The sequence below is a fragment of the Mesoplodon bidens genome, assembly GCF_964165515.1.
Source record: "Mesoplodon bidens genome assembly, chromosome: 7".
In the NCBI taxonomy this organism is placed as follows: domain Eukaryota; kingdom Metazoa; phylum Chordata; class Mammalia; order Artiodactyla; family Ziphiidae; genus Mesoplodon; species Mesoplodon bidens.
In genome coordinates, this window is record NC_138164.1 from 78,665,318 (window position 1) to 78,769,399 (window position 104,082).

The 104,082-nt window shown below is 37.9% G+C and overlaps 3 protein-coding genes across 5 annotated transcripts; 2 read left to right on the top strand and 1 right to left on the bottom strand.

Annotated features, from left to right (window-relative positions):
• Positions 1-20,461: 20,461 nt before the first annotated feature.
• CEP295 (centrosomal protein 295) lies at positions 20,462-64,562 on the top strand. Its single transcript, XM_081240881.1, is given in 31 exon segments — positions 20,462-20,601; positions 21,689-21,889; positions 23,044-23,168; positions 23,878-23,971; positions 26,283-26,378; positions 35,175-35,315; positions 37,735-37,918; positions 38,131-38,298; positions 39,805-40,026; positions 42,292-42,384; positions 42,538-42,641; positions 44,753-44,890; positions 45,305-45,402; positions 45,661-49,129; positions 50,197-50,365; positions 50,502-50,645; positions 54,691-54,843; positions 57,972-58,075; positions 58,598-58,694; positions 59,081-59,130; positions 59,133-59,254; positions 59,256-59,320; positions 60,105-60,244; positions 60,931-61,108; positions 61,724-62,346; positions 63,216-63,356; positions 63,612-63,705; positions 63,837-64,001; positions 64,075-64,174; positions 64,255-64,354; positions 64,441-64,562. Coding segments are annotated over 31 exon segments (7,734 nt in total). The 5' UTR covers positions 20,462-20,484; the 3' UTR covers positions 64,480-64,562.
• TAF1D (TATA-box binding protein associated factor, RNA polymerase I subunit D) lies at positions 64,489-75,664 on the bottom strand. The gene is given in 12 exon segments (XM_081240883.1): positions 64,489-64,633; positions 64,878-64,909; positions 65,346-65,867; positions 66,155-66,201; positions 66,837-66,872; positions 67,099-70,577; positions 70,579-70,692; positions 71,083-71,140; positions 71,489-71,664; positions 72,485-72,863; positions 73,626-73,789; positions 75,405-75,664. Coding segments are annotated over 7 exon segments (1,185 nt in total). The 5' UTR covers positions 75,657-75,664; the 3' UTR covers positions 64,489-64,633; positions 64,878-64,909; positions 65,346-65,867; positions 66,155-66,201; positions 66,837-66,872; positions 67,099-70,535.
• LOC308620957 (ester hydrolase C11orf54 homolog) lies at positions 75,585-103,379 on the top strand. 3 transcript variants are annotated; one of them, XM_081240884.1, is made up of 9 exons: positions 75,585-75,659; positions 81,734-81,795; positions 90,395-90,493; positions 94,738-94,811; positions 94,995-95,096; positions 96,190-96,366; positions 97,801-97,950; positions 100,920-101,036; positions 101,952-103,379. In XM_081240884.1, exons 2-9 carry the CDS (start codon positions 81,741-81,743, stop codon positions 102,123-102,125), a joined length of 948 nt encoding a protein of 315 aa, XP_081097010.1. In that variant the 5' UTR covers positions 75,585-75,659; positions 81,734-81,740; the 3' UTR covers positions 102,126-103,379. The 3 variants fall into 3 exon arrangements, with proteins under 3 accessions (XP_081097010.1, XP_081097012.1, XP_081097011.1); XM_081240886.1 differs by lacking the exon at positions 75,585-75,659 and adding an exon at positions 75,742-75,862; XM_081240885.1 differs by lacking the exon at positions 75,585-75,659 and adding an exon at positions 77,564-77,868.
• The last annotated feature ends 703 nt before the right edge of the window (positions 103,380-104,082 follow it).

The window sequence follows — 104,082 nt, forward strand, 5'->3', positions numbered from 1 at the left end:
AATAGAAAATATACATAGACCAATCACAAATAATGATATTGAAACTACAACTAAAAACCTTTCAACAAACAAAAGTTCAGGACCAGATGGCTTCAGAGGCGAATTCTATCAAACATTTCGAGAAGAGTTACCACCTATCCTTCTCAAACTCTTCCAAAAACTTGCAGAGAAAGGAACACTCCCAAGCTCATTCTGCAAGGCCACCATCACCCTGATACCAAAACCAGACAAAGATATCACAAAAAAAGAAAATTACAGACCAATATCACTGATGAACATAGAAGCAAAAATCCTCAACAAAATACTAGCAAACAGAATCCATCAACACATTAAAACAGTGGTCCCCAACCTTTTTGGCACCAAGTACTGGTTTCATGGAAGACAATTTTTCCACGGATGGAGTTGGGGAGGATGGTTCAGGTGGTAATGAGAGTGATGGGGAGCGATGGGAAGCGGCAGATGAAGCTTCGCTCGCTTGCCTGCCGCTCACCTCCTGCTGTGCAGCCTGGTTCTTAACAGGCTGCAGATTGGTATCAGTCCCTGGCCCAGGGGTTGGTGATCCCTTCATTAAAAGGATGAGACACCATGATCAGGTGGGATTTATCCCAGGAATGCAAGGATTATTCAATGTATGCAAATCAATCAATGTGATACACCGTATTAACAAACGGAAGGATAAAAACCATATGATCATCTCAGTAGATGCAGAAAAAGCTTTTGACAAAATTCAACACCCATTTATGATAAAAACTCTTCAGAAAGTGGGCATAGAGGGAGCCTACCTCAACATAATAAAGGCCATATATGACAAACCCACAGCCAACATCATTCAAAATAGTGAAAAACTGAAAGTATTTCCTCTGAGATCAGGAAAAAGACAAGGATATCCACTCCTGCCACTATTATTCAACATAGTTTTGGAAGTCCTAGCCATGGCAATCAGTGAAGAAAAAGAAATAAAAGGAATCTAACTCAGAAGAGAAGAAGTAAAACTGTCACTGTTTGCCGATGACATGATACCATACATAGAAAATCCAAAAGATGCCACCAGAAAACTACTAGAGCTAATCAATGAATGTGGTAAAGTTACAGGATACACAATTAATGCACAGAACTCTCTTGCATTCCTATACACTAACAATGAAAGATAAAAAAGAGAAATTAAGGAAACAATCCCATTTACCATTGCAATGAAAAGAATAAAATACCTAGGAATAAACCTACCTGAGGAGGTAAAAGACATGTACTCAGAAAACTATAAGACACTGATGAAAGAAGTCAAAGATGACACAAACAGTTGGAGAGATATACCATATTTTTGGATTTTCACAATATTGTGAAAATGACTGTACTGCCCAAAGCAATCTACAGATTCAATGCAATCCCTATCAAATTACCAGTGGCATTTTCCACAGAATTAGAACAAAAATTTTACAATTTGTATGGAAACACAAAAGACCCGAATAGCCAAAGCAATCTTGAGAAAGAAAAATGGAGCTGGAGGAATCAGGCTCCCTGACTTCACACTATACTACAAAGCTACAGTAACCAAGACAGTGTGGTACTCACACAAAATCAGAAATATAGATCAATGGAACTGGATAGAAAGCCCAGAGATAAACCCACGCACCTATGGTCAACTAATCTATAACAAAGGAGGCGAGAGTATACAATGGATACAAGACAGCTTCTTCAGTAAGTGGTGCTGAGAAAACTGGACAGCTACATGTAAAAGAATGAAATTAGAACACTCCTTAACACCATACACAAAAAATAAACTGAGAATGGATTAAAGACCTAAATGTAAGACCGGACACTATAAAACTCTTAGAGGAAAACATAGGAGGAACACTCTTTGACATAAATAACAGCAAGATCATTTTTAATCCACCTCCTAGAGTAATGAAAATTAAAATAAAAATAAACAAATGGGACCTAATGAAACTTAAAACTTTTGCACAGCAAAGAAAACCATAAATAAGACAAAAAGATAACCCTCAGAATGGGAGAAAATATTTGCAAATGAAGCAACTGACAAGGGATTAATCTCCAAAATATGCAAACAGCTCATGAAGCTCAATATCAAAAGAACAAACAACCCAATAAAAAATGGCAGAAGACCTATATAGACATTTCTCCAAAGAACATATACAGGTGGCCAACAAACACATGAAAAGATGCTCAACATCACTAATTATTAGAGAAATGCAGACCAAAAGTACAATGAGGTATCACCTCACACTGGCCAGAATGGCCATCATCAAAAAATCTACAAACAATAAATGCTGGAGAGCATGTGGAGAAAAGGGAACCTTCTTGCACTGTTGGTGGAAATGTAAAAATGATAGAGCTACTATGGAGAACAATATGAAGTTTCCTTAAAAAACTAAAAGTAGGGGCTTCCCTGGTGGCGCAGTGGTTGAGAATCTGACTGCTAATGCAGGGGACACGGGTTCGAGCCCTGGTCTGGGAGGATCCCACATGCCACGGAGCAGCTGGGCCCATGAGCCACAACTACTGAGCCTGCGTGTCCTGAGCCTATGCTCCGCAACAAGAGAGGCCACGATAGTGAGAGGCCCGCGCACCGCGATGAAGAGTGGCCCCTGCTTGCTGCAACTACAGAAAGCCCTTGCACAGAAACGAAAACCCAACACAGCAAAAATAAATAAATTAATTAATAAACTCCTACCCCCAACATCTTAAAAAAAAAAAAAAAAACTAAAAGTAGAACTACCATATTACCCAGCAATCCCACTAGTGGGCATATACCCTGAGAAAACCATAATTCAAAAAGAGACATGTACCACAATGCTCATTGCAGCACTATTTACAGTAGCCAGGACTTGGAAACAACCTAAGTGTCCTTCGACAGATGAATGGATTATGAAAATGTGGCACATATATACAATGGAATATTACTCAACCATAAAAAGAAATGAAATTGAGTTATTTGTAGTGAGGTGGATGGACCTAGAGTGTGTCATACAGAGTGAAGTAAGTCAGAAAGAGAAAAACAAATACCATATGCTAACATATCTAAAAAAAAAAAGGTCTAAAGAACCTAGGGGCAGGAAAGGAATAAAGATGCAGACGTAGAGAATAGACTTGAGGACACGGGGAGGGGGAAGGGTAAGCTGGGATGAAATGAGAGAGTGGTATGACATATATACACTACCAAATATAAAATAGATAGCTAGTGGAAAGCAGCAGCATAGCACAGGGAGATCAGCTCGGTGTTTTGTGACCACTTAGAGGGGAGGGATAGGGAAGATGGGAGGGAGATGCAAGATGGAGGAGATATGGGGATATATGTATATGTATAGCTGATTCACTTTGTTATAAAACAGAAACTAACACACCATTGTCAAGCAATTATACTCCAGTAAAGATGTTAAAAATAAAGACGGTGTGGTACATATATACAATGGAATAATACTCAGCCATAAAAAAAGAACAAAATTGTGTCCTTTGTTAAGACATGGATGGACTTAGAGTCTGTCATACAGAGTGAAGTAAGTCAGAAAGAGAAAAACAAATATCATATATTAACACATGTATGTGGAATCTAGAAAAATGGTAAAAATGAACCTATTTGCAGGGCAGAAATAGAGACACAGAGGTAGGGAATGGATGTGTGGGCACAGGTATGGGGGTGAATTGGGAGTTTGGGATTGATGTATGTGCACTGCCATGTTTAAAACAGATAACTAGTGGGAACCTGCTGTATAGTACAGGGAGCTCAGTTCAGTAGTCTGTGGTGACCTAGATGGATGGGGGTGGGTGGGAGGGAGGTCCAAGAGGGAGGAGATATATGTATACATATAGCTGATTCACTTCATTTTACAGCAGAAACTAAGATAACATTGTAAAGCAACTATACCCCAATAAGAAAACAAACAAACTCATAGAAAAATAGATCAGATTTGTGGTTACCAGAGCTGGAGTGCAGGGGGAGGAGAAATTGGATGGAGGCAGTCAAAAGGTACAAATTTCCGGGCTTCCCTGGTGGCGCAGTGGTTGAGAGTCCGCCTGCCGATGCAGGGGACACGGGTTCGTGCCCCGGTCTGGGAAGATCCCACATGCCACGGAGCAGCTGGGCCCGTGAGCCATGGCTGTTGAGCCTGTGCGTCTGGAGCCTGTGCTCCGCAGCGGGAGAGGCCACAACAGTGAGAGGCCCATGTAACGCAAAAAAAAAAAAAAAAAAAAAAAAAAAAAAAGGTACAAATTTCCAGTTATAATATAAATAAGTACTAGAGATATAATGTACAATGTGATAAACATAATTAACACTGCTGTATGTTATATATGAAAGTTGTCAAGAGAACAAATCCTAAGGGTTCTCCTTACAAGGGAGAATATATATTTTCTTCTATTTCTTTAATTTTGTATCTATATGAGGTGATGAATATTCACTAAATTTATTGTGATAATTATTTCATGATGTATGTAAGTCAAATCATTATGCTGTATACCTTATACAGTGCTTTAACTCACACAGTGCTGTATGTCAATTACATCTCAATAAAAAAATCTGACTTGACAATGATGGAAAGATAGAGAGAGTAATCGTTTTTTAAAATCCCAATAATTCATTATAATCACGTATGGTGCTTCAAAAAATGTAGATGGACTGAGCTCCTGTGTCCGAAGATTCTGACTTTAGTATCTTTATAGTGAAGCCCAGGAATTTATGTTTTTAAAGTTCCACAAGTGAGGTAGGATTGAGAGCCATTGGATATAAAGTAATTAGTATCTTGGATGAAATTTATTTTGTAGCCACTAAGAAATGTCAAAATGGCCCCCTAGTACAAAACTCTTACTTACCATTGTTAGTGAATGAATGTTTGTGTCTCCCCAATATTCATATGTTGAAATCCTAATCCCCAAGTTATTTGGAAGTGGAACATTTGGGAGGTGATTGGGTCATGAGGGTGGAGCCCTCATGAATGGGATTAGTGCCCTTATAAGAAGAGGCCCCAAAGATCTCCTTTGCCCTTTTCACAATGTGAGGACACAGCAGAAAGACAGCCATTTGTGAAGCAGAAGAGGGGCCTCACTGGATACCAAATCTGCTGGCACCTTGATCTTGGACTTCCCAGCCTCCAGAACTGTGAGAAGTAAATGTCTATTGTTTATAAGCCTCCTAGTCTATGGTATTTTGTTATAGCATCCTGAACGGACTAAAGTGTACTGCCTAAGTCATGGTCATCAAAAAAGGAAAGGAGAGCGTGAGAGAAAACTCTGGTCTTAGTCCCTAGACTGCTCTAACCATTCATTATGGGGCCAGCCTCAACTGCTGTTCTGTATCTTACTGCACAAAGGAAGAAGGGTTTCAAGAGGCAAACACCATGGGGGACCCAACTCCATCACTTACTAGCTGTGGGATCTCAGGCATGGTACTGTAACTCCCTGCTTCTCAAAAGCCTCATCTATAAAATGGGGATAACATCTAGCCCACTTACCTTATAAGTTTGTTATGAGAGTCAGATGAACACTATAAAACCTTGATACTCAAAGTGTGGTCCATGGACCAGCAGTATCAGCACCACCTGAGAGCTTGCTTGAAATGTAGAATCTCAGAGCCGCTGAATAAGAATCTGCCTTTTAACGACACCCCCGCTCCCGCCACCATCCACTCTGTGATTCCTATGCAAAGTTTGCAAAACACTGCTTTATGGCACTAAAAAAAATTGTAGGGAAGTGTTATAAGGGTGAAATAACCCTTGTCATTTAGGATCCTACAGTCTCACTGGAAAGGAATAAGACTTGTATTGTACATGAGCAATTAGATATGGGGACAAAGCCAACAAAATCAGGTGCTAAGTAGTGTTCACACTTTTCCATTAAAAAACACAACAGCGGCAGCAGCAGCAGCAACATTATTTGACATTCTTTCTGGCTCTGTTTGTAATAATCAGTGCTCTCCAAAGGTTTTCACAATCAAAAAATAAATAACAATGTTTACAACAGGATGGGGTTGTTCAAGACCAGAGTCCAATGTTATGGGCACTGCTTCTGAAACTTAAATGAGCAGACCATCACCTGGGCATCTTGTGAAAATGCAGATTCTGAGATGAGGACTAAAATTCTGCATTTCTGACAAGCTCCCAAAAGATGCTGCTTGTCTATGAACAGTTATTTGAGGCATAAGAGTTGGGGATTCAGGGCCCCCCCCACCAGGCCCTCTACCAGCAGCCCAGAGGGCCAGGGAGGAATAAATATCTTAGGACATCTCAACACATCTGTGGCACAATGGATGGGAAGTGCTATCCTCACGCATATTAATTTGAGTGAATTCATCATATATATTGGGAACAGACAGTGTTGTTTCTGAACCTGGGGACGTCTTCAGTGCCTGATGCACATGGTGTCAGGGTGGATGGGAAGACATCTGCCTCCGTGCATAAATATACCACTTTGTGGTGAGGTATATGTCAGCCAATAGCGCTGACAAGGGAAGGGAAATAGCTGGTGATTATATTGTTCTGAAAGCAGGGAAACCTGTCAAGGTAAACCTCTCTGATTCTCTGGAACTCTGTAGTTCTGTTCCTTTGTGTGTCTCTCCCTGGAGCAGAACAATGTGAGCACACAGTTTCCAGGAGCTACACAATGTCCTGTCTCTGGCACCTGCTCTATGAATAGGTGTTTAGCAGCTGTAGTCAGCTCACCCTTCCGTGAACTTCCCAGAGAATTGGGTTCATGGTATTTTGCCTTGGTATATAACATTCCTACACCACCACCCCCAGATTCCTGGGACTATACATTTGATGGGTTAGGTAGTACTATACCACTTCTTTCTACCTGGACCCATAATATAATACATTAGCAGGAAAGTTATCCACAAGAAAAGAATATGCTTAGTAAACATTTCCAAGAAAGCCTGAGCAAGCTCAATATTCAAGTATTCATTCAGATAACTATATTCTTATTGGAGAAATAAACAATCACCAGGGGAAAATGAATAAATTTGACTGCATAATATATTGTTAACTTCTTTTAGGCAAAAACTCCAAAAACAAGGTTGAAAGACAGATGAAAAACTGCAAAAAAAATATTGGCAATTTAAACAAAGATTTAATACACAAAGAACAAATCAATAAGGGAAATAACCGTAATAGAGAAGTAGACAAAGAACACAATCTAGGAATTTGCACAAATAATGCATGTACAAACGGTCAATAAATCTATACATAAAAACATGCAAATAATCCCAAAATGCAAATGAAAAGAAAATTTTTTGCCTGTAAGATTACTAAAGATGAAAAGTATTGACAAAACCCTTTTTGGTGAGCATTGAGTCAATGGCACTGTCATGTACTCTGCTGACAGGAATATAAATTGGTCAAATATGTCTTTAAAATTCATAACCTGGGAGTCAATAATCCCACTCCTAGAAATCTACCTGAAGGAAATCGTTGCACTAGAAGATGCATATTCATTCGTTCAACAGATATGTATTGAGCCCTTATAGGTGTCAGGCATTAGATGAGGAGTTAGAGGTACTGCCAAGAACAAAACAAGTAAAATGCCTGCCTTCACAAGAGCATACGTTATAGTCATGGGAGACAAAAGACAAATATAGTGTGTGTGTGTGTGTGTGTGTGTCTCTGTGTGTGTCTCTGTGTGTGTCTGTGTCTGTGTGTCTGTGGTGATAATGGAAAGAAAAATAAAGCAGAGGGGTAAGGGCAATAGAAAATAGAATGTGCTGTTCTTAGTGAGGTGATTAGGAAAGCCTCTCTGATAAAGACACTGAGCAGGGACTTGAAGGAAGTAGGGAAGCAGGGCCTAGGGATACCTGTGGAAAGATGACTCCAGGCAAAGGGATGAGCAGGTGCAAAAGTGGGGTCAGGGAGGAGACCAGTGAGACTGAGCAGAATGAGGGGTGGGGTTAAGTGGTAAAAGCCCAGGGCACGGTGCTCTGAGACCACAGGGCCTTGTCAATCCATGATAAAGCCACTGGGTTTGACCATCAATGAAACAGGCAGAATTGGAGGGCTTTGAGCAGAGCAGTGATGGTAGGTGACTTGAGTTTGTAAAGACTCGCTGACTGCTGGGTGGAGAGTAGGCTGGAAGTGGGCAACAGCGTGAGCAGGAAGACCACTTAGGGTGAGATTACAATCATCTACATGAGATCTGATGGGGGAGGGGGACAGTGATGTGGTTGAAAGTGGTTGAGTTCTAGACATGTTTTGAAGGTAGAGCCAACAGGATTTCCTGACAGAGCAGATGTGAGTTTTAAGAGAAATAAAGAAGCCAAGGATGACTGAGACTTGGGGCTAAGAAGTATGATATTTATTGAAGTGAGGAAGTCTGTAGGAAGAGGGTGAGGTGAGACAAATCGAGGCTTTCAACTTGTCACATTTGAGATGTCTATTAGACATCAAAGTATAGCTGTCAGGAAGGCACTTGGATATGAATCTGGAGTTCAGGGAGAAGTCTGGGCATACAGATAGTTCTTGGTCCTGAGACCAGATGAGTGTAGATAGAGAAGAGAAGAGGTTTGAGATCTGAATACTGGGATGCTCCAAAATTTGGAGGCCAGGAAGACAAGGAGAAACAAGCAAAGGGGACTGTGGCCAATGAAACAGGAGAAAACCCAAGAAAGTGGTTTCCTAGAAAGCAAGTAAAGAACTCCAAAAAAAGAAAGGAATGGCCAATATGTCAAAGGCTGCAAGAAAGATGAAGATGGAGGATGACCATTGAGTTTGACATCGTGACAGTCACAGTGACCTTGACAAGAACTGTCTGTGGAGGACTGTGGATGAAAATCTGATTGGAGAGAAAGCAGAAGTATAGAAAGTGAGACTGGCAAGTCTAAGCAATTTTTCAACAATTTTAGGTGTCTGGAGAAACAAAGAAAATGGACTACAGCTGGAGGTGGAGTGACATCAGGGAAGATTTTTTTTTTTAAGATGGGAGCTATTATCTGATATCTTTTTGCTAAAGAAATGGTATAGCAGAAAGGAAAAAATAGCAAAGGAATTTAGGGAGATGAGATGGGATCTAGTTAACAAAAGAGGGGGATGATTTGGATAGAAGCAGATACAAAGAATTTGTTACACAATTGTTCTAATGGTAAAAAAAGAAACCGGAAATTAATGAAAAGTTTATCAACAGAAACTGGATAAGTGATTTTAGGGATCTAAGTACAATAGATTAAAACACAATCATTAAAATTGATAGTGAAGATTCTGTATTTACTTACATGGTAATGTATCCATGTAGTGACATGGATCCATAAAAACCAAAACATTAATTAAAAAACAAAGCAAAATAAAAACAGTATCGTAGGACCCTGACTAAAAATGGTTAAACACCCTTTACCTATATGATAAGATTTGAAGGTAGTTTTTACTTTCTTCTTTAGATATTCTGTGTTGATTTTTGGTTTTTTTTTACAGTGAATATACAAAATTTGCTTAAAGGTATTTTCTCCACTTCGAGTGGCTACCATAAGACAGTGTCCAGCCCAGAAGCCCTCTTGGAGGCTTTGAATGGTAATTTACCACTTAATTTCAGGCCCTTTCAAGACTCCCCCTTTCCTATCAACACCCTCCTTCATAAACATCAACTCAAACCCCACATCCGCCACTTAGTCACTTGCTTTTGAGCAATATATTTAACTTTAACAAGCATGTCTTTCACCTGTAAAAGTAATGATTTTAAAAATCATTTTTTTCCTTCATCTGTAAAGTAATGATTTTAAAAATTTGCCTCAGAAGGCTGTTGTGAAGATCAGAGAAGATATTGTAGGTAAAATGCCTAGTAAGGTGCCTCGTATATAACAGGCACTAAATACTAAGCTGTTATTACCCGGATGTACTCCCTATTTGCTTCCCTAGGGCAGGTCTAGCATGCTGTACACACGTAGAGAAGGAGGCGGACCCGCTCTTATCAACAGCAATGGCACTGCCTTTGCTTTTTCCTATTTCTGGTGACCCTTGTCTCTCTTCTCTTGTCTAATGGTGGGGCGGGGCAGAGGGTGGAGGGGATGTGAAACAAAACACATTCCCACGGCTTCTCAACGGCCAGCAGACATTCTAAAATTTGACTAATCTGCCCTCTAGTGGTAAACATAATAATTTCCACCACTTTTCCCCCAACTGGAGTTGAAATAGAAAAATGCCCATAAAGGCATAAAGGACAGCATCTGAGGTGCTCGCCTCACCTCCCAATACTGGTTCTGCAACCACCATGTAAAGTGAGGAAAGTGCCTAAAACTAGCCCATTGCTCACTTCCTTGTGTTAAGGCTTTGACGGTCCTTCTAAAAACACACACCTGTGCCTATGCCTATGCCTAGGAGGAGCGGTCTGCTTGAGAATCCTTTAGCTTGAATGTAGCCAGCCTGAGGAATGAGACTCAGTGGGATGAGGTCAGGGAATTCCATGGGAAGTCAGCCAAAAAGTGAGCCATAAAGGGGTCCCCTGGCTCTTCCAAATGTAAAGAGCAGAAGACAAGATGTGTAATACCAGGCACACTAGTCTTTCTGAGCGTGAGCTTTCCCATCTGTAGCACAGGCATGATGGTGATAATTCTGCTCTCAGTGAAATGCTTGCTAAGCCATAGATCATGTAACATTTTTGTTATTTTAAGTCTCTCTGAACATGGTATATTGGGACTGGTGTTGAAGGTGAAAGAGGGGCACGTACTTAAAAGACACCCCTCATCTGAGCTGAGCTTTAGGACATCAGGGAATGGATTATGAAGTCATTAGGCTCTTTAGTAAAAGCTGCGGAGAGAGAGCACAGGATGAGTAGATCCCTACTGGAATGTTTGAGGGAAATTTCAGTTGTGGTTCTAATAGTGAAGTCTTAGGAGCAAAGATGGAAGGGGAGGGAAAGAAAAGGGGAAAAAAAGAGCACAGAAACTTGAAACCTGAGAAGGGCTATTGGAGGTAAGAGATTTAACTCACAGAAATAAGACAGGGGGGGCTTCCCTGGTGGTGCAGTGGTTGAGAGTCTGCCTGCCAATGCGGGGGATACGGGTTCGTGCCCCGGTCTGAGAAGATCCCACATGCGGCGGAGCGGCTGGGCCCGTAAGCCATGGCCGCAGAGCCTGCGCGTCCGGAGCCTGTGTTCCATGAAGGGAGAGGCCACAACAGTGAGAGGCCCGCGTACTGCAAAATAAACAAACAAACAAAAAAAGAAATAAGACAGGGGATTTTTCTAAAGGAGAAGAGTCAACAGGAACCCAAATGTGGAACCCACCCTCATGACCTAATCACCTCCCAAAGGCTCCACCTCCAAACACCACCACAGTAGAGGTTAGGACTTAATATATGAATTTGGGGGGGACACAAACATTCAGTCTATAGCTGAATTGTGTGCTTGGTCATCTGACCACAGATGGGGAAGTGATCATCATCCCCACAGAGAGGGCTCTGTGTCTTGTATCTCTTTATTCTCATGGTCTAATAAGGAACCTGGTCATTACAGGTGTTCATTAAATGTTGAATTAATGCATCTAACCAGGTAAGACAATCATCTCATGAAATAATAAACAAATAGTTAACCCATGTGACATAGTTCTATGTATAACATTTTATAGGCAGGAGAAAACCAAGGGAGAAGACTTCATGGATGAGACAGGACATGAACTAGAACTGGAAGACATGGTAAGGTATGAAAAGCACTTGCTACAACAGTGCCAGGAGTGATGTGACATGCCAAGCACGTTCTAGGGGCTTTATCCCCAGGAACCCATTTAATCCTCACTACAGCCTTGAGAGCAAGTACTGTTATCATCCGGATCCCAGCCAGTCTGGCCTCAGGGTCGGCTCTCTTCCCCACTGTGCTGGGGACTGGTATGAGCCCCAAATCAGAGACGGGAGTGGTCACAGCGCATCGTTGTCCAGCTGAAGAGCAGTGTGAAGGGTGTCATGAAATCCGGTTGCATGGATGAGAGCACCATCATAATAATCATCACATTTCCTTAGTAACATTGCGTTGGTGTTTTGCAAAGTGCTGTCAGATGCATCAGTTTGTTCGACTCTGACACATTCCTGTGAGTTTGGCATAGCGGATATTATCATTCCTTTTTTACTAACATGGAAAAAAATTAAACCCCAAACACTAATAAACACATTTCAAAGGTTTTTTGGTTTGGTTTGGTTTGGTTTGGTTTTGGTTTTGCCTCCTGCAGTCTGAGATAAATGTATTAAAATAAAAGCCAAAAAAGATAACATTTCTGGCATGCTTTGTGCTAAGCATTGTCTTAAGAGTTTTAAACCTCATAACCTTTTGAGTACTTTTACTACATCCCTTTTAAAGATGAGTAAACTGACTTCTCAGGAGGTTGAGGAACTAGCTCAAGGTCACAGAGTTGCTAAGCCATAAATTTAAGCCCAGGCAGTTGGACTGTAGGTCCAATATTTTAACTTTGATTCTATGCTATTTCCCAAGATGCCCAGATGTTGTTTGCCTGTGAGAATTTAAATGTAAACCTACAGCCTCTTTCAATTTGCAAAAATAAGAGAAACTCCCATTCAAAGCACCTTAAGTAAAAGGTCAGGGAGAGCTTAATGGCTCCTACCAGTAAGCTTTAGAAAGAGCTCACACCAGGGATGGCTGGATCCAGGCACTTGACAACTGTCGGGATTCTCTCTCTGTGTTCCTGGATGAGTGTCAAACTTATTCTTTCAGACCAGCTTGTGGGTGACCACATGGTGGGAAATCTTGCTGGGGAATCTCCAGCTTCATATCATAACATGAGCTCAGAGAGTTAAATATTCATCCCTGCTGACTCCAGCAACAAAATTCCTGTGAAAGACTCTGATTGACCCAATTGAGATTATGTTCCTATCCTTGGGTCAATCTCAATGGCAAGGGAGATAGAGAACTGTGATTTGCCCAGTCTGGGTCACATGCCTACTCCTGTGGCCTGGAGGGCTGGGTCTGTATGAGAACAGGAGAGGAAGTTTCCTATATATAAAATAGCTGCTAATGTATCTAACATGATTTTGGAGTTTATAAGTGCTCTTTTTGATTCATGCCTTTGAGTCTCACAACCAGCCTGTGAAGAGGACTGGTCAAGTATTACTAAGGAAACGGTGGTGAATTAAAGATGGCCGCAGATTTTTTTGTCACTTCATTGAGAGATGGCTTTTGTTTCCCCTTCACTTGAATTTGGGCTGGCCCTATGAAACAACCAATACACTGTGGCAGAACTTACTATAACTATTTCTCAGCCTTGCCTTTAAAAGGACTTGCAGCTTTCACTTTCTTGCCCTGGAAATACTTATTCTTTGGACACCCTCTTGAAACTCAGCTAGTAAGAAGTCCAATCCACAAGGAAAGGCCACATGAAGGCACTTCAGTCAATAGTTGCAGCTAAGTTTTCAAATGACAATCAGAATCAACTGCTAGTCATAATGAGTGAGCCATTCTGGACATTCTGGGTTGGTCTGGTTAGCAACAGTAGAGAACCAAACTAGAAACTAAGGCTCATTGGCTTAGTGTCCTACAGCTGGAAAGTCTCAGAGTTATGATGCTAAACCACTCTGACTGTAGGCCCACTGGGCTTTCTTTGATTCCTCAGTGCCTCCTATTAAAACCATAACAAGTCGTAATTCGAAATCTTCAATTGTAAGATTTCTGCCCAGGATGGAGGTAGAGGAAGTGATGCATATAATTCATTCATTTATTCATTCATTTAACAAACATTTGAGAAGCTCTATGTGGCAGGCAACTGAACAAAATGCACTCCTGATTCTTGAGGAATTCAGAGTCTAATCAACAGAGTGCCTAATAAACAGGTCATTTCAATAAGAATTGATAAGTGCCATGATGGGGAATGTGCAGGGTGCTCCTGGAAAACATGGTGGGCACTAAAACTAGCCCAAGGCATGAAATAATGGGCACACCTTTTGTTGGGTGTGGGAGAGTATCTATGAATCTGTGTTGAGGATGTTGAAGAGGTATGTTTAGAATAAATACATCTATTCATTAAGATAAATGTGACAGGAAATGGATGGGGAAGCAGGGAGGAAGAACCCCAGTATTTGGGATAAATACATGAACTCTAGTCTTGGTTGCACCCCTTCCCTTACATGTGCTCTTGGCCAGGTCACTGAATTTCTCTGTAACTCAGCTTCCTTGTCTGTAAAACCAAGTTGGATCACACTATTTCTTCTTCATCTTCTTCCTCTTTTTTTAACATAATGGTTTCTCTTCTTTCTTTATATTAAAAAAATATTTATTTGGTTGCACTGGGTCTTAGTTGTGGCAGGGAGGCTCCTTAGTTGCAGCAGCACATGGAGTCCTTAGTTGTGGCATACGAACTCTTAGCTGCAACATGCTTGTGGGATCTAGTTCCCTGACCAGGGATCAAACCTGGGCCCCCTACATTGGGAGAGCAGAGTCTTATCCACTGTGCCACGACGGAAGTCCCCACACTATTTCTTCTTTGTGTACTTGACAGTTCCTTTCTCCAATTCCTTTAAGTCTTGGTGTTCCTCAGAGTTTGGTCCTTAGTTCACTGCTCTTCTCATTCTGAAAATTCTCCCTAAATGATCTCATCCACTTTTATAGCTTTGGTTATAACTCATATGGAAATGAAACCCGAGTCTATACGCTAGCCCAGTTCTGTGGACTGTCTACCATTGTATTCCTCTTCTTGCTGCACGTCATTCCACAGGCACGTGAAGCCCAACATGTCCGGAGCTGAGCTCATCACCTTGCCCACTAAACTGACTCCCACTTCTGACTTGCCCTTTGGTTACTGGCAGCACCATAATAGCGCTCCTCAAGCCAATGACCGTGAAGTTAATTTCACTCCCCCTTTTCCTTTAACCTCACAAGTAATTGTTTGTCAAGTACTGCTAATTTTGCCACCTAAATATTTCTGGAATTCATTCCTTTTCCAAGATCTCCCAGAAACGGCTCAAATTAAAAATATTCAAAACTTATTATTTTCCCTTCCCAAACCTGATCTTTTTCCTGTGTGTTCTAGGAGAATGTTATCCCCATCCATTCAGTTGCTAAATATGGAACTTGGTCATCACCATTGATTTCTCCCTCTCTTTTGCCTTCCATAACCAGATAACCACCAACTCCCGATGTCTGACCTATTTGCCTCTTAAATCTATCCACTTATCCATTCTTATTGTGATCATCTTTCACTTCCTGCAGCAGAATCCTAATTGGCTTCCCTGCCTTGGCTTCAGTCTTAACTTCCTCTGACTTCTTCTCCACAATGAAGCCAGATCTGATCACATCAGCAACTTCCCTCTCCCCCACTCCCCATTTTCTAATTCTTTGATTCCTGGTATGTTTCACCCTCTAGACTACAAAATCTAGGATGGGGTCATAATCCATTCACCCTTGTCTCCCCTGCACCTACCACATTGTACTTGGCACAGAATAGGTGCTCAATAAATATGAACCCACGCTCACCCCCTTTCTGACTCTCCGTTATTTACAGCAGATAAATCCTTGACATGTTCTAGGTGTGGCAGACCTCTGGAGGCACAGAGTATCATGATACGGTTCACTGTTGCACGAGTTGAAAGCTATCATAAAATAACTGCAAAATCAACGTATCTACTAAACAAAAACAGACTCACAGACATAGAGAACAGACTAGTGGTTGGGGGGGCAGGGTAGGGGAGGGAATGAATGTAAATCTGGGGTTACCAGAGACAAACTATTATATATAGGATGGATAAACAACAAGGTCCTACTGTATTGCACAGGGAACTGTATTCAATATCCTGTGACAAAGCATAACGGAAAAGAATACGATAAAGAATATATGTGAATAACTGAGTCACTTTGCTGTACAGAAGAAATGAACACATTGTAAATCAACCATACTTCAAAAAAATTTTAAAAAAACAAAAAACTAACTGCACCGTAATAGTACTACATGAATTGCATAGTCAGTACACAAAAGGATGCATATCCCAAGGAATCTTCATGACGGCACTAAAGACTAACGTCACCCTCATGGCTCTAGGTAAACGTGTTCCCCTTTCCGGACCTCTGTTCGCGATCTGCAAAATGAGCACGTTGTGAGAGGTGAGATAAAACCCGTAAGCCGCCCCCGGTGTGAGAAATAACCGGGTCGACGGAGTGCCTGCTCGTGCGCGTGCGCACGGAGCGGGCTTTCCGGCACGGCAGTCTCGGCGACCCCCGGAGGAGGCGGGACGAGGCGGGTTCCCGCGGTTCCGCCGCGCCATTGGCGGGCGGTTTGAATGACGGAAGTGACGAGAGCTTGGCGATGGCCGCCACGCAGGCGCACAAACGGCTGGTGCTAGGCTGCTGTGTGGCGGCCGTCGAGACCTTCTCTGTCTGAGCCGCGGTTCCTGAATCCGGGGTCCCGTTTCTCGGGTGAGTGACGGCCGCGCCGGCTCCCCCGCGGCTGCGGGCGTGCACAACTCCCCGAGGCCGGGAACCGGGAGTGTGCTCCGGATGAAGGGGGTGCCGCGCACGCAGCACGGCCCGCGGTTCTCCGGCCTCGGCGGGCCGCGGGCCCCGGCTGGGGTCGGGGCGGGCGGCCGGGAGGAGCGCCGGCGCAGCGGGCACGCGCGTCCCGACCCAGACCCGCCTGCTTCGTGCGAGAGGTCACTCCGGGGCCTTTGGCGCGGGTGGCTTTGCGCGTTCTCCCGGGATCGGGTCTCGCGGGGTCCCTGAGCTTCCAAGTCAGGACGGCCGGGAGGGCCTTCGCGGTCGCTACTGCGAACGCTTCTGGCTCTGTCCTGCCCACCCTGCCCCCAGGTCACCTGCGGAGTGGCCTCAATCCTGGTAGCCGTTTAAGAGCACTGCCTGGAATTGTTTCATGCGGAGAGCGTACTCTTTCTCGGTGTCTCTCACCTTTAATTTCTTAGATATTAAGTCCTGCCACAAACCCGAGCTTTTACAACAGTGGGGAATTTTGTATCTTTAATATTTAGAAAATATTTGGCAGTTTATATTCGTTAAGTCACATAATCATCAGAACAACCTGTTGGACACGATATTGTGATTCCCCTTATATAGTTTAATTTAAGGAAACGAGACCAAAGTGACTTAAGGGTCTTCCTTCTTTAAAGTGGTAGTGTTGGGCCTTGAACCCAGATCTTCTAAGTCTGGTATATGTGATTACGATGTGCCAGCTGCCATTTAATCCTCAGGACAAAGTCTTGCAAGATAAGTAGCATCACCTTTATTATTGTCAGTTAGAATACATACAATTTGAAAATCCATATTGATATGAATAAATACTAAAGTGAGGGAATGGGGGAAACTCTTTCTTACAGTAGGATTCCAGTTGGTAAGTGTAGAAGGAATAATGGAAATAGAGAATACCTTTTGACAAATGCATTAGTAATTGTTTCAGGCAGTCATCAATGGATACTAAATTTAGTTGGTAGAAGTATGGTGAGGAACATGATATTTATATAGCCTCAACTATCTCTCCATCAAATACTTAAAAAGGAAAAGTAGTATCTACAGTGGATAAACGTGTTAGACACCTCCTTAATCAAATAATCAAAATTTGCATCGTGTTAACATCATTTACCTCCTGGTGTGATGCACTGAGAAGGGTGCCTAGTGACTTCTGCAGTGGTCTTGGCAAAAATGCATAATCTTAGTCCAAACACAAGAAGGGATTAAACACATCCACATTGAGGGACAGTCTGCAAAATAACTGACTGGCATCTTTTAAAAATGTCAAGATTTTGAGGGGAAAAAAAAACAGACTGAGGAAGGTCTCAGATTAGAGGAGTTGAAGGAGGAAAAACAACCTTGGCAGCCATTAGAACGTAATTCATAGACCCTCAGCCCCGGTGTTCTGAAATCTGTTTGCATGGGTGCCTTCCATGGACTGCTCCTAGTTAATGACTGAGCCTGGTGTGGATGTGAAGGCAGGCCCGTTCCTAAGACACAGGGATTCTGGCTTAAGGACTCCCCGGAAGTCTTGCTGAACCTTCCTTAGACTGCATGGCAGTCTAAGAGGCATCTATCCAACTTTCCCTCCCTCCTTCACTCAGTGTCTGATTTGCATGGAAGTCTGAAATGCTCCCATATTTTACCAGCTCCCTCCCCATTTTCCCTCACACAGAATTTCTCCTAATAAAATCTTTGTGGGTTTCATCCCATCTTGGCATCTTGGAGGACCCAGAGTAACACAACAGTCAAAGGATATGTTTCCCTTGGCTTGGGTCCTGGTCCAGAAAATGGACATTAGTGGGATAATTGACAAAATTTGAATACTGTCTGTAGATTAGTTAAAAGTATTGTGCTAGTGTTAATTTCCTGGTTTTGGTCATTGTACTACGGTTGACATTTAGAGAAGCTGGGAATTCTAAGCCAAATTATTTCCAAATAAGTTTAAAAATTAAGGAAATGATATACAAAAGAAAACAGTTATTCTATCACATGTTAGGAGGTAAAAATAACAAGTGTATTATGTTTTCCTGTAATCCACTAGGAAATGAAATGGATGGATACTCAAAACACTGAAAAGTTAAGTTTTTTTCTTTTTTGCTGAGGTTTAACTTAGAATTAAATACACAAACCTAAGTGTACTGTTCGAGGAATCCTTACATATGTATACACCTGTTACACTTGTGTAAAACTATCATACGGATTAAAATATGGAATATTTTTAGTACTCCAGCAGGCTCCTTTGTGCCCCCTCCTTCTCAGTAGTCTCAGAAAGATGACTGACCCCTATTTTAACCTCTTTCATCATGGATTGGTCTTCCTTGTTTTTGAATTTCATGTAAATGGAATTTTATAATATGTCTCTTTTTTTGCTTTTTTTCCTTTGGTACTATGTCTGTGGGACTTATCAGAAATTAGTTTTAATAGTTTGAATATGAGTGATTTTTCAGAGACCTTCAGACAAATGAATAAAGATGCATTGTGGGGCTTCCCTGGTGACGCAGTGGTTGAGCGTCCGCCTGCCGATGCAGGGGACACGGGTTCGTGCCCCGGTCCGGGAAAATCCCACATGCCGCGGAGCGGCTGGGCCCGTGAGCCGTGGCCGCTGAGCCTGCGCGTCTGGAGCCTGTGCTCCGCAATGGGAGAGGCCACAGCTGTGAGAGGCCCGCGTACCGCAAAAAAAAAAAAAAAAAAAAAAGATGCATTGTGAAGACAATTTAATCCTGCTCAAGTTTTTCTTCTTTGTTTAGTTCTTACTTGTTTTTCAGTCCCCACTCGCAAAGTATACTGGCTTAAACAGAATTTTCCTCACTCCATCCATATATTTTAGCGTTTCAGAAAGTTAGGAGCCATATGGAGTAAGAAAACGGGATTCTTCCCTTGGTTCTGCTGGTAGATATTGTCATTTGGGTCAAGTCCTTTAACTTAAGAGGCCTTTGTTTCTTCTTGTCTAAAATAAGGAGAACAATTGGCACTTTTCCAAAGTTTTGTGAGTACATTACCAAAGCCTTGTGAGTATCAGCTGAGTGGGATGCACTGGAAAAGATTACTCCTTTTTTGGCATCAGCTTGTGACCACATATATGTATGTAACACTTTACATGAATTCACTCATTGAATGAGTCATTCATTCATTCAGTCAACACACTGAAGGAGCTGCTTACATGCAAGGCGCTGTTTTTAGGCTATGCACATAAAACCATGAATAAGATCATTCCTGCCCTCATTGAGCTTACATTTTGGTGGAGAATTCATTGAGAAAATATTAGTTCCTGTTAGATAACCCCAACTTCTTCCGGCTGCTGTTTTTACACCTGAGTGAAAGCAGTATCTATCCGTAGTGTGTGAAATAATGCCTGGTAGTTGTTATTCATTGTTATTTTAATTTGAATATTAAAACTAAAAAAAAACTAGAGCCTCTGTCCTTTAATTGTTAGGAATCTAACTAGAAAGGACAAGCTGTAATTGATGAAAAACGAGAGGAAGGTGATACCAAGATAGCGTAAGGTTAGTCCCCATATGAATGTGAAGGTAATATTCGTTATAGGTGGGCAAGTCAAGAATGAGTGGTAGGTGGGTGGAACAAGAATCACTGGAGGGCAGCTTCAAGGAGAAGTGGTGCTTAAGCTTCAGAAAGGGAATTCCCTGGTGGTCCAGTGGTTAGGACTCTGCACTTCCATTGCAGGGGGGCCCAGGTTCGATCCCTGGTTGGGGAACTAAAATCCCACATGCCGTGGCGCAACTAAGCCCACGTGCTGCAATTACTGAGCCTGCATGCCACAACTACAGAGCCCTTGCATGACACCTGCTGAGCCCTCACTCTCTGGGGCCTGTGCACTACAACTAGAGATAAGCCCGCACGGCACAACAAAGAGCCCTCACACTGCAACGAAATATCCCATGTGCTGCAACTAAGACCTGACGCAGCCGAAAAAAAAATTGCTATTTGTAAATCAGTTGGACTTAGTTTACCCAAATTATTTTATTTGCAAGTACACAGCCCTTTAAATGGTAGAAAATATTAATATGAATTTTAAAAATTATTCTAATCTTTGCTGCCGTACTTTAATAGATATATATTTTTAAAAAATCAGAACCTTCATATTTAAACTACTACATGAAAATGAAAAGAAAGGTGGTGAATGCTGCCGGCAAGCTGAGATTGAGTCCTAATGAGGAAGCCTTCATTTTAAAGGAAGATTATGAAAGAAGACGAAAACTAAGATTGCTACAGGTAAGATTTATTTGGAACATAGTGTCAAATTCTTTGTCTTACCCAAATTATCAGTATTTTTTACATTAGAGTGTTTTAAATAAAATGTCGCATTTAACAGTCTTTTCTGGCTGTACAAGAGCCCTGGTTCTTGCGTATTAACTAGTTTTGGAACATTTGAAAAGTATGATGAAACAGTAAATAAATTGAAGAAGAGTTTGAGGATAAGGACTGACTCAGTAATTATTAGGAAGTGGTTCATTTTTTGAGGTTATTAAATATTTAGCAATATTTTTCTTTTCTTTTTTCTTTATATATATATACATATATATACATGTATATATATATAACATATATATGCAATACTTATTTCCCAAAATCTTCCCCCAATAAATTTGCAGAATACATCATCTGACATAAAGGCAAAAAAAAAAAAAAAAACCCCAAAAAACAAAAAAACCCAAACAAAAAAACCTATGAATCAATACAAAAACATAGGCCAACATCCCAACCCCATTGCTGAAAACAGTTCATTTTAAAAATCATATGTAACTGATGAAGATTCGAGCAAGAATATTAGAATGACTTTGAAGAAGATTTACTGGAAAGATAATTAGCTACTGAAATAAATTTATTCAGAAGTTGTCTATTCTTCTCTAGAAGTCTTTGTAGAGTTACGTAGTTAAGTCTTTGTGAAACATTTTAGGTGCCATTCTGTCTAGAATTGGGGATGTTGTATCACAGATACGGAATTCTCATCTAGATCTTTCTGTACTTGTCTGGGCTATAAATTTTATTGAATCATGCTTACCAATTTAGCCTCTTGGATGTTATTAGAATGATAATGGCAGTCTGATTAGATCTCTGGGGAGGGAACATAATTGCTAATCATGGTAGTTTAGAAGTAGTCTTGAGATTTTAATTTTTCCTCCATCACTTGGATTTTTCTGCTTTAAATAGGCCTTATCTAATATAATATGAATATTGAGGAGAATTGATATAGCTAATACCTAAAGAGAATTCATTTAAGTTCCTCTTTCCAAATAGCTTTTCAAAAAAGTTGAAGGAAGCCTCTTTTCATAAAATGTGTTAAATACTCATCCTTCAGGTTCGAGAACAAGAAAGAGATATTGCTTTACAAATAAGAGAAGATATAAAGCAGAGGAGAAATCAGCAACTCACTCGTTTGGCAGAAGAACTAAGGACAGAATGGGAGGAATCACAAACTCAGAAAATAAAGAACTTGGAAAAACTGTATTTGGCAAGTTTAAGAAATATGGGAGAGGGGCATCAACAAGCCAAAGAAAATGTAAGTGAGCACTTATTTGACTACCTTCCTGTGGTAGTGATACTTGTTAAAAGCAGATTACAGTTGTTAGACACTTATAAAAATGTTTTCATGTATAGCATTTGCTGTGGGCAGCCCAAACTTTTTTGGAAATTTAATATAATTTAAGAATTCTGCTAGGTTCATTTCCTAGTAAGAGTCATGTCAATAATAATGTATTTCCAATGATGTTTAAGTTAACATTATTCTCTAACAAATTTATGGTTACCAAAGGGGGAAGGTGGGGGGGATAAATTAGGAAGTTGGGATTAATATATACACAGTAATATATATGAAATAGATAACCAACAGTGACCGAGTGGATGGCACAGGAAACTATACTCAATATTTTGTAATAACCTATAAAAGAAAAGAGTCTGAACAAGAATATATATATGTATATAACTGAATCACTACTGTATACCTGAAACTAACACAACATTGTAAATCAACTATACTTCAATTAAAAAAAACAAACATTCTCTTCCAGTCCTTAACTATCTGTGTAAATAAAATAGTAACCTTCAGAATTAGAAGTTGTTACTCATATCAAGCATTTTGGACAGATTCAGTGGAGTGAATTCAGATTTCTGGTTTCATTTTCATTATCATTCATTATTCCTCATACCTCCAAAACGTGTAGTGGAGTGTGTATACACTTGAGTTCATTCACAGACAGTAAAAATTCTTTGATGACTTTCACAAAGGCAAAGTAGAACTTAACTCAGTATTTAAGACTGCTCCCTGACCTTATTTTGTTGTTTATTGTGCTTTATGGTTGGAAAATGCTAGATTGTGGTCCCAGAGGTAGTCACACAAAATAAACAAGCTGGGTTCCAAAGAAGGCACGTCTTTGTTACCAAACTTTTAGGGAATAAGAGAACTCTTTAAAGAAAGTGGCTATCAAAATATTCTCAGTCCCTGGTTTTAGTTTGTGCTTTTTAGTAATAGCCATAAGTTCTGACATCAGATTTTTGTAGCTTTATGTATGCCATCATTAATTTTGTGCTTTAGTGCAGTGTTTCATTTGAATACACCTTCATGATTTTTACCCTTACTGGGTACCACCCATATTATCATATATTTGACATTTTAATCCTGTTTAACATGACATTTTAAGTAATATTTGTTTTTAGGAGCCTGATTTAAATGCTCTGGCACACCGGGCAGCAGAAAGGAAAAAAAAAGCAGAAATGAGGCATAAAGAGGCCCTGAAAGTACAGAAAAATCAAAAAGAAATGTTAATGAAACAGAAAACCTGGTAAAGTAATAGTGATTTTTACCATATTCTCCACTGAAACTGATATGGCTGGAAGTAAAGGGTACATTGGATACTTTTTAAAAGTCAGTATATCCATTGTGTTTGTTAAACTTGGTTTAAAATAATGCAGTGGGGGAGTGGTTGCTTAGATGAACATACTAACAAATGAGCTTTCTCTTCTAGTGTGACTGTAGTGGCAATTACTAAGTTTTTGGAGAAATGTATTACTAGTTTAGAATGCAAGTCAACCAAAGTCTGTCTGCCTCTGATACAAAAAGAAAAATATCAGTGCAATTATGAACATTAAAAGAGGTTGTAGACTCTTTGCAAGTCATTGATGAGATTTTTGCATGTTGTAAAAATGAAAGAGCGTGTTACTAGTCAGCAGTGGTCATTTTATACAGTGGCCTATCTTTATTGATAATTTCTAGTTTTTTTACTCTAAATTATTCTCAAGTAAAGAACATTCGGTGTTTGTTGGGTCACTCCCCATTGTGGAGCTTTATATCTTTAGATATACCTCTTTCACTTGGTAAACATCTTTTTACCTGTTCACTGTGTATAGACTCTTTATTAAACAGCATATTGAGCCTGTGGGATCAGACTGGAGGATTTCTTGAGATTGTAATGGTTTTTATATTCTTAACCCTAAGAGTTGTACTGTAATATTATCTGAGAGATTAATTTATGACATCTTGTGTTTTTTAAGGCATATAAAAGCTCGAAAAGCAGCACTGCTTGCGGAAAAAGAGAGATCTGCCAAAATTACAAGTCTGCCACCTCCTCCTCCAACTCTTTTTGAGGTGAATTACTTTGAGTATTGGAGCTAGGTTATAATAATTCTCCTTTACTATTAGAATTCAATGTAGGTCAAAATACCATTTGTATTAATTTTTAACTGTACAGGTAACACATATCTGGAATATTTAAAAATAATCCTAGATATCATTTATATCAATAATATAAATAATATAAAAAAGATATCAATAATCCTAGATATCTCTGATGTTTAAGGACTTTTTAAAAAGCACAATACTAATATAATATTGTTCTCAATATAATCTAATACCCAGTCTGTGTTCAGTTTTCCCCAGTTGTCTCAAAATTTTCTTTTGTTGTTTGAAAAACTGTAATGTTTTTTATCTTATTGGGAAAGAAAAGGATTATTTGCCCTAAAGACTTTCCTACATTCAAGATTTGACTATTGTAAATAGTTACCATTTTACAGATAAAGAAATTAGATTCAGATAAATTAATAAATTTACACAAGATTGTGTAAAGTGATCAAAGAGGCCTGTTTCTTTATGGGAGTAAAATGTTTGATTTTGTGATTTGGAGCTTATTTTTTTTAAAAAAACATTTAACTTATTAAGCAGAAATTAATTTTGAAAGGTCTTGCCTCTCGTTCAGATTATCTTGTTATGGTTATTAAAATGGCTAGTTTGGATGATTATCAAAATTACGGTTATTTTTATCAAAAAAGTTAAGTAGAAGTAAAAAAAATATACACATACAGGGATATCTAATTTAGTTGTATAGACAAGTGTATTTTATGTATGTATGATCAGCCTAAGTACCAGATATTCTTGTCTTAAGCCTCTGGTTTTGTCAGCCTTCCTGCTTTTATGTTGAGCCATCTGCCATGTGACATTTGATCCAACAAGATCCAAATGGAAAAGGCAAATTTAAGCCACTCCCTCAGTACCTTGTTACAAGGCAGGCAGTATTTTATTCATGTTTTTTGATTACTTTTGTCATAATTCCTAATGTTCCTAACAAGCCAAGGTCAAAAATTTAAAGCAAGCAAAACATTGTCTGTGTAAGTGATTTGGCAAATATGCATTATATGTAAAAGTGTGGTTGTACTTTTTTCCCCCCAACTTTTTATTATGAAAATTTTCAAAATACAGAGAAGTTAAAAGGAGAGTACAAAGGAACAGCTGTTTGCATTGTGTGGATTTCAAATGGTTGTGTGTACATTTGAATGAATAAATATATACGTTTGAACATAGATTGTAGAGATTGCATTTCACCCTGTGTACTTCAGCGTGCCTCTGCTAGAATAAGGACATTCTCTTATGCAACCACAATATCACACTAAGAAAATTTATCAGGATCCAGTCAAGGTTTACCTGTTGCTTTTGCTTGCTTTGTCTCTTGGTCTCTTTCAATGTGAAACATTATCTCCCCCAACCCTAGCTAACATTTTATTTCAGAATTTTTTAATAGACTAGACTAGTTTCTTATATTTTATATTTGTCTGATGTGGTTATGTGACTACAAGAGATCTCCATTATAAGGGTATAGTTTTCTCTTTTCAATTGCCAAGTAATCTGGGAAGTGATACTTTGGCACCAAATAGGTATCTATCACCCTTCTACATTTATTCATTGGCCTACTTCTGTTAGACAAAAGAAGAGAGAACTTTCTCTTATCAGTGATTATGAACCACCATAATCAGATGATCAAACTTAGAATCAGTAATAGCAGAGCACCTTGCCATTATGTGCCTCCTGATATCATGTAGTAAACTGTACAGCATCACCTATTGAGTATTCTTGTTGAAATATAATTTGGGGCTTCCCTGGTGGCTCAGTGGTTAAGCATCCACCTGCCAATGCAGGAGGCACAGGTTCAAGCCCTGGTCTGGGAAGATCCCACATGCCACAGAGCAACTAAGCCCGTGCGCCACTACTACTGAGCCTGCGCTCTAGAGCCCACAAGCCACAGCTACTGAGCCCGTGTGCCACAACTACTGAAGCCCACGTGCCTAGAGCCCATGCTCCCAATAAGAGAAGCCACCACAATGAGAAACCTGCGCACTGCAACGAAGATGAGCCCCTGCTTGCCGCAATTAGAGAAAGCCCGCACACAGCAGCAAAGACCCAGTGCAGCCAAAAATAAAAATAAATAAAATAAATTTATTTTAAAAAATAAAAGAAATATAATCTGGCTTTTAAACCTAAATTCCAGCTTAATGGAAATACAGTGCATGATCTCATGAAAAAAAAGAATAACTGATTAAAATACAAAATTAATTTTTTCATTGGATCCTGCTTTAAATGAAAATTAATACTTTTAACCTAACAGTCTATTTTCTGTTTCATTTTTCAGAACATTGAAGTAAAGAAAACTTCTAATGTGAAAACCAGTAGTTCTACTTACCATCATCTTTATACTTTTGTTAGTAGAGAGGTGGACACAAAGCAGGTGATTGACTGTTTTTTCATGACCCTCACTTAATTATTTCTCTGTTCATTGAATTGAGTTACACCTTTGTTCTATGTTTATTGTTCTCAGATATCAAAATTTGAAAAGCTCTGCCAACCATATTAGGGTATTAGTGATAAAAAAAACTTTTAAATATGCTTTGAATTATGATGTCATGTTTATTATGAATGCTGATTTAACATGAAAGAAAAGAGTTGGCTACTTAAACAGTTATATTTTAAAATAGTTTTCTTTTTTACCATAAAACTTTTTTTGACATAAAAATAATACATACTCTGAAAATTTGAAACTATACACATAGGCGCAAAGTAGGAAAAACACCCATGATTCCATCATCAAAAAGTAATGCGGTTAATACATTAATGGATTTGTTATAGTGTTTATATATAAACATATATACATACTTTTCAAAACATGATTTTTAATAGCTACTTAATATTTCATTATAGAATTTATTTAACCATTCTATTGTGTTGGGGTTTTTTTTGCTTCATAAATGCAAACATGATCATCTTGCACATTTTGTCCACAGCTCTGACTGTATGTTTAGAATAGATTCCTAGAGAGAAATTATAGGTTCCAAACTATACAACATTTGATAACAGATATTTAATACAGATCATTAAATTGCCTTTTAAATAACATCAGCAACATATGAAAATGGCCATTTTTATCATACCCTTGTCTGTATGAAATGTTGTGGTTTAAAAATTGTCAGTCTTAAGAGTGACGAATGATTATCACTCATTATAATTGCTATTTCTTTGTAACAGTGGGTTTTCACTTTTTTCGTATTAGATATATCTGTCTACTAGGAAAATAAACTTTCATAGTATAGCATTCATGTGGAGGTTAGAATTCAACAAATTCCATAAGAGCAAGTCAGTATTCAGTCAAGACATGAGATAAGTATTATCATAGAATTAACTTTTTTTTTTGAACTCTTGAATTCTATTTATGTTTTTATACAGCAGGTTCTTATTAGTTATCGATTTTATATGTATTAGTGTATATATATCAATCCCAATCTCCCAGTTCATCCCACCACCCCCACCCGCCCGCCACTTTCCCCCTTTGGTGTCCATATGTTTGTTCTCTACATCTGTGTCTCAATTTCTGCCCTGCAAACTGGTTAATCTGTACCATTTTTCTAAGTTCCACATATATGTGTTAATGTACAATATTTGTCTTTCTCTTTCTGACTGACTTCACTCTGTATGACAGTCTCTAGATCCATCCACGTCTCTACAGATGACCCAGTTTCGTTCCTTTTTATGGCTGAGTAATATTCCAAATATTCCATTGTATATATGTACCACATCTTCTTTATCCATTCATCCATTGATAGGCATTTGCTTCCATGACCTGGCTGTTGTAAATAGTGCTGCAATGAACATTGGGGTGCATGTGTCTTTTTGAATTATGGTTTTCTCAGGGTATATACCCAGTAGTGGGATTGCTGGGTCATATGGTAATTCTATTTTTAGTTTTTTACGGAACCTCCATACTGTTCTCCATAGTGGCTGTATCAGTTTACATTCCCACCAACAGTGCAAGAGGGTTCCCTTTTCTCCACACCCTCTCCAACATATGTTGTTTGTAGATTTTCTGATGATGGCCATTCTGACTGGTGTGAGGTGATACCTCATTGTAGTTTTGATTTGCATTTCTCTAATAATTAGTGATGTTGAGCAGCTTTTCATGTGCTTCTTGGCCATCTGTATGTCTTTGGAAAATGTCTATTTAGGTCTTCTGCACATTTTTGGATTGGGTTTGTTTTTTTAATATTGAGCTGCATGAGCTGTTTATATATTTTGTAGATTAATGCTTTGTCTGTTGATTCGTTTGAAAATATTATCTCCCATTCTGAGGGTTCTTTTTTCATCTTGTTTGTAGTTTCCTTTGCTGTGAAAAAGCTTTAAGTTTCATTAGAGCCCATTTCTTTTTGTTTTTATTTCCATTATTCTAGGAGGAGTATCAGAAAAGATCTTGCTGTGATTTATGTCAAAGAGTGTTCTTCCTATGTTTTCCTCTAAGAGTTTTATAGTGTCCAGTCTTACATTTAGGTCTCGAATCCATTTTGAGTTTATTTTTGTGTATCGTGTTAGGGGGTGTTCTAATTTCATTCTTTTACATGTAGCTGTCCAGTTTTCCCAGCACGACTTACTGAAGAGACTGTCTTTTCTCCATCATATATCCTTGCCTCCTTTGTCATAGATTAGTTGACCATAGTTGTGTGAGTTTATCTCTGGGTTCTGTATCCTGTTCCATTGATCTATATTTCTGTTTTTGTGCTAGTACCATATTGTCTTGATTACGGTAGCTTTATAGTATAGTCTGAAGTCAGGGAGTCTGATTTCTCCAGCTTTTTTTTTTTTTCCCTCAAGACCGCTTTGGCTATTCAGGGCCTTTTGTGTCTCCATACAAATTTTAAGGTTTTTTGTTCTAGTCCTGTAAAAAATGCCATTGGTCATTTGATAGGGATTGCATTGAATCTGTAGATTGCTTTGGGTAGTATAGTCATTTTCACAATATTGATTCTTCCAATCCAGGAACATGGTATGTCTCTCCATCTGTTTGTATCATCTTTAATTTCTTTCATCAGTGTCTTACAGTTTTCTGCATACAGGTCTTTTGTCTCCCTAGGTAGGTTTATTCCTGGGTATTTTATTCTTTTTGTTGCAGTGGTAAATGAGAGTGTTTCCTTAATTTCTCTTTCAGATTTTTCATCATTAGTATATAGGAATGCAAGAGATTTCTGTGCATTAATTTTGTATCCTGCAACTTTACAAAATTCATTGATTAGCTCTAGTAGTTTTCTGGTGGCATCTGTAGGATTCTCTATGTATAGTGTCCTGTCATCTGCAAATAGTGACAGTTTTACTTCTTTTCCAATTTGTATTCCTTTTATTTCTTTTTCTTCTCTGATTGACGTGGCTAGGACTTCCAATACTATGTTGAATAATAGTGGTGAGAGTGGACATCCTTGTCTTGTTCCTGATCTTAGAAAAAATGCTTTCAGTTTTTCACCATTGAGATTGATGTTTGCTGTGGGTTTGTCGTATATGGCCTTTATTATGTTGAGGTAGGTTCCCTCTATGCCCACTTTCTAGAGAGTTTTTATCATAAATGGGTGTTGAATTTTGTCAAATGCTTTTTCTGCATCTGTTGAGATGATCATATGATTTTCATCCTTCAATTTGTTAATATGGTGTTTCACATTGATTGATTTGCGTATATTGAAGAATCCTTTCATCCCTGGGATAAATCCCACTCATCATGGTGTATGATCCTTTTAATGTGTTGTTGGATTCTGTTTGCTAGTGTTTTGTTGAGGATTTTTGCATGTGTATTCATCAGTGATATTGGTCTGTAATTTTCATTTTTTGTAGTCTCTTTGTCTGGTTTTGGTATCAGGGTGATGGTAGCCTCATAGAATGAGTTTGGGAGTGTTCCTTCCTCTGCAAGTTTTTGGAAGAGTTTGAGAAGGATGACTGTTAGCTCTTCTCTAAATGTTTGATAGAATTCACCTGTGAAGCCATCTGGTCCTGGACTTTTGTTTGTTGGAAGATTTTTATTCACAGTTTCAATTTCATTACTTGTGATTGGTCTGTTCATATTTCTTATTTCTTCCTGGTTCAGTGTTGGAAGGTTATACCTTTCTAAGAATTTGTCCATTTCTTCCAGGTTGTTCATTTTATTGGCATAGAGTTGCTTGTAGTAGTCTCTTAGGATGCTTTGTATTTCTGTGGTGTCTGTTGTAACTTCTCCTTTTTCATTTCTAATTTTATTGATTTGAGTCCTCTCCCTCTTTCTTTTTTTTTTTTTTTTTTTTGGTATGCGGGCCTCTCACTGTTGTGGCCTCTCCCGTTACGGCGCACAGGCTCCGGACGCGCAGGCTCAGCGGCCATGGCTCACGGGCCCAGGCGCTCCGCGGCATGTGGGATCTTCCCGGACCGGGGCACGAAACCGTGTCCCCTGCATTGGCAGGCGGACTCTCAACCACTGCGCCACCAGGGAAGCCCTCTCCCTCTTTTTCTTAATGAATCTGGCTAATGGTTTATCAATTTTGTTTATCTTCTCAAAGAACCAGATTTTACTTTTATTGATCTTTGCTATTGTTTTCTTTGTTTCTTTTTCATTTATTTCTGCTCTGATCTTTATGATTTCATTCCTTCTACTAACTTTGGGTTTTGTTTGTTCTTCATTCTCTAGTTCCTTTAGGTGTAAGATGAGATTGTTTATTTGAGATGTTTGTTGTTTCTTTAGGTAGGATTGTATTGCTATAAACTTCCCTCTTAGAACTGCTTTTGCTGCATCCCATAGGTTTTGGATTGCCGTGTTTTCATTGTCATTTGTCTCTAGGTATTTTTTTATATCCTGTTTGATTTCTTCAGTGATCTCTTGCTTATTTAGTACTGTATTGCTTAGTCTCCATGTGTTTGTGTTTTTTAAGTTACTTTCCCTGTAATTGATTTCTAATCTCATAACATTGTAGTCAGAAAAGATGCTTGATATGGTTTCAATTTTCTTAAATATACTGAGTCTTGATTTGTGACCCAAGATGTGATCTATCCTGGAATATGTTCCATGCACACTTGAGAAGAAAGTGTAATCTGCTGTTTTTGGATGGAATGTCCTATAAATATCAATTAAATCTATCTGGTCTATTGTGTCATTTAACGCTTGTGTTTCCTTATTAATTACCTGTTTGGATTATCTGTCCATTGGTGTGAGGTGTTAAAGTCCCCCACTACTATAGTGTTACTGTTGATTTCCTCTTTTATAGTTGTTAGCATTTGCCTTATGTATTGAGGTGCTCCTTTGTTGGGTGCATATATATTTATAATTGCTATGTCTTCTTCTTGGATTGATCCCTTGATCATTATGTAGTGTCCTTCCTTGTCTCTTGTAACATTCTCTATTTTAATGTCTATTTTATCTGATATGAGTATTGCTACTCCAGCTTTCTTTTGATTTCCATTTGCATGGAATATCTTTTTCCATCTCCTCACTTTCAGTCTGTATGTGTCCCTAGGTTTGAAGTGGGTCTCTTGTAGATAGCATATATATGGGTCTTGTTTTTGTATCCATTCAGCAAGCCTGTGTCTTTTGGTTGGAGCATTTAATCCATTCACGTTTAAGGTAATTATTGATATGTATGTTCCTCTTACCATTTTTTTAATTCTTCTGGGGTTTTTTTTGTAGGTCCTTTTCTTTTGTGTTTTCCACTTAGAGAAGTTCCTTTAGCATTTGTTGTAGAGCTGGTTTGGTGGTGCTGAATTCTCTTAGCTTTTGCTTGTTGGTAAAGCTTTTGATTTCTCCATCAAATCTGAATGAGATCCTTGCTGGGTAGAGCAATCTTGGTTGTAGATTCTTCCTTTTCATCATTTTAATTACGTCATGCCACTCCCTTCTGGTTTGTAGAGTTTCTGCTGAGAAATCAGCTGTTAACCTTATGGGAGTTCCCTTGTATGTTGTTTGTCATTTTCCACTTGTTGCTTTCAATAATTTTTCTTTGTCTTTAATTTTTGCCGGTTTGATTAATATGTTTCTTGGTGTGTTTCTCCTTAGGTTTATCCTGTATGGGACTCTCTGCACTTCCTGGATTTGGGTGGCTATTTCCTTTCCCATGTTAGGGACATTTTTGAAAAAAATCTCTTCAAATATTTTCTCAGGTCCTGTCTCTCTCTCTTCTCTTTCTGGGACCCCTGTAATGTGAATGTTGTTGCGTTTAATGTTGTCCCAGAGGTCTCTTAGGCTGTCTCCATTTCTTTTCATTCTTTTTTCTTTATTCTGTTTCACAGCAGTGAATTCCACCATTCTGTCTTCCAGGTCACTTATCCATTCTTCTGCCTCAGTTATTCTACTATTTATTCCTTCTGGTGTATTTTTCATTTCATTATTGTATTGTTCATCTCTGTTTGTTCTTTAATTCTTCTAGGTCTTTGTTAAACATTTCTTGCATCTTCTTGATCTTTGCCTCCATTCTTTTTCTGAGGTCCTGCATCATCTTCACTATCATTATACTGAGTTCTTTTTCTGGAAGGTTGCATATCTCCACTTCATTTAGTTGTTTTTCTGGGGTTTTATCTTGTTCTTTCATGTGGTACATAGCCCTCTGCCTTTTTATCTTGTCTACCTTTCTGTGCATGTCATCATAGAATTAACTTCTAGGAAATAAGAGTAAATCTTGAAACTTGTTTAAAATTGTAAAATATTATTACAAGGTCAGTATTTTATAATACAGAAATAATAACTTCCATCTATTGCTAACTTGCTTTTGTCCTATATGTTTGTCCACTTCACTAAAACATTGTTTTTACGTGTTTTTACAGTATTAAATAGATGTTTAATACTAAGATTGATGAAGAAAGACATTTTTCTTCTAGCTGTAATATAGGGTGCCGCTGATGGTATCACAGTAGGTTATTAAACTTTCCTGTTTGACAGTAACTAAAAGACCTACCTTCTTTTCAATTTCTGGACTTGAAGATTATATCAGTAGTTATAAGGCAGTTTTATAAAAACAGTCCCACAACTAAAGCATTCTGGTATTTTCTTTTATTTGCTTCCTCACACCATCGCTTAGGAAAAATCTGTCCTTAAACCTTGGGTTTAAAATGGGACAGTGGAGCGATGTACTTGGTTTTCCATATAACAAATCTCTGCATTTTCATCTGCATCTAAGCTTATTTCACATGCACAATAATTTAGAATCTTTCTTGGAGTAGAATAATAGGATCTTTACAGCAGGTATTATATAAAAAATACTTGCACTCTTGGCATACATTTTAGTTATTCCTTCAGCTGCTTTCTACAAATAAGCTACTTTCTTTTTGTTCAGTCAGCCTTTTAGCATGTAAGAGTTGCTATCGTTTTTTGTTTGAATATCTTGATAAAGTTGTTCTAAAATTTCTTGTATGTTATAAAATTTGTCTTTGAAGAAGAATATGAATTTGACCTGCTGTATTCCTACTTAGAGCCAGTTATTCTCTAAATTTTGTTTTATGCTACATTTACATTCTCTACACACAGTTAAACAAAACTTCGTATGCTTGAAATTTCTGAATTACTCGTGTCCCTCATCCTGTTTGTTCCTTTGTCAGCAACAGTTAACACAGTACTTGTTAAAATGGATTTTTCATCCTAGAATTATTTTTCCAGTCAGATCCATTATATTGTTTGTTGTGAGGCCCAGAAATGTCAGCAGACAAGCAGAAACACTTAAATTCAGTTTACCATCATACTTAAGTCTGATGTAGAAGATGCAGAAGTAGCATATTTAGTAATCACTTGTTTTGTGCACTGCAGATTACAGTTCACGGAAAAGATTTTCAGAAACATGTTTTCTAGAAAGAATTTTTTGCTTAGGATTCACGGTTTTTTGCAAATTTCACATATCTTTTGAGTTCAACTGCTAAAAATGGAATCTAACTATTATTTCAACCAGATTTTTGTTTAAAGTTTTAATTGTATTGACACAAATTTTTAAGGGATTGTCTTTCTAAAACATTCTTGTAAAATCTTGTTTTGACATTGGGCAGTCAGATTAAAACTTGTTTGGGGTGCCTAATTTTTCTCTAACCCTTTATTTACTTGATATTCTTTATGTACCTCATTATATCTGACTGAACATGTTTATTATACACATTGTATGTTTTGGAATTTTTCCTTCCCTTCAAATTTTGGTTTACCAAAATTGCCATTCTGCTTTTAATTCACCCCCACATGATGTGAAGAATTCCCAAATACCTTTTTTCTTGAAAACCTCATGGCCTAAATGAAATGAAATGTTACTCCTAAAGATTATTTTATTTAATGTTATGCGTTAATGCAATCTGACCTGTGTTTATTTAGATTTGCATAAATATTTATTAGCTCCAAAGGGATTTAATATTTTTCATACACTTGTTTGGCCAGTGCACTCTTTTTTTTTTGGCCGCACCAAGCAGCATGTGGGGATCTTAGTTACCCACTCACACCCCCTGCAGTGGAAATGTGGAGTCTTAACCACTGGACCACCAGGGAAGTTCCTACTCTTTCTGAATACGTTAACTGTCTCTTTACCTATTTATCTCACTGTTTGAGAGTTATAAATAATTTTAGATATATAGTTAACAGCTTTCGTGGTCATTATTGTTTCACTTGACTAATTGTCAACATATAGAATATATAAGATTTTTTACAAAGTGAATGTTTATGTGTAATACATGTTGTGTGTCCTCCCACATTTGATATTATTGTTACGTCAATGAGATGATGGCTCACTGTGCAACCACATAATCATTGATTATGCACAAGTTCTAGGAAGCCAGAAATTATATTAAAGTAGGTGTTTTGGTGATTTTGCTTTCCTGAGGCTGAAGCCAAGCTGTACATTTTGGCTAAAAACCAAAGACAAATCTTAGTGCTTCCCCAAATGGCTTACATGACCTTCAGTGTTTGTGGTTTCTTAACTACTAGCTTTGCAGGTGTTTACCTTTCAACACTGTTGTTTTAATAGAATTTCTTTAAAAAATGATGGAAGAATGTATTTGGATGAGTATAGTTTACTCTGCTTTAAAATGAACAACTTGTAAAACTTTACACTAACAGTTTGACTTTTTTCATACGTACATGCTGTTGATAATTGTGGGCATATAAAACTATAACTTGTTATTATTTAATTCGATATAAGTAGAAAAACATGATTTTAAGGTTGTTTTGTTTTTTAGTTATCACTTTGTTTCACACTTTATTTAATTATCTAAAATGTTACTGATTGACTGCTAGCCAGATCCTCATTTGGCTGCTAAAGAAGAGGCTAAAAGATTGGAAGAACTACAGAAACAAGCAGCAGAAGAGAGAATGGAGCAGTGTGAGAAGGCACATGCACGGGGTTTCCAAGCAATGAAGAGGATCCATTTGGCTCAAGTAAGAATTAAATTCTGGCTGTGACCACTACTGATGGCCTTAGCGATGGCACTGTAAAACTTAACTGGTCGTGAACAGGCTCAGAGGACAGAGTTGTGAAGAATGGGAACATATTCTCTCTGATTCATGTCATTTCAAGCTTCCCAACTTGCTTTAACCTCCTGTTTCAAATTCAGGTTGGGTGAAGCTGTTCTCATTTCTCTTCTAAAATTTTTACTGATGAATGTATTACAAGTTTAATATTTTAATCAGTCTAAAAATAGCCCAAGAAGAAGTTAATCACTTTTCTAATTTAATTATTTGAATTGCATTTGTGCTCTGCAAATTTTAATATTCGATTCATTAAATATTTATTGAGCAAAGCACTCGTTGGCTTTGCAGAATATTGATTCAAAGGTAGAGTCATGATCCTTGCTGTCAAGGAGCTTTGACTTTGTTACAGAGCTGTAAAATATGTATCGTGCAAACTGGCTTTGTAGTCAACAGCTTTACATCTGTCTTGCTTATTGTTGAGTGCTTATTCTTGAAACAGCATAAAAATGATTCATCTTTTTAGAAGTCTGAATTTGACTAATGCATTTAGATGTTTTAAACATTCATCTGAAGAATGAGTTTTTAAGTACTTCTATGGGAATTAAATGCCTTGAAATTCTTTTGTATGGTTTGAACTGAATTATGACCTTCTCCCTTAAATTTTTAGTTCTTATAAACTAAACGTAAGTTGTGATTATCATAACTTAACCCTGGTTTATAAAAACTAAAAGATGAAAATTATAGGTAATAATTCAGACATTCAGTTACTTACTGAATGTAAAATAACTGAATGTCTGAATTATTACCCATAATTTTCATCTAAGATTTAAACCTATAGGAAAAAAAAAAACATGAAAAAAGCAGTTGGTAAACAGAGCACATTCTTCCATAAATCAGAAGTGTTTAGTGTTTAAGAAAGTGGACTCTGTGGTCAGTCTTCCTGGATTTTCCTCCCTTCGTCACTGCTTAGCTGTTTGATCACAGGCAGGTTACCTAACCTCTCTGAGTTCTGTTTCATCATCTGTTTTATGAGGGTTAAATGAGTTTAGTAAAACTCTTAGAATTGTGCCTAGAATTTCATAAGCTCACATTGTCAGTGGTCATAGTAGTTGTTATAAATAATTCAAGTAGAATACTATGCCACACTTTCAGTGAGCCAGAAATAGTATGCTTATTCAAATAACTTTGAAGTTAATTTAATGAAAATTTAATGATGGTTTGACTCTTAATATAAAAAATGAATTTGTTCATAATTTGATTCTTTTCAAGGTCAGGCAAAACAACCTCATCTCCAAATGACAAAATATTTACAAATAAGTAGTGTGTAATCACTTAACAAAAACTTTGTTATACAGGCTCTCTACCTTTTTCTAGACTGTATCTCTTACACAAGAATGGTATGCAATACATACAGAGGATTTCCTTTCCCCTGTTTGAACCTTTTTGCTGCAGACCCTATTGTGCCCTGGGATCTTACTTCCTGCTATAGTGTGTTGTATTTGGCCTCTACGTGCCTCTCCAACTTTACCTTTTTTCCTTAACCATCCCTGCCCTCCATGCCCTATCTATAATGAACATTGTACTCTCCCTGACTGCCCATGCCTTCATCTGCATAATTCCGTGCTGGAGTTGTTATTTCTTACTTGTACTCCTCCTCCTTCACCCACGTATATCTGGCTAAATCCTCATCCCGGGGGTGAGAGGTCTTCCCTTATCCCCCCCTCCTTATCCTCCACCACCAAAATTAAGTTAGATGACTTCACTAAAACATTGTGCTTAAACTTTCATATTTGCCAGACTCTTTAAACTTAAAAGAGATACGTACAAATCCCCTTTAATCTTAATAAGAGTGTGGAGTAACAAGAAATATCTGTTAAGCCACAGTTACCCTGGCTGGGTCTTGGTGCTCACCTGAGACTGGCTGCTGCTGCTGGCTGTGTGGAGAGCTGGAACAAAGTACACTGCAGGAGCGGTGGCAGCTTAGTTAGAATGTAGCTTCGTGACTGTCCTAAGGAAGAAGACCTGTGCCTGGCAGACACTTTGAAGCCCTGAGGCCTAACCAGAGCCGTCTTCTCATAGTACTTACTAACATCATACGGTTGACCCTGGCCCTGTATGGGTCCACTTATACCCACATATTTTCCCATAGTAAATACTGTGGTATTGCATGGTCCATGGTTGGTTGAATCTGTGGATGTGGAGGAACCACGGGTATGGAGGGCCGACTCTTAATTAGTGTCTTTGTGTTTGAACAAATGGTAGAAGAGGGGAGGGTACTAAAGTCCCTGTCTTCATGATTTCTCCACTTTTCCCTCACTATTCACGTTACTATCCACTGTCCAAAGTATGTTACTCAGTTGTTAATTAATTCTCTTTATTCTTGAAGAATCAGGAGAAACTAATGAAAGAACTCAAACAGCTACAACAAGAGGACCTGGCACGCAGGAGACAGATGGTAGCGCGGATGCCACCACAACTAGTTGAACTTCCATACAAACGCAGTGAAATGAAAGATGATTGGCAGAGAGAGCTAGAATTTGCCTTTGAAGACATGTACAATGCAGACAGGAGTAAGATATTTTCAGTAAACTTTCAACAATGCTTTGAAACGTTTTGGTGGGAAAATACATTTGTCTTGAAGCAGTTTTTATTTTGAAATGAGTTCTCAGTTTGAAAGAGGCTCTCATATTTTAGACTTTAAACTATGATGGTCTTTAAAATTTTATGCTCAAGTTCTTAGTCATTTTGGAATGGAAACATGTCTCTGTATTTCTTTATTGAGAGATGAAAGGAAACATGATTTTGCACCTTGAACCAGAGCCTCTGCCCGCTGTGACTGATCAGATCCAAGATGAAGAACTGGACCTTTCAATGGAACAAGAAATTTCCGGGGAGACTGAAAACATTCCAGTGACAGAAGCTGAAACAATATGTTCTAGTGAAGCAGACGGTAAAAACTTCTGAGCTGAATACTGCAGTATTTCATAGGAAAAAAATGCTAATCATTTGCCAGCAGTTAGGAAAGTCTGGTCTCTTTTAAGTGCAAACAGTGACTAATACTCATGGGAGTGATGGGAGGAGGAAACTTCAGATTTCCATCACTAAAGTTCCTTTTCATAAACATAGGAGGAATGTTATTTTATTTATATGTACATACAGTCTAAAGATTTCTAGGTTATTTAAGTTAGATGATCAATTTTGAATTTATTTGAAAGGTCAGCTTTTTTTTTTTTAAGACTTTGATCAAATCACCGGAAATCCTACCATATTAATTACTGCTAGGCACTTCATGTATAATGATGATCAGCACAAACTTTGGGGTCTCTTCTAAACTTCATCTCTAGCTCCACCATTCTGAACTTTTTCACTTGGCTGTTGCAGAGGTACTTAGAACTTGGTGTCTGACAATAAATTTATCATCTTCTCTTGCCTACTGAAACCTTATCTTCCTGCCTTCCTCATGTTAGTGATGATACCACAGTCTGCAGTAATCCAAGCCAGAGACATGAGAGGTACCTCTAAAAAGATAAAGGTGTCTCTTACGCCACATCTTCTTAGAGACCAAGTCCTCTTCCTTTTGACTTCTTTTCTCCCCATACCTATGAGTATCGCCTTTGTTCAAAACCACTCTGGCTTTCTTTTCATCTTCACCGTATACTGTGGATAGGTAGTCCTTGGGGTTCCAATTTTATGTGGGTCTCCTCTTAGACTCCTTGGGTGAGGGCTCTAAGCTTTATCCCTGTCTCCTGTGCCCACACTGCTGTCCAAACAAAGTGTAAGCTTCCTGTGGTTTGGCATAAACTTCAGAAGATGGGTTTAGGGCTCAATTGCCGTGAATTCCCCTTGAAACTTCATTTCTGGCCTCTGCAGAACCTTTTATTTTCTTGTGAACCTTATAGCACATATTTTGAATGCTAGTCTTACACACAGATTAAGAGATGCACATTCTGTCCTCATTTAGCAAGTGGAATAAACATCTTCCTGATACATTTTTATGCTTGAAATTTATGTTGCTGCCTATTGTTGAAAAATACAGTTGACCCATGGAACAGCAAGGGGTTAGGGGTGCCAGCCCTCCACGCAGTCGAAAAATCTGCATATAACTTAGAGTCGGCCCTCTGTATCCAGTGTTCCACATCTGCAGATTCAACCAACCCTGGATCATGCAGTCCTGTAGTATGTCTTTATTGAAAAAAAATCCTCAAATAAGTGGACCTGTGCAGTTCAAGTGCATGTTGTTCAAGGGTGAACTATAGTTGAATTTTGGTGTCCTTATTTAAGTTGAAAAAATTATTCCTGGTTATAAAATTGTGTTAAATTATAAATATTGAGGAAAATAAAGTTGTGCTTTTGTTTTAACCAGTGGTGGTTATAGTAACTAAGTATAAAGATAGAATAATTTACCTGCTTTGTAATAGGTGCTGAATAAATTTCTTTTTCTTTTCTTTTCTTTTAGTTCCCTTGGCAATGAAGACCCACCAGATTCCTTCAAAAATTCTTTTTAAAAAATTATTAAATAAGATCCGAAACCAAAAGTCTCTCTGGACAATTAAATCCATGTCTGAGGATGAAAGCGAAATGATTACAACTGTTAGTGAAACTGAAAGTAAAGCCCTGACAGTTGAATCAGGAGCAACTGTGAGTGAAGACAGAACATTATCCTCTGGGCAGAAACAAGGTAGTTCTCTCCAGTCATCTCATTTTGTAGCACATAAACCCTTTCTAAGTTGTTCAAAAATATGCTCATTTCTGAAAAATCGAAGAATAGAGGTCAAAAGGAAGAAAATATTTTAAAGCCCATAGTGCTGCCACTTAAAGGCAATAAATGTTAGAAACCTTAGTGAATCTTCCAGAGCACTTTAAGTGTAGTAGAATTATATATATATATAATCTTACATATTTCAGTAAGTGGCAAAAAATTCTCTCACTTAAGCCAAAAGGCTTATTATTCTGGTTCTGCTCTTCTATATCCTACATCCAAACCATCATCAAATCCTGTCGGTCCTACCCTCAAAATATATCCAGAGTCCAACTGTTTCTCACCACCTACTATCCTAGTTTAAGTGATGTTCATTCTCTAGTGTAGATTCTTGCCTGTATTAACTGGTGGCCTCCTAACTGATCTTCTATCCACAGCTTTTGCACCTTCCTGCAATAATCTGTTTCCAGAGACATCCTGTTAAAACACATCAGCTTATCATTCCTCTGGGAGAAGCCCTCCAACAACTACCCATATCCCTCAGGAAAACCATTTTGCTTACAGTGGCATCAAAGCTTTACATGATCTGTGCACACACCCCTCCCCACTACTTTTCTCTCTGACTTCATATTCTCCCTAACCGCTGCACCGTAGGCACTGGCTTCCTGGCTATTTTTCCAACACAGCAAATACGAGTCATATGGTCTTTGCAAGTGCTGGTCTTGGTTGGGGGAGGGAGGAATGCTCTTGGATATTTTTATGGTTCACTGTCTCACTTCCTTCAGATATTTGCTCAGATACTGCTTTCTCAGTAACGCCTTCTCAAACCACTCTATGTAAAACAACAAACTTCTCTGCCTTCCCCCACCCACATAATCTTCACTCCCTATCACCTCTACTCCATAGCTCTTAACATCTGATGGACCATAAATTTACTTTCTTTCTTATTTGCTTCTTGTCTTGACACCTACCCCTCTTCACCTTCCTCACCCTCCAGTCCTGGAATATAGGGCTTGATTTTGTTCATTGCTGTATCCCCAGAGCCTAGACTAGTGCCTTATACATAAAAGGTGCTCAGTTAATATTTGTTGAATTAATTGACTAGCCTAAAGCAAAGAGAGGTAAGTTTGGAAGTCAGATATACATATGATATTCAAGCACATGGGCATGGAAGAATTCTTTAGGGGCAAGAATTCAGTGAGAAAAGGGCTTATAAGACCATCTAAAGGGACTGCATCATTTAGAAGATGGCTAGAGAAGCGGCAAGCAGCAAAGGCAGTAAAAAGGAGTGAGAAGAAGGAGAGAGAGTACGGTGTTGGCATTTAATACAAAGGGACACTTTCATCTTTAATCCATAACCAGGTTATTTTGGAAAAGGCCCTGTGTGAGTAGGCTTTCTCTGGCCTCATCTGGCTTCATTCCTCCCCTTGATTGAGCCAAGTTTTTCACTCCTCACAGGGTCTTAATACCTGCTGATCTGTCTGGAAAGGTCTCCTGTACATCCCCACACTCTTTACCTGCTTGATTCCTCCTTACCCTTCAAATGTCCACTTAAATGCCATTTCCTAAGAGAAATCTCATCTGAGTTCCTAGTCTAATTCAGATTCCTCTGAAATACTCTATTGTATAAGCCCCCTTTTTTCTTATATAGTACTTAGCACCATTTCTAATTTTATAATTTTTTTCTAGGATAATTAGATAATGTTCTGTCCCCCACCTACCTCCTTTGAGGCCTTTTCTTGTTGACCATGGTAAATGTGCATACAGCACATAAGTAGGTGCTGAATGAATGAGGTGACTGAATGCTCCGTTCAGTTTCTGGCTACCCTGATGTAATCAAAGTATACTGCTTTAACTTCCTTCTCTGCTCTGGATTCATAAATAATAAAAATCCTAATACCTAAGCATGTCAAAGATACATTTAAATTTCTTCTCTTTTTACACGTTGGTGCCTTGCTTACTCTGCTCTTTTTATGCTTTCCCATTGTGTTTGAAACTCTGTCAGCCTACCTTTTAAGTCAGTTCTCCTTCGTTTTTTCTTTTTTGTTTATAATTTTAGTCTTAGGTCTTTTTGTATTAGGCTAGAATTTATTGCATAAAATATGTGGTCTCTAGAAGGTGGCTGGATCTTAACTAAATAAGACATTTGGGTGGACCAGTGTTAATCTGAATGTAGATTTTTGTTCATTTGTCAGATTTAAGTTTGACGGTGATAATATGTTCATAATGATGTATCTATTACAGTTGTTGAAAGTGACACGCTGACAGTTGACTCTGGACCACTTACTAGTGAAGATAAACCACTTTCATTCAACACAGACTCTGAAAAGGAGCAAGGTATTTCTTTTTATCATATTCTCAAATTAAACTTGCTTGATTCTTCACATCTTTTTCCTAATAAAATTACATGTAATAAATGAACAAAAGACATTACAGTGGTATCAAATTCTAAATTATTGAAACTAATTATTGCTTTGGGGATTCTCTTAGAAATGGAAGAGACTCAGCCTATCACAGCTGTAGCTCAGAGTTCAGTTCTACTTCATCCTCAGGAAGAAGCAGCTAGAATTAGAATGGCAGCAAGGCAGAAACAGGTAATTTGAAGTTTTTATTTTATTTTATTTTTATTTTTTTATTTATTTTGGCTGCACTGGGTCTTCGTTGTGGTGCACGGGCTTCTCTAGTTGTGGCGAGCAGGTCCTAGAGTGTGCAGGCTCAGTAGTTGCAGTGCTCAGGCTTAGTTGAGGTAAGTGGGATCTTAGTTCCCTAACCAGGGATCGAACACAGGCCCCCTGCATTGGGAGTATGGAGTCTTAACCACTGGACCACCAGGGAAGTCCCTGAAATTTTTATTTTTAAAGGTTTCTTTCTTCCCCTATGTACTGTAGTTTTATTTGACCAGTGAAATTTGTCTTAACATCTGGCTACTTTTGCTACCATTTCTTCGGCCTTGTCTTACACATTCATTTGATAGAAGGTACTTCATCTTTACTTGTACTACTCATTTGACCCTTAATGCATTCTGCTTTGTATTTTATACTCTGGTGTGTATCTTATCTTCCCTATAAAGTTTATCAGTTTTTTAAAGGCAGAGACTGTCTTTTTTTTTTTTTTTTTTGCCTCACCATGGGCATGTGGAACTTCCCCGACCGTGGATCGACCCATGCCCCCTGTAGTGGAAGCATGGAGTCTTAGCCACTGGACCACCAGGGAAGTCCAAGACTGTCTTTTTTAAAAAGTCAATTTATCCTACATAGTTTCTTGTACAATGCTTTATACACAGTAAGTACTCAATAAATATTTGTTGAATAAATGAGTCCCTGTCATAATATTAAACATTGATCTGGGCTTTGTAATCCCCAAAGTTTTTTTGAAAAACTGTATTTCAAAGAAAAATTTAAAATTCAACTTCCATAACTGTAATATTTGTCCCTTCTACTTTAATGAAAGATTTTCTTAACACAGATTACCTCGAAAGAGGCTAATTGTTACTAAGCCAGTCAGTTTATAGTCATAGTTTTTTTAAAAATGCAGCTGAGGGATGACAATTCTATGAGCCAATATTTTGTCTCAGGTAAATGCCTTCTAATCAATATTCTAAAGCAGTATTGTCCAATAGATTTTCTATAGTAATGGAAATGTTCCATATCTATGTTCAGTATGATAGCTGCTACCTACATGGGCTGTTGAATACTTGAAGTATGAGTAGTGCAACTGAGAAACTGAATTTTAAATTTTATTTGTTTTGGGTTGATGTAAATTTTAATAGTCACATGTAGTTAGTGACTACTATATTGATAGTGCAGTTCTAGAGTTACTACAAAACTGTAAATGGTTTAAATTCCGTGGCTCCTATGAGTGAACGAAAGGAAGGTGAAGACAGGAACTAAGCTATAGCCACTATTGCCTGATTAAGAATAGGTAATATCATATTGAGACATTTTTAATTTTGAAAACAAGATCATTCTTCATTATCTCTAGTAGATGTATTCCTCTTAATAAAACTTCACAAACATTCCCTTTTCTATTTATTCAGTATATGTTTGTTATATATGTTTCAAGGACTACTAGGTGTTGGATTTAACAGGCAACCAGACAGACTAGTCCCTGTCCTCATGAGTCTTACAGTTACTTTAACACGTTTTTAGTTCTTGGATTTATGTGTGTGTGTGTGTGTTGGTATAATTTTGAGTTTATTTGTCATCACTCTGCCATTATTTTCCATCTCTTTAATGCCTGACAGTAAGGACTGAATGTTGCTCACTGTACTTTTATTTAGCTTGTAGATAACTGCACCCTTCTATGAGTATGCCTAAGAAATCAAAGTGTTGTGAGCGTTCTCGTTATTTAATTTCTTAGGCATTATTCTTACTGAGAACAAGGTAAAATTAAAGATGTGAATGCAGAGTTTGCTACTTCTCTGGAGGTGGTGCTTCAGTGGTGATCGAGGTTTCCCTGTGCTCCCAGGAAATAGAAATAGTTAATATGTTTATTTTTACTTCTCTCCCTTTTCCTCCTTTCCCGTTTTCCTATCTCTTGCTTCCTTCCTCCCTCTGGCAGTGGCAATAACAGATAGAACATCACCACTTTCTTCTTGGATAATTGGTACTCTTGGTGATGAGACCTGTTTCTTTTCATTGTAATGCATATAAACTTTTCTTTGGCATGAGTTTGTTGTTAAATCAATAGTATTTTTGTTATTTAGATAATGGAAATAGAAGAACAGAAGCAAAAGCAATTGGAATTACTTGAACAAATTGAACAACAGAAGTTAAGATTAGAAACTGATTGCTTCAGAGCTCAGCTGGAAGAAGAAAAAAGAAAAAAAACTCAACAGACTGGGGTACGATGCAGGAAATCTCATCCCTACATAGATTGTCGGGGGATAAAGAAGTGTGGGCAATCTTAGCATTCAGAAAAGTAAAGTGCATTTCTAATTTGTATTTGATAATTTTTTAAAAAAAATAATGTATATGTAAAAATAACTTTATACAAACCTAATGACTTTCATCTTTCAGTTTCTAGAGGGTGCTAATATATGTGACCATGACTTGTATGTAATGTGTATGTTGAGCTCTTGGGCTTGACACTAAAAGAGAGTGGTAGATTACTTCATTTCTTAACAATGGAAATGCCAGTCTTTTTTACAAAAAATAAAGCTATATGGAAGTTTACAATTATAGAACGTCAGTTTATGTAAAGTACTTTAGTACTTATTTCTGGATTTGCCTTTTAGTTAGTATCTGTCTTTTATTAGGTTGGCACTGCACCAGCATCACGCACCATAAGTTCTGATGAAGATAATCACAGGCAGATGATTCATAACTATCAACAACAGCTATTACAGCAAAACAGGTATTAGCTAGGGTACAATTTATATGTGATAGTGTGTGGTTACATTTTCAGGATTTATTATTTGGCTTATATGAAGGTCTTACCAGGATTCCCTTTAGAACTATGGCATGTAGATTTCTCAAAGAGCAATGTTAATAACGTTGTTCCATTTCTGCCTTGATTTTGGCCACCCCTAGATTGAATTTAATGTATAAACACTTCAGAATGTGGGGCATTTTTTTTAATCAAAAAAGAATAATGCTTGTTTGTTTTGGGTAGGCTTCACAAACAGTCTGTTGAAACAGCCAGGAAACGATTACTCGACTATCAGACTATGTTAAAAGGAAAGTACCCATCCATGTCAGCTACACCACTGATACCTGGTTCTGTTACATCAGTTCCACCACAGAAATCTGAAAGACCCGCTGTTACATCAGAACATGAGGATCAAGGTCAGAGACCCAAGTTGAGTCCTAACAAACAACCTATGCAACCCGTACAGATCTCCAAATTAGAGCAAGATTTTCAGGTTCCAAGACAACATTGCTTTCCACAAAGACAGGTAGAAACAACCGAAACATTAGTTACTTCAGATGTTTTAGCCAAGCAAGCTTTGGAATCACAGGAACAGCCAAAGCAACTCTCACAGACTGAAACACAACAGAGAGACTATAAATTGGTCCCTAAAGACTCTCATACACTTTCAAGGGCTTTGTCACATGATAAGCTACTGATAGTACAGGATGCTAGAGAAAGAGCTGAAACATCTGAGGCAACAACTTTTCAAACTTTTGACTCCCAGCAAATGTTCTCAGAGAACAATGAAAGTATATCATCTAAGTTAATTGAACCTTCTTCATTCCTACCATTGGTAGCTGAGCATTCTTTTAGTTCTCTGCCTACTAAAGTTGAGTCTGGAAAAATCCAGGAATGCTTTTCAACTGGGAGCAAAAGTGTAGTTTCTGTAAGCCATTCTGTAGTTGGCCAAACGCAGGATAAGTCTTTGCCATTCTCAGAGAATATCATAGCCCAGCAAAGTAATTTGAAGGCTCTCCAAAAACAGTTAGACCTACAGAAAGAAGTTCTTCGGTTAAGACAGGAAGCTCAGGAACAATTGCTTTTGTGCAAACAGAAAGAATTGGAAGGGCAAACTGGCCTTTCTGTATTCCTTCCATTGGTACCTCTGGATTCATTTGCTTCACTGCCTTCTGCCAAAGCTGAGTCAGGGAGAATCCAGGAATCTTCTCCAACCAAGAAAGAGACTACAGTTTCCTCAGGCCATCCTGGGGTCCCACAACTTAAGGATAGGCTTAATTTTAAATTTCTCCAAGAACAGTTAAATATTCAGAGGGACAGCTTTCAGGCTAGACAGGAAGCCCAGGAAGTATTATGTGTACATAAACAGAGTGAATTGGATGGAAGAGTATGGGCTGAACAGACTGAGCCCCCTTCTGTTCCATCTCAAGGAGCTCAGCATACATTTACTTCACTACCTTCTGCTGGTACTCAGTCTGGAAAAATCCAGGACCAGTATTCATCTAAGAGTGGGAAGGAAATTCTCTCAATCCAATCTGAAATCCCAAAATCTCAGGATGGGTCTTCAAGTTTCCTACAGCAGTTCCAACCTTTGCATGATAGTTTGAAGTTGCTCCAAGAACAGCTGACTACACAGAGGGGTGCTCTTCAGGCCAGGCATGAAGCCCAGGCAGAATTACTTTTACGTAGACAAAGGGATTTGGAAGACTCTAAGTCTGTGCAGATGAGTTCTTCATTCCTGCCAGTGGTCACTCAACGTTCAGTTGCTTCACAAGCTTCTTCTAAAACTGAGCCTAGAAGAATTCAGAACTTTTATTTCTCTGAGAAGGAGAGTGTTATTCCCTCAAGTCATTTGGTAATGCCAGCATTTCAGGATGAGTCTCTTAGTTTTCCACAGCGTAGCCTGCCACAGCAGGAAAATCTAACAACACTCGAAGGTCAGTCACACATTCAGAGGGTAATACTTGGTGCTAAACAAGAAACTCAGGAATTTGTACACAAACAAAGTGAATTAGAAAAAAAAATTCCTTCTGAACAGACTGGCACCTCTTTATCTCTGTCTCAGGGAGCTGAACCTGAAAAATTCCAGGACTATATGTCATTCAGGAGTGACAGTACAGTTCCCTTAAGCCATTGGAAGATCCCAAGATTTCAGGAAAGACTTCTGGGGTTTTCACGACATATACAACCTCTACAAGATAATTTGGAAGGACACCAAGAATGGTTAGACACAGAAGAGGAAGCCCTTCAGTTTAGCCAGAAGACCCAAGGGAATGTATCTTCTGAACAAACTGTTCCCTCATTCACACCCCAGTTAGCACAGCTTTCTTTTCCTTCATTGCCTTCTGCTGAATCTCTTACAACCCGGGAATCTCTTTCAACAGAGAGTGAGAGTAGAATTCCTTCAAGCCATTTTCAGATCCCAGAATTGCAGGATAGACTTTTGAAGATATCACAGCTTATCCAGCCTCAACAACATAATTTGAAGGCACTTCAAGAACAGTTAGCTACACAGAGGGAAGCCATTCAGTCTAGACAGGAAGCTCAGCAAGAATTACTTTTGCATAAACAGAATGAATGGAAGGGAAGAATATCTCCTGAGCAGGTTGGCACCTCTTCCTTCCTGCCCCTAGTTGTACAGCGTCCTTTTGCTCCATTACCTCTTAGTGAAGCTGGTAGAATCCAAGAACCTTGTTCAACCAAGGGTGATAATATAGTCTCCCCAAGTCGTTCTGAGATACCAAGGTTGCCTGATAGGCTTTTGGGTTTACCACAGCCTGTTTTACCTCAACAAGATTATCCGATTACATTTCAACAGGAACACGTGTATACACAGACAGGTCCCCCTCCATGTAGCGAGAAAACCCGGAAAGAGTTGGTTTTGCCCAGACAATATAAATTTGAGGAAAAGTCATCTGAGCATTTTATCCAACCTCTCCATGGTGATTTGAAGGCACTTCAAGAGCAGTTAGACATACAGAGGAAAACCACTCAATCTAGACAGGAAGTCCGAGAAGAATTGCTTTTGCAAAGACTAAGTAAATTGGAGAAAGGAGTCTCACCTGAGCAGACCAGCACCTCTTCATCCTTATCCCACATAGCACTGCCTGTTGCTGACTCTGAAAGAATCCAAAAATCTCTTCCAACCAGAAGTGACAATACTGTTTCCTCAAGTCATCCTGAGATTCCAAGGTCTCAGGATAGGCTTTTGAGTTTATCCCAGGCTTTTCTGCCTCAGCAAGATCATGTGTCAGCACAGTTGGGCTTACAGAGAGAAGTGCTGCATTTTAATGAAAAAGCTCAGGAAGAACTTTTAAACAAGCAAGCAGAGCTGATTGAAGGTGACTCTTCTGAGCAGCCTGTTCCCTCTATGTTTCTACCCAAGGAAAGAGAGCATTCATTTATTCCACTACCTTTTGCTGAAGTAAAATCTAAAAACATTGGTGAATTGTATTCAGCCAAGAGCGAACATGCAGCTCCTTCAAGTGCTTCTATGAGCCCAAGACTTCAAGATAGATTTTTGAGTTTTTCACAACCTCTCTTAGCTCAGCAAGATAATTTGGGACTTCAGAAGCAGATGAAGCTACAAAAAGAAGTTCTGCATTATGGCCAAAAAGCCCAAGAAGAATTGCTTGTACAGAGACAAACAGCATTGCAGCAGCACATTCAGAAACATCAGGAGACCTTGAAGGATTTCTTGAAAGACAGTCAGGTATGTATTAATCTTGAATATCTAAGAATTAAACATCGACAATAACCCAACTCAGCCAAGCTAAATATTTGTTTCAATCCTAGGTCGAAATAAGTTCTTAGTTATTGAGAATAAGTGGTTTGACCTTAACTGTGCTTTAATTTTCTACCTTAAACAACATGCAAATTAAAAGGTAAAAAGTGATCCACCTTGCATGACGTTTATGAAGTTAATAGTTATTTGAAGCCCAACTAATTTCAGCCACTGGTTTGATACAATCAAACTCAAACATCATGGAAAATGTAGGTTGCCTTTTGAAGTTTTGTTATAAAGGATTTTGAGCTTACCACAAGAAGATTAAATTGTAAAGCAACTAGTTAGCAGAATTTCTCTTAGGCAAATGGCAGACTTTGTGCTTTCTGTATAGCACTTTGTTGACATTTGTGTAGAATCAAAATCAGTACCATCTTTTTCCATAAATGACAATACTAACATCTGTTATAAAAGTGGCACGATTTTAGGCTGATGGACCGCCGGACCGGCCGCTTGTGACTGAATTGTTGAGAGGACTCTGATGTGGTCACTCAGATGACTATTCATAGTTTCTCTATATGGGAGACAGTATATTCTCCTATATATGAATGTGTCCATTTTATTTTAAAAGGCCACTTCCTAAATTTATGAGTTAGCCTAAACAGAATTCTACAATCCTTTGATGCTCAGGAGAAGCTTGAGTTGCGTTCATGAGAACTTGAGTTCTGGGGATTTACTGGTCATTTTAAGGAAAAGGGATGGGAAAAGAAAAGCAGAGAGGGATACACAAGTATATCTCTTATTGAAAGGTGCAGTGGAGGCTGTTTGTAAGGTCCGAGGCTGTGACTGGTTGTACTTTTCAATGGAATTATTACCCTTTCAATATTAGAAATACTTCTCATTTTTTATCTGTAGATAAAATTGTAATAATGTGGTTGATGGAGCTGTTCATGTGGTTGAGGTTCTAACTGAAGAAGGGAGATACAAATCTAATGACTTCTTCACATGATCTTTCATTTTGTGTCATCCCCACCCTCGTCTGTCTACTTTTTCAGACAAGTAAGCCCACAGTTGAAAATGATTTTGAAACTAAGAAGCTCAGAGAATGCCTTGTTCATCTCCAAGACCTAGTCAAAGACAATCAGGAAAACATTGATACTGCAGGCAGGAGAAACTGTGATGATAATCAGCTCCTTTCAGAAGATAGTAATGCCAAGCAAAGTGGTAAGATAATTGCATTTTATTGTACTGATTATCCTGATGATGATTCTTCATATTAACCTCCTGCAACTTGCCGGTTGAAGAAGTTTGTTTCGTTAACAGATTTGTATTGTGCCTAACTTTGTCTTTGACTTGATAGGGGAGCATCAGGACAAAGAACTGGGTGGGAAATCCTCAAAACCACCTGTAGCAAAAGTTAAAGGTGGATTGGACTTGAACCAACATGAACTTAGTGCCATACAAGAGGTAGAATCACCAGCAAGTGGCAGAACTTCTATACTAGGTAAACAGATGGTTTGATAAAATATGATTTTTTAATATTTGCCAGTTTTCTACAGTTTTTTCAGGATGCTAAATATTTTGTTGAGGAAACTTAGACTGTGAACTCATGAAGGGGAAAAATGGTTTGTACAAACTATTTAAAATGTGGACTTAAAGAGATATGTCATTAGGTAACTAGTTTCTTTATATATGAGGAAAAGCAATTTATTGTAGACAAAAATTCTTTGCTATCCATTATTCTGACACTTTTGCTTCCCTCTGCTTCCTTTCTAAACCAGTTTCTCTAGGAAATAACCCAGTTTTTTCTCTTCTGCCTTGCTGCTGTTTCACTTTAGTACCTTCACTGCTCTTTTCCTGTATCTTCCACAGGATAATCATGGTACGTAAAACCCTGGCTTTAAGAGCAGTTGTAACACATATATTTCTTCACTGTACTTCTTCCTAGATTCAATTATCTAGAAAAATTCCTCCCTGCGATCCTTAGTAAATAGCCCTATTTTCATTTTATAATTATTTCTAGATTTCAGACTCAACCAGATAATTCTCTTGATCAAATCTATCAAAGCAAATTTTTTTTTTTTTTTTTTGTGGTACGCGGGCCTCTCACCGCCGTGGCCTCTCCCATTGTGGAGCACAGGCTCCCAACGCACAGGCCCAGCGGCCATGGCCCATGGACCCAGCCGCTCCGCAGCATGCGGGATCCTCCCGAACCGGGGCACAAACCCGCGTCCCCCGCATCGGCAGGTGGACTCCCAACCACTGCGCCACCAGAGAAGCCCAAAGCAAATTCTTTTTTAAGGGGGAAAATAACTTTGTCAGTAGAAAGGTACTTAGAAATGTAATGTTAATATTAGCTATTTTGGTCTTAAAGCCATAAAATATTGTACCTTTGTTTCCGGCTAAGAGTTTAAGAAGGTAGAGACTCAGAATAACTCTTAAGAATCATTCCCCTTCTTACTTTCTTCTTAGGTCTTATGGAAATTATAACAAAGTAATGATTCTATTTATTACTAGGCTTTGGAAGCTTTTCTTCATTTTGCACTATATGGTAAACACAACTGTTCAGGAATTGATTGGTGCTTTCCCTAATTCAGAATGAGCACTGGGAAATTCTGACCATTGATTCCTATAATATAATGAGTTGTGTTTGAGATTGCAAAAATGTCAGCCTATCTAAAAGGGAAAGCTATATATTCCCTCACCTCCATCTCCTTATCCTTCAGCCTTTTTTCAGTGAAAAGAACCCAGATGTAAGTCTTGACTGTTTCCTTGTCTATACCCCTGTGACACCCTACAGAGTACCAGTTCTTCTCAGTTCTAGTTGATCAACTCTGGAATCTGTCCATTTGTTTACATTCCCACTACCACTCTTGTAATTCAGGCTGTCATTTCTTTCTTGAAGGGCTGCTACAACTCCCCATGTCTCCCTGTTTCCAGTCTAGCATTACTCTCATTCATTTTCCCATGGTGTACTCAGAGTAATCTGCCTCTATTGCTCCATGTTTAAACTCTTCAGTCGTTTCCCTTTGACTGGAGGAATAAGTCTAAATGAAGTCTTAAGTCCCTAGCTTCACCCACAAGGCCCTTCATGATCTCACTCCCTCCCTTCAGAGTTGAGGTAAGTGCCACTTGTGTGGCATAAACTTTCCATGAGCTATCAGGCATCCCTCTCATGTGCTCTTTGGGAGCTTTCATCATAGCCTTCATCACACTTCTTTGGGTAATACTTTTAATCAAAATATTATAGGCAAATAGTGCTAAAAGCTTACAACATGAAACAGCATTTCTTCCTGCCCCTGCACACCCCCCACCCCTTGATGCTACTCACCAGACACAGTCACTTTTCAAGTCTCCTAGGTGTTGCTTCTTGTATTTACTTCTGTAGTTGGCAATGGATTTTAGCAAAAATTAAGCCAAATATTAAACATCGCTAAAATAATTTGAGATCACATCATTTTCTCTGTTTGTGAGAACATCTTTTAGTGCGATATTGGATGATACCTTCTTAACAAGGTTATTATTGTCCCCAAAGGGGATGAAAATTGGTTCTCAGGGAGATGAAAAAGTCTTACTCTTTATGTACCAAAGCACAAATGTACATAAAAAGATATACAGTATATATATAGTTATTAAGTTTCATGGAGTTAGGAGGCAATTAGGAAAAAAGTCTTGAAAGGGCTCCTTAGGTGGGTGATGATAAAGTTAATATTGAGATACACTGAGCTATAATATTCTTCCAGTTTTCTTCTCTGTATTCTACTTTTTTTTTTTTTTTTGGCTTCACTGGGTCTTAATCTTTTTTTTTAGTTGTGGCATGTGGACTCCTTAGTTGCAGCATGTGAACTCTTGGTTGTGGCATGCATGCAGGATCTAGTTCCCCGATCAGGGATCGAACCCAGACCCCCTGCATTGGTTGCATGGACTCCTACCCACTGGACCACTAGGGAAGTTCCTGTAGTCTTATTTCTTCCCTGTAGTCTTATTTCTTTTGGCTTTACTTTCTGGTAGAATTTTCTCAGCTTTTTCTTCTAACATTTCATAGGAATTTTTATTTTGGCTCTCAAAGTATAGTTTCTAAAAGCTTGCCCTCCTTTCTGATTTTTTCTTTTTGTAGCACCCTGTTCTTGTTTCATGGATGCAAATACTACCTACTTTGAATATTTATAGGTTTTTGTTTGTTTGGGTTCCTTTATTTTCTCTGTTTGTCTGGGTTCTTCCTTTTTTTTTTTCTGTCTGAAATTTTAGAGGCTTTTCTCTAATATCTTGTATATTTGAGTGGAACACTGAATGGCTAATTGGAAATTCTATAGGTGGGGACCTTATTTACTTCTGGATTTCATTGAAAAATGTGGCTTTTCCTTGAGGACCCTCAACTTAGTATCTGTGGTTCTTTTCCCTGAGCAATTTACAGTTTAGTTTCTTCAAAGAAAGATCCTCCAAGTTTGATACAAGCCTGGCTGTTGCTGTTATGGAACCAGACCTGGGGGGGATCTGAGTCGAGGGTGCAAACTTTCTTTTAATACCTCTGATTTCCTTATGGCATTCTTTTTCTTCCCTCCACCCTTGCCCCTTTCAGTGCCTGATCCCCCTAAATTCAGAGTGTATTGGATTCATGTAGTTGTGGCCAAGTGGTTAAGACGATAGACTAGAAATCCATTGGGGTTTCCCCACACAGGTTCAAATCCTGTCAACTACTGCACCTTTCCCCTTAGAAAGGTAATCCTTTGACACTTCACCAGTTTGAGAGTCTGCTATAAATTTGATTGCAGAGTGTATAGGATTCAGTTTCTCTAGAGGATAAACCTTTAGTCTTCTCTGGGGATGATGTTGAGAGATAGGAATCTCAGGTGATGGGAGGGATCTTTTCCATGTACATGTTTTTAAACATTCTCCCTGTTTTCAGTTCCCTGATTCACACCTTCCTTTTGTAATACCTCTTGCCTTTAATTCCCAAGTTTTTCTGGGGTTCTGCACAGTAAATTAGCTTCTACTTCTGAGTGTCTCCCACTCCTTTGTTTGTTTCATGAGTGTTTATTTCAGTCATAAGTGTTTATTTCAGTGATTATTACTTTAATAATCACCCTCAGGTAAACACCGTCCAGGTCAGGAACTAGAATGTTAGAGAACTCCATAAACTCTTCCCTTGTACTCTCGCAATTACTCTTCCTCCTCTTCTCCCCAGGGTAAACCCCTATCTTGATCTCTAATACCACAGATTAGCTGTAGCTGTTTTTGAACTTTATATTATAAATGCATATTATTCCTTATAAAACTTAATGGTTAATAATTTTTCCAGGCATTTTTCCTGTGATTAGTCAGTACTGAAGCATTTTCTATTATTAGGAAATAGGAGTTTCATTAAAAACTTAGTAAAATTGAAGTGAAATAATTAAAGGCTGTGTGAAAGTCAAGCAGTTATTATTTTCTTGCTACACTGATTAAGTCTTTAAGAGTTTAGATTTTTACCCATAATCTAAATTGCCATTTTAGTTTTAACTAGAAACGTTAAGTGGAAATCCAGTGAGTCAATTTTTTTTCCCTCCCAGGTAAACCAGACTTTTATCAAGACAGAGACCCACTGAGGGTCTCAGTAAGCGGAGAACAAAGTTTTCTTGGGAGGCCCCTGGACTGTAATCCATTTGGTCATCTTCACCCAGTTGCCCAGGAGAACATCTGTGGTGATGACTCTGATAAAGCAGGTGAGAGAGAAAGAAGTTGAAACTGGAATTGCTGTGCATAAGAATATGTGGACAAAAGATAGTTATTGTAGTGTTATTTGTAATGAAAAATGGTAAATAACTTCAGTGAAACTGCAGTTTTGTGAAGGTGTTAAATGAGGGGAGAAAAGTCTGTGTTCATGCATTTGAAAGGTGTCTGGAATAAGAATCACCAAAGTTTAGGTATGGGTTAATCTTTGTTGGAGGTTGGGTTTCACACTTCTATTTCATATGTTGACATACTGTGAAATTTTTTTTCCATAAGAAGCCTATATTATTTCTGTACACAAAAAGTTGAATGAGGGAAGTGAAGTTTATTTAGAGAATAATTAATTACACTTTTAAATTGTTTCACTAAATAAGTAAATGTTAGTAGGAGGTATGAGGTTTTTACAGTTGGCAAACTCTACACATTTTGTGTTTAAGCCTATTTGTAACAATCCACATTTAATTAAATACTACTGAGTATTATCTTTTAAAAATTCTGTGGCATTCTAAATGAGCTGTTTTAGGTTTAGTTTTAAATATTTGGAAAGTATTAAGGAACAAGTTACAAGGAAAAAACTTTAAATCACTTAATTCTGCCACCCAGAGACAACTGGTGTTAATTTTCTCGCTTTTGAATTTGTGCATATTTATAACAAGCTATTTTATACATATAATATTGACCCTGCAAAGCATAGTTCCAGTACTGCTTCATTAGTTCTAAAGCACCTTTTAAGTAGTTGCCTTTTCTAACCAGATTTCTTTTTATTTTAGCTGTCACATATACTTGGATAATTGTTGTCTTAGTTGTATCTAGAGTTTAATACAATGAGAGATGAGCAAGACCTATTTTCTTTTTGCGGGTTTATAGAAAAATTGACTTTAGTTTCTCCTTTTTTAATTAGAGATTGAAATAACTACAAAATATAATTTCCAATGAATTGTAGTTTTTGACATTTTAAAATAAAAACCATTACCATTTTTTTAGATTTAGCCAGTGAATACTTGCATTCCTTTTTATTCTACCTGTCAGTGTCCTCTAGCCAAAGACCACCAAGAACACACATGTAATTGAAGAAAGCTGGGTGCTTTGACTTGTAGTGAGGGAGAATGCACACCGTGGGGAACCATGAGGCCAATGAATTAGTGAGAGGGTATTAGAAGGGACTTACTATAAGATTTGGGCTTTATTAGGTGATTTTGAGGAGGGTTTAAGTATTTTGAAATAGGGCTTTGCTTGTTAGTATTGAATATTATCAGGAAGCAAGGGTGATCCTGTTATTGGATACCTACAAAATTCTTCCCTAGGAAGTAGGAATAATGGAGTTAGGCTAAGTAATGCTGTACTTGATTAAGCAGCAGTCACTCATGTTAGCCAGGATAAGGAGATGATAGGTCATTTTAGTGGTTTGGACAGTATTCATGGTTTTGTCTATGTTCAGACATGTTCAGACTTTTCTCCCCTCATTTAACACCTTCACAAAACTGCAGTTTCACTGAAGTTTATTTAACTCTGACCTTGCTTCTTTCCCTTATTTTTATTTTTCAATTCTTATCGCTACCCAAGTGCTACCCTGGCCACCCTCCTCTGGGGGAATCTTCTTTGGTTTGTTACAGATAATAACAGTTATAGAACTGTGATTACGAAATGGTAAACCCGTAATTTCTCATCTCACAACTAGCTTTTGAAATGAGCTGCTTAAGAAAAAATAACAACTCACTATAAAGTTTCACCATCTCTTACTTTCTTCACTTAAAATTTTAGTGTGTAAAGAAGCAACCAAATAACTGTTTAATGGTTAAATCAATTGTATCACAATAATATATTTTTAATTGAACTAAGAGAGGGTAAAAAATTGTATTTAAAAACAAATTATATTTAAATATAATATTTGATATTTGCTATTTTTACTTTATTATCCATAATATAGATACCATTTATGAATAAATATATGTATCTACACACATATACAGATATATATATGTGCATGCGTATGTGTCCTGGGTTACCTCTTAGAAAACATTTCTTACCCAAACATCTAAGAAACATACTTTTAATGTTCATGATCTCTTTTAATATCATGGGGATAATGAAACAGAAATTTTAGTTTATATTTGATGGAGCAGTTTTATTTTTATTCTATTTCAGAGCCACAGATGACCATATGTCTTGGCCGGCTTTCTCAAAAATGTTGGCTATTGGGAGTAAGAGAAAAACTAACTCAGAATACCCGGATTACTAATAGTGAGACAGAAAGTATAATTTTTATGTATTTTTAATATGTCAAATGTAATTAGGAATGATAATTCATAATAAAAGCAGTGTATGCTCATTGTGATTTTAGACAGCACTGCAAGTTATAAAGAAGCAAAATTCCTCCTTGTCCTACCATTCTTAAGCAACCACTGGTTGCACTTGGTGTTTTTGTCTTTATTATGTGCATTTGTCTCACCTTTGAGATCACACTGTACTTATAATTGAATATTTTTCCTTCAGTTAAAATTAATGACAAAAGCGTTTCCCATCACACTGGCTCTTTTCTAAAGGGTTTTATTCATAGAATAATAATGACAACTACAGTTTTCCATGAAAAATTATATTGTGCTAACTAAATTTTTTTTTTACTTAGTTAATTTATTTTGTTTATTTTTGGCTGCATTGGGTCTTCGTTGCTGCACGCGTGCTTTCTCTAGTTGAGGTGAGCGGGGGCTACTCTTCGTTGCAGTGTGCGGGCTTCTCATCCCGGTGGCTTCTCTTGTTGCAGAGCATGGGCTCTAGGCGCACGGGCTTCAGTAGTTGTGGCTCACGGGCTCTAGAGCGCAGGCTCAGTAGTTGTGGCACATGGGCTTAGTTGCTCCGAGGCATGCGGGATCTTCCTGGACCAGGGCTCGAACACGTGTCCCCTGCATTGGCAGGCGGATTCTTAGCCACTGCGCCACCAGGGAAGTCCTAAATGCTTTTAATGAATAATAACATGATTTTTTTTTTCTTTTTGGTCTAAGGTAAGGCAACTCTACAAAGCAAAATATGAAAGAAAATTGTAGGAAAGCAGGAAATTACGCCCTCTGGTGCTAAAAATTTGATTTGTCATAATCCAGACCTTCCCCCTCCTTCCCCATTTTAGTCAAAGTCAGTGAGGCTGTGGTTGAGAATCATGCAGTATTAAGTTACGCTGTGGAGGAAGAAGACCATACGTACCTGGATCCAAATGTGAAGCCAGATGATAAGGTTAGTAATGTCTTGATGTGTGCTGCATTGTTAGAGTTGCTTGGCTTCATATTGTCTTTTTAGTTTACAGAAGTTGTGGAGTCTGTGTTATTAAAGTCTATGTTCTCTGAGATCTGCTCTTACTGGAGTGGATCAGTGATGAAAACAGCCAAATCTGAGCATCAGAAGACCTCTTAGTCTACCTGATGCATGATCTCTATAGTTCTGAGAAGCAAAAGAATAATTTAAAACAATAGGGGGGGGGTGGTGTGTGTGTGTGTGTGTGTGTGTGTGTGTGTGTGTAAAGGTGACAGTGGATAACTGAGGACTTATTGATGGGGGAGTGAGAATGGGCTGGTGGTGTGTATGAAAGGCTGATCAGTTCTGAGCAATGATGAAAAGGTTTTACTACGGACCTTTATAACTATGAAGGTTTCTACACTTGATCTGAGCTCAGAATAAATAACTGCTAATGTTGGTGATTTGGGTTTTTTCTAGATATTACTTCCTACATTGTGGCCTAATGTTCTCCTTAATTTTTAGGCTGAAACACAAGTAATTTATCATGAGCCATTATCTTCAATAACTGTTTCTACTGGGAGCTTTTTAAGTTATGAAAACACAGATTCGAGCCTTACAGGTAAGAACATCAGAATGTTTATAAATAAATTGAAAGAGAAGCACCAGTTGCACTGCAGTACAGCGGTGAGAGCCAACATTGCTTTTCACAAGGTGCTGAAAGGGACTGTTCTTTAAATCTCAAAAGTAATCATGCCTTTGGAATATTGGACAGTATGACATTCTAATCTAATCGTGATTGAAGTCACGGGGCTGCAGATGCAGAGACACTCTGCCAATCTCCAGTAGCACGTTGAGGAGGGTCTGCTAATGTTGGTGGGAATCTACGGAGCACATTTCTTGGCTGCACTGATTCCTTATCGATGTATATTGCTATGCCTCTCTGCTAAAATCTGTCTCAAAGGAAGTACCCAGACACTAAATATTTTCATTAAACCCAATTTTCAGAGTCGTTTTCAGAGCTTGTGGACCAGAGGGAACAAGAATCTCCCACCAACTTAAAACAAATGTTTTAAGTTCTGTAGTTCCTTCAACACAAGTTATTTATCAAAGACAGGACCATCAGGATGCCCTTAAACCTCTTTTACCAGCATTGGAAACATTTACATCTGGTCAGACACATTCAGCAGATGATAGACAAGTACATAAATGAAGCAAATTTGATGACTGAAAAAACAGACTTGTGGGGTAAAATTATTTGTGAACAAATACTTCCATGTAAACTAAGTGTTAACTTTCATAACCTTTCATCCTTTTTAGTTGGAAGTAGTGATTGAGCTGTGTGTTTTGATGGCTTGCTGTAGCAGTTATAACGTGGAAAACGCTGAGGAGGGCACTTAGTGAGAGAGGGGCTCTGGAAACAGACTGACTGAGACAGTGTAGAAGAGATGAGCAGATCTTCCTTCACCTTTGCAAAGTTAACTACGGTAGCTCAGTATTGCCAATACTGAGCACAAGAACTCAGAAATCAGACCTCTTGACCGTTTCCTAACTGTGAGACCACAGGCAGCTTACACTTTTGTCTCCTGTGGAAGGAGGGGTGTTGGGGATAATGCACATAAAGTGCAGTGTCTGGCCTGTGGCAACACTCGGTACAGTGAGCTCTTCTTCTTTTTTTCAAATCATTGATCCTGAAATGAGCTAATTGAGAATAACAAAGCTTACTGTAACAAAGCAGTGACCATGATGGCATCTTACTCCTAACTAACCCCATTAAGACCTTGAGGCTAGTAGAAATGGAAACTTGCATTTGTCAAAGGTTCTTGTCAAACCACTGCCACCACCCACCCCTTTTGTACATGAGAGATAACGGTAGGATTAATTTGAAAGCATCTGCTGGTAATGAAAAAAATGCAAGTAATTTTGTTGAATTGGAGTTATCTTAAAATAACCTTTATAAGTATGTTCTTAGTACTACTTTTCTAGGCTTTATTTTTAAAATAAGTGTCTTTTTTCCTTAAAATTCCAACAGTTGACTTTGACTTTCCAGAACTGGAGCACAGTTTTCCAAATTTGCATCGTCAGCTGTTTAAACCCTTAGAACCACATCCAGATTTTGATTCGTCATCATCTTTCTCTGGGATTTCTCAAGACAGCAAAGACTTTTACCAGGTATAATAAAGTAGATGCTTCTTTGCAGTGCATTTCCAAAGTTTGTCTGTCTTTTCTTCTGTTAGAACAGAACAATGCTTCTTAGCCTTGGCTGCCAATTAAAATCATCTGGTAAGCTTTTAGATACCAGTGCCCAGACTGTACCTCAGACCAATTAAATCAGAATCCCTAGGAATGGTCAGATACGGTGATTATAATGCAGAACCAAGATTGAAAATAGGTGCATTAGAATTTTGTCCCAACAGTTTTATCTCCAGCTATGATGACCTATAAAACCTTGTCTTCAGGGTTTTGGGGGGTGGGGTTATTTTAATGGAATTCAGTCTTAAACAGTCAGGTAAACAGAATTTTGCAAAATTTAAAGTCTCTTCCTATACAATAAAGGAGCTAAGATTCAAACCTGGGTCTTTCTATTTCTAGGCAGCTCTGCATAGTTCCTGCTTATCAGAAAATGATTCAGTCATATTCTAAACTCTGTCTTGTTAATTCACAATTTGTTTTCTAAGCAAAAAGTCTGTTTCATATTTACTAAAGTGAAAGAATTGGGTTTGAATAAGCAAGGGGTTTTTGTGGTAGTAAAGTGGTAATTAGGGAAGAATAGTATCAAAGAAACATAAAAGACTGATTCAACTGGTAACACATAGTAAATACTGATATTTCAGCCTTTCCCTGTTGTCTTCCATCAGAGGTCAGATTCCTCCTGTGAAAGCCTCCATTCTAGTCTGTCACCCAAAAGTACAGCTGCTTTTATAGCACTGAGGACCAGCCTGCATTCTTCTCTTAACACCAGCCTGAACCAGCAGCCTGACCCTAACTGGGCTCGTGAGGAAGCTCAGAGTTTTGCTACAGAAAATGTTATTGAAGGTATGTAGAAGTTCAAAAAAGTTAAATAAAAGCTCAGTAGTTTTTCATGGTTGTTTGTATCAATTTTCCTTGGAAATTGTACCTAGTAGCTCTTGGTTTGTCTCCACTCCTCACCAGTTTCTCTGTATATTTATTTAAATAACAGAAGTAATATACGCTGTTTGCATTTTATTTTGATAAAATAAAAAGTGCTGCCTCTTGCTCAACTTCCCTACCTCCACCCTTACAGATATCAGTTTAAGTATCCTTCTAAAACTTTTTATACAAATTTTATATATACATGCACACATCACAACATATATGAGATGCACATGCATGTTTAAGTCTTTCTGTTATAAAGTCAGTATTCTGTTATGGGGGGAATGTCCTCGTGTTTAATAGTCATAGTTCCTTTGTTAAATATTATAGGAGAAAATATACGGTGTGAGCAGTAGTTATTCGAAAATCGCTGTGACCATCCTTTAACTTTCTATTCATGTCTGTGTACATCAGTTTTCATTCCTAAAATTTTAAGTAACCTGACTTTATTATTTGCAATGTTCTCAGCAACTATTAGAGACTGTATCTCTATCCAAGTTTTACAACATATAATTATCATCAACTGATTTCTTACAGGGTCTGAACAATCTTTTCAACAACTTCTGCCAGAATTTTCTTCACAAGAAGGAAGCCAGCATGCTGACTTACCGAATATTTTTAGCAGCATTGAAGCGAGAGATTCTTCCCAAGGGGCGGAAAATCAATCCTCCTCCTCTGAACAGAGTGAAATATTACAAAACAAGCAAAAAAGTGTTCATTTCCAGCTCTCTGTAGGAAATTTGCAAAGTTCAGTCTTCAATTCATCTGGTGAGGCGAACGTATTTCATCAGTTAAATCTACAGCATAGCACTCCGTGTGGTTCTGCCTCTAGTGAGTGCTCAGTAAAAGACCAACCAGAAGGCAGAAAAGAAAGACTGGGCTTTGAAGAACTATCAGAAAGAGGAGTTGGTACAGTATTACAAGGTCAAGGGCTCACTGATGATAAAGAAACCTGTGGAGTTTTAAATATAAATCCACAATTATGTGTAAGAACTTCAATTCAGACACCATATTCAGTCACTGTTCAGAATGAAAAATGTCTTGAGGATTCAACTACTGCAGAAACTCCAACAATCATAGGAAACCAAACTCAACTAGCACAGTCAGAGCTCTTTATAAGTTCTGGATCGTTTTCATTACAGAACTCTATTCCAATCTGGGTAAGTGAAATCTGTGTTGTATGTAATTTTTGGTTTCATTTTCAGACTTTTTAAACAAAATTGCAAGAGATACAACAGAGCTACTATCTGAGATATAGTCAATCTCATAATCATTGGAAATCTCCAATGAAATGAGAAAACAAATTTTTTAAATTTGACCTTCCTCTGAATTTTACACATCTTCCCAGTTCGCATTTCTTTTCTCCAGCTTTCTTGAAAAATGGGTGGCTCAGCCTATGCTTCAGCACGTAAGTGTTGAACCTCATTGTGCTGCACTGGATTAGTCTGCTTGGTTTCAGCTTACCTTCTAGTACTATTTGTCCCTCCCCAGATAGATAATACTTGGCAGCTTTTGAATTTTTTTTTTTTTTTTTTTGTAAATTCTTGTTCAGTATTGAAAGGTTTTTTCCTTAATAAAGTGTGGTCTAGGGACTTCCCTGGCGGTCCAGTGGTTGAGACTTCGCCTTCCAATGCAGGGGGTGTGGGTTCCATCTCTGGTCAGGGAGCTAGGATCCCACAGGCCTCGCAGCCAAACAACCAAACCATAACAGAAGCAATACTGTAACTTAAAAGTGGTCCACATCAAAAAACAAACAAAACATGGTTGAAGCAATTTGTGGTCTTGCAGCATTCAGCTGCAGCCCAGTGGCCAGATAGGTAAGGGACACACACTCTGCAGTTCTGTACAGCTCCCAGTCAGTCAGCAGGCACTTGGCTCTGTATAACCCACGGAATAATTTGTCTTCCTCCAGTATCCTTAGTTGAAGAACCTGTTGTTCTTCCTCCATAATGTACGTATTTTTCACGTTTTGAGTGTTTTTGAGGCTATGATTTTTGAATACTGTTTCCCTTTTAATTTTACTGTACAGGAGACAGAATGTGGCCATGGTATAATGGAAGAACCAGAACTTACACTGATAAGCAACAGTGATATCAGTATTGCTGAAATGGATTTTGCAAACTTAACTCTAGAAGAAAAGAGAGAAAATGAGGCAAAGAGCTGTTTTCAGGTAAATTTCATAGCTCTCATTTTATACAGCAACCCATAGTTGAGAATGAGGGAATAGAAAAGGATAGTTTTAGTTAGCTTTCTACATGGCATTTCTTCTTACATTAGAATCGTTGTATGAATGTGCTCACAGTAGACAAGCTGACAACTGAACTTTCTAGAAAGGCAGTTCCAAAAGACCTAGGGTTTAGAATGGGTAAAGTTTAGAACCTTTACTGTGAATCTGTACAGTGAGGTATGACTTTCTCGCAATTAGGTGAGTGAATTTCTGCCTCTTCTATCAGAAACACAAAACTCAGATTGTCCAGCTGCATCAGAACATCCTGTGGAGAAACCAGCTGTGTGTGCAGGTATGTATGCCCTGAGCATCAGATTAGTGAGTGAGCCCAGGGGCCAGTGGGGTTCCCCCTACTTGAGCAGAAACCCCACTCGTTTGTATACTGCTGACAAATAGCCTCGATTTTTTTTTTTTTTTAAACAGAAACCCTTTCAAAGTCTACAGCTACTCCAGGAAGCTTACAAGAAGCATTTATAAAAAGAAAAAAAGCATTTATGGAGAGATCCTTACAGAGACAGAAAGAAATAAGGAATAAAATTCGTGTCTCTGCAAGTTCTCAAACCAAAATAGTAAAGGAGAAACCTACAGGTATACTCTCCACATCAGTTTTCAAAGAGAATCTGGCATTACATATATATTAAATGACTTGTTCTCCACTCAGGTTCATTTGTCAGTCACCTAAAGGGTGTGAACAAGGTTAGTGTGTCTCTTCCTGAAGACAGAAAGACTGCACAAGCCCATATGCACCAAAGGGCTCTAAGGTATGTATGTGGATATATGAAGATACATGAATTCACATAGCTTAAGCGTCTATCTTTAATTCCATATAAATTTCTTACAGATTATACCATCAGTTACCTGAAGTGAAAAAGCAAAAGGAAGAGAAAGCAAAGCAAGATGCATATGCCCAAAACAGAGCAAGGGCAAAAGAATTTCATAAGGTGAGCAGCCACTGCCCCCCCCCCAATTTTTCATGTCTAAGGCACATCATATCTACAACTGATAAACGTTATTATTCCCTCTACAGAAAACATTAGAGAAACTCCGAGCCAAAAATATATGCTGACTCTCCGCACAAAGTGTAAAGGGTTTTTTTTTATTATGTGTAACACAAAGTTATTTAAGTCAATAAATTTTTAAGGAATTTCACACGGTCTGATTCTTTCCACTGCCAATCACCTTAGTTCCTCCAAACTCATAATCTTCAAGATAAAATAGCCCTAAAGAAGAGAGTAGACATTGGTTAAAGTTGGGAGATATTTAAATTTATTTTTACTTTCCCACATCACTAATCATGGGTATGAGTGTCTTGTATCTCCATCTGGAAAACATAGCACTATCAAGTTACTATTATATCCAGTGGAGAACTCAGTCTTTGGTCACAGCGTAAAGAGCTCCTGGATTTGGTCCCATCAGCCCTCTTTGAAATGACCTATAAAATTATTTTCTTTAATGTGTACATACCTTTCAAAAAGAAGTTATCATGTGAGTCAGCCCTGTATAACAAAGATAAAGATAAGGGTCCATTTTCCGAGATGCTCATGTAAAATTCTGAAGCCAGCCTCCCCTCCTTTAGTAACTGTAATAAACTAAAAGCCCAGGATTAAACAAAGAACTCCAGCAATCTAGGCACACACTGTTCAATATAATAGTCACTACCCATGTATCGGTATTGTAAAATCTAATTAGAAAAAATGGCTTGTGTTCTATCTATACTGGAACAGTGCTGACCTAGGCAATGGAAATACAAGTAAATAATAAAATGTTCCCAACAGGCTGAATGCTACAAAGTAGCAGAAATAAAACCTAGTGGGAAACTTTTTTTATGGTCATGTCCACAGCAAATGAGAAACTGCATTCTAAAAGCCTTGGTAATGACCATTAAAACCTGACAAATAATTTGGTGTGGTAAAATAAAAAAAAATTACTTACCACAATTCTTTTAGTTAGGCTTCTTCGATCGCCAATAAAATATGGACACACTTCAAAATTCCCCACCTACAGAAAACGATTGTAATGGCAACTGGGACTGATTAGGTTCCATTTTCATTCATACCTAAATTTAGCTGATTGTTTCCAAACATGCATGTTTCAGGCAACTTTCATCTTAGTGCTTTCATGTTTTAAAATATAGCTTTATGTAAGATGGATGTTCAGAAAGGCTATTTTCATTCAGCCCATTCAGAGCAGTTGAACATTTTGCCCATCATCATGACATCATACATCACTGGTCAATAGCAGAACAACTAATGGCCTTTTTAACGTCATTATAGTCTTTTTCACTAAATACAGGGGAAAAAAATGAAAATCATACCTGTAATCTTTGGGATCCAATTTCCTCAAGCGATTTACTTTAGGACCCTAGAAATTAAATATAGCAAGTACGTTGCTATTTATCCCTTCATCTTTTCTAATACTGAAAAGCCTTGTTATATCCAATTTTTACTCATGAGCCTAGCAAAAAAGAAAAAAAATGTTGCAGGTCTCATTGTCACCACTGCAATGAAATTACAGTGATGGAAGCAAAACCTGTGTTCTCAATGTAGCCACATTAACAATTTACGGGCACCATGAACAACAGTGCCCATTTTCAATAGTATGAGGCTTTATAAACATTCCTCTCAAGCTTATATATACACTGTGCAAAAGGCTTCTGCACTTGTATAGAAGTTTTGCTGTTTTGCTAACAATGCTATCAATGAAGGAAAGCTACCAGAAGCAACAGAAATAGAAAGCCTTACATGTTTAGGGTCAGGAGGTGGATCTGCCTGGTTCTGAATTTGGCACCCTACAAAAACAGTATTAGTTACTATTGAAGACTGTCAAACTGAACAGTATGAGAAACTATCGGAATACTGTATCAGTAGAAATACCAGGTCTAACATGCACAAAGCCAAGAAAACCAACGATGCCAAATACTGAATTTATATTGCACTGTCCTTTGAACACCCAGTAGGAACAAACTGCTGAATGTAGATACCATGCAGTGCAATTATGACTGAACCAGAAAAACCCCTCAACCTCAAGTTTGTAATGTTACTATCTGAGAAATATTATCTTCACACATCTCTAAAAATTTAAGTTCTTGTAACATGTTAATTTGTCCTTCCAACGAGACAACTACCTTAACTCCATTTTTGACTATAAACCTAGCCATTGCTACCTTTACCCTCCCTACACCTATAGAACTGACATAGGAAACTACCCAATTCTACGTATTTACACGTCAGTGCTGTCTCTTCAGTTTTTTCCAATTCTGTAAACACAAATATTACAGCAGTATTTTGGGCCAAAATCCTGATAATTGTTTTATACCTAATTAACTAGCAGTCACAACAGTAATGGAATGCTATACTCAAAATTTACATTCTTTTCAGAACTTCTGAATCCTTAATTTGAATAGAAATTAAATATTCCACTTACTTCTAAAAATGTATTAGGTTCAAATCATATTCACTCCTGCAGATAAAATATCAAAAGATGGATACCATACTCATGTGATTAAAAAACCTCAATATATAACTTAAAATATTTAGATACTAATAAGCATACTCAGCTCTATCAGAATTAAGTTTTAGTTCATGTCTGTATCATTCAGCAGTTGAACGGTTAAATTCATCATCTGAACTGGAATGGTACCACCCCCACCCTCGCACAAATAACACTGTCACTGATTAAAACTTACCTAAGCCACCACACCCTAGAACAGTACAGATCATTGGGACATGCCAATACCTAAGATAAAAAGTTTGTTAGGTTTTTCATAGTTTACTTGGCAGCTCTGTCTTGTAGTTCTTTCCCACAGATCTAACAGGTAGTTCTATGAGTAAAGGAAACCACACAGTTAATCTATGAGGCGTTTCCAACGATGTAGGTTTATAGAAAAAGCCCCATCGGGATAGACCTCAACCACTGCTTACTTCTTAAAAAATAAAAACAAGTCCACAAGAGAACAATTATTTGAAAGAGCTCCAGTCTTAGATGAGTTCAAAACTGTGCATTAACAATCAGACATCACAAAGGATGTTCAAGAAATTTAAGGAAATCATCCCATGAATGAATCACATGGTAGGTATTTTAACAATGCTTAGAAAAGATAGCATTATACTAACAGATAAAAATATGCAAGTACTTATTAGCTATTATACATGAACCAAAGGAAGAGTTCCACATAAAAATTTAAGCTTGATTTTAAGAACTTCATTACTGCAATTTTGCCTATGCAATTCCCAGATTACTGCAAAATTTTTACTTTAACTGAGTTTTTGCCTTAATTTAAGAACTGTATAAAGCATTTTCTCATTAGTTGATATCAATTATAAAAATACAGAAAAATGTTAATGTGGCTGATGTTCTGACCATTGGGGAATCGTTGAAGACAAATTGGGTATATTAAACTTTTTATCATTCAGATTCATGAAATTTTGTGTCCTGTGTAGTCATTTCTAGCATTGTACTTTTAAACCTTCTACCTCATTTTAGATTATGCATTCATTAAAAATGCTGTAGGGACTTCCCTGGGGTACAGTGGTTAGGACTCCTCGCTTCCACTGCAGGTGGCACGGGTTCGATCCCTGGTCTGGGAACTCAGATCTGCAAGCTACTCGGTGCAGCCAAAAATAAAAGAATGCACTGGCCAAACAAGTGTATGAAAAATATATCCCTTTTGCAAATCTAAATAACAAAGGTCAGATTAAATCAAAATTATAATCTATTAAATTATTCAGCATATTAACATGCATAACATTAAATAAAATAATTTTTAGGAGCAACATTTCATCTCATTTAGGCCATGAGGTTTTCAAGAAAAAAGTTATTTGGGAATTCTTCACATCGTGTGAGGGTGAATTAATAGCAGAACATCAATTTTGGTAAACAAAAATTTGGAGGGAAGGAAGAACTTGGAAACATACGACGTGTTTAGTAAACACGTTCAGTCCAGATGTAATGAAGTACAGAGAGTAGCACCATGGCCAGAAAATTTAAATAAATAAAAATAAAACTACTGGATAGTACAATTCAATAACAAAAAAACCACCCAATCAAAAAATTGGCCTAAGACCTAAATAGACATTTCTCCAAAGGCATACACATAGGCACATGAAAAGATGCTCATCATTGCCGATTATTAGAAATGCAAATATAATGAAGTACTACCTCACACCAGTAAGAATGGCCATCATCAAAAAGTCTACAAATAATACATGCTGGAGAGGGTGTTGGAGAAAAAGGAACACCCCGCTACACCGTTGGTGGGAATGTAAACTGGTACAGCCAGTATGGAAAAGGAAAACAGTATGGTGGTTCCTCAGACTGAAAACAGAGCTACCATATGATCTAGCAATCCCACTCCTGGGCATATATCCAAAGAAAAACATGGTTTGAGAGGATACATGCATTGCAACGCTGTTTACAGTAGCCAGGACATGGAAGCAACCTAAATGTCCATCAAGAGATGGATAAAGATGTGGTACGGGCACACATACACACAAACACTGGATTACTCAGCCATGAAAAACCATGAAATAATGCCATCTGCAGCAACATGGATGGACCTAGAGATTATCATACTGAGCGAAGTAAGTCAGAAATAGAAATACAAATACCATAGGATGTCACTTCTATGTGGAATCTAAAACCACACAAATGAACACATCTATGAAACAAGCAGCCTCAGACAGAGAACAGACTTGTGGTTGCCAAGGAGAGATGTGGGGGAAGGATGGACTGGGAGTCTGGGACTAGCAGATGCAAACTACTTATATATATAGTAGAGATAAACAAGGTCTTACTACATAGCACAGGGAACTATATTCAATATCCTGTGATAGATCATAATAGAAATATATGTATAACTGAGTCTCTGTTGCACAGCAGGAACTAATATTGTAGATCAACTATACTTCAATAAACTTTAAAAAAATATTGTATAGGGGTGCGGGGAGGTTAAAATGTTGTGTATGCTTGAAGCAGGAATATCCAAGATTCTGACTATAATTGCCAGGTTTATAGTTCTGAGACCCTTTCCTTCAAGCGAAGTGAAACTGGCACAATGTCGATCCTGAGATTCATTTTCTGAAATTACATTATGAACAGAAATTTAAAATTGGCAAAAATGCCTTTCAATAATGAAACCTATGGAGGTTTTAAAGTCTGACAATTTATCACATTTACACAAATTGGACCCAAACTCACCTAAAGTATAAGACATACCTTTTTAAATTATCCAGACACTCTGCTCAAGATAAAAGCCTAAAGAGAGAAGCCATCTTTGTTTCATGTCAATGTTAAAATTAGAGTACTAAATCAATACAGCTGATAATTTAAAAGATTAAGATATGAGGAAAATTATCAGCTCTATAGTCCTGGAAGCAATCTTTATGTTTATCAATACACCCCCATCACTTGACTCTCTTAGTATCATGTTCCTTCTTATCTGTATCAAAACTCATACTGAACAATGAGTTCTGGGTTGCAAAAGAGGATTTATTTTTGCACCCGTCTAGAAGTCTTTGTCCACAAATTAAACAAAAACAAACACAAGTGCTATGGTAAAATGCAGTATATAGAGTGGCATAATCTGCAACATACAGTGGTGATGAAAATGATAGTTGAAATATTATAGGTAGTTAGGAAACGAAAATATTAAGTTCTTATTACAGTAATAGGCATTTCACACTAAATTTCTCTGAAAAAAATAAAAATGGAGTTGCAGGTACTCTAAGGAGGGTGGCTGGCTGTCAGTCATTAGTGATTATTGCAACTAAGATTTTCTTTTCAGGATTACAATCTTATTTCTTTGATTCAAAGCTCAAATGGCACCTTTAAGTTCTCTTACCCAGAAATACACCACCATATGCAAAAACAGTAGGATGTTGTTTATTTTTTTGGAAAGTGATTATCTCTGCTGTAACAGCCTCAATGTTTTTTCTACATAATCTCACTGTTTTAATTATTTTTCTTATAATTACTACTTCAGGAGTTTTATAAATTTGTTTATTTTTATTTTCTTACAGGTTCTTTTTTATCATAAGGCTGGCATATGTATTCACATTTATCATCTTTTCTTTCTACAAAATTCGGTTTTTTCTATTCTGTTTACCTTGTCTGGTAGTCATAATCCTATCTATTTTCAGGCCATTCTGTCCTCTGTCCAGTGTTTTTTGGATTTTGATGCTCTCTTTTTAGGCAATGCAGCTTCTTCAGTATATTCCTCTTGTTCTAAATGTACATTCTTCTTCTTTGGTAATTCAGAACTTATTATGAAATAATTATCCTCCTGCATAAGAAGTAACAATACTAAGCAATAACTGAAACTTTACCGCATTAGTAATTACATATAACTAAACTCTAGGTTACTTAAAATAACCTGGATATTACATCTGGATGTTAAAAATCCAAATTAACTTCTGCTGATTTTCTCATCTGATACCCTAGTAGCAACACCACACATGAAAACTTACAATAGTATTGTTTTTACTGATGTAGTATTGATAATTCATGTTCTCACCAATTATCCATAAAATTCTTATTTTTATTCTTGCATTTCCTGCACCAAGGGCATTGAACCTTTCAAAACTTAAATACAGACAGTAACACAACAGGATAAAATTATCCCTTTGTCAACAGCTATCCTCCCAAAATGAAGTGGAATAAAATTGTCACTTACCACCAATTTAATATCACATTCATCATGTTCAAGATTTGTTGCCATCTCCTCCTCTGCTCTGCAATATTAAAAGCATATCACTCAATGTATATGTGTAATTGATTCAACTTTGTTATAAAGCATAAACTAACACACCATTGTAAAGCAATTATACTCCAATAGTTTAAAAAAAAAGTGTATCACTCAGATGACAAATCTTTTATAACCCAATGAGTAGTATACTGTCATGACATACAACTGAAAACAGGAATACCAGTCAAGTCTATTAATATTTTATCCATGCTCACATCATTACTAAATCAAAGTATAAACAAACTGATAGCATACGGAGCAACATTAAAATTTAAAAGCACTTAATCTTATAAAACCTATGTCCAAAATTATTCCAATCCATGATACAACTTACGCTGACTCTTCAATAGGAGAGATAGATCCATCATCATCCAAGTATCTGTATCTACGACTATCAAGGTCTTCTTTTTCTAAATCTTCACCAACATTCATCTGTTTCAAGGATTCCTTGAGATGGTATTCATACTTCAGTTTTTCAAGGTAGTTAAAAAATCCTCTTGCCACTGCTTGCTATGTACCAAAAACACCATATTTTAAGTCAAGGACTTAAAAAAATTTTCTTCCACTCAGCAAATGCCTATGTTCCAAAATGACAAGGATCCCCATAACAAGAAGGTCCTTAGTGAACTTGATTTAACTACTCTGCCATATGGAGATCACATGTATCAATTCACTGTTCTACCTAGCTATCAAAGTTAGTACCAAGAAAAACAAGCACAAATCTTGTATCGTTTGGGCATTACTTAAGACATTTTTTAATGCAGAGAACTGTCTATTTTAATCACCTTAAAACATAAAGAGGTTAATGAGTATTAATCCTTTCCAATAAATCAGATTCTAGAACAAGTGACTACAAATTATGCTATCACTTATCTCAAATATTTCAGAGTCTACTGCTAAGTACTAGCGTTATTTGTCTGGTAATTCTGTCAGAAATTGAAATATCTGAACAAAATGAAATCTACTAAAGCCACTGAACATGAAAGGCAGGTGTGGGTTTCACTTCGGTTACTATAAAACAACTGGCCATTTGAGTTTTAGGAATGATGTTTACAGCCCTGACAGGGTAAGATCGAGGTATAAAATCAGCCTTAGAGCACTTCATATACAGGTATTCACCCAGTGTTACCAGTGCAAGATTCCACCCAGAAGTCTAAGTGAACTTTGAGCTGAAGGAGGGGGGTGGCATTTAAGCAGCAGTATAGTCAGTATAGAGAAGTATTATAAAAGTTGAAGACTGTATGTTCCAGGTACATCTAAATTCTAAAAGCGACCAACAACTCATTTCATACATTTTAAGCTATGTGCATCAGCATATATAAAGACTCACCTCAAAGGTTAAAATTTTTCTCCAAGGTAATGGTTTTCTTCCATTTTCCGATTCTAAAAATGGGAAGCCAGGTCCTTTGTCTTTAAATTGTTTCTTATTTATTTGTGAGCTTCTAGTGTTTCTCCTTCCTTTTGGTCTTCCCCTTGATCTTCCCGTTGGCTTGTATTTCCTCTTTTTACGTTTCTTTTTTTTGAATCTTTCAAAAATAGCTTTTAAAGTCAATGGTCTTGGCTCTATAGATGAGTCACTAGATGAATCTCTTGCTTGAGTACTTTCAGGTGTGTGAACAAATTTTCTAATAGGGTTTCTTTGCCTCGTTTTAGGTGGGATAGGAACGCACTGAGTTTTAAATAAGCTGCTACCAGAGGAAGAGTTATCACTAGAAAACAGGGAAAGATTAATTATACCCTCTTATATTACTGAGTGTTTATTACCAGGTAATATACTTTTCTTTTACAAATCAAAGCAGAAAAACATGCTCAAAGTAATTTTTTAAAAGATGGGCTCAGTACTAGCCAATCACTTAGCTCTGACCACTCTACCACAAGTGGCCCATAATGCCATGTGCCATAGCACTTAGCCAAAAAATCATCTTCCTTTATGTAAGTTCCACAAAGGCAGCCTCGTTCACTGCTAGAGGCTAAACTAAGACAAAGCCTCCTCTAAATAAAACAAGAGTATCCTAGTGGAGAGATGTAGTGAGTATACTAGAAATGCTCGTTTTCCCAGTGAGATCAACAAAGATTAGGACTAGATACCTCCATCATATACATAAGCCAGCATCCCTGATAATGTGGAATATAAGAACAAGTTGATTTTAAAACAAGATTCCCTACTGGTATCCATTTTCTTCTTATAAAATGAGGATGATTTAATCAGGAAGATACCAGTTTGGCCCGGAGAATATACTCCTGTTTCCCTGAGTTAACAATGTGTCCCATGATTATAAGTAGTTAAAACTTCAAAGGCCTGTGCAAACCAGGTTTTCCTTTTCTGTTCTAATGCATGAAAATTGCCATTACCACCACTCATTATCTACAATGATTTATGCTTTGCCGGTAATTCAAATACAGTATAATTACCATCTAGTCTCTTTTCCAGAAAAATCTGGTGATTGTTATTTTTTAAAAAAAGCACTTACCTTTGATTCTCAATTTCCACAGCTGAGTCTGATGCCGTTGCACAGTTGAGAGAATCCATTCCTGGTATGTGTTCTCCAAGCCCCTCTCCAATTTGTTGTCGATTGTCCTTTGATTTAAACAGATTTCTGACCGTATAAAATTCAGTAAATGTGATGCTGTTTCCCTGAATAAATGCAAACAGCTAGTATCAGAGTAATGAAAATGTTGATGTAGTTGTGACAATTATGTAAATTAATTACACATAAATTAAGGCAAAATCACATACAAGGCCTTTAATATTTTCATGTAGGAACTGTCATTTCAGGTCAATCCTAAAATCTAGAGATTTTATTCACAGGTTCTATCTTTCAGTTTTGCCTCCTTAATCTATCCAATGGAAGATTCCAGAAGAGTACTGTAATTTCCAATTAAGTATCAAACAGCTTTCCACAACAGTAAAAAATGTAATTTTACCCTTAGCCATATAGCAATTACAATGAAGAGTATCAATGTTCAACTAACGGCCAAAAAGCCATTTTTCAACAGCAGTTGGGAACTAGTACGAAAATCTTTTGCATACAAAGCCAGAAGGCGGAGTATGGCCTCAGTATACCTGGGAAAATAATCAGCAGGACTTAACTACCTCTATCCAAACTCCTGGTCTGGAATTTGCTATTATGGGTATTAATTTAAAAGTTCTGAATTCTCAAACTTTTCGATGAAAGGCTTACAGATTAAAAAAAAAAAAAGACAAAGAGCACTGTTGTAATCTCCTAGATACATTACAATAGTTTGGACAAAATAAAAAAAAAAGATAATGTCTAATTTTACTTTTCCATCTCCCTTATCGGGGATGCCATCATTCTTCCTATTTGTATATTGTTCTTAGTCTTTAGCATTCCTGGTAATGACAGATGAGCAACGATGACAGAAATCCTACAAGAACAATATACTTCAAACACAGGAAACCAGTGAGGTCACAGAGATCTGACTCGCAAAATATCCAATGGACTCCTGGTAATTTCATGGTATGTTTTATCGCAGTTTTCTAAAATGCAGAATCTAAGAAATAAGTCACGAAATAACTGCCCAAAAAGAAATTCAACAAGTGGCTCCAATGGCACTGATGGTATACCTGAGATTAAAAAAAAAAAAAATCAGAGCGCATTAACAAAATTAAAGTTGACTCAAAACCTTTTTTCGGAAACTAGAAAGCATTCCTATTCCGCGATTCTGCGAGGAGGAGCACATGGCGATGGTGCCCTTCACTGGCTCTAACAATTCCCCTTCAGCACTCTGTGCGATTTTGGGGCGAGCGTCTCCAGGAAGCTCCTAACCTCGTGCAAGGAGAACGGCGTCAGCAATGGTTACCTCGCACTTAACCCCTATTAATCCAGAAAATGTGTATTGTCTGTACCACCTTTTAACATCTACATGCGAGATAACGGACCACGCCCACGCCATAATCGTGTACTGCGGGCCGCAGTAAAGCCACTAGGCCCGAAGTCCACAAAAACCACGAGCCCTCCGCCCTCGGGGGCTGACTTCCGCGGCTGGACCCCGGCACGCCACGCAGGGGCCTGGGAAAAGCTACAAGAGGAAACCGTCCCCCGCCCACAAGGCACGGAAGCCCCCGTCCTCTTTCCTACCCGTCGAGAGGGCAGACAGCTTGCACCAACCAGCGCCGGCTCGGCATGGGCCTCAGCTGCGTACCAGATACCCGCCACCCCTCCCTAGGAAGTCCGCATTCAGCAACCTCCGGACCGCCCCAGCAATCCAACAAGCTAAGAACCACCTACCTCCACCACCGCGCTGGAGAAAAGGGAAGACTGGCTGCGCGCCCCAACTAATAGTGAGGCCGAAGTCTCGCGATAACAATTTGACTCCAGGAAGAAAGTGAGAGGTGGAAAATGGCGACCCGCGGGGCGCCATTTTGATCTCGGTGAGGGGAGGAGCGATTTCGAGCGGGCGGGGTCTGATCTCCGGGATCCAGAGGAGGCAGAGTTGACTGAGGCAAGATCGGGTTTCAGGTGTAGGCTTCCCTCACCCATTAGGTAAGTGGAGTAGACAAGAATGTTTCGGCAAACTACAAGAAATAAATTGTGGGGTCAGGTGAACGGAATGACTGTGAACTGCAAGGAAACAGGCACTCCACCTGCTTTGCTTCCAGTGGTCTCGCCTTGGCTGAGCTGTCCTCTGACTTCCCAAAATCTGATCTCGAGTGTGTGTGGGAGTGTACGTGTGTTTACGATGCCAGGTGTGTTTTGTCATATTATGTCTACTTTTGCCTTCAGAAATCTCCTCTGCGTTAAACTGTAAGACGATCATGCTTTGACTGAGACTCAAAATGTGTAACCTTTGTACTGGAAGCCAGTGTTACCCCGTAGTACATCCAGGTCCCCTCTCCCCTTCGGACTTTTGTTAACTACTCTTTCACTCAGAGCTAAGTGGCAGGCTCCCAGGGGTTGGTTAACATATCACAAGAAATACCAGCGGCGAATTTTTTTGTTTGTTTTCTCCCTTAGTTCCCTGAATGATTAATGAATGTTAAGATAAAAGTTTAAACTAGTTTAATTTTGGTATTTGGGTTTTTTTTTTCCCCAAAGTAGTTACAAAAAGGAATGAGCTGGCTTGATTTCTCCACTTTCAGACCTCTCGTATCATATGATAAAACCAGGAAAGCCGTCTAGTCTTAATCTGTGGTTAGTGTCATCTTCGGATTGGTCAGACCTGGAGGGTAATATAGCCTCTTTACTCAATTTTGCTCTAAATGTTGAACAATTCCAGGCACAGACAGTCTAGTCTTCTAGGCATTATGAAGTACCGTAAGCTCCAGAACAGGGATTGCATGTCTTATTCACTGCCATGTTCCATAACATGCCTGCCTGTGTAATTTGTAGTCTCAGTACGAAATGAAAATGCAGGGCCACTTGTTCAAAACGCAGGGAGAAATTGCCATTAAAGGTACTAACATATAAGCTGTCTCTTTCTGTAGTATCTCTTTCCACTTGTCATTATGTTTTAATTAATAGCATTAATTTGCTATTATTAATTAGTAATGACATTAATCATTCTATTTTATTGAGTTATTAATTAATCACTAATTGTACTATTATTAATTAATAGCATTAATTTGCTATTTATTGTCAAGTAAAGTAAAATTGAGTTTAACTCATTAGCATGAGATTTACCACTCTATATTCTGCAATACCAGTTTTAAATACAAACATAAGAACATTTAGCTTGTACGCAGAATTACTGAAATTTCACAATTCGTACTATGTAGGCATATGTATTTTGTTCTTACTAGAACACTGCATACTGCACAAAACTAGCACCCCTGTATTTATTTTACTTCTCCATGTGTGCACATTCTACCGACACTATGGAATCCAGGGAATTTAAGTCTCCCTTGACTGTGCATCCACCAGCATTCTATGCTCACAGGACTTAAACGCTTTTTGTGAATGGGAAGCAAGGAGTGGTGGTAGACATGCACATAGACCCTCTCTCCTCTGATCCCAAGCATGTTCCATTGTCCTATCCATCTTAAAAGTTCAAATATAAAGTTAAGAATTTTTAAAAATATTTATTTTATTTATTTATTTGTCTGCACCAGGTCTTAGTTGCGGCACACGGGGTCTTCATTGTGGCATGCAGGCTCTTAGTTATGGCATGCGGGATCTAGTTCCCTGACCAGGGATTGAACCTGGAACCCGTGCATTGGGAGCATGCAGTCTTAACCACTGGACCACCAGGGAAGTCCCTAAAGTTAAGAATTTAAAGATGGTGGCAATGGAACATAAACCACGTGCTATTCTGAGCACATGGTCCTGTGTAGCTTCACTAGTTGCACATCCATGAAGCCAGCCATGTCCCAGAGCCTTATGAGTCTGGAATATCATAAACGTTCAATAAAAAAAAACTAAGGCTGGGCTTCCCTGGTGGCGCAGTGGTTGAGAGTCCGCCTGCCGATGCAGGGGACATGGGTTCGTACCCCGGTCCGGGAGGATCCCACATGGCGCGGCTGGGCCCGTGAGCCATGGCCGCTGAGCCTGCGCGTCCGAGGCCTGTGCTCCACAATGGGAGAGACCACAGCAGTGAGAGGCCCGCGTACTGCAAAAAAAAAAAAAAAAAAAAACTAAGGCTGAACTGGTATCCATTGTATGCTAGGTACTTGGAAGACAAATATGAGAAATACAGTCCTGTCTTCAAAGAGATCACAGTCTAAGGGACAGAAACAAAGCAAACAGATGACCACAGGTATACTGAGTGCTATAAGGTTGCTCTATACAGACTTTCCCTTATTGTGAACTGAATTGTATCATTCCCTCACCAGTTAATGGCAAGGTATAATGTGATGAGTTCTGGGTTTACAGTGGGCTAGATTTGATTTTGAATTCTGTTTCTGCCACTTAATAGCTGAGTGATCTGGAGTAAATAATATATTCTCTCTGCCCTATTTCCTCTTGTAAAATGAGAAGGATAATAAGTCGTTGTGTGAGGTTTTGAAGGAATGTCTGTAAGGTGTCTAACATACTGTCTGGTTTACAGAATGCAGTTTGTCAATAGTTATCGGCCATAGTTGGTCTACCCCTTTAGGCATTGCCTCTGCAGCTCCATTTATCCTTCTGCCTCCTATCTTCCATTCTTCCCTTCTCTAGACCCTACTTCTGGGCCACTGACTCCCAGCAGTGGAATCTGGAGAGTAAATGTTGTTTGCCTCCATTTGGCCCAAAGCTGTCCTAGAGCGACTCTGGATTTGTATTAGAACTTTTCTAACCCTTTTCTCTCATCACTCCAACTCCAACCTCCTCTTCCCTATCTCTCACTCACACAGAAACACACTTATACACACTACCACGCTGCCTTCTGGGCTTTTGGCTTGCATTACTGAACCAGTTATTCAGGCTGTAGCTTCCTAGGGTTGGAATTTGTTTCTGTTTGGGTGGGGAAAGAAAACAAAAACCTGACCTTTGAAAGATAGTAAAGGGTGTAAAATTAGTGATGCAGGAGATATAGATGGGCGGCAGGCTGAGCAGCTGAAATCTGTCCTATGTGGGCAGCTACTCCAAGATAAGATAATGCCAGGAGCTGGGAGGAGCTGAGTCCCGCCCAGAAAAAAGATAGAGACCACATATTTCTCATTCTCAAGGTCAAGGAGATCTTCCCAACTATACAGGTGCAGAAAGGCTGGGGGTGTGGGGAAGAGAGGGGGCACCACCCCATAGTAGGTGATGTCAACCTTCCCATAGGTCTCTGCATTAAGAGATGTGCGCACATACAGGGGAGAACCCTGAGTTATACCAAATACGGACTCAGAGCCAGGCAAAGCAAGAAGACATTGGCCAGAGGAAACCCGCAAGAAATGCCCCATATAAGTGATTTAAACTACCACGAAGACGCAACTCTTAGTCCACCCATGTGTGTCTATTCCCACGTACTTTTTTCCCTCCTAATAAACACTTTACTTGTTTCACTACTTTCCATCTCTTTCTTGAAATTAATTTTTACAAATAAGACAAGCCAGGGGCCTTGTCACTAGCCACTGGCCCTCGTGGTGTAGTGGCTAGGATTCAGAGCTCTCACTGCTGTGGCCTGACTTTGCTGGGGAACGAGATCTTGCTTCAAGCCGCTGCAGGCCGAGGCCACCTGAGATCATTAGGATTGTATTTAATTTAAACTTGAGTCTTTATTATTCCTACTGTAAGTAGAAATATCTAGAGTACTTTTATTATCTTCATTTTAAATAAACATGGTATTCACTGAGCAGATTTTTACGTGTTCTTAATTAGTACTTGCTGGTTTCTAATAAAGAAAATATAAGATGATGGGCCTTCCCTCGTGGTCCAGTGGTTAAGACTCCACACTAACACTACGGGGGGCACGGGTTCCACCCCTGTTCTGGAAACTAGGATTCTGCATGCCTCGCAGAGCGGACCAAAAAAAAAAAAAAAGAAAAAGAAAGAAAGAAAATATAAGATGTCAACATTTGGAAAATCTAGGTGAAGCATATATGAGATTATTTGTATGTATTTTCTGTCCATCTGAAATTATTTCAAAAAAGTTAAAATGGCTCATTCCTAAACAATTATAGCTTATTCAATTCAAAAATATATTTTCGGGAATTCCCTGGCCATCCAATGTTTAGGACTCCGTGCTTTGCTTTCACTGCCGAAGGCCAGGGTTTGATCCCTGGTCAGGGAACTAATATCCTGCAAGCCGCAGTGCGCAGCCAAAAAAAAGAAAATATATTTGAGATCATCTAAATATGATTATATAGGGTTTGGGGCCCATTATCAACACTTTACGTTTTCTTTGGGAGACCAAATTATGCATATTAAGTAAATAAAGGGTAATAATGTATTATTTGATAAAGTACTAAAGAAATGTCAGGTCTTAAATATATGTTTGTGAAGGATGTGTTATTTGATATTATCATCAAAATTAGAAATCCAGTATCTAAAAAAACTGTGAATCTTTGGAAAATTAAAAAAAAAATTTTTTTGGAAGAGTATTTCAAGTGATGTTGAAGGACCATCTTTCACTTACTAAGTAATGGTATATCAGAGATTATTCACATTAATGAGGTATTTCATTAACAATTTTAATGCGAACTCCAACAGTGTTCTTAGAAACAGCCTTAACAGTTTTGTCTTTATTCCTTGTTGTGATTGGCCTCCAGTGGGATTCCCCACCCACCTCATATTACTTTCGTTTGTTTGGGTTTTTTTGCCTGCATTTTATTTAACTCTCTGCTTGCACACCTCATCACCTGTACACTTGAGGTAAGATACTAATCTCTGTGCATATATGTCTACTTTTTGTAAAATATATTTAGCATATACTTTTTAAAAATCAAATTATAATTGGTTAGGTTATCAGAATAATTGGATATTGAAGCTGTTTACCAAGAAAATATGTTTATTTATAAATGAAATAATTTGAATTTCAAAAGCTAATAATTTGTAGAAGTTTCCATTTCTCTTAGTCATTTAAATTTTCTCTTGTAAAAGTGATAGTTTAAGAAACTTGTTTAACTTTTAGCCTAAATGTCCAATATAGAATAGAAAACACATGTAAATGATCTATTATAGAATTACCTGAGCATCCTGTACTGTTATCTACAACCATTTAAATACTTATTCATAAACCTTAATAACTACCTTTGCTTCAGGATCTATATTCCTTAAATCAACCATTAGAAAGCTGCATGTTCAATCCAGATACATGACTGAAGAAAATGAATCATGTGCCCTCTTGGTTTGGTATTCCTCTTGTCTATTTTAAATGTCAGCTATTTAAGGTATTAGTATTAAAAGACGTTACTTGGACATTTCTCACTTGGAATATTAAATACAAGAAGTTATGGTTGCCTTTCTGTGAGGACACCTAAATGCCCTTTTGCCCTCTTTATATAACTGAACTCTTTCAATTCCAGAGCAGCAGCTGTTCATACTTGGTGCACTGCGATAATTAGCCTACAACTGCTTTATTTTGTACATCCTCGTGAAACCTCAAAACTCAGATTGGGACTTGAGCCCATGGGCTGAGACTTGACCCCAGCCAAAACTCAGATTGGGACTTGAACACACTGTCCTTTAATTGAGATCACACACTCAGGACTTAACAAAGCTCAGGTTCTTTATGTCTCATCACAGAAAGAATTCAGTGAGAGACAAAGTGATAGGTAAGAAGTGGATTTTTTTAGAGAGACACACTCCATAGACAGAATGCGGTCCATCTCAAAAGGTGAGATGGCCTTGGGAGAAACACACTCCACAGAGTGTGGGACATCTCAGGTGAGAGGCCCCAAAATATGGGGTAGTTAGTTTTTATGGACTGGGTAATTTCATATAATAATCCTGTGGGAGGATTATTCCAGCTATTTGGGGGAAGGGGCAGAGAATTCCAGGAATTGGGCCACTGCCCACTTTTGGCCTTTTATGGTCATGGTACCTGTGGGTGTGTCATTTAGATGCTAATGCATTACAATGAGCATATAATGAGGCTCAAGTTCTACTGGAAGTCTGCCATCTTGGACCTAGTTGGTTCTAACCAATTTTTGTGTCCCCCAACGGCTATGTCATTCTTTTAAAGGTTGTGTACTGCCCCCTTCCTGTTTCAGAAAGAAGATGTCTTGTGCTGAGTATTCTTTTCATGTGCCAAGTCTAGAGGAGCTTGTTGGAGGTAAATGCAAAACTGAGTTTTTTTAATCATCCTAAGGAAAAAAATTTAAAAATAAAAACATTCTAAGATAAGCTTTATGCAATAGTACTTTTGATACAGAACTAATTTTCCTTTTCTGTATTTGTTCAGTACTGTTTTTATAGCGAGAGTCCAAAATTCTGCCCCTCAAAAAAAATCTAAATTCACAATTCAAAGATTCTTGATGAGATACGAACTTTACAGAATGAAAATGAATATGGTAATCCACGATTTAAATATGTGTGGTGCCCAAAGGGTTCTACAATATTGCTTTATTAACTTTTTTTTTAACATCTTTATTGGAGTATAACTGCTTTAGTGTTGTGTTATTTCTGCTGTATACCAACTGAATCAGCTATATGCAAACATATATCCCCATATCCCCTCCCTCTTGCATCTGCCTCCCACCTTCCTTATTCCACCCCTCTAGGTGCTTGCAAACCACGAGCTAATCTCCCTGTGCCATGCAGCTGCTCCCCACTAGCTATCTATTTAACATCTGGTCCTGTATATATGTCAATGCTGTTGTTTTACTTCGTCCCAGCTTACCTTTCCCCCGCCCCGTGTCCTCAAGTCCATTCTCTACATCTGCGTCTTTATTCCTGTCCTGCCACTAGGTTCTTCAGAACCTTTTTTTTTTTTTTTTTTTTTAGATTCCATACATATGTGTTAGCATATGGTATTTGTTTTTCTCTTTCTGACTTACTTCACTCTGTATGACAGTCTCTAGGTCCATCCACCTCACTACAAATACTCAATTTCATTTCCTTTTATGGCTGAGTAATATTCCATTGTATATATGTGCCACATCTTCTTTATCCATTCATCTGTCGATGGACACTTAGGTTGCCTCCATGTCCTGGTTATTGTAAATAGTGCTGCAGTGAACATTGTGGTACATGACTGTTTTGTTTTTTTTGTTTTTTTTTGCAATACGCGGGCCTCTCACTGTTGTGGCCTCTCCCGTTGCAGAGCACAGGCTCCGGATGTGCAGGCTCAGCAGCCATGGCTCACGGGCCTAGCCGCTCTGCGGCATGTGGGATCTTCCCGGACCGGGGCGTGAACCCGTGTCCCCTGCATCGGCAGGCGGACTCTTAACCTCTGCACCACCAGGGAAGCCCCATGACTGTTTTTGAATTACAGTTTTGTCACGGTATATGCCCAGTAGTGGGATTGCTGGGTCATATGGTAGTTCTATTTTTAGTTTTTTAAGGAACCTCCATACTGTTCTCCATAGTGGCTGTACCAATTTACATTCCCACCAATAGTGCAAGAGGGTTTCCTTTTCTCCACAACCTCTCCAGCATTTATTGTTTGTAGATTTTTTGATGATGGGCATTCTGACTGGTGTGATACCTCATTGTAGTTTTGATATACATTTCTCTAATGATTAGTGATGTTAAGCATCCTTTCATATGTTTGTTGGCAATCTGTATATCTTCTTTGGAGAAATATCTGTTTAGGTCTTTTGCCCATTTTTGAATTGGGTTGTTTTTTTGATATTAAGCTGCATGAGCTGCTTGTATATTTTGGAGATTAATCTTTTGTCAGTTGCTTCATTTGCAAGTACTTTCTCTGATTCTGAGTGTTGTCTCTTCATCTTTTTGTATTGTTTCCTTTGCTGTACAAAAGCTTATAACTTTCATTAGATCCCATTTCTTTATTTTTGTTTTTATTTCCGTTTCTTTAGGAGGTGGGTCAAAAGGGATCTTGCTGTAATTTATGTCATAGAGTGTTCTGCCTATGTTTTCCTCTAAGAGTTTTATGCTCTCTGGCCTTACATTTAGGTCTCTAATCCATTTTGAATTTATTTTTGTGTATGGTGTTAGGGAGTGTTCTAATTTCATTCTTTTACATGAAGCTGTCCAGTTTTCCCAGCACCACTTATTGAAGAGACTGTCTTTTCTCCATTGTATACTCTTGCCCCCTTTATCAAAGATAAGGTGACCATATATGCATGGGTTTATTGCTGGGCTTTCTATCCAGTTCCACTGATGTATATTTCTGTTTTTGTGCCAGTACCATATTGTCCTGATTACTATAGCTTTGTAGTATAGTCTGATGTCAGGGAGCATGATTCCTCCAGCTCCGTTTTTCTTGCTCAGTATTGCTTTGGCTATTCGGGGTCTTTTATAGTTCCATACAAATTGTGAACTTTTCTGTTTGTTCTACTTCTGTGAAAAATGCCATTGGTAGTTTGATAGGGATTGCATTGAATCTGTAGATTGCATTGGGTAGTAGAGTCATTTTCACTATGTTGATTCTTCCAATCCAAGAACATGGTATATCTCTCCATCTGTTTGTATCATCTTTAATTTCTTTCATCAGTGTCTTATAGTTTTCTGCATCCAGGTCTTTTGTTTCCTTAGGTAGGTTTATTCCTAGGTTTTTTGTTTTTTTTTTTTTCTTTTTAAGAGACGGGGTCTCGCTATGTTGCCCAGGCTGGAGTGCAGTGGCTATTCACAGGCGATCCCACTACTGATCAGCACGGGAGTTTTGACCTGCTCCGTTTCCGACCTGGGCCGGTTCACCCCTCCTTAGGCAACCTGGTGGTCCCCCGCTCCCGGGAGGTCACCATATTGATGCCGAACTTAGTGCGGACACCCGATCGGCATAGCGCACTACAGCCCAGAACTCCAGGGCTCAAGCGATCCTCCTGCCTCAGCCTCCCGAGTAGCTGGGACTACAGGCGCGCGCCACCGCGCCCGGCTATTCCTAGGTATTTTATTCCTTTTGTTGCAGTGGTAAATGGGAGTGTTTCTTTAACTTCTATTTCAGAGTTTTCATCATTAGTGTATAGGAATGAAAGAGATTTCTGTGCATTAATTTTGTACCCTGCTACTTTACCAAATTCATTGATTAGCTCTAGTAGTTTTCTGGTAGCATCTTTACGATTCTCTATGTATAGTATCATGTCATCTGCAAACAGTGACAGTTTTACTTCTTCTCTTCTGATTTGGATTCCTTTTATTTATTTTCTTCTCTGATTGCTGTGGCTAAAACTTCCAAAACTATGTTGAATATTATTGGTGAGAGTGGGCAAACTTGTCTTGTTCCTGATCTTAGAGGAAATGGTTTCAGTTTCCTGAAACCATGGTTTCACCATTGAGAACGATGTTGGCTGTGGCTTTGTCATATATGGCCTTTATTATGTTGAGATAGGTTTCTTCTATGGCTACTTTCTTGAGAGTTTTTAGCATAAGTGGGTGTTTTATTTTGTCAAAAGCTTTTTCTGCATATATTGAGATGATCATATGGTTTTTATCCTTCAATTTGTTAATATGGTGTATCACATTGATTGATTTGTGTATATTGAAGTATCCTTGCATTCCTGGGATAAACCCCACGTGATCATGGTGTATGACCCTTTTAATGTGCTGTTGGATTCTGTTCGCTAGTATTTTGTTGAGGATTCTTGCATCTATGTTCATCAGAAATATTGGCCCATAATTTCTTTTGTTGTGGCATCTTTCTCTGGTTTTGGTATCAGGGTGATGGTGGCCTTGTAGAATGAGTTTGGGAGTGTTCCTCCCTCTGCTATATTTTGGAAGAGTTTGAGAAGGATAGGTGCTAGCTCTTCTCTAAATGTTTGATAGAATTCACCTGTGAAGCCATCTGGTCCTGGGCTTTTGTTTGTTGGAAGATTTTTAATCACAGTTTCAATTTCAATGCTTGTGATTGGTCTGTTTATATTTTCTATTTCTTCCTGGTTCAGTCTCAGAAGGTTGTACTTTTCTAAGAATTTGTCCATTTCTTCCAGGTTTTCCATTGTATTGGCATATAGTTGCTTGTAGTAATCTCTCATGATCCTTTGCATTTCTGCAGTGTCAGTTGTTACTTCTCCTTTTTCATTTCTAATTCTATTGATTTGAGTCTTCTCCCTTTTTTTTCTTGTTGAGTCCGTTTTATTTATCTTGTCAAAGAACCAGCTCTTAGTTTTATTGATCTTTTCTATCATTTCCTTCATTTCTTTTTCATTTATTTCTGATCTGATCTTTATAATTTCTTTCCTTCTGCTAACTTTGGGTGTTTTTTGTTCTTCTCTATTGCTTTAGGTGTAAGGTTAGGTTGTTTGAGATTTTTCTTGTTTCCTGAGGTAGGATTGTATTCCTATAAACTTCCCTCTTAGAACTGTTTTTGCTGCATTGCATAGGTTTTGGATCATTGTGTTTTGTCATTTGTTTCTAGGTATTTTTTGATTTCCTCTTTGATTTCTTCAGTGATCTCTTGGTTACTTGGTAGTGTATTGTTTAGCCTCCATGTGTTTGTATTTTTTACAGTTTTTTTTTCCTGTAATTGATATCTAGTCTCATAGCATTGTGGTCAGAAAAGATACTTGATATGATTTCAATTTTCTTAAATTTACCAAGGCTTGATTTGTGACCCAAGATGTGGTGTATCCTGGAGAATGTTTCATGTGCACTTGAGATGAAAGTGTATTCTGTTGATTTTGGATGGAATGTCCTATAAATATCAATTAAGTCCATCTTGTTTAATGTGTCATTTAAAGCTTGTGTTTCCTTATTTATTTTCATTTTGGATGATCTGTCCATTGGTAAAAGTGGGGTGTTAAAGTTCCCTACTGTGATTGTGTTACTGGCAATTTCCCCTTTTATGGCTGTTAGTATTTGCCTTATGTATTGAGGTGCTCCTATGTTGGGTGCATAAATATTTACAGTTGTTATATCTTCTTGTTGGACTGATCCCTTGATCATTACGTAAGTGTCCTTCTTTGTCTCTTGTAATAGTCTTTATTTTAAAGTCTATTTTGTCTGATATGAGAATTGCTACTCCAGCTTTGATTTCCATTTGCATGGAATATCTTTTTCCATCCCCTCACTTTCAGTCTGTATGTGTCCCTAGGTCTGAAGTGGGTCTCTTGTAGACATCATATGTACAGGTCTTGTATTTGTATCCATTTAGTCAGTCTATGTCTTTTGGTTGGAGCATTTAATCCATTTACATTTAATGTAATTATCAATATGTATGTTCCTGTTACCATTTTCTGAATTGTTTTGGGTTTGTTTTTGTAGGTCTTCTCCTTCTCTTGTGTTTCCTGCCTAGAGAAGTTTGTTGTAAAGCTGGTTTGCTGGTGCTGAATTCTCTTAACTTTTGCTCATCTGTAAAGGTTTTAATTTCTCTGTCGAATCTGAATGAGACCCTTACTGAGTAGAGTAATCTTGGTTGTAGTTTTTCCCTTTCATCACTTTAAATATGTCCTGCCACTCCCTGCTGGCTTGCAGTTTCTGCTGAAAAGTCAGCTGTTAACCTTATGGGGATTCCCATGTATGTTATCTGTTGCTTTTCCCTTGCTGCTTTCAATATTTTTTCTTTGTATTTAATTTTTGATAGTTTGATTAATATGTTTCTCGGCATGCTTCTCTTTGGGTTTACCCTGTATGGTACCCTCTGTTCTTCCTGGACTTGATTCACTATTTCCTTTCCAATGTTATGGAAGTTTTCGATGATAATCTCTTCAAATATTTTCTCAGACCCTTTCTTTTTCTCTTCTTCTTCTGGAACCCCTATAATTCGAATGTTGGTGCATTTAATGTTGTCCCAGAGGCAGTGAGACTGTCCTCAGTTCTTTTCATTCTTTTTTCTTTATTCTGCTCCCTGGTAATTATTTCCACCATTTTATCTTCCAGCTAACTTATCCGTTCTTCTGCCTCAGTTCTTCTGCTATTGATTCCTTCTAGAGTATTTTAAATTTCAGTTATTGTGTTGTTCATCACTGTTTGCTCTTTAGTTCTTCTAGATCCTTGTGAAATGTTTCTTATATTTTCTCCATTCTGTTTCTGAGATTTTGGATCATCTTTACTATCATTACTCTGAATTCTTTTTCAGGTAGCTTGCCTATTTCATCTTCATTTATTTGGTCTCCTGATATGACAGACTGCCAGTGAACTTGCTTAGATTTTTCTGTCTGTGTATGTTTTTAGGTATTTCATCTTATTTGAACAAGAACTTAAGGCAGCTTCACAAGATTAATTCGAAGGAGGGGATATAGATAAGAAAAAAGAAAATAAAAATAAGAATATAAAATGAAGCCAGGAATCGTACTAATCCAAAACTCTATAGCCTGTCGGAATGCTAGCATTTGTCTGACAGCCTTTGGATTCTATTCTGAGGGTAAGCGTAAAACCTACCCTTATCTCAAAGTGTATCTGTCCTGGTAGTTCTTCTGTCCTCCTGATAAGGTTGAAGTCAAGAAGTATATTCACCCTATTCTCCAGTGAAGGAGGCACAGTTCTTGAGGCAGTAGCCTATGTTCCCTTTTTGCCTGGCAAAGAAATAAAGCCACTTTCTTTCTCCTCCATTAAAAAAAAAAAAAAAGAGGTATATTCACATTTTGCTTGGTTGTAGCTCTCCTCTTAAAACCTTCATATTTTTCCTAAGTTGAAGGGGAGTTAGTAAACAAACTGGATTACTAGTATTCTTTGTATTTCTTTTCTGTCAGTCTTTCTGTCTTTCCTGATATAACAGGACAGCTAGGAATCAGACGAGTGCCTTCCTACAACCTATCTCCTCTTGTGTCTTTACGTTTGTTTTCTTTCTATCTGTACAAGGTATATTCTATACAAAACAGAGATGAAATATAAGTTTTTTGGCTTAAAATTTGTTTTCAGTTTTTACAGAAAATCTTATAGCCAGAACTTGGTCCCTTTGTGATTGGTAAAAAATAGATTTTACTACATTTCCATACATTGAATCTATATATATTCATGAATATGCAGTCATTAGTCTAGGTAGGGGGATTTTCCAGTCAATTTGGTTTCTGTTCTCATGTACATAAAAGATCTGGTATGGAATATCTATTTAGGATATTTAGGGCTAAATTTAGGATGACTTCGTGTTTTTAGAAAGTCTGATTCTACAAGACTTAAACTAATGGCTGACACTATTGTCAGAGAAGGTTTTTTTTGGCTGCACTGAGTGGCACGTGGGATCTTAGTTCCCTGAACAGGGATTGAACCTGTGCCCCCCGCAGTGGGAGTGCAGAGTCCTAACCACTGGACAGCCCAGGAAAGTCCCCTTAGAGAAGTTTTGTATAAGAACTTTTTATCCTTAAATGTACATTGCTCCTAGATTTGTAACTTTGAGACAAGTTTGCTTTTTTACCTTTTTGATTGAGTTATGACATATCTAAAGTACACTAATCTTTTTAAAATTTATTTATTTACTTTTAAAAATTTTTTTGACTGCACTGGATCTTCATTGCTGCATGAGGGCTTTCTCTAGTTGAGGCGAGTGGGAGCTACTCTTCATTGCAGTGTTCGGGCTTCTCATTGCTGTGGCTTCTCTTGTTGCGGAGCATGGGCTTGAGGCATGCAGGCTTCAGTAGTTGTGGCACATGGGCTCAGTTGCTCTGAGACATGTGGGATCTTCCCAGACTAGAGCTCGAACCCATGTCCCCTGCATTTGGCAGGTGGATTCTTAACCACTGTGCCACCAGGGAGGCCCAAATACACTGATCAAGTGTATAGCTTGATGAATTTTAACGTTTACACCCATAACACACCCAGATTAAGATATTAAATATTTCCAGCATCCCAGAAGACTCCTTGCACTTTCTCAGTCAATATCCCTACCCCAAGAGGTGACCACTGTTCTGACCTGTTAGAACCGTAGATTAGCTGCCTGTCTTTGTGGGGTTTTTTTGTTCTTTTTTTGGTGGTACACGGGCCTCTCACTGTCACGGCCTCTCCCGTTGCGGAGCACAGGCTCCAGATGTGCAGGCCCAGCGGCCATGACTCACGGGCCCAGCCACTCTGCGGCATGTGGGATCCTCCCGGACCGGGGCACAAACCCGCGTCCCCTGAATCGACAGGCGGACTCTCAACCACTGCGCCACCAGGGAAGCCCGCTGCCTGTCTTTGAAATACATATGAGTCGTATAACACATACTTTCATGTCTTACTTCTTTTGCTCAACATTTTTTCTGTAAGCATTAATGAAGGTGTTGCATGTAATTGCTTACTTTCTAGCAGTTTAAATATTTACATTTCAATACTTGGAATCCTCTCCCTAAAAGAAACGTAGTCCTCACCTGAGCGCAGTGTTTATCTTCAGTGGTTTCTAATCGCTACAGTTTACAGTGTTATTTATGGAAGTATTTATGTACCTTAATATATGTATCTTGTGATTAATTATGTGTTCAGTTTCTGATTGTAGTCATTAATAAGACCATTTCCCCCTCCTTTTGTTTGTTTGTTTGTTTGGCTGCGCTGCACAGCATGTGGGGAGCACCCCCTGCAGTGGAAGTGCTGAGTCTTAACTGCTGGACCACCAAGGAAGTCCCTTATCCCCCTCCTTTAAAGTTACACAAGTTTAGGGACTTCCCTGGCGGTCCAGCAGTTAAGACTCCATGCTTCCACTGCAGGGGGTGTGGGTTCCATCCCTGGTCAGGGAACTAAGATTCCACATGCCATGTAGCGCATCTAAAAAATTAAAATTAAAAAAATAGTAACTTACACAAGTTTAGTTTGGAAGTATGACACAAAAAAACAGTTGAGGGAAGACTTGATATGTGATGGCAAATTTCTACCTAATGTTTAACCCTTTTCCTTGTCTTTATTAGTTCTGCAGAAGGGGCTAGCGGATAACTTTGCTGATGTCCAGGTCTCTGTAGTTGATTGCCCTAATTTGACCAAGGAGCCATTTACCTTTCCCGTAAAAGGTAAGCAATATCTCCAAAGGATATTGCCCCAACTTTTAGATTAAATTGTGTTTAATTTCTGTGTTTTCTAATATTGGTCAAATTTCATTTTATACCCTTGTAGAAAAATATGGTGTTTTATGTACTTTTGTAACTTTCATAGGTTATATAATAGATATTCAATAGGCTAGAATCCTGAATATCACAGGAGAGTTTTGTTTTTAATCATTCAAGTGACTGTTATGGAAACTTACTGTAATTTTTATTTATTTATTTATTTATTTATTATTCATTCATTCATTCAAGACCAGAAGGGATCTCAAAAGCCTTGTATTTATTTGAATCATCTTTAAATACTAATATCCCTTCAACAAATTTGTCAAGTGATTATCCAGCCAGTGTTTAAAGTGAGAAGGGAAATGAATATTGATGCTGAAAGCCTCTGTGCAGCACTGCCGAATTGAATCTCAGAGACGAGAGTTTTGGGTGAAGTAGAAAAAAATACTTTTATTGCTTTGCCAGGCAAAGGGGGCCACAGAGGCCTAATGCCCTCAAAACTGTCCCAAACTCAGTGGGGGGGGGGAGTCTTACAGTCAAAGGGAGGGGCTTCTCAAAAGGATCAGAGTGCTTGCAAGGCCTGCATTCCTTCAGTCTAAGGATCATCTCAGGTGGTCCCGTAATCTATGGTTCTCTAGGTTATTGAGCTGTAACCTTCTCTCTGGAATGAAGAATATTTCATCAAGTAGTTAACATCTTCCATGTGGTGGGGGTTTTAGTTCTGCAGAAGAGCTCAAAGATATAATTATGTATATCCGGTGAGGAGGAACCAGGACCCTGCCCCAAGGCTACACTATTGTTTCTTGACTGCTCCTCCCTTGTCTCTTCATCCCCCTCCCTTCCCTGATTAGCAACTGTTTGAACCTGCCCTTTGGAACTCAGGGAAGGTCACAGAAGCTGAATGAACCCTATTTCCTACCAACAAAAAACAGGGGACACGAAAAGACTTTTGTTCCCAGGAGCCCCACAGGGTCCTGCTCGGTTTCTTTTTTTTTTTTAATTTTATTTATTTTTTTATACAGCAGGTTCTTATTAGTTATCCATTTTATACATATTAGTGTATATATGTCAATCCCAAACTCCCAATTCATCACACCACCACCACCACCGCACCCCCCCCCGCACCCCCCCCCCGCCACTTTCCCCTCCTTGGTGTCCATACGTTTGTGCTCTACATCTGTGTCTCTATTTCTGCCCTGCAAACCAGTTCATCTGTACCATTCAGTTTCAATATTAAGTAAATATAATTTGTCAGACAGTATGATGGATATCTATATTTGATGTCTTAATTTTTATAATAACACTGCAAGGTAAGTACTAGCCCCAGTTTATAGATGAGAAAACTGAAGCTGAAGAGAGGCTAAGTAATCTCAGTGTGAATCATAATCAGGATTCAAATCCAGATCTGTCTGCTTCCAAAGTCCAACATTCTCTCATTATACCCTACTGTGATGAGGAATTTGGAGAGAAACAGTCACACTTACTCACGCTTTTATTATGTAGTTGACATCTTTGTTAAAAAGCAGTTTTACGTAGAAATCCTGGACTCTAGTTCTTTCTCTGCCACTTAAGGTTTCACTACCTTGGGTAAGCCAATTAATGTATCTGGGCTTCAGATACATTAAAATGGGGGTGGGAGGGAGTGGGATTTGGGTTAAATGTTCTTTTTGGGTCTTTCTAGTTCAAACAGTCTTTGATTTTAAGTAGACCTGTAAATTCTAGAAGTTTTATGTACCAGATGGCAATTTCTCTTCACACCTTAAAAGCATTTATCATAATACGTTTTTTTTTTTTTTTTATGTTTTGGTTTTTTGGCCCCGAGGCATGTGGGCTCTTAGCTCCCCCACCAGGGATTGAACCCGCACCCCATGCATTGGAAGGCGAAGTCTTAACCACTGGACTGCCAGGGAAGTCCCTATCATAATACTTTTTTATAGCTCTGTTTCTTCCGATTATAAGGGTAATATATTTTACCCCAAAATAAATAATTGATTAAATAATTAAAATAAAAACCAGAAAACACAGAAGAGTACAAGGAAAAATAGTTAATCTTAATTTTGTCACCCAAAGGGTTGGTTTGAAAAAGAGTTTTCTAGGTTCTTGTCAATAATTTGTGAGTCTTTAAATTACATACTAAGAAAGCCAGATATGTATGCATATGTTACATATATGATCTTTCATAAATATATTTAGGTACTTTCTACATGAACTGGTCTTGTCACTAGTGATCTTGGTGTGTTTACTAGTATTATTTCGTCGTTTTACCCGAAAACCAGGTTCACCTCTTGGTGGGTGTCGAGCCAATAGACACAACCAAAGCACTAGAGAAGGAAGGATTTATTGTCACTTGCAGCAAGTAAGGAGAACACTGGGGGATCTTTCCCAAAGCAGTGTCCGCCCAACAGCAAAATTGGGAAGTTTTAAGCTAAGAGTACATGCATATTCATGACGGGGCTTGAGCAGAGGAGAATTCTGCATAGAATTGGGGCAAAGGTCTACAGAGTCCAAGCTTTAGTTGATTGAAGTCTGGAGGGTCAACATCCATCATTCCATCCTCCACCTGGGTGGGGGCCTTAGTTCCTGCAGAACTCCATGATTTATTATTATCTATATCCCTTGAGGAGGAAGTAGGACTCTGCTTTATCACTGCACTATTGTTTCACTGCCTTTTTTCTGTTCCTGCATTCCTTTGTTCCCTTAATGTCATTAATTGCTGAGACCTGTTCAAGGGCAAGCATTGTGGCCAGGCTTAGATCACAAAATGGCTTAGGCCAAAATGAGTTCTCTTATGTCAAGAAAACCATTCCTGGTTCTCTTTCTCCAGGGACTCCTACCCTATCTGCTTACAGTCTCTCTACACATTTCATATTGGTTGGCCACTGCTGCCTGATATTATTTCTCCTCTTGGTTCTCCTCTCTCCTTGGTTCTTTGCCTCTTCTTCCTTGGTGCCTTTCCTTCCTCCATGATGTTCTTTCTTTCTCATTTTTACTGGCTCCTTTCTCTTTCTGGCAGGCTCTTAAATTTTCATCTTTCCAGAATTCTTTCCTCATCCTCTTATTCTGTCCAATCTCTATGGCTTTTCCATCTACTCCTGTGGTTTTAATTCTGCTTGGATACAACAACTTTAAAATCTGTATATCTCACCTAGCTTTCTCTTTTTCTTAGCTATAGGTCAATAATTCCAATTCATTCCTTCACCGTAGTTGCCTATTCTCCTTTCTTTGTTCTTTTTCTTAATTTCCTCATCTGTTTTTAGCTCATTACTTGTCTTTTCTCTGGACTACTAAAATAGTCCTTCTAATGGCTTCTGTAAACTTTAATGTTACTATCATTTATGAGTCTTATAAGTGAGTAATTTCTGCTGATCCCATGGAAAACATTTCCGAAATCCCTAATTATAAATGGAACCTCACAGAATTCTGTACATGTGTCCTCTGCATAGCTGAATTGAACAATATATCTACATTTATTATGGAATGATGTTAGTATGAAATTTATAAGACTACTTTTTCTCAGATAAAAGGTAATGATTTTCCACTCTACATTAACAACAACAACAAAAAAATGTGCCTTTTCCCAAACAGTGTCTAGCTTTACCTGTGACGTTTAATTAAAAATGTAAGTAGAGAGTTCCTAGCATCTGAAGTTACCGAAAATTACTTGTCATTTTTATAAACAACCTTGGAACAAACAACTCTAACAAGAGGACTTCTCGATATGGATTTTTAAAAGAAGTAATATTTTACCAAAATATTTTAAATTAAAATATAATTTTAGCTAAAACCCTCCCTCCCCCAAAAGAAAGATTTTTAAAGGAATAAGTCATTATAGACTAATTCTAGAAACCTCATCCAATCCAAACATTGACTCCAGTTCTAGCCCTTGCCCCATCATCAACTTTCTTTTTTTTATATTATTAATTTTTACTGGAGTATAGTTGCTTTACAATGTTGTGTATCATCAATTTTCGATTGCCTTTATGCTACTAACTATATCAAGTCATGCTTGGTTATGACAGTATTAGAAACACAGGAAGTTAGAATAGGACAGGGATCCTAGCTACTTACATTTTCCAACCCCTGCTATTTGTAAAACTATGAACTGAAAAGTTATATACTCTTAATAAATTAGTGTCTTCTGGCATTTTATACTTAAATTTAGATGTTTGCCTATTTTTAAGATGGCTTGCTTTATTTATTTTTTTTAGGTATCTGTGGGAAAACTAGAATTGCAGAAGTAGGAGGTGTGCCTTACTTATTGCCTCTTATAAATAAAAAAAAAGTAAGTTTCCTTTACTTTTCACATTCACATGAAGATTATGAAAATTGGGTTAATTCCTATTTTTATTATTAGAAGGTCCATTGACCAATGTGACAAGGAAATATTAATGGATGTAGTAATAAAAAGTAAACCTGGGAATTTATATAAGTAAGATTTAAATAATATGCCTTTCCTCTTGTATAGGTTTATGATCTAAATAAAATCGCAAAAGAAATCCAGCTTCCTGGAGCTTTTGTTCTTGGAGCAGGAGCAGGCCCATTTCAGACTCTTGGATTCAATTCTGAGGTCAGCATATACATAATTATTTTATTTTGTTGATTTGACACTTAGTTTGCCTTTTTCCTTTTATTGCCCTATCAGAAATCCTGTCTTCTGAATGAATGTAAGTGGTTGATGTCATACCTCTCTACAGATTTGTTACTGTTTGATACAGATTTGGAGTATAGCACATGCTCCAATTATTCCAACTGAAATGGAGCACTCATCTCTAATTTAGATTTTCTTATGGCACACACTCAGTATTCGAGGAGTCCATCGAAGGTCCTACTGTGATTTGCTGAGGACTCTGGACTGTGAAAGATTTCAATCCTTACACGTCAGAGGATTCCTAACTTCTCTATGATCTTTGCTGGTATAAGGGCAGCTTTCACTCAGAAGATGAATGAAATATTTAATGATCTAATCAACTCCCTCTTTCAGACCAAATTGCAGGGACCTACCCCAGTAGTATGATTATTATTTACAAAAGGTAATATCTATCACTATGTATGTTAACACATTTCCAACATAAAAACATCACTGTTTCTTCACATCTCACGAGGAGAAGCATGAATAACCTGCTGAGTCTGCCCATTCTCTCACAGCCTCTTACAGGTGTGACTGTTAGTCAATAATCATACAAGTCCTTTTATAGAAACATTAATATAATTTGCCTAGTGTTCAAGACAGAAAAAGTTTAAAATTTAAGTGAGAAATTTTAGGGACGTCTCTGGCGGTCCAGTGGTTAGGACACGGCACAGCACTTTCACTGCCAAGGGCCCGGGTTTGATCCCTGGTCAGGGAACTAAGTAAGTAAGTAGGTAAGTAGGTAGGTAAGTAAGTAATAAAATGAGAAATTTTGATGCAAATGTCACAATCTTATAGAAACACTATAATACTGTAAACATTTTCTAAAATTTTTTTCAGTTTTTTTGATATTTATAAATCTTTAACATTTTGAATCTAACATTAAATATTTTATTTTTCATGCTTTATTATTAGATCTTGAAATAAAATGTCTTAAAGTCTAGGATAAAATATTTTGTTACATTATTCAAGATCTTCTCTTTGCATAGAGATACTAGGCTTGACTAATTACCTTATTTACTTTTCTTTTCAGTTTATGCCAGTTGTTCAAACAGAAAGTGAACACAAACCTCCTGTGAATGGAAGTTACTTTGCTCATGTTAACTCTGCAGATGGAGGGTGCCTACTTGAGAAATACAGTGAGAAATATCATGATTTTGGGTTTGCATTACTGGCTAATCTTTTTGCCAGTGAAGGCCAACCTGGAAAGGTGATTTTGTTCTAAAAATGCAGTATTCTCCAAGAGTTCTCAGATAGCTAAAAATTTGAATGCTTATTGCTACTACTGTAGTTTTCTTAAGAAAATCCAAAGCTACCTAAGTCCCAAACCTCCTTAAATAACCCAGTTATGAAAGATTCAGAAAGTACTACAGGCAGAGTGAGGGTCTCATTTAAAACTAAGGTTAAGAATACTTTGGGCTTCCCTGGTGGCGCAGTGGTTAAGAACCCACCTGCCAATGCAGAGGACATGGGTTCCAGCCCTGGTCTGGGAAGATTCCACATGCCACGGAACAACTAAGCCCATGTGCCACAACTACTAAAGCCAGCATGCCTAGAGCCCACGCTCTGCAACAAGGAAGTGATCGCAATGAGAAGGCCTAGCACCGCAACGAAGAGTAGCCTCCACTCTCCTCAACTAGAGGAAGCCCGCACGCAGCAACAAAGACACACACAAACAAAAATTTAAAAAAGAAAAAAATAATAATACTTAGTAAGCAATAGCCTTTTTTCCAAGGAACTAAAATAGGGTGTTCCTGTGGGGAGTGAGTTAGTCAAATAGATGAACCATGCAGCTGAAGTAGATAATGTCTACCTATATAGTTAGTATATACGTAACTTACTCATTTCTGATTGATCAGACATTGATTGAGATAGAAATGATGGGAGCAAAAAATTATAGAAGAGGTGAGGAAAATTAATGCCTCACTTCATATTTACTTCCTGTTAGTACAAAAAAAAAGATGATTTCATGTTCCAAAATTGTAATGATGGTCGCACAACTCTATACATATACTGAAACCCATTGAATTGTATACTTTAAATAGGTGGATTGTATGGTATGTGAATTATATCCCCAATGAAGCTGTTATTTTTTTTTTAAGATGATTTCAGTCTTAGCTGTTGTGAGAACTCCCAGATCTAGTAGAGATAACTACTTTAGCCACTTTGGGAAATGAGATAGTGAAGCAAAAATACCTAATAAAGTGGAGGTAACAGAAGTCCAGATTTTTAAAGGAAATGAGAAAACATAATCATTTCTCCTCCCTCCAGTTATCAGAAGTTAATCCCTTTAAACCAAAGAATTCTGTCTTTTACCACCTTGACATATAATAAAAATCTCTAGAGTTCAGTGTAGAATTTGGCTATAAATTTATAAAATTTAGCTATAACTCTCTCTCAATCCAAGAAAGCACGAATACGACATTGAGTAAATGATACATAATTCATATATATATATATATAATACTATATATATTATTAAGACTTAGAGGATTGAGACACTTCTGCTCATATCTGGGTGCTCGAAGCAAACAAGTGAATATTTGCTTGATGGCACTGAATTATATAATGTTTCACTTGGGTAGTTATTTACATAATATTTTGCAGCTTAGAACAATGGTATGTATATTTATGTCCTCTCTAGGTCATTGAGGTGAAAGCCAAAAGAAGAACTGGAAAACTTAACTTTGTGACTTGTATGAGACAGACTCTTGAAAAACATTATGGAGATAAGCCTGTAGGAATGGGAGGTACTTTCGTGATTCAGAAGGGAAAAGTGAAGACTCATATTATGGTAAGGGCCTGTGTGTGTGTGTGTGTGTGTGCACGTGCACGTGCTTAATATCGTAGGATTTTTTTTAATATACATTGAGAATTTAACCTTTTTAAAAATATTTTTTTTTTATTTTTGGTTGCATTGGGTCTTAGTTGTGGCACACGGGATCTTCGTTGCATCATGTAGGATCTTTAGTTGCGGTATGCTGGCTTCTTAGTGGATTTCTTAGTTGCAGCATGCGAACTCTTAGTTGCAACATGCATACAGGATCTAGTTCCCTGACCAGGGATTGAACTTGGGCCTCCTGCATTGGGAGCACGGAGTCTTACCCACTGGACCACCAAGGAAGACCTGAGAATTTAACTTTTAAAGACACCCTGAACAAATCCTTTTACTGTGATCATATTACTTTCAAATTTAAATGACAAACAATACTGTAAAGCAACTTGTAGGATAATGTCCAGCTGGAGTCCTTTTTTCATATTAATAATATTAGAACTTTCTTCTCAATTTGTTTGTATTAAAGATTGAGATAGATGTTAGTATAACCCTTAGAAACTGATTATTTTCATTGCTAGAATCCCTATATAGACTTTGCTATTAAGATGGTTGTGGTTTTAGGGAAAGATCTCATGAAAATTATAGTCTTATGGGCTAACTATAATTAGTTTATAAGACATTAATGATGGAATACTATATGAAGACAGACCAAGTCATCTAGGACTTTTAAAATAATTTTTGGTAGGTGAGTGAATGAACGAATAAATGAATGAAGTGTAAAAGTGTTATAACTTAATGTCCTTTTTGTTTTAACAATGAAGCCAGTAGAAAATGTATTGTTTTGATGTTTTTTATCCTGATAATTTTAAATGGCAAGCCAGCTGATTCTGCATAGAAAGACACAACATTTGTGAAACTACTTACTTTTCCAATTTACGACAAAATTATAGATCTATTTGTAAATACCAAAGGATTATAGGATTTCTTAAAATTCAAGTAAACAATACTTTATTATTAACTATAGTTACCATGATGTGCATTAGCTCTCTAGAACTTATTCACCTTATAACTGGAAGTTTGTACCCTTTGATCTACATTTCCGCATTTCCCCCACCCCCTCATCCTCTGGCAACCACCATTATACTGTTTCTCTAAATTGGACTTCTTTAGATTCCACATATAAGTGATATCATGCAATATTTGACTGTGACTGGCTTATTTCACTTAGTGTTGTATAATGTCCTCCAAGTTCATCTATATTGTTACAAATGGCAGGATTTCCTCCTTTTTCTAAGCCTGACTAATATATCACAACTAAAAAGATACAGATAACAATTTCTTTATCCATTCATCTGTTGATGGACACTTAGGTTGTTTCCCAATCTTGGCTAATGTGAATAATACCACAGTGAACATAGGAGTGCAGATATCTCTTCAACGTAGTGATTTCATTTCCTTTGGATATATACCCAGCAGTAGAATTGCTGGATCATATGGTGGTTTTATTTTTAATTTTTTGAGGAACCTCCGTAATGGTCTTGCCGGTTTACATTCCCACTAGCGGTGTACAAGCGTTCTCTTTTCTCCACATCCTCACCAACACTTTTCATCTCTTGTCTTTCTGCGAACAGCCATCTGCACTAGAGTGAGTGATATCTCATGGCTTCGATTTTCATTTACCTGATGAATAGTGATGTTGAGTACTTTTTCATATACCTGTTGGCCATTTGTATGTCTTCTTTGGAAAAATGTCTAATTCAGTCCTTTGATCATTTTTTAATTGGGCTTTTGTTTTTTTTGCTATTGAATTCCTTATATATTTTGGATATTAACCCCTTATCAGATATATAGTTTGCAAATATTTTCTCTCATTCCATAGGCTGCCTTTTTCATTTTGTTGACTGTTTCCTTTGCTATGCAGAAGCTTTTTAGTTTGATGTAGTCCCACCTGTTTATTTTTCCTTTTATTACCTGTACTTTTGATGTCATATCCATAAATTCAAATCCAATGTCATGAAACTTCCCTCCTATGTTTTCTTCTAAGAGTCTTTGCAGTTTTAGCTCTTATACTTAGGTGTCTGATCCATTTTTAGTTAATTTTTGTATATGATATAAACTAAGGGTCTAACTTTATTTTTTTACATGTGGATATCCAGTTTTCCCAGCACTATTTGTTAAAAAGACAGCCCTTTCTCCATTGAATGGTCATGGCATCCTTGTCAGAAACCATTTGACCATATATGCAAGGGTTTACTTCTGGGATCTCTATTCTATTCCATTGATCTGTATGCCTGTCGTTATGCTAGTATCACACTATTTCGATTACTATAGCTTTGTAGCAAGCCTGATATCAATAAGTGTGAGACCTCCAACTTTCTTCTTCTTTTTCAAGATTGTTTTGGCTGTTTGGGGTCCCTTGAGATTCCATATGAATTTTAGGGTGGATTTTTCTATTTCTGCAAAAACGTCATTGGGATTTTGACAGGGAATGCAGTGAATCTTTAGATTGCTTTTGATAGTATTGACATGTTAACAATATTAAGTTGTCCAATCCATGAACACAAGATGTCTTTCCACTTACTGGAGTCTTTTAAAATTCATTTCAGCAATGCTTTGTACTTTTCAGTGTACAAGTCTTTTGCCTCCTTAAGTTTATTCCTAAGTATTTTATTCTGTTTGATGCTTCTACCCCACTTTCAATGCCTTCCTTTTTTTTCATTTACCAGTATCAATAATGACATTTAAGACTGGGATGAGGATATACTCATAGGAAAACTGAGAGACTCCTTTATTTATTTATTCATATCTTTTAGTGTGTACCCATTGATTGGTGGTCCTTTTGAAAACTAGGGTATATAACTTCTCTTGGTGCCAAAAATAGCAATAGAATGTATAAGAAGGCTTAAAGATTTTAACAATGAAATTATATATAAATTTTTAGCTCAATAATATTCGATGTTTACTTGTTTAATGTCCTTTTATTATAGCCAGCAGAATTTTCTTCCTGCCCATTGAACTCTGATGAAGACGTGAATAAATGGTTGTGTTTTTATGAGATGAAGGCTCCTTTGGTTTGTCTGCCAGTTTTTGTCTCCAGAGACCCAGTAAGTCTAATAATGCTTGATTTTTAGAATATTCTTTTAGAATTAAGCACTTTTTGTGTTCTTATTTAAGAACTAGGGTAGTCTGTAGAATTGTCTTGAAAGGTAAGGGAGCAAGTATCTGACCACCCATGATTTAGGCAGAGCAGATTTTACCTTTGGAGAATTGAAGGCACAGGCATTTTAAATAACATCCAAAGTCACATTATTAAATAATAGAATCAGGACAGGATTCAGGTCTCCTATCATCTTATTTGCTGTTCTATATACTGTTCATTATATTCTAATATTCTACCCTAGAAAAATAATATAGACTAATTTAAAGCAAAATACTGACAATATCTTTTGACCCAGTGATTACATGGGATTTATCTAGGAATTTATCATTAAATATATGCTTATGTGCATAAATGACTAGTTAAAAGGGTTATTCATGACAGCATTGCTGTAATAGCAGAAGAACTGGAAATAATCTAATGTCAGTTGGAACGTGGTATGTGCATACAGTAGAATACCATAGATATAAAAGATATAAAAGAATTAGGAAGCTCTTTTATGTTCTGATATACGAAGATCTGAAAGCTATACTGTTAAATGAAGAAGAGCAACATACAGCACAGTAGGTGCAGAGTACTACCATACAAGTAATAAATTTAAAAAACATCCTTTTGGAAGGATATAGAAGAAGCTGCTTACTTTGGTTGCCTTCTAGGAAAGGAAGTGAGGGCAGGAGATGGAAAGATACATTTTACTGAATATATGCTTTTGCACCCTCTGAATTTTGAATCATGTGACTGTGTTAGCTACCAAAAAAAAATAAAATTATTGTAACATAAATTAAAAAGGTCTCCCATCCCCTTAAACAAGTTGTATGCAAAATAATTGGAATACTAACAGATAGCTTCTCTGTTGTCCTAGGGGTTTGATTTGCGGTTGGAGCACACTCACTGTTTTAGTCATCATGGAGAAGGTGGACACTACCATTATGACACCACCCCAGATATAGTGGAATATCTTGGATACTTCTTACCTGCAGAGTTTCTCTATCGCATTGATCAACCAACAGAGACCCATTCATTTGGGCGAGATTAAATCAACTGATACTCGTTTGACTGATTAACTCATTAATTGATCTAATATAAAGCCTAATAGAAATGATCTCACTACTTAATAAGCCCTATTTTTTTCGGCCTTTGAAATGAAAGGTATGTCGACACTGTGCTCTATATTACTTCACAGATCTATCTGAAAGGGATTATTGGGAACAAAGACCCATGATGGAGATGTTCTTCATTCTTTTTATTCTAAAAATCAGTCTTGGGCTTCCCTGATGGCACAGTGGTTGAGAGTCCGCCTGCCGATGCAGGGGACACGGGTTCGTGCCCTGGTCCAGGAAGATCCCACATGCCGCGGAGCAGCTAGGCCCGTGAGCCATGGCCACTGAGCCTGCGCGTCCGGAGCCTGTGCTCCGCAACGGGAGAAGCCACAACAGTGAGAGAGGCCCGCATACCGCAAAAAAAAAAAAAAAAAATTCAGTCTTATGTTTATAATTAAATATAAACAGGATTAAGAATCAAGTGATGATTCCTACTAGCTAATGGCAATAATTTACATTTGTATATTCAGTTTTTCAAGTTGGTCTTACAACTGCTAAGTGGATGTTTCTGGGTATTAGAAAAATCAGTGCTGGAAATGTTGATAGTTGTTAAATCTTTCTACTGAATTTTTAAAATCCATTTTAGAAGTCAAAGTACACATTTTTCATGGAATAAGATGGTCAGAGGGAGCAACTTTACTCCTTTTAGTGATGTTGAACCATACTCTGAAGTTTGCAATTTGTCTTTAACAAATATTAGCAACCAGATGGTTAGCCATGATTCCTCCTTTGTTTGGACTGTCAATTGGAAGCAGTTTGTGCCTTGTTGGTTATTTGTGAGAAGTGAAAAGAAACAACATCAAAATACAACCTCGAAGTGAGTATACTTTAATTTATAAGTGAGTCTATTGCCAAATATGACTACTATCCTTCATGAAATGTAAAATTATAACTTTACCAATTGTAATGATTGAAATTTTCCTCAGTGTTTTTCTATAATAATCATAAGCCAAAAACAACTCTCTAATCTTGTAATGCCAACACTGATTTAGGAGCTTTTTAGTACTAAGCATATAATAAATGGTCAAGAAATATTTTTTGTCTTTGGATGTTAACTATAACATGTCCTGTGAGTATAAATTCCTAAATAATATTTTTTAATAAACACTAGTTTGTACCAAAAGAAATGAATAAAAATTTTACATTCATAATATGATATTGTGTTTCTTTTTAATATCCTACCTCCAGACAAAAATAGTATTAGTATTCATTCATTTAACAAATACATACTGAATGAACACCTACCCTGCCCTCTGGAATGTAAGCTCCATGGCAAGGGCTTTGATCACCACTATAGCACTATCGCCTTTAAGAGAACCTGGCCAAAGTGGGCACTCAAATATTTGTTGAATGAGTGATTATGACAGATACTTCAGTAGATGCTGGGATCTATCATTCAGTCATTTATATAGTAGGGGAAGGCAAATACATATTATGTCAGGTGGTACTAGTGCTATGAAGAAAAATAAAGCAGAAGATGGACTGTGAAGGAGGATGTTATTTTGTTGTGGGCACATCCACGCTGAGAAAAGGTGGACTCCCCACCCAAAATTCAGCTCAGATGTTGAGACTGATGAAATCACACACATACCAAGGGTGTATGAAAGACTTTATTATTCCCATAATGAGGCTTTCTGGGGAAAGCAGGGCAGCTCCCAAGCAAGTCCAAAAATGGCCTGAGAGAACACAGAGAGGAGACTGGCTTGGGGGTTTTATGGTGGTTAGGGGGTAGGGCCAGGGTGATGGTTCTACATGCAGTTTGAATTTCCCACAGGTGGCAAAGCAAGAAGCAGCCAGGCTTTATTGCACAAACGTGGGGCAGAAGGGGAGGAAGGAGTGGGGTAAGGCTTAACAGCTGTCAGCAGTCAAACATCAAAGGTGGACTCAGACTCT

What these genes read in the sequence shown, in the direction of transcription:
- LOC308620957 (XM_081240884.1), top strand. Translation starts at nt 81,741, where the DNA reads ATGTCTTGTGCTGAGTATTCTTTTCATGTGCCAAGTCTAGAGGAGCTT. An exon ending in TCTAGAGGAGCTTGTTGGAG is followed by an intron (nt 81,796 to 90,394) that starts GTAAATGCAAAA and finishes TGTCTTTATTAG; the next exon opens with TTCTGCAGAAGGGGCTAGCG. An exon ending in TTTTTGTCTCCAGAGACCCA is followed by an intron (nt 101,037 to 101,951) that starts GTAAGTCTAATA and finishes CTGTTGTCCTAG; the next exon opens with GGGTTTGATTTGCGGTTGGA.